The 124,210-nt window shown below is 48.1% G+C and overlaps 2 protein-coding genes across 16 annotated transcripts in view; both read left to right on the forward strand.

The window, feature by feature from the left end:
- LOC143981565 (uncharacterized) overlaps window positions 1-10,856 on the forward strand; it is a 93,932-nt gene extending 83,076 nt beyond the window's left edge. For 2 of the 11 annotated variants that reach the window (XM_077479521.1, XM_077479523.1), the window contains 2 exons: window positions 4,991-5,044; window positions 6,176-6,598. In XM_077479521.1, the coding sequence (XP_077335647.1) occupies window positions 4,991-5,044; window positions 6,176-6,183 (62 nt within the window). In that variant the 3' untranslated portion in view covers window positions 6,184-6,598. Of the gene's footprint in view, window positions 1-4,990; window positions 5,062-5,131; window positions 6,132-6,175 lie in introns of those variants that run through there. The other 9 variants (XM_077479522.1, XM_077479524.1, XM_077479520.1 and 6 more) reach the window with 8 other exon arrangements.
- A 6,245-nt stretch (window positions 10,857-17,101) lies between these two features.
- LOC143981566 (uncharacterized) lies at window positions 17,102-88,252 on the forward strand. 5 transcript variants are annotated; one of them, XM_077479529.1, is made up of 8 exons: window positions 17,102-17,244; window positions 25,632-25,754; window positions 39,880-39,977; window positions 45,608-45,653; window positions 60,036-60,332; window positions 77,347-77,643; window positions 81,104-81,211; window positions 83,662-88,252. In XM_077479529.1, exons 3-8 carry the CDS (start codon window positions 39,969-39,971, stop codon window positions 83,907-83,909), a joined length of 1,005 nt encoding a protein of 334 aa, XP_077335655.1. In that variant the 5' UTR covers window positions 17,102-17,244; window positions 25,632-25,754; window positions 39,880-39,968; the 3' UTR covers window positions 83,910-88,252. The 5 variants fall into 5 exon arrangements, with proteins under 5 accessions (XP_077335655.1, XP_077335653.1, XP_077335654.1 ...); XM_077479527.1 differs by having other exon boundaries at window positions 39,945-39,977; XM_077479528.1 differs by having other exon boundaries at window positions 17,104-17,244; window positions 60,033-60,332.
- Window positions 88,253-124,210: the final 35,958 nt, after the last annotated feature.

Below are 124,210 nucleotides of genomic sequence, written 5' to 3' on the forward strand. Positions count from 1 at the left end.
TAGGAGGAGAAGTTTTAGGGGTAGAGTATTTGTGCTGGGATGGTTGATTTATTTTTGGGGACGGGGTCATTTGAGCTGGACGGATTTGGGGGTAGATATGTAATAGGAGGAGATGGAATTTATGCTTAGGGAGTAAGCATGCATATTAGTGCTCAGTTTTTTTTTGGGGGGGGGGGGGGATTTGCTGACACGTAATGCTCATACATCTTGGGGGGGGGGCACAGTTTGACATGTTCGGCCTGGGCTCTAGATGACCTTGTCCAGGCAGTGTCCCCTTTCTAGGTCCCTCATGGGAGCATGTGATGGGTACATTCAAACGCCTGACATCGGTTGCCCGAAGTGGTAACCCAGCGGTGTGCCGCCTCCTTCTCCGGACGGAGAAACCCATCCAGAAATTCAATTACTCATTATACATCTGGTGAATGCAGCTAGAGCTTGCATCCCTTCACCCTGGAGGCAGACACAGCTTCCTGCTAAGGTCCCGTGGTATGCTAAAGTCAATGACGTCTTCCATATGGAGAAACTTTCTACCACCCTAACCAATACTGAAAGGAAACATTCAGGGAGCGTTGGAGGCCCCCCGGAGATACTTCCTTTGCACAGGTGGTTATCGTTAGCCTGTGTCCCTATCTGAGTCGGTTGATGGCCGAGGCACCTGATAATAGACTCTCTGTCTATGGATTGAAGGTGGTGCCCGGTCTCTGGAGGGTGACCCTCTGGCTTTCTGCCCTACCCCTTTCTTCACTTCCCCTTTCTCCCTTCCCCCTTTTGCCGTTGGCCCTTCTTTCATACCCCCCACCCTTTCTTTTAAACCGCCTACTCCCTTGACTGAGGAAGTTACTGACCTTTTATTCTTTCTGTGATGATGACGTTACTACACTTAGAGACTTGAGTCATCTCCCTGAAGCTAGAGCATATTTCTCCGCTGTCCTTTGGAGGATAGCGTGTTATATGTTATATGATACAAGAGTGTTATGTGTGATTATTATATGAAAAGTTTATTTACCTAAGCTAGATTGAACGCTGGAAATTTGGTATGCCTAGCTAGTCCTACAGTGCCGATGTACCGGTTATGCTGCAGCAGTTGGGAGGCTTGGTTGGTTGTCTTTTCTTTTTGATCAGTTCTACATCCTGTAGCACTATTCCTTCAATAGCCTGTCTATGTTGGCAACATTGACACGATAGTTATGGCTTCTACATGTAATGTTTTTGGCTATGGTCTACCATGTTCTTGTTCAGTCCTGTGTAACATGTATGGTCATGAATAAAGATGGAATTAAAAAAAATGGGAGCTGCTCTTTCCAAATGTATTAGGTTTCCATCTGTCTGCATTTAGCGGATCGGAGCAGATCGGATGTCAGCGGACATGTCACCGCTCACATCCGTCGCTCCATAGACCTGCATGGAGCGTCCGTTCAGGTCCGCCTAAAAAACTGACAGGTGGGCCTGAACGGTCCGCCCGTGTGAAAGAGCCCTAAGTTGTCTATGGAGAGGGAGTCGTAGGCCTAATTACAACCAACCAAAGGGTCTGAGGGGTGTCATGGAGGTGTGTTGAAGTGTGTTATTATGCTCTAGCACAGCAGTCGCCAACCTTTCGGACCTCACAGACCGCTAAACTCATCATTTTGAATCCCGCGGACCACTAACATGAATTTTACATGCCTTATACATACAATGCTCTGGCTCTGTGGCCCCCTCTCCCTGGATCACATTTCTGCCTTATAAACACAATGCTCTGGCTCCCTGCCCCCCTCCCCTGGATCACATTTCTGCCTTATACACACAATGCTCCAGCTCTCTGCTCTCCTCCCTCTGGATCGCACTGCTGCCTTATACACACAGTGCTCTGTCTCTCTGCTCCCTCCCCCTGGATCACACTGCTGCCTTATACACACAATGCTCCGGCTCTGTGCCCCCCTCCCACTGGATCACACTGCTGCCTTATACACACAATGCTGTGGCTCCCTGCCCCCCTACCCCTGGATCATACTGCTGCCTTATACACACAATACTCCGGCTCCCTGCCCCCCCCCCCTGGATTATACTGCTGCCTTATACACACAATACTCCGGCTCCCTGCCCCCCCCCCTGGATTATACTGCTGCCTTATACACACAATACTCCGGCTCCCTGCCCCCCCCCCTGGATTATACTGCTGCCTTATACACACAATGCTCCGGCTCTGTGCCCCCCTCCCCCTGGATCACACTGCTGCCTTATACACACAATGCTGTGGCTCTCTGCCCCCCTACCCCTGGATCACACTGCTGCCTTATACACACAATGCTCTGTCTCTCTGCTCTCCTCCCTCTGGATCACACTGCTGCCTTATACACACAATGCTCCGGCTCTGTGCCCCCCTCCCACTGGATCACACTTCTGCCTTATACACACAATTCTGTGGCTCCCTGCCCCCCTACCCCTGGATTATACTGCTGCCTTATACATACAATACTCCGGCTCCCTGCCCCCCCCCCCTGGATTATACTGCTGCCTTATACACACAATACTCCGGCTCCCTGCCCCCCCCCCTGGATTATACTGCTGCCTTATACACACAATGCTCCGGCTCTGTGCCCACCTCCCCCCGGATCACACTGCTGCCTTATACACACAGTGCTCTGTCTCTCTGCCCCCCACCCCCCGGATAACATTGCTGCCTTATACACACAATGCTCCAGCTCTCTGCACTCCTTCTGGATCACAGTGGTTCCTTATACACACAGTGCTCCAGCTATCTGCCCCCTCCCCCTGGATCACACTGCTGCCTTATACACACAATGCTCCGGCTCTCTGCCTCCCTCACTCTGGATCACACTGCTGCCTTATACACAATGCTCTGGCTCTCCCCCCCCCCCCTGCACTCTGCATTACACTGCTGCCTTACACAGACTCATTATTGGATCTCACCTCCTTATCCAACCATGTGCTGGAGCTTTGTGCTCCCTCCCACAGTTTGTGATCAGTGCAGCCATTGGAAGGCCCCTCCTTCCCCCTGGATCACACTGCTGCCTTATACACACAATACTCCATCTCTCTGCCCCCCTCCCTCTGGATAACTTTACTGCCTTATACACACAATACTCCATCTCTCTGCCCCCCTCCCTCTGGATAACTTTACTGCCTTATACACACAATACTCCATCTCTCTGCCCCCCTCCCTCTGGATAACTTTACTGCCTTATACACACAATACTCCATCTCTCTGCCCCCCTCCCTCTGGATAACTTTACTGCCTTATACACACAATGCTCCATCTCTCTGCCCCCCTCCCCCTGGATCACACTGCTACCTTATACACACAATACTCCATCTCTCTGCCCCCTCCCTCTGGATAACTTTACTGCCTTATACACACAATACTCCATCTCTCTGCCCCCCTCCCTCTGGATAACTTTACTGCCTTATACACACAATACTCCATCTCTCTGCCCCCCTCCCTCTGGATAACTTTACTGCCTTATACACACAATACTCCATCTCTCTGCCCCCCTCCCCCTGGATCACACTGCTACCTTATACACACAATACTCCATCTCTCTGCCCCCCTCCCTCTGGATAACTTTACTGCCTTATACACACAATACTCCATCTCTCTGCCCCCCTCCCTCTGGATAACTTTACTGCCTTATACACACAATGCTCCATCTCTCTGCCCCCCTCCCCCTGGATCACACTGCTACCTTATACACACAATACTCCATCTCTCTGCCCCCCTCCCTCTGGATAACTTTACTGCCTTATACACACAATACTCCATCTCTCTGCCCCCCTCCCTCTGGATAACTTTACTGCCTTATACACACAATACTCCATCTCTCTGCCCCCCTCCCTCTGGATAACTTTACTGCCTTATACACACAATACTCCATCTCTCTGCCCCCCTCCCTCTGGATAACTTTACTGCCTTATACACACAATGCTCCAGCTCTCTGCCCCCTCCCCCTGGATCACACTGCTACCTTATACACACAATACTCCATCTCTCTGCCCCCCTCCCTCTGGATAACTTTACTGCCTTATACACACAATGCTCCAGCTCTCTGCCCCCCTCCCCCTGGATCACAATGCTGCCTTATACACACAATGCTCTGTCTCTCTGCCCCCCACCCCCCTCCCCCTGGATCACAATGCTGCCTTATACACACAATGCTACGGCTCTCTGCCCCCCTTGCCTGGACCACATTGCTGCCTTATACACACAATGCACCGGCTCTCTGCATTACTCCCTCTGCACCACATTGCTCCCTTAGTTCCACCCCCTACCTCTACCCACCTCTCAGTATTGCCCCTTTTAGAGAATACGCAACCAAATATAATTTTGTTGTGCTAAGTAATTTATATGGAATGCCTTAATGATAACAAAAAAAGCAGTAAAATAGATCCCCTGCCAAAAACAATAGATCCCTCCAGCAACAATAGATCCATCCAGCAACAATAGATCCGATAAGCAATAATAGATCCACCCCATCAACTATAAACCCCAGCAGCAACAACTGATCTCCCAACAACTGCAATGCACTTTCTCAGCAACAATAGACCCCCCTCCCAGCAAAAATACATCTAATGCAACAATATAGCCCCCCCCCAGAAAGAATAGATCATCTCCAGCAACTATAGACCCCCCCCAACAGCAACAATAGATCTCCTATCAGCCAGCATGAATAAATCCTCCAGCAGCCAGTAACCATAGACCCCCCTTGACCCCTCCCAGCAACCGTTGACCCACCAAGAAACAAAAGGTCCTCCCAGCAACCACAGACTTCCACAGCAACAATACAACCCCTTCCCCTCCCCCCCAACAGCAGCCAGCATCAATTAACCCTCCAGAACACCCCAGAATCCCTTGCCATTACATACATTCAGTTCCCCCATGTTCCTGCTGAAAAAAAGCCCTGTGTGGGACTATTTATGTAATTGTAATTGTAATTGCGAGGAAGCACAATTTGTATGTTCAATGACTAATATTTCATATTTCACATGTTTTAAGAAGAAAATGAAGTCGGAGATAATGTGCAACCAGAAGAGGATGAGCCAGTAACAGGTGGGTGTCAGAGAATGGTGGGTGTCAGGGAACAGGAGGGTGTCAGAGAACGATGGGTGTCAGAGAATGGTGGGTGTCAGGGAACAGGTGGGTGTCAGAGAATGGTGGGTGTCAGGGAACAGGAGGGTGTCAGGGAACAGGAGGGTGTCAGAGAATGGTGGGTGTCAGGGAACAGGAGGGTGTCAGAGAACGGTGGGTGTCAGGGAACAGGAGGGTGTCAGAGAACGGAGGGTGTCAGAGAATGGTGGGTGTCAGAGAATGGTGGGTGTTGGTAGGTTTCTGGGTCACATTAATGAAAGTGACTGTGGGAATAATTACATGACAACCATCCTTTGTAAGACATTTCCCTTCTCCTGCCATGGCACTATGTAAGCTGCCCCCCCCCCCCCCCGGCACTGTGTATTACATGACCCCCCGGGGACCCCCTGATCGCAGCTTGTGGGCTGCATATGGTGGTTAATCTGACTAATGGAGAAGTAGATCATTTTTTTACTTATGAAACTCAAATTTGTATCAAATTTTGAGTTCAGTCTTCATTCAAATCTTGGGACTGATATTTTCTATTCCGTGAATGACGACACATTTCTCTAATTTGCAGAATTTAAATTCAGCCAAAAAATGTAATTTTCATTTCAAATTTGAAATTGCATTGAAGCCAGTGGGATTCGTATTTGATGGTCACTTCTAGACCTTTGGAGGGTTTCTGGATGATCTAAAAATCACTAAAACTCCAAACGTTCTGCATTCATTGATAAATAACATGATACAATGCTCTACTATGGCGGTTTCCTATCACATAACAGTAATATACGCCAACAAAATGGAAAAACGCTAAAAAAAATGTTTTTCTATTGATTGAAATCCTGAATTGCCAACAAAAACCATAAAAAAAAAATGGACAGGAAGTGAATAATCTTCTCAATGGTGACATCTCGACATTCCCTTTAAGTCTGGACATAAATTTAGTTTGTTCAACTTCAGCTTAGACTCCTCCCACTCTTTTAATGAAATATTAGTGTTATGGCGGCTCTCGCCATTCACTGGGAAATGGGGTTATTTCTGCTCTGGGATGTCATGGGGGGAAGGGATGCTCTGCATTGGATATAATGTTCCTCTCGTGTGTCTTCTCAGTTCTGTGACATCTGTTGGAACTTGAAGCTTGGAGAACATCGTGAACCTTTGTTATCATCCCTTTGAGGATATATATTCATCCCGTATCTTTCATCCCTGGAATGAGGACTGAGCTGAACGTCCGTTACTTCTGGATATCTGGTGCCCAATTCAACATTCGAAAGACACAAAATACATGGAAAATGTCTTCCCAGCTCCACTATGACACCTCTCTACCTTCCTATACACCACTTAGTTTTGTCTGTCTATCTATCTATCTATCTATCTATCTATCTATCTATCTATCTATCTATCTATCTATCTATCTATCACTTTCTCCTCCACCACTATCCTTCCGTATCCTCCATTCATAAACTCCTCCATCTCTATCATCTCCTCCATCTATATCATCCCCTCCATCAATATCATCCCTTCCATCCATGTCATCTTCTCCATCTATACCACCTCCATCCATATCATCCCCTCCATCCATATCTCCTCTATCTATACCATCAACTCCATCCATACCATGGCCTCTAACCATATCTCCTCCATCTCTATCTGGTGCCCATTTCAAAAACGATCCCTGTGCTCCATTTCTTTCTCTTCCATCACATTCTCCTCCACCCCTATCTCCCTGTACCCTCCATCCATATCATCCCCTCCATTCATATCTCTTTTTTCCATATCATCCCCTCCATCCATATCTTCTTCTGCCATATATTCTACTCCATCCATATCTTCTACCATATCATCTCCTCCATCCATATCTTCTTCTGCCATATATTCTACTCCATCCATATCTTCTTCTACCATATATTCTACTCCATCCATATCTTCTTCTACCATATCATCTACTCCATCCATATCTTCTTCTACCATATATTCTACTCCATCCATATCTTCTTCTACCATATATTCTACTCCATCCATATCTTCTTCTACCATATCATCTACTCCATCCATATCTTCTTCTGCCATATATTCTACTCCATCCATTTCTTCTTCTACCATATCATCTACTCCATCCATATCTTCTTCTACCATATATTCTACTCCATCCATATCTTCTTCTACCATATCATCTACTCCATCCATATCTTCTTCTGCCATATATTCTACTCCATCCATATCTTCTACCATATCATCTCCTCCATCCATATCTCCTCTATCCATATCATCTCCTCCATCCATATAATCTACTGCCATATATTCTACTCCATCCATATCTTCTTCCATCCCCTCCATCCATATCTTCTTCCATCCCCTCCATCCATATCTTCTTCTGCCATATCATCTACTCCATCCATATCTTCTTCTACCATATATTCTACTCCATCCATATCTTCTTCTACCATATCATCTACTCCATCCATATCTTCTTCTGCCATATATTCTACTCCATCCATATCTTCTACCATATCATCTCCTCCATCCATATCTCCTCTATCCATATCATCTCCTCCATCCATATAATCTACTGCCATATATTCTACTCCATCCATATCTTCTTCCATCCCCTCCATCCATATCTTCTTCCATCCCCTCCATCCATATCTTCTTCTGCCATATCATCTACTCCATCCATATCTTCTTCTGCCATATCATCTACTCCATCCATATCTTCTTCCATATCATCCCCTCCATCCATATCTTCTTTTTTCATATCATTTGTTCCATTAATATCTCCTGTATCCATATCATCCCCTCCATTCATATCATCTTCCGCCATCCATATCTCCTCTATCCATATCATCTCCGCCATCCATATCATCTCCGCCATCCATATCTCCTCTATCCATATCATCTCCGCCATCCATATCATCTCCGCCATCCATATCATCTCCGCCATCCATATCATCTCCGCCATCCATATCTCCTCTATCCATATCATCTCCGCCATCCATATCATCTCCGCCATCCATATCATCTCCGCCATCCATATCATCTCCGCCATCCATATCATCTACTCCATCCATATCTTCTTCTGCCATATATTCTACTCCATCTATATCTTCTTCCATATCATCTCCTCCATCCATATCGCCTCTATCCATATCATCCCCTCTATCCATATCTTATTCTTCCGTATCATTTGTTCCATTAATATCTCCTCCATCCATATCTTCAGCCATATCATCTGTTCCATCCGTATCTCCCGTATCCATATCATCTCCTCCATCCATATCCTCTTCCATATAATCTGTTCCATCCATATCTCCTCCATCCATATCATCACCTCCATCCATTTCATCCCCTTATCTCCTCCATACCTTTTTCACTTTCTCCTCCGATCATATCTCCTCCATTGATATCATTCCCTCCATTACCCTCCATCTTATCCATTCCTATCTCCTTTTCACTATATATATATATATCCTACCGGTATCTCCTCTTTATATATATATATACACAATATTAAGACATCTGGTGCTCTTTACGCTGCTGTCAAATATAATTTTCCTCACTGTCACAACTTTCCATGGCTTTGTAATAATGTATCTTTTTTTTTTTTAGCTTACTTATATTATTTACAATGCGGACATACATGTTGTACTGACCCTCCAGGCCCATCCTCTCTATTATATCTGTAGTATGACTGTAGAAGACAGATAGGCCGTCACCCATCATGAAGGCTCATAGTGCTGCATCCAGCCATAGGACGGGGTACAGTGTGTCCCCTCCCCCACCACCATCCATCTGTCTTGTCTGTCTGGGATATCCGCAATTCTTCTGCACATTTCCTGTATGGAAAAAACACAAAATCTTTACATAGGAAAGGTGGAGATGGCCAGAGGTTATAATTACAAACATCACTCCTCTGTACGTTCTGGTTCCTTCTGTTACATAACATAAGATAAATGATAACTCAGCACAGGGATGGTGGGAACCCCTCATAATGGGCACAGCGGGTGTACAGACCTGGGAACTCAGCACAGGGATGGTGAGAACCCCTCATAATGGGCACAGCGGGTGTACAGACCTGGGAACTCAGCACAGGGATGGTGGGAACCCCTCATAATGGGCACAGCGGGTGTACAGACCTGGGAACTCAGCACAGGGATGGTGGGAACCCCTCATAATGGGCACAATCGGGTGTACAGACCTGGGAACTCAGCACAGGGATGGTGGGAGCCCCTCATAATGGGCACAGCGGGTGTACAGACCTGGGATCTCAGCACAGGGATGGGGGGGAACCCCTCATAATGGGCACAGCGGGTGTACAGACCTGGGAACTCAGCACAGGGATGGTGGGAACCCCTCATAATGGGCACAATCGGGTGTACAGACCTGGGAACTCAGCACAGGGATGGTGGGAGCCCCTCATAATGGGCACAGCGGGTGTACAGACCCGGGAACTCAGCACAGGGATGGTGGGAGCCCCTCATAATGGGCACAATCGGGTGTACAGACCTGGGAACTCAGCACAGGGATGGTGGGAGCCCCTCATAATGGGCACAGCGGGTGTACAGACCCGGGAACTCAGCACAGGGATGGTGGGAGCCCCTCATAATGGGCACAGCGGGTGTACAGACCCGGGAACTCAGCACAGGGATGGTGGGAGCCCCTCATAATGGGCACAGCGGGGGTACAGACCCGGGAACTCAGCACAGGGATGGTGGGAACCCCTCATAATGGGCACAATCGGGTGTACAGACCTGGGAACTCAGCACAGGGATGGTGGGAGCCCCTCATAATGGGCACAATCGGGTGTACAGACCTGGGAACTCAGCACAGGGATGGTGGGAACCCCTCATAATGGGCACAATCGGGTGTACAGACCTGGGAACTCAGCACAGGGATGGTGGGAGCCCCTCATAATGGGCACAGCGGGTGTACAGACCTGGGATCTCAGCACAGGGATGGGGGGGAACCCCTCATAATGGGCACAGCGGGTGTACAGACCTGGGAACTCAGCACAGGGATGGTGGGAACCCCTCATAATGGGCACAATCGGGTGTACAGACCTGGGAACTCAGCACAGGGATGGTGGGAGCCCCTCATAATGGGCACAGCGGGTGTACAGACCCGGGAACTCAGCACAGGGATGGTGGGAGCCCCTCATAATGGGCACAATCGGGTGTACAGACCTGGGAACTCAGCACAGGGATGGTGGGAGCCCCTCATAATGGGCACAGCGGGTGTACAGACCCGGGAACTCAGCACAGGGATGGTGGGAGCCCCTCATAATGGGCACAGCGGGTGTACAGACCCGGGAACTCAGCACAGGGATGGTGGGAGCCCCTCATAATGGGCACAGCGGGGGTACAGACCCGGGAACTCAGCACAGGGATGGTGGGAACCCCTCATAATGGGCACAATCGGGTGTACAGACCCGGGAACTCAGCACAGGGATGGTGGGAGCCCCTCATAATGGGCACAGCGGGTGTACAGACCCGAGAACTCAGCACAGGGATGGTGGGAACCCCTCATAATGGGCACAGCGGGTGTACAGACCCGGGAACTCAGCACAGGGATGGTGGGAACCCCTCATATTGTGCTGGTCTGTTCTGTTCAATGGATGAAGAACATTCCTGTGCAGGAGGTGTGGCAACCAGAATCCCATCAGGATTGGACATTTACATTGGATATTAAGGTTTATAAAGTAGCCAATTATAATTCTGTAAATATTAAGCAGCTTGTATGGGAGAAAGACAAATGTAACTTTAAAATGGCAAAATAAAATGTTACTCTACATGTGCACCCTTCTTTCCTCAGTACATAGTATAGCGCAACCCCACACAGTGGCTGTAGGGGGAGATGCTGGGTGATCATGTGACCTATGTGGACCCTCCCCTCCTCAGTACATAATACAGCACAGCCCCACACAGTGGCTGTAGGGGGATATGCTGGGTGATCATGTGACCTATGTGGATCCTCCTTTCCTTATTACATAGTTTACGCATTTCGTCACCTATGCGTGACGTCATCTGGATCATTGTCACTGCCTGGAAAGCTGGGGAACACCGCCACTAATTAGGATTCCAGATTAAAGATGAACTCCAGAGTAAACAAATATTGTCTAAATACTGTACAAGAATTGTGTATTCTTTGAATCTTGTGTCTTTCTTCCAGTATTCCTGTTCTGAAACGGCTTACTCTGATTTCTCCGCACACTGTGAGCTTCTCACCATGTGCATTAGAAGCTGCAGCAAGTCAGATAGAGCCCCTCATTTCCTGGCTGGAGGACGTCCAGCATCATCTAGACCAGTGGTCTGCAAACTTTGGCCCTGGGGCCAGATGTGGTCTTTTGCTTGCCTTTATCCGTCCCCTTGAGACACTATTCATCCCACTGATTGAGAGACTATTCTGCCAACTGGCACCAACAATGGCACTCCATTCCTCCCACTGACACCAATGATGGGACACTATTTCTCCCACTGACACCAATAATGGGGCACTATTCATTTCAATGATACCAACGATGGGGCACTATTCATGCCAATGATACCAACGATGGGGCACTATTCATTCCAATGATACCAACGATGGGGCACTATTCATTTCAATGATACCAACGATGGGGCACTATTCATTCCAATGATACCAACGATGGGGCACTATTCATTCCAATGATACCAACGATGGGGCACTAATCATTCCAATGATACCAACTATGGGGCACTATTCATTCCAATGATACCAACGATGGGGCACTATTCATTCCAATTATACCAACGATGGGGCACTATTCATGCCAATGATACCAACGATGGGGCACTATTCATTTCAATGATATCAACGATGGGGCACTATTCATTCCAATGATACCAACGATGGGGCACTATTCATTCCAATGATACCAACGATGGGGCACTATTCATTCCAATGATACCAACGATGGGGCACTATTCATTCCAATGATACCAACGATGGGGCACTATTCATTCCAACGATACCAAGAGTGATATTAAGAGATGTTTACATTCCTTGTAATAGGTATAAAAGTCACCCAAATTTATTTATTCTTTTTAAATGACAGAGTCAAAATAAATATAAATAAAAAAAATGTATAAATAAACAAATTATATATATATAGTGATATTGGGGTGTTTAGCTCAATTGGTAGATGCATTTTTTAGTCCACATCAGGCAGGCGTGTATGGTTAAGGGCCTGGTAGCCCACGTTTGTTATAAGAAAAACAAAATATTAGTCCATCCAGAATTCCCATGCAGGGGTCCAAGCTTAAATTAAATACACAAAACTCCAAATGAAAATGCTTGCCCACCTGGCTACTCTTCAGCAGTAGTGCTGCTATAAGTACTTGCCCCGTCCAACAAACTGCTGGGACGCACACAGCTTCAAACCCTTCAATACACAGCTTTGGACATGCACAGCTTCAAGCAGCAGCAGCAAGCTGCTCACACACCCCCATCCTTCCCCAACAGCCCTTCATTATATGGCCTGTGTGCAGCTGGGCACACACCCTGCTCGTTATCACCAAGACCTGGACAGAGGGCTGGAGATCCCTCTTTCCTCCAATTTTACAGGGACAGAGCCTCGCTCTGTCACATATCCCCCCCCCTTTGTTTCGATCCGGAGGGAGGAACACCAGCACCCATCATGATGGTTGGGACACCTCTGTGCTGGCTGTCAGCCACGTAGGCCCAACCTTTTTTCCGGGTGCGCTTCCAGGAACATTCCCCCCTGGATCTTAACAGGTTCCTATATTGTCCTATACTCAGCCTTCCTCTTCTTTTGGGGTCCCTGGGCTTATTCACTTTTCTTGGGGGAACTCTGCCTTCCTTGAGCCCTCCTTTCAACTTACAAATATCCATTCTGGGCCGTTCCTTCTCATGAGGCCTAGCGGGTAAGGCAGTATCTGCGCCCTCTACTGACCACTGCTCCGCCGCACCTCGGACCACACCAGCAGAGATGTTTCTAGTCACCGCATCAGACGGAGAGACCTCTGATATCTCAAGCAGTTCTCTCGCGTGCCTTCCATACCAATCCATAACTAGAAGTATGCTCACAGAGAATCTGGAGATCCTGTGCCAAATGGGTAACCATTGGTCCTACCAATTCCACTGTTGGTCATGGTTTCCCAGCACTGCCTGTACCACCTGGCTCCACCCATTGGTGCTACGCAGAACCACCTGGTCCAACTGCGGTGGAGATACCCAAGTATACAGTAAGTTCATCTTTACCAACTCTAGCATTTCCAGTAAGGTTTCTGTCATCTCTAAACATCCCATGTCTAAACACCAGAACTTTCTAGAGTCTTCTACCCTGTCCAAGACATGGAGGGGCTCAGCGACTGCAGGTTGAGAGGGTGAGACATTTGAAGAGACCTCATCCTCCTTGGAGGTACTCATCATCACGGCCTGTTGCTCCCCTGGAGAGCTGTCAGACACATGTCTCACACTTATCCCTTCTGCACCAGTGTTGGTGAGCCTCTGCAGGTCATTACAAGTCACACTATCACTTTGATACTCAATATCATTTAGCTGTGGAGCTGTGGACAACACATCTGCGATGCCAGTGCCCTGAACTGTTTCTTCAGAGGGGAGGGCAGCAACCTTTGCAGGGGCCAAGACGCCCTCAACCACCGGCGGCTCTGCGATCCCCCTGTCTGGCATAGCAGTTGTGTCCACACCCTTGTTACTTAAGTTAGCCTTACCCAGCATGGCTAGCAATTGTTTGGCCCAGCTGTCCCAGTCCATTGTGGTTCCACCATGGGCGTTCCACAGCGTTGCATCACCTGCTATAGAAAGCCGCACAGAACCCTGGGATTCATTAGCTTCAACTGTACATTCCTCACTTCTATATACATCATTTTGTAACACCACACTTTTATCAACGTTGCATTGGGGTGATGCTTCACCTAAAGCTTGGTGCAGTACACCATTTTGAACACCTTTTTCTGGTGGCACTACAGACACATCCAGCTTTGTACACTCAGCTTTTGCAGGCTGAATTAACCCCTTGCCCACTGGGCTACACGTAGGGTTGTGGGGCTGCGCCCACACTCTCTCACTGTGTGGCTCAGTCGTAACATTACAGGAAACCCATTTTTCAGCATTATAATCACCAATCACATCACATTGGCCAACACTATTGTCAGCATGACCATCAATATTCTCATTATGTGTTGACATAGCTACTGCTTTTGTGGGTTGTCTATGAGCCACCATAACCTCTGAGAAACTCTTCACAGCACCCGCTCTCTGTAAAGGGGCACTTTTGCCTATTTGGGCAGCTCCATAGCTGACCTGGGAAACTCTCTGCTCCATCACTGCAAGCTCCTTGGAAGTTTCCCTGGGCAACCCTGCAGCAGCTGTCACTAGGGAACATGGTACCAGCACTGTTTTGGTCACCCCTAGCTCAATTTTCCCAGCCATCTGCTGGATCATAGCAGGCATATACAGAGTCCCCATGTCCTTTTCAGTCTTTAGCCCTGTGTCTAGTTGGGCTTTACGCTGCGCCTCCCCACTGCTCTGGGTAGCACACTGCAGCAAGTCTATGTCCATTTGTACTGCGGATCTCCCCACTGGACATACTCCCACTTCACTGGGTTCAGCATCACAAACTGAAACAGTCTTACCAGTTCCTGCAGCTGATGTCATAGCCTTCACTTGAGTGCATTGCCCCACTGGTGTGGTGTCTCCATAGGCTGACTCCCCCATGTGGCCATGGAGCAAAACTGCAGCCTTTCTGGACCCACTGACACCCCCTGTAGGTAACACAAGATCCTTGTTGCTAGGGGTAACTGCAGACTTGCGCTCCAAAGCTGGTTGGCTATACCTCATGCAGGATTCAGGCTGATGTACTCTCCTTTCTGGACTGACCCCTTTGCCTAAGCGGCCATGACAGAAAACGTTACGTTTCTCTGGATTTCCAAATCCTAGGACTTCCGGCGACACTTCTCCCATCCTGGAGCATTGCTGGCGGCCCATGATACGATGGAACTCTCCTCTAAGAAGGATTTCCTCTTTAAACTTGCTGTAGTCATCCTGGTCCCCATCCATCAAATGGTAAACCGACCGGAACTCTATCCGCAATAAGGTTTGCAGCAGTTTTGGCCACCGGTCCCTAGGCCATTTTCTCTTTACAGCAACTTTTTCAAATTTTACAAGGAAGTCTCCCACCTCCTCTGTAGGCAGCATGGGTTGCACATAGTCAGAGGCCAAGATCTCAGCCCCTTGCAGTGCACCCCACTCTTTGCGATTCCGCTTGAACCATTCATTCACTGTCTCACAAATCACTGGCCCCTTTTGACTGGCCCTACAAGGTGGAGACATCTTCTCAGGCCATGCTGAGCTCACTTCCTCTTTAACTTGATTAAACATGAACTTCTTGCTTTTTGACTGCCTCATCCTTGCAATCACATGCACACAGCAGCTTGTAACAGTTCTCAGCAGAGAAAGAAAAAAAAATCTGATGTTTCATAGGTACACAACCCGCATGCAACACAGTCCATCAAATAAACGTATACGCAATGCTGTTCGCCTGGCTGCCACACACAGCTAGCAGTAGTTCCTGATGTGACTCACCATGGAGCAAGGACCCAGATTCCACCGTCTACATGCCCGCATTCTCCACCACTTGTGATATTGGGGCGTTTAGCTCAATTGGTAGATGCATTTTTTAGTCCACATCAGGCAGGCGTGTATGGTTAAGGGCCTGGTAGCCCACGTTTGTTATAAGAAAAACAAAATATTAGTCCATCCAGAAATCCCACGCAGGGGTCCAAGCTTAAATTAAATACACAAAACTCCAAACGAAAATGTTAGCCCACCTGGCTACTCTTCAGCAGTAGTGCTGCTATAGGTACTTGTCCCGTCCAACAAACTGCTCGGACGCACACAGCTTCCAACCCTTCAACACACAGCTTTGGGCTCCTTGGACGCACACAGCTTCAAGCCCTTCAACACACAGCTTTGGACATGCACAGCTTCAAGCAGCAGCAGCAAGCTGCTCACACACCACCATCCTTCCCCAACAGCCCTTCATTATATGGCCTGTGTGCAGCTGGGCACACACCCTGCTCGTTATCATCAAGACCTGGACACAGGGTTGGAGATCCCTCTTTCCTCCAATTTCACAGGGACAGAGCCTCGCTCTGTCACAATATATATATATATATATATATATATATATATATATATAAAATACTTATAATATAATATTTATATAATATGAACTGCACGGTGGAGGTAAGTATGACATGTTTGTTATTTAAAAATAAAAGAAGGGTTTACAACCGCCTTTAATACTTTCTATGCATTCAGGAGAAAAACCTCCTGTGCTGCAGTTGCCCCCCTGCCCTGAGGCCCCCTTTTACTTACCTGAACCCGGGGGGTGGTGGGGGGCCGAGTCCTGCTCTCTGTGTGAATAGACACAGCAGAAGGACATGGGGAGCGCACCCGCAAGAGTGCCCCCCCATGGAAAGTGGCTCTTCATGGGGGGGCACCTGATGAAGAGGAGGAGCCAGGAGCGCCACTGGAGGACCCCGGAAGAAGAAGATTGGGGCCACTCTGCGCAAAACCAACTGCACTGAGCAGGTATGACATGTTTGTTATTTTAAAAAAAAACTTTTACGGGAGCGCCCCCGCAACAAGTGCCCCCCCCTCCCCCCGAGGGGGAGCGACTCTCCTACGGGGCACTCGAGAAGAGCAGGAGCAAGGAGTGCTGCCGAGGGACTCCAAGAAGAGGAGGATCGGGGCCACTCTGTGCAAAACCCTTATACAGAGGAGGTAAGTATGTTTATTTTAAAAAAAAACCTTTACATATCCTTTAATGCATAGAATACATTGAGGGGAAAAACCTCGGAGATTTTACAACTCCTTTAATAAAAAGACGGGATGGTCTGCAGATGTTGCTGGAATGTTATCATTCTCCTCGCACTTACATCATTCCTCCTGTATAACTGGCAGTTGTGATTGGTTGGGGGGGGTATGGGGGAGGGGGAGGGGTGGTCGGTGTGAGGGCAGCGGTTGAGTCTCTGATAAAGCTGGGTGTGATACTAACAAGGGTAGGAAAGTGAAAGAAACATTTCTATATATAACGCAGAGTAGAGAGTCAGAGCCGTCATTGCGGGGATCGGAGGGATCGGAGGGATTGGAGGGATCGGAGGGATCGGAGGGAGGTGAGTCCCATTAATACACACCAGGCATCTGTCACTCATTATTATTATACGAGGGGAGACCAATAAGTTCTCACCCTCATCAAGATCCAGATGTTCTACTCTAGGGATATGAAAGTCCACTGACTCTTCCTTCTCCACCTCCTCTGGTCACACACTTCTCACCTCCTCTGGTCACACACTTCTCACCTCCTCTGGTCACACACTTCTCCACCTCCTCTGGTCACACACTTCTCCACCTCCTCTGGTCACACACTTCTCACCTCCTCTGGTCACACACTTCTCACCTCCTCTGGTCACACACTTCTCACCTCCTCTGGTCACACACTTCTCACCTCCTCTGGTCACACACTTCTCACCTCCTCTGGTCACACACTTCTCACCTCCTCTGGTCACACACTTCTCACCTCCTCTGGTCACACACTTCTCACCTCCTCTGGTCACACACTTCTCTCCTCTGTGGAGAAGACCTTTAACTCCATCTGTGTAGAAGTATGTAGATGTGGAGGAACTCCAGCCATCAACTTCAGTGATGACCGCCTCATCATTGTGGAAACGTCTTCCACGTAAATGTCTCTTCAGATTTGGAAACGGTGAAGAAAAGGTGCCAGGCCGGGTGAGCACGGTGGACGGGGCAGAGATTCGTAGCCACAGTTGGCACAGGTCCAAAATGCTTTGTGCACATTCCACTCGTGGCTGTTATTTTAGAAAGGTGTAACCTGAGGACCCAACGTGCGGCCACTTTCCTCAAATGTAAGATTTATGTGATGTGTTGTAAACGGACCACCCTACTAATGTTCACCTCCCCAGCTAAGAAATGAATCGTCACACGTCCATCTTCAATCCCTAGCTGCTCAACGTTCACCACCACACTTGGTTCTGTGCCAGTTGGCAGATGACCTTCCCCTTGGACCATCCTGTATATTTGTGTGACCACCCTAGAGTTCTCTCTTCCATCATTTCACAGTCTCATATGATGGACAGTCCTCTCCATACACAGATGACATCTCTTCATGGATTATTTGGGCAGATTTCCCTGGAGGATGGAGGAACCTAATCACGGGTCGGTATTCAGCTTTGTCTGCCGTGACACCAACACCATACCTACTGACACCTCCATTATACCTACTGACACTGACACCTCCACCATACCTACTGACACCTCCACCATACCTACTGACACCTCCATTATACCTACTGACACTGACACCTCCACCATACCTACTGACACCTCCATTATACCTACTGACACTGACACCTCCACCATACCTACTGACACCTCCACCATACCTACTGACACCTCCATTATACCTACTGACACTGACACCTCCACCATACCTACTGACACCTCCACCATACCTACTGACACCTCCATTATACCTACTGACACTGACACCTCCACCATACCTACTGACACTGACACCTCCACCATACCTACTGACACTGACACCTCCACCACACCTACTGACACCTCCACCATACCTACTGACACTGACACCTCCACCATACCTACTGACACCTCCACCACACCTACTGACACCTCCACCACACCTACTGACACCTCCACCACACCTACTGACACCTCCACCATACCTACTGACACCTCCACCACACCTACTGACACCTCCACCACACCTACTGACACTGACACCTCCACCACACCTACTGACACCTCCACCATACCTACTGACACCTCCACCACACCTACTGACACCTCCACCACACCTACTGACACCTCCACCACACCTACTGACACCTCCACCATACCTACTGACACCTCCACCACACCTACTGACACCTCCACCATACCTACTGACACTGACACCTCCACCATACCTACTGACACTGACACCTCCACCATACCTACTGACACCTCCACCACACCTACTGACACCTCCACCACACCTACTGACACCTCCACCATACCTACTGACACTGACACCTCCACCATACCTACTGACACTGACACCTCCACCACACCTACTGACACTGACCTCTCCACCACACCTACTGACACCTCCACCACACCTACTGACACCTCCACCACACCTACTGACACTGACACCTCCACCACACCTACTGACACCTCCACCACACCTACTGACACCTCCACCACACCTACTGACACCTCCACCACACCTACTGACACTGACACCTCCACCATACCTACTGACACCTCCACCACACCTACTGACACTGACCTCTCCACCACACCTACTGACACCTCCACCACACCTACTGACACCTCCACCACACCTACTGACACTGACACCTCCACCACACCTACTGACACCTCCACCACACCTACTGACACCTCCACCACACCTACTGACACCTCCACCAGACCTACTGACACTGACACCTCCACCACACCTACTGACACTGACACCTCCACCACACCTACTGACACCTCCACCACACCTACTGACACTGACACCTCCACCACACCTACTGACACTGACACCTCCACCACACCTACTGACACTGACACCTCCACCACACCTACTGACACTGACACCTCCACCACACCTACTGACACCTCCACCACACCTACTGACACTGACACCTCCACCATACCTACTGACACTGACACCTCCACCACACCTACTGACACTGACACCTCCACCACACCTACTGACACTGACATCTCCACCACACCTACTGACACTGACACCTCCACCACACCTACTGACACTGACATCTCCACCACACCTACTGACACCTCCACCACACCTACTGACACCTCCACCACACCTACTGACACCTCCACCACACCTACTGACACTGACACCTCCACCACACCTACTGACACTGACACCTCCACCACACCTACTGACACTGACACCTCCACCACACCTACTGACACTGACACCTCCACCACACCTACTGACACTGACACCTCCACCACACCTACTGACACCTCCACCACACCTACTGACACCTCCACCACACCTACTGACACTGACACCTCCACCACACCTACTGACACTGACACCTCCACCACACCTACTGACACCTCCACCACACCTACTGACACTGACACCTCCACCACACCTACTGACACTGACATCTCCACCACACCTACTGACACTGACACCTCCACCACACCTACTGACACCTCCACCACACCTACTGACACCTCCACCACACCTACTGACACTGACACCTCCACCACACCTACTGACACCTCCACCACACCTACTGACACTGACACCTCCACCACACCTACTGACACCTCCACCACACCTACTGACACTGACACCTCCACCACACCTACTGACACTGACACCTCCACCACACCTACTGACACCTCCACCATACCTACTGACACCTCCACCATACCTACTGACACCTCCACCACACCTACTGACACTGACACCTCCACCACACCTACTGAAACCTCCACCATACCTACTGACACTGACACCTCCACCATACCTACTGACACTGACACCTCCACCATACCTACTGACACTGACACCTCCACCATACCTACTGACACTGACACCTCCACCATACCTACTGACACTGACACCTCCACCACACCTACTGACACTGACACCTCCACCACACCTACTGACACCTCCACCACACCTACTGACACTGACACCTCCACCACACCTACTGACACTGACACCTCCACCACACCTACTGACACTGACACCTCCACCACACCTACTGACACTGACACCTCCACCACACCTACTGACACCTCCACCATACCTACTGACACCTCCACCACACCTACTGACACCTCCACCACACCTACTGACACCTCCACCACACCTACTGACACCTCCACCATACCTACTGACACCTGCAGCATACCTACTGACACCTCCACCATACCTACTGACACCGACATCTCCACCATACCTACTGACACCTCCACCACACCTGTATATTTGTGTGACCACCCTAGAGTTCTCTCTTCCATCATTTGACAGTCTCATATGATGGACAGTCCTCTCCATACACAGATGACATCTCTTCATGGATTATTTGGGCAGATTTCCCTTGAGGATGGAGGAACCTAATCACGGGTCGGTATTCAGCTTTGTCTGACACCTCCACCACACCTACTGACACTGATACCTCCACCATACCTACTTACACCTCCACCATACCTACTGACACCTCCACCACACCTACTGACATCTCCACCACACCTACTGACACCTCCACCACACCTACTGACACCTCCACCACACCTACTGACACTGACACCTCCACCACACCTACTGACATCTCCACCACACCTACTGACACCTCCACCACACCTACTGACACCTCCACCACACCTACTGACACCTCCACCACACCTACTGACACCTCCACCACACCTACTGACACTGACACCTCCACCACACCTACTGACACCTCCACCACACCTACTGACACCTCCACCATACCTACTGACACCTCCACCACACCTACTGACACCTCCACCACACCTACTGACACCTCCACCATACCTACTGACACCTCCACCATACCTACTGACACCTCCACCACACCTACTGACACCTCCACCACACCTACTGACACTGACACCTCCACCAGACCTACTGATGCCTACACCTTCTCCTCTTGGCTCTAACTATAATTCACCACAAAAACAAAAATTGGCAGTAAGATATCCACCTATCCCTGCAAAATTTCAGATCCCTAGCAGCACATTTCAATCATGGTGAGGGTAGGAACTTACTGGCCTCCCCTCGTATAATGAGCTGGATGATGGAGGTGGGAAGGAGGGGGCCCGTTCACATGAAGGGATCATGTCCTTAGTACGCTCCTTCAGACAATTGTTGTCCAACTTTCGGCCAACAAATGTTGGATAGCAAGCTAGTAAATTTTCGGCGGACAACGGTCTGTTGTCAGATTTCCATATCGTCTGTACACAAGTCCATCACACAAAAGTCCAAAGTACAAACACGCATGCTCGGAATCAATGCTCACCAAACATGACATTGGCAGAAGGTGCCCAAAGGGTGGCCCTCAAGAGCTGAAATTCCTTGTAGTGCATCACTACTTTCGCGTTTGTTGGCCGACAATTGTGTGCCTTTAGTATGTAAGACAAGGTCCCGACACACGCCCTTCGAAGAAAAGTCTGATGCTCTGTTGGCCAACAATCCGATGGTGTGTACGAGGCTTAGCAGACTAATTATGATGATGCATAATGGCATAGCTCCCAACTGTCTCTGATTTCGAGGGACTGTCCCTGATTTGGAGCAATGTCCCTCTGTCCCTCATTCCTCCTCATTTGCCCCTCATGTTTGGTCTGATCTATGGAGTTGTATATAAAATGCACTATTTATGTATCAAAAAGTATTTCTCAGAGCCAAACCATTTGTAAATTCCAAAAGCCAATATAAAGGAATAGTAGTGGTAAAAAAAAAAAACCTTGTGGGTTTAACCAGTCATTTTTTCTGTACAATTCTCCTTTAAGGGGGTGTGGCAGGGGGGCGTGTCCAACGTCTTCATATGTTTGCTAATAGGTGTCCCTCATTCCCAGCTCAGAAAGTTGGGAGGTGTGTAATGGTTTCCTTTTGAAAAGCGTTTTATTGTTTATTACTATGGGAAGGGAAATGGCAGATGTGCGTTTCACCTCGTTGTGTTGTTTTTGGTATTTCCTTTTCTCTCTGTTTTTTCTCTCCTTGTTGGGAGCGAGAGGGGGTGGGGGGGGAGGGAAATGATATTGGTTGAATGGTTCACTTTAAAGCGGGAGTCCGCTGGGAGTTCCGCCGTTTTTTTTTTTTTTTAAAAGCCAGCAGCTACAAATACTGCAGCTGCTGACTTTTAAAATAAGGACACTTACCCGCCCAGCGCGCCCGCGATGTCGGCACCCGAAGCCGATCTCTCGATCGTCTCTCGGGTGCTGCCGCCGCCATCTTGGGTATGGGAATCAGGAAGTGGAGCCTTTCGGCTTCATTTCACGGTTCCCTACTGCGCATGCGCGAGTCGCGCTGCACAATAAGGATGGTCCCCGCTGTCTCTGGGATCCGTGTGTTTCCCAGCAGGCAGCGGGGCACTTTCGGGAAGGGGCGTAGATTCTGCAGAAAGGGGCGTAGCTTCTGCAAAATCTACGCTGGAAGTGGGTGCAGATACCTGTACTGTACAGGTACCTGCACCCCCCTCCCCCCTGAAAGGTGCCAATTGTGGCGCCGGAGGGGGGGAGGATTCCAATGAGCGGAAGGTCCACTTTAGGGTGGACCTCCGCTTTAAATGCCTCTTGTATAGGACTAGGGAGGGCCGGGGGGCGGGGTGTGAAAGGATTTTTGTGTATTTGTCTTTTGTGTGTTATTTTTTGTTCATCATGTTGTTGTTTGTGATTTTGTTTTTTTGTTTTTTTTGTGTGGATGGGAAAAAGAAATTGCACAGGAAACACTCAATTTAACCACTTGAGGACCGCCTCATACGTCGGCGGAATGGCACGGCTGGGCACAATCACGTACCTGTACGTTGCTCTTTAAGTGCCCAGCCGTGGGCCAGGAGCGCAACGCCGGCGGTGGCACGCTCCCGAGCCGGTCCTGAGCTCTGTGAGCGTGAGACCAGGGGACCTGATCGCCGCCGGTGTCCCCGCGATCGGGTCACAGAGCTGAAGAACGAGGAGAGGTCCCCGTGCTTCCTAGTATGGCTGTCACCGAACATCTCTTCCCTTTTATAAGGAAGAGACGATCAGTGACGTCACATGCCAGGCCACGCCCCCCTACAATAAAAAAAAAAAAACACATAACATCACACATAAGAGAGAGGGGGAATTGGGACCTCGTGGTGCTTCCATCCCGGTAATGAGTAAAAACTAAAGGGTATTTTTTTTTTTTACTAGTAATGGCGGCGATCAGCGATTTGGAAATATTCCCAAAACGCGTCGGGCTGCACTTGATGTCACAGTTACACTCCATACAGATTGATCCTTATCCAGTATTACCAATAATTTACGTTATTATTGTTCAATAGACATATACACACCATGTGGGCACATGTGCCAGTCTTGGGCATGTTGCCGTGGCAGTTGTGTGCCATGGTATCTATTTATATATTTTTTTATTACTTTGATCATGTGTCGCTATGTTTGTACTATCTTATTCATCATGTTTATGCTTTTTATATGCGCCTTGTTATTATATATCAAATGAATAAATACTCTCTATGTCTTTAGATTATGTCATCAATTAAACATTACGTATTTACAATTTACCTCCACTATCCAATTGCTTTGTTCAAAGTCCCAAACCACCTTTTAGTTAACGTCATACATAACCCCTACACTGCCCCCTAGGGGTTAACTCTTTCACTGCCAGTGTCATTTACACAGGAATCAGAGCACTGGTATAGCACTGATTGCTGTATAAATGACAATGGTCCCAAAAATGTGTCAAAAATGTCCGATGTGTCCGCCATAATGTCGCAGTCACAATAAAAATCACTGATCGCTGCCATTACTAGTAAAAAAAATAATAATAATAAAAATTCTATAAAACTATCCCCTATTTTGTAAAAGCTATAACTTTTGCGCAAAACCAATCAATCAATCAATCAATGGAGGGTGGTGAAACGGCACCCCTGGAGGGTGGTGAAACGGCACCCCTGGAGGGTGGTGGAATGGCACCCCTGGAGGGTGGTGAAACGGAACCCCTGGAGGGTGGTAGAACGGCACCCCTGGAGGGTGGTGAAATGGCACCCCTGGAAGGTGATGGAACGGCACCCCTGGAGGGTGGTAGAACGGCACCCCTGGAGGGTGGTGGAATGGCACCCCTGGAGGGTGCTGAAATGGCACCCCTGGAAGGTGGTGGAACGGCACCCCTGGAGGGTGGTGGAACGGCACCCCTGGAAGGTGGTGAAACTGCACCCCTAGAGGGTGGTAGAACGGCACCCCTGGAGGGTGGTGAAATGGCACCCCTGGAAGGTGGTTGAACGGCACCCCTGGAAGGTGGTGAAACGGCACCCCTAGAGGGTGGTGGAACGGCACCCCTGGAAGGTGGTGAAACGACACCCCTAGAGGGTGGTGAAACGGCACCCCTAGAGGGTGGCGGAACGGCACCCCTGGAAGGTGGCGGAATGGCACCCCTGGAGGGTGGTGGAATGGCACCCCTGGAGGGTGGTGGAACGGCACCCCTGGAGGGTGGTGGAACGGCACCTCTGGAAGGTGGTGGAATGGCACCCCTGGAGGGTGGTGAAACGGCACCCCTGGAGGGTGGTAGAATGGCACCCCTGGAGGGTGGTTTGGGACGCCCTTTAAGGCATTTCTTGGGGGGACAGCATTGATACAACATGTAGCAAGAGTAAAAAGACAGACTAGAGAGCGGGGAAGTCTTATTATGAATAAGGTTGCAGAAGCAGAACGGCAATATATAGTAAGATCTTCTTTTGTTTTTTTTCTACTGAAGGCCCTGAAGAAGAAGCAATGACTTCGAAACGTGTCAGCCATCAGTAGCTATCTGGAGACCATTGGTCCTGGACAGATCGCCGCGATCAGGTGGCTACGCTAAGCGCCTAGTCTCCATATGCTTGTGAGTAGTATTTTATTCTGGTTTTCATGAATACATTTGCTGGGGATAATGCGCAAGGCCGGGGCGCCCTCCTTTTCTAGCTTGTTCTGTGTCCACCAGGACACCCCCCGTCCTGGAGCGCAGCAAGGATGCCGTTTTTTTTACATGATAAATAACCATAGCAATTTTTTATTTTTTATTAATAAATACACTAAATATTTATATTTGAAGGAAGAACATTTAATTTTTTTTTTGCCCAATATAATGGATTCAGAATTTTGTGAATGAGGGTAATGAGGGTAAAATCGAATGTTATTGGGCTACTTCCTCCCCAGGTGGATTGTTATACAGTCAGAAAAAATAGAATGGATTTTGGAAAAATACAGAATTATGGCCACTAGATGGAGGTAATGATCACAGGAAATGTTTATTTATTAAAAAGTGACTACACTTTTGTTGAACCCCCCCCCCCCCCCCCCCAGGTGATCTCTGTACATAACAAAGATTGTTACAAACTTTGTAGCAGATTCTTACTTTTTGTTATTCTGAAGATATTATAGTTTGTTTGTCTGTGTCCATGTGCATGAGTGAGTCCAGTGGGAGGGGTTTCATAATGATCAACCAGCTGCTGCGCCTGCAGGGCTTTAATGAGGAAAGTGGCAGGGTCTGCAACCCTTCAGACGTGATTTTTTTTCTATTGGAAGTTTCTCACCAAAAAATGACATTTCTGTTGCGGAGGATGTCCAAAATCTGACTTGTATCTGAGTGCAGCCAATCACACGAGCGGGAAATTACATTTTCAGGGGGCGTTCCGTATGCCATGTGTGTACAGAGCGCCTCCAAGTGGCCAGATTGCATTTTACAGAAAATTACAGAGCTGCAGATTGAAAAGAAATTATCATATTTAATAACATTCAATTACAGTATAACGTGTGTAGGAATTGTTTACGCTATATTATTATATTTTTTGTTTGCAAATTTTTTTTTTCCCCATGAAAGTGGAGTTACCCATTAAGTTCATCATCTCCATCTAGTGGACATAATGCTGTATTTTCCTGGTTCACTCTATTCTGTATGAATGAATAACATTCGACCTGGAGAGAAATTAGAGAGAAGGGGGAAGGGAGTCAGGACTTTATATGAGGCGATGTGTGGGAAGGTTCATCTGCCTCCATCCCTGGTAATGGATTAAAAGGAAGTCCCACAACCTTTTCTCATTTTAATGGAGAGAAAATATCTCAAGGACTTTCAGTTTTGCCCCCATTTGCACAGATCGAATGTACAGGACATGCAGTTTTCACAGGCTGAATAGCTTTGTAATTCTTATTATAAATACACCAAATACCTCTCCTAGGTGGAAGGGGCACTGAGGGGCACAATAGGATACATGAGTTCGCCCAATATCCTTTTTTTGCACATTAAAAAAAATATTGATAGTTATATGATAAACTATTTAACCATTTGCCTACCGGGCACATCCCTCCTTCCTGCCCCCCAATACCACGTACTTCCCCCCTTCCTGCCCCCCAATACCGGGCACTTTCCCCCCTTCCTGCCCCCCAATATCGGGCACTTTCCCCTGTTCCTGCCCCCCAATACCGGGCACTTTTCCCCCTTCCTGCCCCCCAATACCAGGCACTTCCCCCCTTCCTGCCCCACAATACCGGGCACTTCCCTCCTTCCTGCCCCCCAATACCAGGCACTTCCCCCCTTTCTGCCCCCCAATACTGGGCAATTTCCCCCCTCCTGCCCCCACTACTGGGCACTTTCCCCCTTCTTGCCCCCCAATACCGGACATTTCCCCCTTCCTGCCCCCCAATACGGGGCACTTTCCCCCCTTCTTGCCCCCCAATACCGGGCACTTCCTGACCCCAATACCAGGCACTTCCTACCCTTCCTGCCCTCCCAATACCGGGCACTTCCCCCTTCCTGCCCCCCCCCAATACCGGGCACTTCCCCCCTTCCTGCCCCCTAATATTTGGCACTTCCCCCCCTTCCTGCCCCCCAATACCAGGCACTTCCCCCCTTCCTGCCCCCAATACCGGGCACTTTCCCCCCTTCTTGCCCCCAATACCGGGAACTTTCCCCCCTTCCTGCCCCCTCCCAATACCAGGTACTTTCTCCTCTTCCTGCCCCCCCAATACTGGGCACTTTCCCCTTTCCTGCCCTCCAATACCGGGCACTTCCCCCTTCCTGCCCCCCAGTACCGGGTATTTTTTGCTAAACAAACGAATAAGTAAGCAAATAAATAATTTTTCTCCTTCACTGATGAGGCGGCACTGATCAGCACTGATGAGGAGGCATTGATGGACACTGATGAGGCGGCACTGGTGGGCACTGATGAGGCGGTACTAAGTATTTGATTGTAAGCTCTTCTTAGCAGGGCCCTCTTAATACTCTTGTATTTTATTGTATTATAACTGTATTGTCTCCTTTTTATATTGTAAAGCGCTGTGTAAACTGGTGGCGCTATATAAATTCTGTATAATAATAATAGGCACTGATGAGGTGGCACTGGTGGGCGGCACTGATGAGGCGGCACTGATGGGCACTGATGAGGCGGCACTAATGGGCACTAATGAGGCAGCACTAATGGGCAATGATGAGACGGCACTAATGGGCACTGATGAGGTGGCACTAATGGGCACTGATGAGGCGGCACTAATGGGCACTGATGAAGCGGCACTAATGGGCACTGATGAGGCAGCACTAATGGGCACTGATGAGGTGGCACTAATGAGGCGGCACTAATGGGCACTGATAAGGTGGCACTAATAGGCATTGATGAAATGGCACTAATAGGTACTGATGAGACGGCACTAATGGGTACTGATGAGGTGGCATTAATAGGCACTGATGAGGTGGCACTAATGGGCACGGATGAGGCGGCACTAATGGGCACTCATAAGGCAGCACTAATGAGCACTGATGAGGCGGCACTAATAGGCACTGATAAGGTGGCATTAATGGGCACTAATGAGGCGGTACTAATGGGCACTGATGAGATGGCACTAATGGGCACTGATGAGGTGGCACTAATGGGCACTAATGAGGCGGCACTAATGGGCACTGATGATGCGGCACTAATGGGCACTGATGATGCGGCACTAATAGGCACTGATGAGGTCACACTGGTGGGCACTGATGAGGCAGCATTAATAGGCACTGATGAGACGGCTCTAATAGGCACTGATGAGGCGGCAGTGGTGGGCACTGATGCGCACTGATAGGTACCAATAGGTGGCACTGATAGGCACTGATTGGCAGCACTTATGGGCACTGTTGGGACTGCACTGTTTATTAGTTTAGAAGTCCCCTGTGTGGATTTGCCAGTTACCAGCTCTCCTCTCCTTTCCTCTCCTCTCCTCTCTGCATGCGCTGAGGTGAGAAATGCCGATACCTGCAAATCCTGTTTGCACTGTGATTGGACACAGCTGGTTACATGGTAAAGAGCCGCTGTGATTGGCTTTTCCCCCGATCACAGATCCCTGGTGATGTGCTGCAGGGGGGCGATCATTGGAGGATGTCAATAGATGCCTCCCCCCCCCCCGGCCACTGTGAGTCCGCACTGTAGCCGTTATTTGCCTATAGTGCGGGGGATGGGAAGGGGCTAAACAGTCTTTGGTCATCTCTGTGTACATTTATATGTGATTTATATCCTGTATTGGTACAGCAAGACTTTTATTATTATTATTATAGGAAGGAGCAGTTATAGGCTTTATATTCCATATTATTATTTGTGGTCGGGGGAATTATGTTGCCCCAGACGAGGTATAATTGTGTTCCTGTGGATGACGGATATTGGGGTTTGGTTGGTGACCGATAAGAACGATCGATAATTACTCCCGCCCCCGGCTGTACATTGTCACTCTTAAAGGGGACCTGTCAGATTAATGAATTCCTGACGTGTCACCACACACAGCAACAGTATCATTCTTCACAAAAGCCCCACCTTTCCACTCTTAAGCCGTGGTCAGTGACTTTGCCAAGGCTGAGATGACATCATCAGTCTACTGCAGGCAGGAGGAAGCATTTCCTCAGTCCCTCCCCCATTGATCATGCTACTACATCCTTACAAGGTGAGGGGCTGCAGCAGGGGGCTGATCTGTGTCAGTCATTTGTGAATAACCAAGAACTGCAAAAGCAGAACTGGGATTTCAATGATTGTGTCATCTCTGAGCCGGTACCCCAGTTCAGGAAACTGATGGGGGGACCCTGTATGACGCCTGAGCAAAGATGGCACCATGCTCCTGGAGAGCAAAAGCAGATGAAGTTATTGCTGGGAGTGGGGGAGGGGGGAGAAAATGGTTTCTAAAGAAGTGATAAATGTCTGGAAGTGTTACACTGACACATTACGTCTCGGTGAATTGTGAAATCTCGCTCTGTGCCGGGCAGGGAGGGGAGTTTTGGGCTGGAAGTATTCGGGGAGTTCTACAAATAAACAGGAATTCCATTCCAGAAGGATGACTGGGATTTCTGTCTGGGAGGAACCTGAGAGGAGAGACTGAGAGAGAAGACAGGAAACACGACTTCCTCCGCATTATACTCCATACTTCATCTCTGAGAGTGAGAGTCCGGAACAGGAAACAATCTGTGACAATGTCACAAACATCTCACCGACACTTACATCCGACCTCCCCCTCCTGAGCAGAACCTGACCTCCCCCTCCTGAGCAGAACCTGACCTCCCCCTCCTGAGCAGAACCTGACCTCCCCCACCTGAGCAGAACCTGACCTCCCCCTCCTGAGCAGAACCTGACCTCCCCCTCCTGAGCAGAACCTGACCTCCCCCTCCTGAGCAGAACCTGACCTCCTCCCCCTGAGCAGAACCTGACCTCCCCCTCCTGAGCAGAACCTGACCTCCCCCTCCTGAGCAGAACCTGACCTCCTCCCCCTGAGCAGAACCTGACCTCCCCCTCCTGAGCAGAACCTGACCTCCCCCACCTGAGCAGAACCTGACCTCCTCCCCCTGAGCAGAACCTGACCTCCCCCTCCTGAGCAGAACCTGACCTCCCCCTCCTGAGCAGAACCTGACCTCCTCCCCCTGAGCAGAACCTGACCTCCCCCTCCTGAGCAGAACCTGACCTCCCCCACCTGAGCAGAACCTGACCTCCTCCCCCTGAGCAGAACCTGACCTCCCCCTCCTGAGCAGAACCTGACCTCCCCCTCCTGAGCAGAACCTGACCTCCTCCCCCTGAGCAGAACCTGACCTCCCCCTCCTGAGCAGAACCTGACCTCCCCCACCTGAGCAGAACCTGACCCCCCCCCCCTCCTGAGCAGAACCTGACCTCCCCCTCCTGAGCAGAACCTGACCTCCTCCCCCTGAGCAGAACCTGACCTCCCCCACCTGAGCAGAACCTGACCTCCTCCTCCTGAGCAGAACCTGACCCCCCCCTCCTGAGCAGAACCTGACCTCCCCCTCCTGAGCAGAACCTGACCTCCCCCTCCTGAGCAGAACCTGACCCCCCCCTCCTGAGCAGAACCTGACCCCCCCCTCCTGAGCAGAACCTGACCTCCTCCTCCTGAGCAGAACCTGACCTCCTCCCCCTGAGCAGAACCTGACCCCCCCCCCTCCTGAGCAGAACCTGACCCCCCCCTCCTGAGCAGAACCTGACCCCCCCCCTCCTGAGCAGAACCTGACCTCCCCCTCCTGAGCAGAACCTGACCCCCCCCTCCTGAGCAGAACCTGACCCCCCCCTCCTGAGCAGAACCTGACCCCCCCCCCCTCCTGAGCAGAACCTGACCTCCCCCTCCTGAGCACATCCTGACCTCCGCCTCCTGAGCAGAACCTGACCCCCCCCTCCTGAGCAGAACCTGACCCCCCCCTCCTGAGCAGAACCTGACCTCCCCCTCCTGAGCAGAACCTGACCCCCCCCTCCTGAGCAGAACCTGACCTCCCCCTCCTGAGCAGAACCTGACCTCCCCCTCCTGAGAACAACCTGACCTCCCCCTCCTGAGCAGAACCTGACCTCCCCCTCCTGAGCAGAACCTGACCTCCCCCCCCTGAGCAGAACCTGACCTCCCCCTCCTGAGCAGAACCTGACCTCCTCCCCCTGAGCAGAACCTGACCCCCCCCCCCCTCCTGAGCAGAACCTGACCTCCATCTCCTAAGCAGAACCTGACCCCCCCCCCACCTCCTGAGTAGAACCTGACCTCCATCTCCTAAGCAGAACCTGACCTCCCCCTCCTGAGTAGAACCTGACCTCCCCCTCCTGAGCAGAACCTGACCTCCCCCACCTGAGCAAAACCTGACCTCCCCCCTCCTGAGCACAACCTGACCTCCCCCTCCTGAGCAGAACCTGAGCTCCCCCTCCTGAGCAGAACCTGACCCCCCCCCCTCCTGAGCACAACCTGACCTCCCTCTCCTGACCAGAACCTGACCTCCCCCTCCTGAGCAGAACCTGACCCCCCCCTCCAGAGCAGAACCTGACCCCCCCCTCCTGAGCAGAACCTGACCTCCCCCTCCTGAGCAGAACCTGACCCCCCCTCCTGAGCAGAACCTGACCTCCCCCTCCTGAGCAGAACCTGACCTCCCCCTCCTGAGAACAACCTGACCTCCCCCTCCTGAGCAGAACCTGACCTCCCCCCCCTGAGCAGAACCTGACCTCCCCCTCCTGACCAGAACCTGACCTCCCCCTCCTGAGCAGAACCTGACCTCCTCCCCCTGAGCAGAACCTGACCCCCCCCTCCTGAGCAGAACCTGACCTCCATCTCCTAAGCAGAACCTGACCCCCCCACCTCCTGAGTAGAACCTGACCTCCATCTCCTAAGCAGAACCTGACCTCCCCCTCCTGAGTAGAACCTGACCTCCCCCTCCTGAGCAGAACCTGACCTCCCCCCTCCTGAGCAGAACCTGACCTCCCCTCTCCTGAGCACAACCTGACCTCCCCCTCCTGAGCAGAACCTGACCTCCCCCTCCTGAGCAGAACCTGACCTCCCCCTCCTGAGCAGAACCTGACCTCCCCCACCTGAGCAGAACCTGACCTCCCCCCTCCTGAGCACAACCTGACCTCCCCCTCCTGAGCAGAACCTGACCTCCCCCTCCTGAGCAGAACCTGACCTCCCCCTTCTGAGCACAACCTGACCTCCCCCTCCTGACCAGAACCTGACCTCCCCCTCCTGAGCAGAACCTGACCTCCCCCTCCTGAGCAGAACCTGACCTCCCCCTCCTGAGCAGAACCTGACCTCCCCCCTCCTGAGCAGAACCTGACCTCCTGAACTGCACCTGACCTCCTCCTGAACTGCACCTGACCTCCCCCTCCTGAGCAGAACCTGAGCTCCCCCTCCTGAGCAGAACCTGACCCCCCCCCCTCCTGAGCACAACCTGACCTCCCCCTCCTGACCAGAACCTGACCTCCCCCTCCTGAGCAGAACCTGACCCCCCCTCCAGAGCAGAACCTGACCCCCCCCTCCTGAGCAGAACCTGACCTCCCCCTCCTGAGCAGAACCTGACCCCCCCCCCCCTCCTGAGCAGAACCTGACCTCCCCCTCCTGAGCAGAACCTGACCTCCCCCTCCTGAGAACAACCTGACCTCCCCCTCCTGAGCAGAACCTGACCTCCCCCCCCTGAGCAGAACCTGACCTCCTCCTCCTGAGCAGAACCTGACCTCCCCCTCCTGAGCAGAACCTGACCTCCTCCCCCTGAGCAGAACCTGACCCCCCCCCTCCTGAGCAGAACCTGACCTCCCCCTCCTGAGCAGAACCTGACCTCCCCCTCCTGAGCAGAACCTGACCTCCTCCCCCTGAGCAGAACCTGACCCCCCCCTCCTGAGCAGAACCTGACCCCCCCTCCTGAGCAGAACCTGACCCCCCCCTCCTGAGCAGAACCTGACCTCCATCTCCTAAGCAGAACCTGACCCCCCCCACCTCCTGAGTAGAACCTGACCTCCATCTCCTAAGCAGAACCTGACCTCCCCCACCTGAGCAGAACCTGACCTCCCCCTCCTGAGTAGAACCTGACCTCCCCCTCCTGAGCAGAACCTGACCTCCCCCCTCCTGAGCACAACCTGACCTCCCCCTCCTGAGCAGAACCTGACCTCCCCCTCCTGAGCAGAACCTGACCTCCCCCCTCCTGAGCACAACCTGACCTCCCCCTCCTGAGCACAACCTGACCTCCCCCTCCTGACCAGAACCTGACCTCCCCCTCCTGAGCAGAACCTGACCTCACCCTCCTGAGCAGAACCTGACCTCCCCCTCCTGAGCAGAACCTGACCTCCCCCTCCTGAGCAGAACCTGACCTCCATCTCCTAAGCAGAACCTGACCTCCCCCTCCTGACCAGAACCTGACCTCCCCCTCCTGAGCAGAACCTGACCTCACCCTCCTGAGCAGAACCTGACCTCCCCCTCCTGAGCAGAACCTGACCTCCTCCTCCTGAGCAGAACCTGACCTCCATCTCCTAAGCAGAACCTGACCCCCCCCCCACCTCCTGAGTAGAACCTGACCTCCATCTCCTAAGCAGAACCTGACCTCCCCCTCCTGAGTAGAACCTGACCTCCCCCTCCTGAGCAGAACCTGACCTCCCCCCTCCTGAGCACAACCTGACCTCCCCCTCCTGAGCAGAACCTGACCTCCCCCTCCTGAGCAGAACCTGACCTCCCCCTCCTGAGCAGAACCTGACCTCCCCCTCCTGAGCAGAACCTGACCTCCCCCTCCTGAGCAGAACCTGACCTCCCCCACCTGAGCAGAACCTGACCTCCCCCCTCCTGAGCACAACCTGACCCCCCCCCCCTCCTGAGCAGAACCTGACCTCCCCCTCCTGAGCAGAACCTGACCTCCCCCTTCTGAGCACAACCTGACCTCCCCCTTCTGAGCACAACCTGACCTCCCCCTCCTGACCAGAACCTGACCTCCCCCTCCTGAGCAGAACCTGACCTCACCCTCCTGAGCAGAACCTGACCTCCCCCTCCTGAGCAGAACCTGACCTCCCCCTCCTGAGCAGAACCTGACCTCCCCCTCCTGAGCAGAACCTGACCTCCCCCTCCTGAGAACAACCTGACCTCCCCCTCCTGAGCAGAACCTGACCTCCCCCCCCTGAGCAGAACCTGACCTCCCCCTCCTGAGCAGAACCTGACCTCCCCCTCCTGAGCAGAACCTGACCTCCTCCCCCTGAGCAGAACCTGACCCCCCCCTCCTGAGCAGAACCTGACCTCCATCTCCTAAGCAGAACCTGACCCCCCCACCTCCTGAGTAGAACCTGACCTCCATCTCCTAAGCAGAACCTGACCTCCCCCTCCTGAGTAGAACCTGACCTCCCCCTCCTGAGCAGAACCTGACCTCCCCCCTCCTGAGCAGAACCTGACCTCCCCCCTCCTGAGCACAACCTGACCTCCCCCTCCTGAGCAGAACCTGACCTCCCCCTCCTGAGCAGAACCTGACCTCCCCCTCCTGAGCAGAACCTGACCTCCCCCACCTGAGCAGAACCTGACCTCCCCCCTCCTGAGCACAACCTGACCTCCCCCTCCTGAGCAGAACCTGACCTCCCCCTCCTGAGCAGAACCTGACCTCCCCCTTCTGAGCACAACCTGACCTCCCCCTCCTGACCAGAACCTGACCTCCCCCTCCTGAGCAGAACCTGACCTCCCCCTCCTGAGCAGAACCTGACCTCCCCCTCCTGAGCAGAACCTGACCTCCCCCCTCCTGAGCAGAACCTGACCTCCTGAACTGCACCTGACCTCCTCCTGAACTGCACCTGACCTCCCCCTCCTGAGCAGAACCTGAGCTCCCCCTCCTGAGCAGAACCTGACCCCCCCCCTCCTGAGCACAACCTGACCTCCCCCTCCTGACCAGAACCTGACCTCCCCCTCCTGAGCAGAACCTGACCCCCCCCTCCAGAGCAGAACCTGACCCCCCCCTCCTGAGCAGAACCTGACCTCCCCCTCCTGAGCAGAACCTGACCCCCCCCCCTCCTGAGCAGAACCTGACCTCCCCCTCCTGAGCAGAACCTGACCTCCCCCTCCTGAGAACAACCTGACCTCCCCCTCCTGAGCAGAACCTGACCTCCCCCCCCTGAGCAGAACCTGACCTCCCCCTCCTGAGCAGAACCTGACCTCCCCCTCCTGAGCAGAACCTGACCTCCTCCCCCTGAGCAGAACCTGACCCCCCCCTCCTGAGCAGAACCTGACCTCCCCCTCCTGAGCAGAACCTGACCTCCCCCTCCTGAGCAGAACCTGACCTCCTCCCCCTGAGCAGAACCTGACCCCCCCCTCCTGAGCAGAACCTGACCCCCCCCTCCTGAGCAGAACCTGACCCCCCCCTCCTGAGCAGAACCTGACCTCCATCTCCTAAGCAGAACCTGACCCCCCCCACCTCCTGAGTAGAACCTGACCTCCATCTCCTAAGCAGAACCTGACCTCCCCCACCTGAGCAGAACCTGACCTCCCCCTCCTGAGTAGAACCTGACCTCCCCCTCCTGAGCAGAACCTGACCTCCCCCCTCCTGAGCACAACCTGACCTCCCCCTCCTGAGCAGAACCTGACCTCCCCCTCCTGAGCAGAACCTGACCTCCCCCCTCCTGAGCACAACCTGACCTCCCCCTCCTGAGCACAACCTGACCTCCCCCTCCTGACCAGAACCTGACCTCCCCCTCCTGAGCAGAACCTGACCTCACCCTCCTGAGCAGAACCTGACCTCCCCCTCCTGAGCAGAACCTGACCTCCCCCTCCTGAGCAGAACCTGACCTCCATCTCCTAAGCAGAACCTGACCTCCCCCTCCTGACCAGAACCTGACCTCCCCCTCCTGAGCAGAACCTGACCTCACCCTCCTGAGCAGAACCTGACCTCCCCCTCCTGAGCAGAACCTGACCTCCCCCTCCTGAGCAGAACCTGACCTCCATCTCCTAAGCAGAACCTGACCCCCCCCCCCACCTCCTGAGTAGAACCTGACCTCCATCTCCTAAGCAGAACCTGACCTCCCCCTCCTGAGTAGAACCTGACCTCCCCCTCCTGAGCAGAACCTGACCTCCCCCCTCCTGAGCACAACCTGACCTCCCCCTCCTGAGCAGAACCTGACCTCCCCCTCCTGAGCAGAACCTGACCTCCCCCTCCTGAGCAGAACCTGACCTCCCCCACCTGAGCAGAACCTGACCTCCCCCCTCCTGAGCACAACCTGACCCCCCCCCTCCTGAGCAGAACCTGACCTCCCCCTCCTGAGCAGAACCTGACCTCCCCCTTCTGAGCACAACCTGACCTCCCCCTCCTGACCAGAACCTGACCTCCCCCTCCTGAGCAGAACCTGACCTCACCCTCCTGAGCAGAACCTGACCTCCCCCTCCTGAGCAGAACCTGACCTCCCCCTCCTGAGCAGAACCTGACCTCCCCCTCCTGAGTAGAACCTGACCTCCCCCTCCTGAGCAGAACCTGACCTCCCCCCTCCTGAGCAGAACCTGACCTCCTGAACTGCACCTGACCTCCTCCTGAACTGCACCTGACCTCCCCCTCCTGAGCAGAACCTGACCCCCCCCCCCTCCTGAGCACAACCTGACCTCCCCCTCCTGACCAGAACCTGACCTCCCCCTCCTGAGCAGAACCTGACCCCCCCCTCCAGAGCAGAACCTGACCCCCCCCCTCCTGAGCAGAACCTGACCCCCCCCTCCTGAGCAGAACCTGACCTCCATCTCCTAAGCAGAACCTGACCCCCCCCCACCTCCTGAGTAGAACCTGACCTCCATCTCCTAAGCAGAACCTGACCTCCCCCTCCTGAGTAGAACCTGACCTCCCCCTCCTGAGCAGAACCTGACCTCCCCCCTCCTGAGCACAACCTGACCTCCCCCTCCTGAGCAGAACCTGACCTCCCCCTCCTGAGCAGACCCTGACCTCCCCCTCCTGAGCAGAACCTGACCTCCCCCTCCTGAGCACAACCTGACCTCCCCCTCCTGACCAGAACCTGACCTCCCCCTCCTGAGCAGAACCTGACCTCACCCTCCTGAGCAGAACCTGACCTCCCCCTCCTGAGCAGAACCTGACCTCCCCCTCCTGAGCAGAACCTGACCTCCCCCTCCTGAGCAGAACCTGACCTCCCCCTCCTGAGCAGAACCTGACCTCCCCCTCCTGAGCAGAACCTGACCTCCTGAACTGCACCTGACCTCCTCCTGAACTGCACCTGACCTCCCCCTCCTGAGCAGAACCTGAGCTCCCCCTCCTGAGCAGAACCTGACCCCCCCCCCCTCCTGAGCAGAACCTGACCTCCCCCTCCTGAGCAGAACCTGAGCTCCCCCTCCTGAGCAGAACCTGACCTCCCCCTCCTGAGCAGAACCTGACCCCCCCCTCCTGAGCAGAACCTGACCCTCCCTCCTGAGCCGAACCTGACCTCCCCCTCCTGAGCACAACCTGACCTCCCCCTCCTGAGCACAACCTGACCTTCTTGTTGTATCTGACCTCTACCTCCAGAGCTGCAACTGACGTCCTCCAGAGTTGCACCTGACCTTCTCCTGAGAACAACTAGACCTCCTCCACCTGAGTCACCCTGCTGTTCCTGCTCAGTTTCACCTTGGCCCCTTCCAAGTTGCACCTCACCTTCTTCTGGGTTGCACCTCACCTCTTCCAGCTGATCTCCTCATGAGCTGCACCTGACCTCTTCCCCCTTAGCTGCAACTCATTATCCCCTCCTGATCTGTACCTGGCATCCTCCTGAACAGCATCTGACCTCCTCATTCTCCTTCGCTGCACCTGAACTCTCCTTGACAGGACCTGACCTCCTCCTAAGGTGCTCCTGAGTGCCTCTGAGTACTACCTAACCTCCTCCACAGTTGCTCCTGAGCTTTATTCGACCTCCTCTGAGCTGTACCTGACCATTTCTGAGCTGTACCTGACCTCCTCTGAGCTGTACCTGACAATCTCTGAGCTGTACCTGACCTCCTCTGAGCTGTACCGACAATCTCTGAGCTGTACCTGACCTCCTCTGAGCTGTACCCGACAATCTCTGAGCTGTACCTGACCTCCTCTGAGCTGTACCCGACAATCTCTGAGCTGTACCTGACCTCCTCTGAGCTGTACCTAACCCCCTCATGAGCTGTACCTGACCTCTTCCTGAGTGGCTACTGAGCTCCTCTGAGTACTACCTGACCTCCTCCCGAGCTGCTGATCACCTCTGAGCTGTACCTGACCTCCTCCTGAGCTGCTTCTGACCTCCTCTGAGCACTGCCTGCCCTTTTTCTAAGCTGCACCTGACCTCCTAGGATGCTTCAAGCTGCTTTTGCATTCCCATGGATTGGTATGAGGAGAAAACTAGTTGAGATGTGACACACAACCTAATGCTCTGTACACCTGACCGGTTTTGCCGTTGGAATAAACTCTGAAGGTTTTTCCAATGGAATTCTGATGGAGTTCCGCTGAAAATGTGTTGCGTACACACAATCACACCAAAGTCAGACTGTCAAGAACACGATGACGTACAACACGTACAACAGGACTAGAAAAAGGAAGTTCAATAGCAAGTAGCCCTTAGCTTCCGTCTCGTACTTGCTTCAGAGAATGCGTGGTTTTTGGTCCGTCGGAACAGCACACAGACGAGCGGTTTTCCCGATTGGAATTGGTTCCGTCGGAAATATTTAGAACATGTTCTATTTCTAGGTCCGTCAGAATTTTCCACGTAAAAAGTCAGATGGGCCATACACATGATCAGAATATACGATGAAAAGCTGTTCGTAGCATGTTCCCTATTTGGCCCACGTCCTTAACTTGGTGGTGCAGTGGTTCTTGGGCAGGTACCCGGGCTTACAGGATGTCCTGAGGCAGGCCAGGAAAGTCTGTGTGCATTTCCACCGCTCATATAATGCCTGTGCTCGGCTGGTTGACCTCCAAAAGGAATACAACCTGCCCAAGAACCGCCTTATATGTGACATGCCCACCAGGTGGAACTCAACGTTGGCCATGCTGCAGAGGGCCATCAATGTGTACCAGGACAGGGTCAGGGGAGCTCGGCTTTTTTTTTTTGCCACACCATGGCTCATGATCAGGGATGCATGCACTGTCCTGTCACCATTTGAGGAGGCCACAAGGATGGCTACTCAAGGTGGAGTTCAGTGACAGAAGCCTTGACAACACGGATCATTGGTCTGATTTCCAAGCTGACATTATTTTCACTATATAAAAGTAACATAAAGTTGCCAATCTTATGAAATCAGATAAGTAATGACTTTTTTTTTTACAGTGAAATGTAAAGAAGACCTGTATGATGATGTGACGGATCTGACAGAGCTTTGTCTTCTCTTCCAGGTGGAGGACCTGCATAGAGGCACCATGATTGCGGTAAGCTTTCCAGCAGGGGTGTAACTATAGGGGGTGCAGCAGTTGCGACCGCAACTGGGCCCTGTGATGCAGGGGGCCCATGCAGCCCCCTCTACATATGACCGGCAGCAGCATAGGCAGCTAGGGGTACCAGTGCACCATGCACACAGGGTGGCTGGAGGTAGAGGGTGACTAGCAGAGTTCCATGCTCGACTATCGCACTGGCTGCTCTTTAGTTGTGCATTCCCCGCATGACCTGTGTCCTCGGCCGGCTCCTCAGAGTACCCCTCTCCTGCTCCATGCATTGCCGCTCAGTCCGATGTCTGTTCTCCCCAGCCAGAGTCCCGCTGCCCCCCCCCCCCCGAGTCCGGCCCACACTGCACTGCATAATTCTCCCGGGTAAACAAACTTTAAGCACATAGTTGCAGTGCAGCCCTATGAGAGCCCCCCGGAGGACACTGCAGGCTTGTCTGCCAGACCCCCTCCTCCCCCGTCATACACAGATGATGAAAGGTCTTTCTGGGAGATATGCTGATCACCCGTTCAGCACACTGGATGGAGCCCAGGCCAACATGGATGAGTGCGCGGCCTGCAGCTTGGTCATGGTTAGGGAGAGGACTCCACCCCCCACACACCATTACATACCCCCTCCATCTCCCCCTGTGGACAGGGACCCCTTCTCACCTGGGGCAGTAATTTCATCTGCCCTGGAGAAAAGGACCTCATCTCTTCTGGGGGCGGGGACCCCATCCTGCCTAGGGACAGTCCCCCAATGGGGCACCTAAAAATAAAAAAAATAATAATAAAAAAAAACTACTGATACCAGTGGTGGAACTACAGGGCTCACAAAGGTCATACCTGTGACCAAGCCCTGGAGTTCCACCGCCGGACTCGGAGGGAAGGGCCCTGGCTGGGGTTCAGGGGGGCCCTTCATGGTTTCTTGCATCGGGGCCCTGAAGGTTCTAGTTACGCCACTGCTTTCCAGGGTCAGGAATCGGGATCATTATAGGCCAGTGATGGTGAACCTCGGCACCCCCAGATGTTTTGGAACTACATTTCCCATGATGCTCAACGACACTGCAGAGTGCATGAGCATCATGGGAAATGTAGTTCCAAAACATCTGGGGTGCCGAGGTTCACCATCACTGTTATAGGCCATTCTGCTGTGTTAGGAAGTACAGTATTCCACCCTTAAACCCTTAAACTTTCTGCAGAATTCCTCAGGGTGTATTTATTATAAAGCAGCAACCTGATATTCAGCGAACACCCTCCGCAGATGACTTATCCGGGTCCACTTCTTTTATATGACAGCGACTGATTCTCTGATAGAGAATGTTTGGCAATCATCACATTCACTGCTTTATAAATAGACCCCTGAGGTCTGAAAACTATTTAGAGAGAGTCTGAACTGCTGTGCTTTCTGCTTAGGAAACTATAATTGCTTTTTTTTAGAAAAAATGACTTTAATTCCAAATGTAAAAAAAACGAAAAAAAAATTTAATGTAATAAAATTGGATGGAAATTCCTTCCATATAGAGCAGATATTATTAATCGAGTCCCTCGATGACCATTAGCAGTATCAGAATAGAGTATTTTCATGACATTCCAGATCTAAGTATGTAATATTATGTGCAGCTGGGATTGGATATACCATTCCATCGTATATGGATAAGGTATATACAGTGGTGTGAAAAAATGTTTGCCCCCTTCCTCATTTCCTGTTCCTTTGCATGTTTGTCACACTTAAGTGTTTCGGAACATCAAACCAATTTAAACAATAGTCAAGGACAACACAAGTAAACACAAAATGCAATTTGTAAATGAAGGTGTTTATTATTAAAGGTGAAAAAAAATCCAAACCATCATGGCCCTGTGTGAAAAAGTGATTGCCCCCCTTGTTAAAACATACTATAACTGTGGTTGTCCACACCTGAGTTCAATTTCTCTAGCCACACCCAGGCCTGATTATTGCCACACCTGTTCACAATCAAGGCATCACTTAAATAGGAGCTGCTTGACACAGTAAGGTCCACCAGAAGATCCTTAAAAGCTACACATCATGCCGAGACCCAAAGAAATTCAGGAACAATTGAGAAAGAAAGTAATTGAGATCTATCAGTCTGGAAAGGGTTATAAAGCCATTTCCAAAGCTTTGGGAATCCAGCGAACCACAGTGAGAGCCATTATCCACAAATGGCGAAGACATGGAACAGTGGTGAACCTTCCCAGGAGTGGCCGGCCGCCCAAAATTACCCCAAGAGCGCAGCAACGACTCATCCAAGAGGTCACAAAAGACCCCACAACAACGTCCAAGGAACTGCAGGCCTCACTTGCCTCAGTTAAGGTCAGCGTTCATGCCTCCACCATCAGGAAAAGACTGGGCAAAAATGGCCTGCATGGCAGAGTTCCAAGGAGAAAACCACTGCTGAGCAAAAAGAACATCAAAGCTCGTCTCAATTTCTCCACAACACATCTTGATGATCCCCAAGACTTTTGGGACAACATTCTGTGGACCGATGAGACAAAAGTGGAACTCTTTGGAAGGTGTGTGTCCAAGTATATCTGGCGTAGAAGGAACACTGCATTTCATAAAAAGAACATTATACCAACAGTAAAATATGGTGGTGGTAGTGTGATGGTCTGGGGCTGTTTTGCTGCTTCAGGACCTGGAAGACTTGCCGTGATAAAAGGAACTATGAATTCTGCTGTCTACCAAGAGATCCTGAAGGAGAATGTCCGACCATCTGTTCGTGTACTCAAGCTGAAATGAACTTGGGTTCTGCAGCAGGACAATGATCCTAAACACACCAGCAAGTCCACCACCGAATGGCTGAAGAAAAACAAAATGAAGACTTTGGAGTGGCCTAGCCAAAGTCCTGACCTGAATCCTATTGAGATGTTGTGGTATGACCTTAAAAAGGCCGTTCATGCTCGAAAACCCTCTAATGTAACTGAATTAGGACAATTCTGCAAAGATGAGTGGGCCAAAATTCCTCCAGGACGCTGTAAAAGCCTCATTGCACGTTATCGCAAACGCTTGGTTGCAGTTGTTGCTGCTAAGGGTGGCCCAACCAGTTATTAGGTTTAGGGGGCAATCACTTTTTCACACAGGGCCATGATGGTTTGGATTTTTTTCACCTTTAATAATAAACACCTTCATTTACAAATTGCATTTTGTGTTTACTTGTGTTGTCCTTGACTATTGTTTAAATTGGTTTGATGTTCCGAAACACTTAAGTGTGACAAACATGCAAAGGAACAGGAAATGAGGAAGGGGGCAAACACTTTTTCACACCACTGTAGGTATAAGGGTACACAAATTTGGAGAAGGCAAACTGTTATCTCAGGCTAAGAAAATCCAAATAAAGCTTCCTTGTCTGGAAGAACTCAGGTTGCTTGTGTCTTTTAAAGCCCAACTGAATCTTCAGTTTAAGGCCCCATTCACATCTGGGCGTTCTAGAATTGCTGTCAGAATTGCCAGATTCTGGAATGCTCAGGGATCATTGGATGACATAGGATTCTCCAGGGGCACTGCTCAAGGGTGTTTTGGGGTCATTTGATGACACAAGTTGCTCTGGGGTCACACCATAAGACAGGGTGGTTTGGGGTCACCCGGGTGATGCAGGATTCTATGGGATCACTGGGTGACACAGCAGTTACTGGAAATGCTGGGGTCACAGGAGACACTGGAGTCATTAGAGACCCAGGATTGCAGGGGTCATTGGAGACACAGAAGTGAAAGGGTCACTGTACAATAAAGGTTGCTGGAAACACAGGATGGCTGGAGACATTGAGGTCACTGAAGACTAGAGGTCGCTGGAGACACAGGAGTCTGGAGACATTGGGGTCACTGGAGACTAGAGGTCGCTGGAGACACAGGAGTCTGGAGGTCGCTGGAGACACAGGAGTCTGGAGACATTGGGGTCACTGGAGACTAGAGGTTGCTGGAGACACAGGAGTCTGGAGACATTGGGGTCGCTGGAGACACAGGAGTCTGGAGACATTGGGGTCACTGGAGACTGGAGGTCACTGGAGACACAGGAGTTTGGAGGTCGCTGGAGACACAGGAGTCTGGAGACATTGGGGTCGCTGGAGACACAGGAGTCTGGAGACATTGGGGTCACTGGAGACTGGAGGTCACTGGAGACACAGGAGTCTGGAGGTCGCTGGAGACACAGGAGTCTGGAGACATTGGGGTCACGGGAGACTAGAGGTTGCTGGAGACACAGGAGTCTGGAGACATTGGGGTCACTGGAGACTAGAGGTTGCTGGAGACACAGGAGTCTGGAGACATTGGGGTCGCTGGAGACACAGGAGTCTGGAGACATTGGGGTCACTGGAGACTAGAGGTCGCTGGAGACATTGGGGTCACTGGAGACTAGAGGTCGCTGGAGACATTGGGGTCACTGGAGACTAGAGGTCGCTGGAGACATTGGGGTCACTGGAGACTAGAGGTCGCTGGAGACTAGAGGTCGCTGGAGACATTGGGGTCACTGGAGACTAGAGGTCGCTGGAGACACAGAAGTTGCTGGGGACATTGGGGTCAATGGAGAATAGAGGTAGCTGGACACCCAGGAGTCTCTGGAGACATTGGGGTCACTGTAGACACAGGGGTCTCTGGAGACATTTGGATCACTGAAGAATAGAGGTCCCTGGAGACACAGGAGTCTCTGGAGACACTGGGGTCACTGTAGAATAGAGGTTGCGGGAGACACAGTAATTGCTGGGGACATTGGGGTCACTGGAGAATAGAGGTCGCTGGAGACACAGGAGTCGCTGGAAACATTGGGTTCACTGGAAAATGAGCGCTGCGCAAACTGTAATTCTATACAATAATAATAGAGGTCGCTGGAAACATTGGGGTCACTGGAGACATTGTGGTTTCTGGAGAATAGAGATCACTGGAGACACAGGAGTCACTGGAGACATTAGGATTATTGGAGAATAGAGGTCAGTGGAGACATTGGGATCACTGGAGACCCAGGGGTCACAGAGTCTATAGAGACAAAGGAGTGCAGGAGTCACTAGAGGCATAGCAGTGCAGAGGTTGCTGAAATGCACAGAGGTCACAGTACAGTAAATGAAAGCAGGGCAGGCATGGGGGGACTTGGCTTGTAAATAGAGATGGTTGCCGAGCCCTTTAAGGTAGTGCCCGAGCTGTGATTGGTTGTGGCCCCTGCACTTTGGGTGGAACCAGAAGCTGTGATCTCTCTGTAGAGGTATAACACTTCCCTTGCTATGTCAGACCTGAGACTCTGCAATCAGAGAAGAGCACGCTCCCTGCTGATTGGAGAGCTCTAGCTTTACATCAGCAGGATACATGGCAGACTTCTGCAGAGAGACCACTGTTTACACACAGACACCAAAAGCCCCTCTCTGCGTGCTGGCGACGTCTGCTGACTAGAAGACTTGTGGTAAGATATTTAGACCAGCAGGGCACAATCATTATGTGGCACTGTTTGGTAGGATCTATATAATTGCACACAATACACATATATGAGGCTCACACTGTTCACACCTCAATCTAAAAATGTGATAAAGACTACAAATCCCCTTTAACGGTATTCTGTCTACATTCTATCACGTCTCTCATACAGAGTCCGTATAACCTGATACAATTGTTCTGATTTTATTACCATTTTTATTTCCAGATTTTGTGGTTGATCTGTGGAGGATTCCCAATCGTGTCTTCATCAGGTAGGAGCCCGGAAGACTTCTAATCCTTTATGACCCTCCCGAGACAAAACCCCAGAAGACCCCTCACACTACCAGGATACTCATAACAATAATTCATTAATAAAGACCCCATTTTCTCAATGTTTAGCCATTTGCCACCCGCCTCTTCCCGGGAGTCACTTTATATAAGGATCTTCAGGTTGTTTGAAAGAAATTAAAAACCAACATCTAAAAATGCTGTAGCTGCTTAATTTTTAATAAAAGCACTCTTACCTGTCCAGGGGTCCAGTCCTATCCTCACCTTGGCCGGTTCTTCGCCGGTCTTCGGGTCCCCGGCACCGGCATGTAGGAAGTGTGGCTGCGATTCCTTTGCAGCTTCACAGCCGGCTTCTCACCGCGCATGCACTGGCTGTAGTGTGCTGTATGAATGGTCCCGCCGCCTCCTGGGATGTGTCCCAAGAGGTTGCAGGCAGTTGGAGTGAACTTCCGGTGGAATCGCCAGAGCAATGCAACTGGAAGCGGGAGCGGCTACCTACCAAAAGTAGGTACCTGCCCCCCCCCCCCACAAAAAGAAATGTCCAGAAGTGTTGGGGTGGGGGGAGGAGGACATAGGGCAGAACTTCTTCTTTAGGGTGAAGTTCTACTTTAATGTGGTAAAATACTAAATACTTATACAGGGGCGGACTGACAACTCATGGGGCCCCCGGGCAATAGGAGATTATGGGGCCCCCAGGCAATCAGAGATTATGGGGCCACACAGTATACAATCACACAGTATACACATACATGTACACACAGTATACAATCACACATTATACACATACATGTACACACAGTATACAATCACACATTATACACATACATGTACACACAGTATACACAGACATGTTTCTATTGGCTGAGAAGGTACTGGAGAGGTGGGGCAGCTATAATCTCAGGATTTTTAGACCAAAAGGATGTCGGTAAGGGACTTTTCAGAGACAGATGTAAAAAAACACAGATTTTTACATACCGTCCCTGGTTTTACTGAGGCTGGCAACCCTGATGGGGCCCCCTAGTGGCCCGGGGGCCCTCGGGCAGTGCCCGAGTGGCCAAATTGTCAGTCCGCCCCTGTACTTATATATGTTTTTAGCTGAACTACCCAAAATGGGATTTTTTTTGTACGCACTTGAAAAATCTGTCTCTGTGTTCATGGAAGGACACAGTAAAGCAATCTTGACCACAGTGCCACCTGCAGGAGGAAGACACTAGGTATAAAACAAAGGAACGGTGCCCCTGCTGGTGGCCAAACTCCAATCTGCTACAAACACTTGCTGGCCAGGCCTTTTCTCACACTTTTGGTTTACAAGTTTTAGCCTTGGTGCACATTGATGCGATTTTGGAATGCAATTTGACATGTCAAATCGCATACCAAATCGGCGGCTATTGACCGCAATGGAACCGCCTGAGTTGGTGCCATGCCGACTTTGCGGCGCCGCACCGGTTCCCAAAAGTAGCTTCTGTACTACTTTTGATGATTTTTAGGTGCGATTTTCAATAGACATCTGTGCAGGAAACTGCTACAGATGTCTCTGAAATCGTCGGACTGACATGCAGTAATGAAACTGTGCGAGTTTAGCTCAACTCGCAGGATCTCAATCCCGCTGCGCTATGAACCTGGGCTTAATCAGTATTTTTTTTTATTTCCAGAAAATTACTTTTTTTTTTTTAGCAGCGACCCCAGAGAATAAAATGGCAATCGTTGCAATTTTTTATGTCGCGTGGTATTTGCACGGCGGTTTTGCAAACGCAATTTGTTTTGGGAAAAAATACGCTTTAATTAACCACTTGCTTACTGGGCACTTAAACCCCCCTCCTGCCCAGACCAATTTTCAGCTTTCGGTGCTCTCACACTTTGAATGACAATTACTCAGTCATGCAACACTGTACCCAAATGAATTTTTTGTCCTTTTTTTCCCACAAATAGAGCTTTCTTTTGGTGGTATTTGATCACCTCTGGGGTTTTTATTTTTTGTGCTATAAATGAAAAAAGACCGAAAATTTTGAAAAAAAACGCATATTTCTTTGTTTCTGTGACAGAATTTTGCAAATTTTTAAATTTTCTTCATAAATTTTGGCCACAATTTATACTGCTACATATCTTTGGTAAAAATAACTCAAATTAGTGGATATTATTTGGTCTTTGTGAAAGTTAGAGAGTCTACAAGCTGTGGTGCGAATCGCACAAAATTGATCACACCTGATGTACTGGTGGTCTATCTCGCTTCTTGTGACCCGAACAAGTCAGGAAAGTACAAATACCCCCCAAATCACCCCTTTTTGGAAAGTAGACATTCCAAGGTATTTAGTAAGAGGCATGGTGAGCTTTTTGATGTTGTCATTTTTTTCCCACAATTCTTTGCAAAATTAAGATTTTTCATTTTTTTTTTCTCCACAAAATTGTCATTGTAATAAGTTATTTCTCTCACGTGGCATGTGTATACCACAAATGACACCCCCCAAAAAATTATGCTACTCTTCCTGAGTATTACAATACCACATGTGTGGGACTTTTTCACAGCCTGGCCACATAGAGAGGCCCAACATACAGGTAGCGCCGTCATGTGTTCTAGGAGCATAAATTACACATCTAACTTGTTGACTACCTATTACACTTTTGAAGCACCAGGACAATGACACGTGACACTGATGACAGATGGCACTGATACGTGGCAATGATGACCCTTATACATGGCACTGATGACAGATGGCACTAATATGTGGCACTGATGACAGATGGCACTAATATGTGGCACTGATGACACATGGCACTTATACGTGGCACTGATGACACGTGGCACTAATACGTGGCACTGAAGACACGTGGCACTAATACGTGGCACTGATGACAGATGGCACTAATACGTGGCACTAATACGTGCCACCGATGACATATGGCACTAATACATGGCACCAATGACGCGTGACACTGATGACAGATGGCACTGATAAGTGGCATTGATGACACGTGACACTGACAACAGATGGCACGTGACACTGACAGGTGGCACTGATGACAAATGGCACTGATACGTGGCACTGATGACAGATGGCACTAATACGTGGCACTGATGACAGATGGCACTATGTGGCACTGATGACACGTGGCACTGATGACAGATGGCACTTATACGTGGCACTGATGACAGATGGCACTGGGGACAAATGGCACTGGGGGCAGGTGGCACTGGGGGCAGGTAGCACTGGGATGGATGGCACTGGGGGCAGGTAGCACTGGGGTGGATGGCACTGGGGCGGATGGCACTGGGGCAGATGGCACTGCGGGGGAGGATGGCACTGCTGGGGAGGATGGCACTGCTGGGGAGGATGGCACTGCGGGGGAGGATGGCACTGCTGGGGGAGGATGGCACTTTTTTTTTTTACTTTTTTTTTTTTCAGCGCAAGGCAGAACGGCTGCCGCTGCAGCCATTCATCTCTCCCCTCTCACACTCTGTCTGTGTGAGGAGGGAGAGCAGCGCTGAGAGATGATCTCATATGTTTACATATGAGATCATCTCCCATTGGACACGCCGATCGCGTTGTAAACGGCCGCTGTGATTGGCCGTTTACAGCGATCTGTGTTTGCCTGTCCCCGGGGACACGGCGAACACAGAACTTCCGCGATGCATGCCCGCAGCGGCGCGCATTGCGGAAGTAAACATTAGGACGTCCAGGGACGGCCACCCGGACGAACGCGCCTGCTCTACGGCCGTCATTCGGCTATAGGGCGGGCGCGAGGTGGTTAATTAAAACAAAAAAAAAACACAATATACCCAAATTGTTTTGTAAAATATGAAGGATGATGTTAAGCCACGTAAATAGATACCTAACATGTCACGGTTTAAAATTGCGCACGCTCGTGGAATGGCTACAAAACGACGGTACTTAAGAAACTTCATAGGCGACACTTTAAAAATGTTTACCAGGTTAGAGTTAGAGGAGAGCCAGTGAAGGAATTGGCCCTCTCGGACTAAAATTTGCGGCGATCAGTGTCAAACATTTTTGTTGAATGTTAAACGCTAATGCTGCGTACACATGATCGGACATTCCGACAACAAAATCCATGGATTTTTTCTGATGAACGTCGGCTCAAACTTGTCTTGCATACACACGGTCACACAAAGTTGGTCGGAAATTCCGACCGCCAAGAACGCGGTGACGTACAACACGTACGTCGAACCAAGAAAAATTAAGTCCAATAGCCAGTGCGGCTCCTTCTGCTTGATTCCGAGCATGCGTGCCACTTTGTGCGTCAGAATTGTGAACACACGATTTGGAATTTCCGAAAACGTATTTTGTTGTCGAAAAATATGAGATCCAGATCTCAAATTTTGTTTGTTGGAAATTCTGACTGGAAATGTCCGATGGAGCTCACACATGGTCGTTAATTTCCGTCAACAAGCTCCCATCGAACATTTGTTGTCGGACATTCCGACTGTGTTTACTTGGCATAAAACTAAAACAATTGAGATGACAAAAGTAGGACAGAAACTAAAATGGCATTTTAGTCAACAGACTATGACTAAAACTAAATTGAATTTATGATGTCAAAATTACACCGGTCCGCGGTGCATGTCAGTGGCGGCTGGTTCTCAAAATATTTGGTGGGTGCAAAGCAACTAAAAAAAATGTTTGAAAAAAAAACCATCAATTGCAGCCACTGTGCCCATCAAATGCTGTCACTGTGCCCATCAAATGATGTCACTGTGCCCATCAACTGCTGTCACTGTGCCCATCAAATGCTGTCACTGTGCCCATCAAATGATGTCACTGTGCCCATCAACTGCTGTCACTGTGCCCATCAAATGCTGTCACTGTGCCCATCAAATGGTGTCACCGTGCCCATCAAATGCTGTCACTGTGCCCATCAAATGCTGTCACTGTGCCCATCAAATGCTGTCACTGTGTCCATCAAATGCTGTCACTGTGTTCATCAAATGCTGTCACCGTGCCCATCAAATGCAGCCACTGTGCTCATCATATGCTGCCAGTGTGCCCATCATATGCTGCCAGTGTGCCCATTAAATGCTGCCAGTGTGCCCCCCGCCCGCTCGCCATCTTCATGCATCTCCTGCCTCATCTCCCATCCTCTCCTCCTGATAGGCATCCAATAGCGGCGCCTGCCTTTTTAGCCAGTCAGGTGACAGGTAACAGACCCGAGCACCTGATTGGCAGAGAGGCGGTTCAGTGTTAGGAAAGCGAATAGTCATTCGCTTTCCTAACACAGCTGAGTGGACTGCGAGCGCCAAGCATGACGCTCGCAGTTCACCTATTTCACAGCCTATTAGAGCCTTACTTACCATCTCCACTCGGGCCGTGCGTTCCACGGAGCTTCTGACATCACTTCCTGTTTACCACTGGCACAGTTAGAAGTGACGTCTTAACTCAGAGAACAAAGCACCTCTGAGTTAAGTGATACTACGGGCCGGTGGAAGTTGTCTGGCGCGATGGACTGCGCCACAAGCCACAAATGAAGCGTCTCGTCTGCAATCTCGTGATAGTGCACTGTGTCCAGCGCCTGAACTCAGTGTCCCTAAAGAACATTTTTTTTTCTTTAAAGGGCCTTTTTTGTGACTGCTGGGGGGGCGGTGCCCGTGTGCCACCTATGGATGGGCCGCCACTGTTCGTAAGTTGCTGTTAATATTCTGAATTTAATTTGTTGGGTGGGTGGGTGGCAGCCAATGGGGTGATTGACGGAGAGGGGTGGAGGACACAGAGCGGAAGCCAATGCAGAGGTTGGCAGAGAGGAGTAGCAGACATTGAACATTTGGTAAGGTGGATGAGTCTGGCAGCAGCCTTCATAATGGACTGGAGGGGGGATAGACTATGTAAAGGTAATCCAATGGGGAGTTGCAGTAGTCGAGGTGAGAGATGACCAGGGAGTGAATGAAAAGCTTTGTGGTGACATCAGTTAGAAAGGGGCGTATTTTGGAGATGTTGCAGAGGTTGAGGCGGCAAGCCTTGGACAGTGATTGGATGGGGGGACTGAGAGGAGAGTTCAGAGTCCAGGATTACACCTAGAACCGAGGCATGGAAGGGACAAGTTGATGGTTGTGTCATTGACCTTGATGGAGAGGGGGGCACGTGGAGAAGGAAATATAATGGGCACAGTGTTGGATAGATTGAGCTTTGGAAGTGGTGTGGCTGATATGTCTGTTAGTAAATTAGTGATGTGTGAGGAGACTGAAGGAGTGAGCTGAGGGGTAGAGAGAGGGATTCGGGTGTCACCAGCGTAACAATGGTATTGGAAGCCATGGAAGGCTATCAACTGACCCAGGGAGGAGGTGTAGATGGAGAATATGTCCAAGAGCAGAACCTTCAGTATGCACCATACAGTATATATCTATACAATCTCTGGTGTAAGATTATGTAATCTTTCTACATAATTGAGTAACTAATTGATCTTTTAATATATATTGGAAAGCTACCTCCTGTATCTCTGTAAGAAGCTGGCTGGATGTCTTTGAAACGCATCGAGAACTATCTGTCAGAAACCATGAATCAGACTGAGACAGAAGTACAATTAAATTACACTTGTTTATTAATAAAAATAAAAAGGTAAATAGAAAAAGTGTAGTCAAGCATAGCCAGAGTCCAGTAACTAGATCGGGTAGTCAGCCAGGCCAGAAGTCAGGGATCCAAGTAGAGCAACAGCAAGCAGGATAAGGAGCCAGAAGGGATGTCAGCAAGCCAGTCTTCAAACAAACCGCAGGCATTGGTTTCTAGTGATGTGACCAAGGCGAAGGCAGAGGTGAAGTGAGCTGGAAGGCTTTAAGTAGGCAGGTCAGACGAACATCATCAGGGACAGCTGGTAACTGTTGAGAGAGAAGAGAGCTGGCAATTAGCCGACAGCTGAGCGGCCAGCCCAGAGAAGGAAGGGCTAAGCCAGCCCTGACGCTATCCCCATCCCACCATTGGAATATAATTCTGTTAAACAGCCATAGCTTTTATGTTTATGAATAAAAATATGTTATCACCATAGAAAGTGTTTTTGGGGCTTTCATTGACATTAATACTGGGCATTTACCCCCTTGCTGCCCAGACCAAATTGTCAGCTTTCAGCGCTGTAACACTTTGAATGACAATTGCGCGGTCATACAACACTGTACCCATAAGAATTTTTTTTTTTATTTGCACACAAATAGAGCTTTTATTTGGTGGTAATTTAATCACCACGGTTTTTTGTTTTTTTTTCCTGCTCATTAACCACTTGCCGACAGCCGCACGACGATGTACGTTGACAGAATGGCACGGGCAGGCATAAGGGCTTACATGTACGTCCTTGCCTGCCCGCGGGTCGGGGGCCCGATCGGGCCCCTGCCCGGTGCCTGCGGCGGTCGGTATTCGTTCGGGAGCGATCCCGGACGAGGGGACGGCCATTCATTCATGGCCACCCCCTCGCGATCGCTCCCGACGAATGAAAATGTCCCGTGACATCACTTCCTCTCCTGTAATGTAAACACAGGAGAGGAAGTGATGTATTCTCTCCTCCGTGTCGGTATTTTTCGTTCCGGCACCGAGGAGAGAGGTTCGGTGAGTTGCACAAGCACTACACTACACAGTAGAACATGCCAGGCACACTCACACCCCCCCTTTACCCCCAGATCACCCCCCAATTACCCCTGCCCCCCCAGTCACAGTGACACCAATTGCTTTTTTTTTTTGCATTGGTGTCATTTGTGACTGTAATAACTGTTAGGGCAGTTAGGGTTAGCCCCCTTTAGTTCTAATGTGCCCCCCTAACCCCCCCAATAAAGGTTTAACCCCGTGATCACCCCCCGTCGCCAGTGTCACTAAGGCTGGGTTCACATTGCAGCGGTTTATGAGAACGAATGTGATTCGCACCGCACTGCAGTGCAAATCACATCCGATCTCTGTGCGATTCGAGTTCAGCCATACAGATAGTATGGCTGAATTCGTGTCGCACCCGCCGCAAATTCGCACGGGACCCTTTTTTTTGCCCGCAGCAGAATCGGATCGCATGGGTGTTCACACCATGCGATCCGAGTTTGCAGATCGCACTGCGATATGCGAACTGATCTGGGGGTGTCATTAACATTTCACTGACACTCCCAGCAGTTCGCATAGGGCAGTGTGAATTGCATGCGATGCGGGAACCCGCCGCGCATTCGTGGCGTTCCCACATCGCTCCAGTGTGAACCCAGCCTAATAAGCGATCGTTTTTCTGATCACTGTATTAGTGTCACAGGTGACGCTAGTTAGGCAGGTAGGTATTTAGGTTCGCCGCAGCTTTTTATAGCGCCAGGGACCCCCATATACTACCGCATAAAGCCCCCTGATTGCCCCCTAGTTAACCCTTTCACCAGTGATCACCATATAACTGTTACAGGTGACGCTGGTTGGTTAGTTATTTTTTTTATAGTTTCAGGGCACCCACCATTTATTACCTAGTCTCACTAGTGTACCCCTAAATTTAGGGGTGTCTACTTTCCAAAATGGGGTCATTTGGGGGGGGGGGTTTGTGCCATCTTGGCATTTTATGGCCTTCAAAACTGTAACGCCCTTAGAAAGCCTGAAGGCGGTGCTTGGTTTTCGGGGCCCCGTACGCGGCTAGGCTCCCAAAAAGTCCCACATATGTGGTATCCCCGTACTCAGGAGAAGCAGCAGAATTTATTTTGGGGTGTCATTTCACATATGCCCATGGCATGCGTGAGCAATATATCATTTAGTGACAACTTTGTGAAAAAAAAAAAAAATAAGTTTGTAATTTTCCCGCAACTTGTGGCAAAATATAAAATATTCCATGGACTCAACATGCCTCTCAGCAAATAGCTTGGGGTGTCTACTTTCTAAAATGGGGTCATTTGTGGGGGTTTTGTGCCATCTTGGCATTTTATGGCTTTCAAAACTGTAATAGGTAGTGAGAAGTGAAATCAAAAATTTACGCCCTTAGAAAGCCTGAAGGCGGTGCTTGGTTTTCGGGGCCCCGTACGCGGCTAGGCTCCCAAAAAGTCCCACATATGTGGTATCCCCGTACTCAGGAGAAGCAGCAGAATTTATTTTGGGGTGTCATTTCACATATGCCCATAGCATGTGTGAGCAATATATCATTTAGTGACAACTTTGTGTAAAAAAAAAAAAAAAAATTATTTTTTGTCATTATTCAATCGCTTGAGGCAAAAAAATAAAATATTCAATGGGCTCAACATGCCACTTATCAATTTCCTTAGGGTGTCTACTTTCCAAAATGGGGTCATTTGGGGGGGTTTTGTACTGCCCTGCCATTTTAGCACCTCAAGAAATGAGATAGGCAGTCGTAAACTAAAAGCTGCGTAAATTCCAGAAAACGTACCTTAGTTTGTAGATGTGACAACTTTTGCGCAAACCAATAAATATACAATTGTTGACTTTTTTTTTACCAAAGACATGTGGCTGAATACATTTTGGCCTAAATGTATGACTAAAATTGAGTTTATTGGATTTTTCTAATAACAAAAATTAGAAAATATCATTTTTTTTCAAAATTTGCGGTCTTTTTACGTTTATATCGCAAAAAATAAAAATCGCAGAGGCAATCAAATACCATCAAAAGAAAGCTCTATTTGTGGGAAGAAAAGGACGCTAATTGTGTTTGGGTACAACATTGCCTGACCGCGCAATTACCAGTTAAAGCAGCGCAGTGCCAAATTGTAAAAAGACCTCTGGTCATTTACCAGCAAAATGGTCCGGTCTGAAAGTGGTTAAACAAAAATAAAAAACTGAAAATTTTGCAAAAAAATAAAATTTTGAAAATAAAAAAAAAGCTAATTTCTTAATTTCTGTTATAAAATTTTGCAAATACATAATCTTTCTTGTCAAAACGTATTCTGCTACATTTTTTTCTTTGTGTGAAAATAACCCAGTGTATATTATTCAGTCTGTAGTTAAATTATATCCAGAAACTATGGAATATATATCTGATAATCGATCAACCCTGATGTACTGACGGCCGATCTCATTTCTTGAGGCCCAAAAACAAGCCGTACAAACACCCCCTCACTAACCCCTTTTTGGAAAGTAGACAGTCCAAGGTATTTAGTAAGAGGCATTGTGAGTTTTTTTTTTTTTTTTAAGCTGTAATTTTTTTGTCACAATTATTTGGAAAATTAAGAAATTTATATAAAAAAAACTTTTTTTTTAATTTTAATTTCCCCAGTGTAGTACAGCGTTTTAATATAACTGGTGTGCTGGTGTTCAGGGGCACTAACTGGTGACAGGATGTAAAGAAAAAAAAGCTGATTTTTTTTTTTTTTTTTTCTTCTTATTTTTTATTATTTTTCTTTTTTTTTTTTACAATTTCTTTTATAACACACAGTGATCAGAGCAATACAGTGTTATAGTGCTATAGTAACACTGTATTACTCTGTGGAAGTGATCACTTCTACAAAGTGATTGCTTACCTGAGATCAAAGCCCCCGAAGCGACCCTTGTCCACCGCCTCCGTCACCGCCATGATATCGCATGATCGCCTTTACTAACGGCACGCTCGGTGCGCCTGCGCCGTTGTCTACGCCGTAGACATCGGTGCCCGTTTGTTAGGAAAATATCTCCTTAACCACGTAGGTTAAGGAGATATTTCTTGCACCTACAGGTAAGCCTTAATCTAACCTCACCTATAGGTTAAAGTGGTCTTTAAATTGTTAACAACCACTTTAACAGCCATTTTGTAACAAATATAATGCATATTTTATGATACATAGTGGTTGTATGTGGGGTTTTTATTGATATAGCACCTTAAAAGTTCTGTATTTTATATAGTCTTTGTCTATATTTTTGCTGTTCGGTGAGTAACCACCCATCCCTGCCGGAGGTTTAACTTTTTTTTTTTTTTTTTGGTAAAACAGAGGGACTTTGATTGTGGACTAAAGAAATGTACACGTCATAAAACCATATAAAATACCAGATACACCAAACACACGCAAGCTTTGATCTTCTTCATGTTTCTAGGAGCCAAAATATCTTTAGCAAGGACCTGGAAGACACCCAGGGTCTCTATCCAGGCGACAAAACGCAAAGTCTCCTGGATAATGACCCAAGAACACATGACGGCAACGCTCTTGGATAGGACCCGGCAGTTTGAAGCCATTTGGGAGCCTTGGGCGTTATACACCAAGGTCCCGCTATATCCAGGTCATATCTCACCCTGAACAGCTACCCCATTGTATGTTTCCTCTCCTGTCTCCCTTTACTTCCCTTCCCACTCTTCTTTGCTGTTTCTTTTCCTCTCATATCTCTACCTTCTACATTGCATGCTCCTGAAGAGAAGGGACATTAAGGGGGTTTGCCAGATTTCATGCACAGTACGTAAAATTACGCACTGATAGTTGATTGAAGATGCCCCCAGGACACAGAGTTGCCACGATAAGTGGAATAGAAACCCCATAAGAGGACGGAGTATAGGGTCATGTTACATTTCTATATATAAAATGAGGTGGGGGTTATTGAGACGTCCATCAAGCCCAGTACAAGCCGAGCGGGTCGCAGTGTGATCCTATAGGCAGGGCCGTTTTTAAGGCAGGGCAAAAGGGGCAGCTGCCCTGGGCCCTGTCATTATTGTGGGGCCCAAAGCAGCTGCCTCATACTTGCCAACTATCCTGGTTTAAATTCCCTCGTTCCTTGAGGTTTTAGTCCTGATATCTCAGTGTGAAGTGCTGCTACTAATTCTGCCCAGCTCTGCCCTATTGTTGTATAAAGAACACTCCCCTGCAGACCCTGTGTTTACATGTAAATTACCAGCATTTATATGTAAATACGGGTGGCCGGCGGCATGGATATGTATATCATGCCCCCCTAAGGTCATATCCCCAGTAATCTCTAGCAACCAATCAACAAGCAGAAATCATGTGCTGTAACCTCTAGCAACTAATCAGTGAGCCGTAATGTGTGCTGTAACCTCTAGAAACCAGTCAGTGAGCGGTAATCGTACACTGTAACCTCTGGCAACCAATCGCAATAGCTTCCTGATCTGATTCAGTAAACTGATTTTGAGTCTAGCTGCTATTTATTGTATGTCTCAGAGCAGACAGAGAGCAAAACTGCATGGGGGGGGGGGGGTCAAGAAAAGTTTTTTGCCCAGGGTCCAATCAATATTAAAGACGGCCCTGCCTATAGGGGTGACCTGCAAGGCCCTCTGGAGCCGCTGTGGTATGGGAATGTCTCTTCCGATCTCTACAGAACCATCTCTTTATTGACCCAAACCCGAGTCCTCGGGATAATTTTTCTCCTTATTGTCCGGGTTTATTTTCGTTGGATTCATTATTTTTACGGAGAGAGATTCCTGATGCATCAATATTGACAAGTATTAAAGTCCACTCTCTGTTCTCTTGAAATATGTAAGGTTGATGGTACATTGTGTATGCTTTTGTCCTTTCAGATAGGGCCATGTTGGGCCTAGTTATGAACTAACATTTGTAATATTACCTTCTGTTCCTTTTATTGAAAGAATCTCAACATATTGAAAGAGAAAATATGAGATACAAGTATGTGAACTCATGTTCATAAACCCCCCGACATGGAAGGCGTAGACTTCATAGAATATATGGAGATTAGAAAAAGACTTTGATACATAGTCTAACATATGACCAATACAACAGTACTGCGGGGTCTGTGTTGACCTGTTTAACCACTTGCTTACTGGGCACTTAAACCCCCCTCAGTCCCAGACCAATTTTCAGCTTTCAGCGCTGATGCACTTTGAATGACAATTACGCGGGCATACAACACTGTACCCAAATGACATTTTTATCATTTTTTTCCCACAAATAGAGCTTTCTTTTGGTGGTATTTATTTACAGCTGGGAGTTTTATTTTTTGCTAAACAAACAAAAAAAGATGCAAAATAAAAAAATTTCTTAGTTTGTTATAAAATTTTGCAAACAGGTCATTTTTCTCCTTCATTGAAATGCGCTGATGAGGCGGCACTGGTGGGCACTGATAGGCTGCACTGGTGGGCACTGATAGGCTTCACTGGTGGGCACTGATAGGCACAGTTAAGGTGGCACCGATAGGCACAGGTAAGGCAGTACTGATGGGCACAGATAAGGCGGCACTGATGGGCAAAGATGGGCACAGATAAGATGGCACTGATGGGTGGCACGGATGGGTGGCACGGATGGGTGTCACTAAGGGGCACTGATAGGTACCACTGATAGATGGGACTGATGGGCACTGATAGGTGGCACTGATAGGTGGCACTGCTGGGCACTGATGGGCGGCATTGATGGGCACTGGTAGATGACACTGATGGGCACGGATATGTGGCACTGGGGTGCAGCACTGTTGTTGAGGCAGATTTTGGGCACTGATGGGTGGCACTGTGGGCACTGATGGGTGGCACTTTGGGCACTGATGGGGGGCACTTTTTTATTGGTTAGGTGGCAGGGGGCAGGTGGGCACTGATAAGCTGGCCGTGATCGGGACTGATGTCCCGATCACGGCTGCCGGTGATCCGCTTACCGGCTCTGTTTTGTCACATGATCAGCTGTCATTGGCTGACAGCTGATCACGTGGTAAGGGGTCGGGATCGACCCCTTGCTCCGATCCGTGATCAGGCGAGTCTCATAGACTCGCTGATCACAAAGCGCGCCGCGCGCGCCCCTCAGGGGGCGCGCAGGCCGCTCGTGCACGGGACGACGTCAGTAGACGTAGTCCCGGCAAAGCAGGTCCACGCTTTAGCCGTCATTCGGCTATAGCGCGGATCCCTAGTGGTTAATGGTCTAAGCCATTGTACACACTCTCGGACATTCCGACAACAAAATCCGTCGGATTTTGTCCGAAACTTGTGTTGCATACACACAGTCGGACAAAGTTGTCGGAAAATGTGATCGTTCAGAACGTGGTGACGTTATTTCGTTACGACGGGACTACGTTCAGGCTATAACTTTGGTCTAGGAATTTGATCTGAGCATGCGTGGCACTTTGTCCGATCGGAATTCTCTACAAACGAGAGGACAAAGTCCCATCGGACCATGTTGTCGTAAAATTTTATAGCCCAGCTCTAAAACTTTGTCGGTCGGATATTCCGACGGAAACAGTCTGATGGAGCCCACACACTGTCAGATTATCCGACAACGCGGTCCAATCGGACATTTTCCATCGGAAAATATCCGACCCTTGTGTACAAGGGCTTACACGTCCTCAGGACCAGACTTTCATATGCCATACCAAAGTAACAAACAAGACATCAGTGTTTTCATTTCCATCAAAAGGTAAGTAAAACAAAATACAAAGACAGACAGATGGGATTAAACATACAATTATCACGTGTCCCCTTGGTCAGTTGTGTAATATAGTTGGTTGTAGTAAAATATAAACCATGTAGAAGGTTTAACTCTCCACTCAACTCTCTCTCTCTCTCATCAGAAGACATCATAGAAATAGCGGCTGGACACAATATCACTCTGGTACCGAAGTATATTGGGGGCTCGTCCGGGATCAGCTGGTGGTTCAAAGGACGTATCCTCGTGGACATCAAATTGGGGCATTCCAGTCGAGTTTATTTTTACCCCAAATTCGACCACTTTAAGGATCGCACCACTATAAATAGTTCTACGGGATACGTGACCATAAGAAACCTGACTGAGGAGGACTCGGGGGACTACAGGGCGGAGGCGGTGGTGAATGATACGGATCAGGTCACACGTATCAGGCTCATTGTGTTCGGTAAGAGCATTGATTGGGAATCTGAAATAAAGACGGGGAGAAGTCTCAGAAGGAAGCTTCCATTCTCTGACTCCCAGGAACCATGATAGTTCTAGTGGGACCTTTCCAACTGCTGTGCAAAGAGTCATCCCGGAGTTGGCCGGGGTGGGGGGGTCAAAGAAGGGAGCTTACATCTGAGCTTTTTCCACACTGTTGTTTCGTTTCCCCACAGAGATCTTTTTATGTAATTAAAGTAAAATTGAATTGTATTTTATTGTAGAGATTGCTATTTTGAATTTGGGTAGGCGTGAAAAAACAAGCAGAATTTTAGAAAAAATTTGGGGAATTTCAGTAAAATTTTTGCCATTTAAAGGAATTTATTGGAGCCATGAATATTAATGCGGTTCTTAAAAGTGTGATAGTCGTCAAAAGGATCCTCCCAGAGGGTTTTCTTGCTAGAAAAAATAAGAATTCTCCCATGGGACTTCCTTGCAGCCCGAACCATGACCAATTGTTATAAAAATAATTCAATTTTTATAATAAAAAATTTTCATTAAAACAAATTTACATAGATATTCTCAAAAGCCCACATTTGTACTCTCCTGAGTTTCAGACATATAGAGATTACTGTGCTTATAACATATTGCAATGAACTTTCTTTTGCCAGAATTACCCCCCCCCCCCCCACACACACACACACTTTTGTTTTTCCTTTTGCCCAAAACATATCATAAGTTGTCATATGACTGACCCAGTCCTGTCCTTGGAATTCACTCACATTTCCCATTCATACAACATACACTATATTGTCACACATGAACTTTAATGGCATCCCAGTCTTAGTCCGGAGGGTTCAATATGGAGTTGGCCCCACCCTTTGCAGCTACAACACCTTCAACTCTTCTGGGAAGGCCGTCCACAAGGTTTAGGAGATGTGTCTATAGGAATGTTTGACCATTCTTCCAGAAGAGCATTTGTGAGGTCAGGCACTGATGTTGGATAAGAAGGCCTGGCTCGCAGTCTCCGTTCTAATTCATCCCAAAGGTGTTCTATGGGGTTGAGGTCAGGACTCTGTGTAGGACAGTCAAGTTCCTCCACCCCAAACTCGCTCATCCATGTCTTTATGGACCTTGCTTTTTTTTCCAAATCATTTGGTGGAGGGGGGATTATGGTGGTGGGGTGGAGGGGTGGAGGGGGGGGGATTATGGTGTGGGTGTTGTTTTTCAGGGTTGGACTTGGCCCCTTAGTTCCAGTGAAGGGAACTCTTGTGGTGTGGGGTGGAGGGGGGATTATGGTGTGGGGGTTGTTTTTCAGGGTTGGTCTTGGCCCCTTAGTTCCAGTGAAGGGAACTCTGAAGGCGTCAGCATACCAAGACATTTTGGACAATTTCATGCTCTCAACGTTGTGGGAACAGTTTGGGGACGGCCCCTTCCTGTTCCAACATGACTGCCCACCAGTGCACAAAGCAAGGTCCATAAAGACATAGATGAGCATGTTTGGGGTGGAGGAACTTGATTGGCCTGCACAGAGTCTTGACCTCAACCCAATAGAACACCTTTGGGATGAATTAGAGTCAGTGGTGGCTGGTGCTTTTTTTGGGGCAGAGGGGCAGCAAAAAGCCACCCCCCCCCAGCGACACCCACTTTGCCTCGCTGTTGGTCTGGCACTTACCCCACCGGTGGCGGCGGATGGCAGGCAGCGTGGTGCAGCGACTCTGTGTCCTCTCCTCCATGGTGGCTTCCAGCTTCTCCTCTTCACCTCCTAGGCGTCCAACAGGATCGCCTCTCCTTTCAGACAATCAGGTGACCGGTGTCAGAACCGGCTGCCTGATTGGCCAGGGGGAGCTTCAGTGTTACAACAGTGAATTTGCTGTTGTAACACACCTGGGTAGGATTGGAACACACTCTCTATGACCCGAGCCCACCCTATATTGAAGCCAATTAGAGCCAGAGGCAGTGCTTAAAAAAATAAATAAATCCTCTCCACATTGGAATCCATGCGCCGGTGTCCTGAAAGGAGCCAGATGCATGAATGGGGGGGGCAGCAATGGACGGGGGGCGTGGACAGGGGGGGTGGCTAGGGTTGCCATCTGTCTGGGATTCCCCTGGACAATCTGGGTTTTGAATCTTGTGTCCAGGTTTCATGTGGACTGAAACCCGGACACATTATTCAGACTGGGCTGTGGCTCCGCTCATGTAACCAAGATAGTCGCACACAAATCTGTTGGCATCCGGGAGCTGCGGGCTGCTGTTTGGGGGTAGGATTGGCATCACTGGGGGGGGGGCAGGGTGATGATGTCAGCAAGAGCAATTTGGCCACACCCACTGTTCGCTGCGGCACACTATGTGCACCACATTACTACTCTCCTTGTGGCACCCAAAGGTGTCCCCGGCTGCTGTGTTTGGGCTTGGCTTGAAGATAAGGTGGCATCCCTAGTGGCTGGCGCCCGTGCGCCCTGAATGGAAGGGCCGCCCCTGTTTAGAGTGGAGACCGCGAGCCGGGCTTTCTCCTCCTTTTTATATTAGCAATATCGCCTCCTCTGGGTTCCCAGCTCCGCCTATGTGTTGCAGATATTATGGGTGGTTTCCGCTACACTCAACTTTTTTAATTTTTAATAAAACTGTACTAGTACAAGGGTTGGGTGGAGTGATTTTGGTCAAGTTGATTGCAATGCAAAATGACTGACTTGGCTTATCGACACTCTTATTGGTCTATTTTTAAAACCAACATTTCTGGATGAGCGTGACAAACGTTTTGCTTCATATGTTGATTTCTTACAATCTTCAGCTTCATAATGTGATATTTTTCCTGCAATACGACAAGCAGAAAAAGTAATGCGTTGTGGTCACTCCATGGAGCTGATGATTATAATAAATCTCTGCAATAAACACAATGCGGGTAGAATTCATGGGGGCCGAGCAAATGCTCATCATATTCTGCCAGATATGTTTTTATAAATAAACCCTAATTAAAGGTTTACAAATTAATTTAAATAAATGAGAATGTAATCATAAGAATAATAATGATGATACACTGTGAAATCAGATAAGTCCTGGGATGTCCTAGTCCAGGAAGTGATAAATTGTTGTGATCGGCCTCTGTTGTCATAGCTGAATAACATGCAATCGGTCTACTTCTTCCATTCTCCAAGGTTTGGAGGTCTTTTCCAGGAATGGCCTTCATAGTGTAGAGGTACCCCCATGGTAGACATGGGCGCCATCAAAAATTTGTTTTGTTTTGTTACATTTCTTTCCGTACGAAAATAAAATTGTATTTCGTAATTCGTGGACAAAATTCAATTCAGATTCCTGCAAAATACGAATTTTCATTAGATCCGTAAACTTTTCGTTAAAATAACGAAAGTTTGTTATGATGAATTTATCATTGTGAGGGGCTCCCACCATCCCTGTGCTGAGTTCCCGGGTCTGTACACCCGCTGTGCCCATTATGAGGGGTTCCCACCATCCCTGTGCTGAGTTCCCGGGTCTGTACACCCGCTGTGCCCATTATGAGGGGTTCCCGGGTCTGTACACCTGCTGTGCCCATTATGAGGGGTTCCCACCATCCCTGTGCTTAGTTCCCGGGTCTGTACACCCGCTGTGCCCATTATGAGGGGTTCCCACCATCCCTGTGCTGAGTTCCCGGGTCTGTACACCTGCTGTGCCCATTATGAGGGGTTCCCGGGTCTGTACACCTGCTGTGCCCATTATGAGGGGTTCCCACCATCCCTGTGCTGAGTTCCCGGGTCTGTACACCCGCTGTGCCCATTATGAGGGGTTCCCACCATCCCTGTGCTGAGTTCCCGGGTCTGTACACCCGCTGTGCCCATTATGAGGGGTTCCCACCATCCCTGTGCTGAGTTCCCGGGTCTGTACCCCCGCTGTGTCCATTATGAGGGGTTCCCACCATCCCTGTGCTGAGTTCCCGGGTCTGTACACCCGCTGTGCCCATTATGAGGGGTTCTCACCATCCCTGTGCTGAGTTCCCGGGTCTGTACACCCGCTGTGCCCATTATGAGGGGTTCCCACCATCCCTGTGCTGAGTTCCTGGGTCTGTACACCCGCTGTGCCCATTATGAAGGGTTCCCACCATCCCAGTGCCGAGTTCCTAGATCTGTACACCCGCTGTGCCCATTATGAGGGGTTCCACCATCCCTCTGCTGAGTTCTCGGGTCTGTACACCCGCTGTGCCCATTATGAGGGGTTCCCACCATCCCTGTGCTGAGTTCCCAGGTCTGTACACCCACTGTGCCCATTATGAGGGGTTCCCACCATCCCAGTGCCGAGTTCCTAGATCTGTACACCCGCTGTGCCCATTATGAGGGGTTCCCACCATCCCTGTGCTGAGTTCCCGGGTCTTTACACCCGCTGTGCCCATTATGAGGGGTTCCCACCATCCCTGTGCTGAGTTTCGGGGTCTGTACACCCGCTGTGCCCATTATGATGGGGTTCCCACCATCCCTGTGCTGAGTTCCCGGGTCTGTACACCCGCTGTGCCCATTATGAGGGGTTCCCACCATCCCTGTGCTGAGTTCCCGGGTCTGTACACCCGCTGTGCCCATTATGAGGGGTTCCCACCATCCCTGTGCTGAGTTCCCGGGTCTGTACACCCGCTGTGCCCATTATGAGGGGTTCCCACCATCCCTGTGCTGTGCTGACTTCCTCTGTTTGGTGAACAAAACACCAGTCATGTTTCTGTTAATTTGATCCGAAATTCCGAAATTCATTAACAAAATTTTGTATGAAATTCATAAGCATAGAAATTCCCATAAGGTTCCCACCATCCCTGTGCTGTGCTGACTTCCTGGGGTTTTTAACTTTTAGGTTCCTTAACTTTTCGTAACAACTATGAATTTTCGATGCAAAATTCGTAAACGAAATTTCGTATTTTGTACGGAATTCGTATGCATAAAAATTCATATTTCGGATTCGTACGAATGTATGAATTTCCGGAAATTTGTACAAATTTTAATTTCGTCCGAAACAAATCGCACATTCCTACCCCATGGGGGCTGCTGATTTTGTTCATTACCTTTTTGCCAGACTGCTCCGCTTCCGATCCCCCGTAAATCCACAAGACACCAAATCACTGTTTCAGATTTATATTTCTTTATTTTGGGGATAAATCGGTGGGGCTTTTCAGTGAGGTATATGAGATGCCCCATCCGACCCCATTTTCTTTGATGGGTGTTAAACTTTAGCCGTAGCTTTGTTATTTAACACTCTGATAGCGATCCTTTCCTGGTTCCATTTCTCTCTAAAGTACAGCACTTCCGAGCTAGACAGATACGCATCACTCTGAATAATCCCCTCTGCCAGACTGATAGATACACTATGGGTGTTGAACTCCAAGTCACAGGCCACCAGGGGGGGAACTGGCCATTTGGCCACTCGGGGCACTGCCCGAGGGCCCCTGGGCCACTTGGGGGCCCCATCAGGTTTGCCAGCCTCAGTAAAACCAGGGACAGTATGTAAAAATCTGTGTTTTTTTTACAACTCTCTCTGAAATTCCCCTTACCGACATCCTTTTGGTCTAAAAATCCAGAGATTATAGTTGCCCCGCCTCTCCAGTACCTTCTCAGCCAATAGAAACATGTCTGTGTATACTGTGTGTACATATATGTGTATACTGTGTGATTGTATACTGTGTGTGTGTATACCGTGTGGCCCCATAATCTCCTATTGCCCGGGGGCCCCATAATCTCCTATTGCCCGGGGGCCCCATGAGTTGTCAGTCTGCCCCTGCAGGCCACACTGCCTATTTCCATGACTTGTATGCCAAACTTCCCTCAGTCTTTGGAAGTGCTTGATACTGTGTTCCTTGGATGCACAGTGTGAAGTTCCGGATTATCTCTCCTGGGTTTGCACTCCCTTTGCTCTCTCCCAATCAACAGTCCATGTTCTACTCACAGAAAGTCGATCACCCAGTTCTCTTCCACCGCTTTTCTTCTACATCCCCCTCCTCCAAAGCTGCCCGGCACATCAACCGCATGGGGGCCAGGCTCTCGACCTTCCTGGACTCGCCTCCTTCCCAGAGGCTCCGGGATCTCTGAACTCCCGGGCCTCTGGACCTGAACCTCCAACTCGAACTCCCACTCCCCAGAGCATGTGACCCCCCCCCCCCTTTATGAGAGACCTCCCTTTGACCATGTAAATTAACCATTGGTCTATCCTCTCACATGGGTTTCCTGCCACTCAGGTCTCAGCCCATCCTCTCTTTACAGCACAGTCCACTGTCAAGCAGAGAAGGTATCCCTGAGCCCAAGTGTAGGCAGTCACACCCCCTTCTATTCTGACACTTCCAACCCCAAATCAACAACCAGGCCTAGTTGTCAGGGCTGGCTTAGCCCTTCCTCCTCTGGGCTGGCCGCTCAGCTGTCGGCTAATTGCCAGCTCTCTTCTCTCTCCACAGTTACCAGCTGTTCCCGATGATGCTCGTCTGACCTGCCTATCTAAAGCCTTCCTGCTCACTTTTTCATTTGCCTTCGCGTTGGTCACATCACAGGGAACCATCTCCTGCTGTTTGTTTCTAGACTGGCTTGCTGACATCCCTCCTGGCTTCTTATCCAGCTTGCGGTTGCTCTCCTTGGATCCCTGACTTCTGGCCTGGCTGATTACCCGATCTGGTTAATGAACTTTGGACTGGCTGACTACCCGATTTTGCTACAGGACTCTGACTATGCTTGACTATGCTTTTTCCTATTTACCTTTTTTTTTTTTTTCCAGAAAATTTTTATTGAGTTTTACAGAATACAAATATAAAATACAAACGGTTCCAACAGGGCACAGAAACACAAACAAAAGGTCTAAAGGTTTAAACACATTCGCCTGGAATCCATATGCACAAACAAAGCCTTACAGTGGCCGATTATTGCCAAACAGTGAACATCACCTGTATATAGCACATATAGACAGGATACCATAGTTAACATTAATATATCAAACGAACATGAAAGATCGTATTAATAACATGCTAAAATCCACTATATCTGAAACAGAACGTACGTCCACCCCTACAGGGAACTTGCTGTGGACGGGAGAAGGAGGGGAAAGGGAGGGGGGAAAAAAAAAAAAAAAAGGGGGGAGGGGGGGGGAGGGGGGTTTTGAACACCCAGTCAGCAAAAGGAGGGGAGGGATATTAAAGTTTCGTAAGGAAAATCTATTCCTATTAGGACAAGTCACTTTTAGGGTTATTGAACTGGTACCGAGTGGTCAGAGCTATTGGACCGAAAGTGTAACCAGCAAGACCATATAGTACTAAATTTGTCATATCTATCTTGAGCTTGGTGGATACGTTTTTCCATTTCCGCAATGCGGTCCACTTGCTTCAGCCATTCGTTAACGGTAGGGGGCTGGGCCGACCTCCAATGTCTGGGGAGGCATTGAGTGGCTGCATTGATTAGATGCATTACAAGAGATTTATGATATGATCGCTTCGGGATAGACGTGTGGTGCAACAAAAATTGCGCTGGTGAGAAATCAGGAGTATAAGTAGTAATTTTAACGATTAGATCGTGTACCTCACGCCAGAAAGGTGCAATTAGGGGGCATTCCCACCAAATGTGTAAAAAAGTGCCTTCAGCTGAATCACATCGCCAGCATACAGAAGGGATTTGTGGGAAAATTTTATGAATTTTGTCTGGCGTGCGGTACCATCTAGAGAATATTTTATATCTGTTTTCCTGAGTGGAAACATTTATTGAGCCCTTATGCATACAGTCAGCTATAGCGTCCCAATCAGCGGTAGAGAAGGTGTGGGAGAGGTCTGTCTCCCACATTTGCTGAACCTTGTGTAAGGGGGTGGTATCCACGTGAAATAGTGCTTTAATCTGCGAGATCAAGTGTGACTGTGGCTCAGAGCTATTACATAGGGACTCAAAGGGGTGGAGGTCTCGACACCAGTGTGTAGTTGGTCTATTATGTGTCAGGAAATGTCGAATTTGAAGGAATTTGTAAAATGGAATGTGGAGTTCAGGGAATCTAGAGGAGATTTCAGCGAGTGAAAGGAGGTTACCATTGTTAAAGAAATCGCGTGCTCTGTATGTGCGGGGATGTATAGGGTCGTCCAAATTGCAATCACTCATGCCAGCTAAAAAATCCGGGTTTCCGGATATTGGTGTCATAGGACCATTAATTGTGTCTAGCTGGAGAGCTTGACAAGATGTTCGGAAAGCTAGCAAAGTGGGTCCTATCAGTGGGTGTGTGGAGCATGCATTGGGAAGTGAGGATGGTTTAATCCAGGGAAGGTTCAAAAGAGGAAGGTGTGAAAAGGCCTGTTCAATACGGACCCAATCCTTATTGGCACTATGCACATGCCAATCCACAATTCTTGTGAGGTGGACAGCCCGATGGTAAGTCTTTAAGTCCGGCAATCCTAGTCCCCCCAGCCTTTTCGGGAGGATTAGCTTGTTCCAGCTTAGTCTAGGGACACGATGAGACCATACAAATGACCTGCACATGCGACTATAAGAGACAAAAAAGGAGGGAGGAAGCTGAATGGGGATAGTGTGTAATAAGTATATCAATCTAGGCAGGACATTTAGTTTCAGTATGGCTATTCTTCCAAACCATGAAAATGACCCCTTGTGCCACTGTAAGAGATCATCTTGTAGTTTAAGGAGAATGGTTCTAAAATTACAGTCATATAACCTGGCCAGGTCAGTCGGGATGTGAATTCCTAAGTACGTCAATGCTGAGGCTTCCCACCTAAATGGGTAGTTATTTTGACAAAGTGTGACCGTGGCCAAAGGTAGTGTGATATTTAGGGCTCTGGATTTGTCAAAATTAATTTTAAAATTTGATAGAGTTTGGAAGGTGTTTAGATCATGAAGGAGGTTAGGGATGGTAGTGATCGGGTCAGTCAGAAAAAGTAGTATATCGTCCGCATATGCGGCTATTTTGCAGGATTGGGATTTAATGTCAACTCCTTTAATAGTGGGGTTATCCCTTATCTTTCGAAGAAGGGGTTCCATAGTAAGAATAAATATAAGGGGGGACAGAGGGCACCCCTGTCTCGTGCCGTTGGAGATGGAGAAGGCGTCCGACAGGCGGCCATTGACCCTCAATCTAGCAGTGGGGACCGAGTATAGCGCCATAATCATCTGTATAAAGTTGGTTGGAAAGCCAAGGGTCTGAAGCACTGCTTGCATATAGTCCCATGCCACCCTGTCGAACGCCTTCTCCGCGTCCAACGACAAAAAGAAACCCCTTGTGGAAGAAGATGTTAGCCAATTATGTATATTGAGGGCCTTAGTGGTATTGTCCCTAGCCTCCCTCCCAGGGACAAAGCCCACCTGGTCTGTGGAAATCAAATTCGGAAGAAGAGGCAAGATCCGATTCGCCAGGACCTTAGCATACAGCTTAATGTCCACATTTAATAAGGATATGGGACGGTAGTTAGGAATTAGTGTCGTATCTTTCCCTGGTTTAGGGAGTAAGGTAATATGTGCCTCCAGGATGTCCGCGTGTCTTACATCGGTAGAGGAGAAGTTGTTAAACGTTTTAACAAAGTGCGGTATTAGTTGTTCCGCAAAGGCCTTATAGTAGCCTGCAGTAAGACCGTCCGGCCCTGGGCTTTTGCCCGCCTTTAGTTGTTTCAAGGCTAAAGCTACTTCCTCTACAGATATAGGAGAGTCTAAACTCGCCACCTCTTCCGAATCAGATAGAACGGGGCAGTAGCTAGAGAGGTATTCCTGAATTAAAGCCTGTCTGCGTGAAATGTGATCCGCTGAGGTTTGCGCAGGTAGGTTGTATAATTTATGGAAATATGTAACAAATTGTTGCGTTATAATGTTCGTGTCTTCCAACGTGTCACCGGTGGGGGTCTTTATCTCGTGAATGGTATGAAAAGCTTTCTTCTTTTGTAAGGCTCTCGCTAGCAGCTTCCCAGCTTTATTACCAAACTCATAAAAAAGTTTATGTGTTAAAGCAAACTTGCGTTTTATTGTTTTCTGTAATTTTTCTAAAAGGTTTTCCCTAGCTTCAGTAAGAGCCTCTAAACAACTGCTCGCTAAGGAACGTTTATGAGCTTTTTCTAGGGATTGAATACGCTCAGTTAGTTCTCTGATACGAGCCGTTTTAAGCTTTTGTCTCTTTGCCGCCAACGAGATAAAAACACCCCGCATGACACATTTATGTGCCGCCCAGGTTGTGATAGGGTGTACCTCTGTATTCGTGTTTTCTAGAAAATATTGTTTCAAGCTATCAGAGATGGTCTGTTTATCAACCTCGTCCAATAGCAGGGACTCATCTAGGCGCCAGATTGGGGATCTGGAGTAAGCTTGCCGGAAAGAGAGGGTAATAGAAATGGGGTGGTGATCTGATAGGACCATAGGGGCGATTGTGGCACTTTCTAAAGAGGGTAGATCAGCTTGTGTAATAAAGAAGTAGTCCAGCCTGGAGTATTTGGAGTGTGGAGGGGAAAAAAAAGTGTAATCCTTTGTGCGTGGATTGAGTGTTCTCCAAGAATCGTGAAGTGTCAGCGTTTGCAATTGAGATTTGATCGATCGAAGGGCTCGATATGGCAAAGAGGATACACCATTGGAAGTATCCAGGATGGGTGACAATGGAACATTGAAATCACCACCTAATACCAACATACCAGATTGAAAAGCTGTTAGTTGGTGTAAAGTATTATGAAAAAATGTCACCTGCTGTTTGTTAGGAGCATAGATATTCGCGATGGTGATGGGTTTGTTATAGAGCTGTCCTTTGATGAAAATAAATCTACCCTGTGTATCTCTCTGAATATCAGATATTTTGATGGGGCAGTGTTTGGATATTACAATTGCGACTCCCTTGGATTTCGCCGCATCATTCGACGAGTGATATACCGTTGGGTAGTGGTGGTTGCAGAGTTTAGGAATGGAGTCGGATCTGAAGTGAGTCTCTTGTATTAGGGCAATATGTGCTTTAGCCTTATGTAAAGATAGCAGTAGTTGCGATCTCTTTTCGGGCGTGTTGAGCCCCCTAATATTAACCGAATATAGTGTGAGCTGAGTGTGACTAGGTGGAGCGTGGGTTACACTACTGTGCGACATGACTAACCAGAGGTCAGTTAGGTAAAAAAAAAAAAAAAAAAAGGGGGGGGGGGGTAGAATAGGAAGTTAGGAGAACTGGTGGAAAAAACCGATAGATGGGCGGAAGGTATCCGCCACCACTAAAGGATATGAGATCGGTTGGATACTAAAGAGCAAGAGGCGCCCACGTCTCTGTACAGAAACGTGTGCACCAGTATACCCTTCAGTGTGGGGGTTGGCCGGGATTGAGCCGAGGTATTATAATATAGGAATATGCGTGTGATGATAAGGGAGGGGACGACACCCCGGGACATCGGAGCACAGTGTATAAGAGGTGAGGGTGTTTAAGTTGCGAGAAAGAGCACTAGAGCCAATGTCTGGGGACATTGAGAACATTAGCCAGCCTATGGGGTAGGTGACGTGAGGGGCATAAAACAATTAGGTATATGCTACCAGAGTGTTAGACAGTACAGGGCGCAATCTTAGAAAGTCATATAATTCTAGTGCTAATGGCGAAATCCAATTTAAGCGAAACATTTGTATAAAAGCCATGAACTTACAAACTTTGTCTGTGAGCATCTTATGGGTATTTACCTGAAAACAGGAACCATGGCCAAACATATGCCTAAAACAATATAACCAAATCTGATAATTCTAGCCGAGCGTTGCCCACAGGAAATTAAGAGGATTCCTACTTATGCTTCACTCAGAGATGCATATATGCAGTTCATACGTCTCTGTTCGCCTACCATGACACTGTCCTTCAGGAGGAAAGCCCCCCCTGTCCGGACAGTTGCAGAGCCCGCGAATGAGAGGTCGGTCCTGGTCTTACCCAGAAAAGGATATACGCCCAGAGATATATGTAATAGAGAAAAAACATATTAGAACCTGAGTGAATTCTATCATATGCAGTAAAACCAAAGAAAAGAAGAAATAATACATAGCTTCCACATAACAAAACGAGCAGGACTAGTATTTACACAGCAAACCTTCCGGGAAAGCATGTTTAAATCCAGTCTGCAATTCAGTCAGTAAAGATGACCACGAGCGTCTTCCCAGTTGTTCAAGAACGTCTAACAGTCCGTAACAGGCTATAAACTTGCAGTTCAGGTAGCCCATGGAACGTATTATATAGTAATCATCTCATCTCGCTCAACAAGATCACATGCACGATCACTGCCAATGAAAACAGGCCACGATAATTAGCAGGGGTAGAGATGAAGTAGGCGGCGAATCACCATTGTAAGGCTGAGTTGAACGTTCCCAAGACCAATAGGACCCAAAGACTGGGAGAGTGCATTCTGGGAAAGGTAGTTCGCAGTCTGTAGGCCAGTAGGTTTGGAGTAACTTGCAATCTTATGAATGGGAGGAGGCAGATAGTGCCCATGGTAAGAATCAGTACTTACGTGCACCATTAGGGAACAGTATTCAGTGTGGCAGCCTTAGAACGCAGATTAGAAAGCCGATCCATCAAGAGCTGAGAGAGGCAAAAATAGCGATCAAAAACTGGGAAAAAGAAGAAAATAATAAAAAAAAGGGAACAAAAACCGAAAACAGTGTCATTGCATCCTGTGCATTGCACAATCAACGCTCAGAGGCGCCCACACTTCTCCATGCAGGCCGTACTTAGCGATCCCTCCGGGCTCTCCTGGATCTCGGGGAAACAGAAGGGCTACGATCCCTTTGGGTAGCATCTGATGCGGGATGATGCCTAGATCCAGATGAAGAGCGTCTCCTACGATATCTCGACTCCTGATAGTCCATCCTTTCCGCCGGAGAATCCACAGGTTTGTATAGCGGCTGCCGAAAGTTGGCGTACCAATTAGGTACTTCAACCAAGGGGATCCCCAGGGTGGCGCAAAAAATGGGTAAATCTTCCGGCACCTTCAGGTGTGCCGTGCGCCCCAGGTGAGTGGCGGATAAACAGAAGGGGAACCTCCATTTGTATAAGATATTTCTAGATCGTAGAACATCCAGAAGAGGCCGCAACTCTCGACGGTGCTGCAGGGTGATTCCCGATAAATCTTGGAAAATCTGAACCGGGGCAGACTCAAAGGACAGGGACTGCCTGCTCCGGGCGCCTTTGAGGATGTCTTCCTTTAGATTATAGTCCACCAGACAACATACAATATCCCGCGGTGGATCGTTATCTCTCCCTCTGGGCCGGAGAGCCCGATGAATCCGCTCCATCTCAATAACTGTGTGAGCAGGTCTGTCGAGAATGTCGTTGAAGAGAGTAGTGATCGCTCGGGTAAGGTTATCGTTGTCTATGGTTTCTGGAAGGCCGCGCACTCTCAAATTATGGCGCCGACCTCTGTTGTCGAGGTCTTCCGTATGCCTCTGGAGATCTCTGAGCTGTAAGGTATGAAAGTCCACCTTCCTTGCCGTCTTACGGATCTGCATCTCATGGCGTTCAGTGACTTTCTCCACAACTTGTACTCTGTCCGTCAGTGCTCTGATGTCTAGGCGTAGTTCAGCTATGGCCGCCGACAAGGTGTCCTTTATATCCGTGGCCACATTTCGGAGGTCTTGTATATTGATCGGGGTGGCCATAGCAGTCCCACTCGACACATCGTTGGGATTTGTAGGAGCCGGTCGTGAGTCAGTCATGATAAGTTCCATTGGCGGGAGAGTGCGCGTCTGTGAAGCTGGAGACTGTCTCCGGCGGGAAGGCGCCATGTTCCCTCTCTGAGACCGAAACATCTCCGGAATGTTTTGGCTCATATTGTCGCTTTGTGCGCGGGGGGACCGGGACCTAGACGTTGAGGAATGTCTAGAAGCTGTCCCCATCGTGTATCGTAGGCAGAAATGAAAGTTTCACCTCAGTATTCGATGAAAGCAGTCCCGGGGTGTCGAGAGCTCTTCACCTAAGCGTCTGCCATCTCTCGCAGCCAGGCCACGCCCCCTCCTATTTACCTTTTTTATTTTTATTAATAAACAAGTGTGATTAGATTGTACTTCTGTTTCATGGTTTCTGAAACTAGTAAAGGATACAACCCTGGCTAAATTTGCCTGTCTCTATATCCTACACTGTCAGAAGAGCACTATTAAGCACCTACCAAAGGTAGAGGGCGCTACATCAGCATAAAAGAAAAGAGTTCTCAGGAGTCGTCTAACGTTATTTGTAGTTTTGTGCATTCGATCATTATTTGTATAATATCACTTTATATTTTTTTAATTTTATTAATGACTAATAAGGAGCCTTTATCTGACACAACTGATGTAGCATAGGTGATAGGAGCTTCTGTAGCTACAGGAGCCATTGAAGGCCCATTACACCCTTAAAAATGACCTAAAACCACCTTTCACTTTCACCGTTGACTCCAATGGAAAGTTTCAGGTGTTGCACCCTCATAGATTGGTGCAGGTTGGTGGTTGGATGTAGTTTGGCTGTCCTGTAATCAGTGGAGCAGGGGTTGATTCTTCTGGTCTGCTCAGTGTGTCATAGGCTGCTGCTTTTATTACTTCCCCTTGTATTTTAGAGCAGTGTTTCTCAACTCTAGTCCTCAAGGTGCCCCAACAGGTCATGTTTTCAGGTTTTCCATTATTTTGCACAGGTGATTTGATCAGTTTCACTGCCTTAGTAATTACCACAGCCGTTCCATCTGAGGGAAATCCTGAAAACATGACCTGTTGGGGCGCCTTGAGGACTGAAGTTTTATGCCGCGTACACACGATCGAATTGTCCGGCGTACTTAGTCCGATGAAACCCATTTCACCGGACAATCCGATCGTGTGTGGGTTTCAGCTGACTTTTCCAGCGCGAAGTCCGGCGGACTAAGAAAATATTTTTGCACTGCAATCTTCCCGTCGGACTTGGGTTTCAGCGGACAATACGTTTCTGAGTATGCTAGTCTGGCAGACTAAGAATGACGCATGCTCAGAAGCAAGTACGAAAAAGGAAGCTATTGGCTACTGGCTATTGAACTTCCTTTTTCTAGTCCTGTCGTACGTGCTGTACGTCATCGCGCTAGCAAACGCCGGACTTTCTGTGTGTCCGTGTGTGGCCAAGTCCGTTTGGTAGAAAGTCCGCCGGACTATCCGCCGGATTGTTTGCCGGACTAAGTACGCCGGACAATTTGCTCGTGTGTAAGAGGCATTAGAAACACTGTTCTAGAGGATTCTAGAATTATAGTGGGAAGAAGAACAGAGTGGGTAGCCTGAATATTTATGGAATTCCAACCAATCCCTGGAGAGGTGTGCCCAGTAGGTGACAGAAAATCCCATAAATAGTCTGAGGCCAAGGCAGGAGAGGAGAGTTCCTGGGTCCAGTCCTGCAGGAGGAGTCCCCTGCGCAAGGGCTCGGCCCCTTGGGCAAGATTATTGGAGCTGACATCTGGAAGACATCAAAATCCTAGCTGGAGCTTTAGCCGGCGGGGGCTGTTTGTAAAGCTTAGTCCTGGAATCGGTCTAAGTCTGGAGAGGCTCACTGGAAAGTACCAGGAGGAAGTTGGAGGGGAAAGTGCCCAGCTGTCCTATGGTGGTGTGAGTCTGTGTCTCCCTCACTGAAGATTGCCCAGTGGATATTGGAAGGGCAACCGATGATTCCCATGGCAGTGTGAGTAGATGGCCCTAGTCCTGGAAGATAGAAACTGTGTGTAGCTTTTGGTCTTTTGGGGGATAAGTTCTAGTCGTCCTTCAGCATTAGAGACTGTGTGACATTTTAAGACTGAAGGAGTCCCCTATGCAAGGGCTTGGCCCCTTGGGCAGGATTATTGGAGGTGACATCCGGAAGACATCAAGGTCCCAGCTAGAGCTTTAGCTGGGAGGCCTGTTTGTAAAGCTTAGTCTTGGAATTGATTTAAGTCTGGAGAAGCTCACTGGAAAGTACCAGGAGGAAGTTGGGGGGAAAAGTGTCCTGCTGTCCTATGGTGGTGTGAGTCTGTGTCTCCTTCACTGAAGATTGCCCAGTGGATATTGGAAGGGCAACAGATGATCCCATGGCAGTGTGAGTAGATGGCCTTAGTTCTGGAAGATAGAAAGTGTGTGTAGCTTTTGGTCTTTTGGTGATAAGTTCTAGTCATCCTTCGGCATTAGAGACTGTGTGACAAATTAAGACTGAAGGAGTCCCCTATGCAAGGGCTTGGCCCCTTGGGCAGGATTATTGGAGGTGCCATCCGGAAGACATCAAGGTCCCAGCTAGAGCTTTAGCTGGGGGGCCTGTTTGTAAAGCTTAGTCTTGGAATTGATTTAAGTCTGGAGAAGCTCACTGGAAAGTACCAGGAGGAAGTTGGAGGGGAAAGTGCCCAGCTGTCCTATGGTGGTGTGAGTCTGTGTCTCCCTCACTGAAGATTGCCCAGTGGATATTGGAAAGGCAACAGATGATCCCATAGCAGTGTGAGTAGATGGCCCAAATGCTGGAAGATTGTGACTGTTTGTAGCTTTTGGTCCTTTGGGGAGAAATTCTAGTCATCCTTCAGCATTAGAGACTCTATGTGACATTTTATGCAACTAAGCCGGATAGAGAGGATCCCTCAAAGTGTTCAGTTTACCAGTTTTGGGGTATCCCATGCTCCCTTCACCCCATCCAAGTTCACAGTTACAATAAAACCCTATCCCCCTACAGCAGCGTCATCCAACAAATCAACAATTTATAAACCCTTACAATGTGAAAAGTGATTACAATAATATAATATTATATCCACATACACAACCAGTGCTAAATGTCTTATAATTGCTACAAATAATATTATATAATATTGAAAAGTAAATCATTTTGCTGTGTAACCATTCTTCATTCACCACACAAAGAAGATTCCTGGAAATGGATCCACCACCTTAAACTAGGTGAATTATCTACAACGCCGGGTGTTCTGAACTTCACATCAAAGGTGCTCCAATTGTGCGATCCATCACCACCTTCTGGAAGGTTCTCATTGGGACACATTGGGTGTGGCGTTCCCAACACGTGCCGTGCTGTGAATAATGAAGGTGGTGGAATCATTTCCAAATATTGATCCAACCTTCTGGCCTCTCTGTCCTCTCTATGATGTCTCTTTTTCTCCGATTCCTCTGCAGCTCATCCGGCGACGGTCATGGAACAATCATCAGGCAACAGCGTCATACTCACACCAAGGTACTCGGGAACCCCCACAGAGGTCAGCTGGTGGAGGGGCCCTTATATACTTGCCTGGGCACAACTTCAGCCATCGGCAGATGTCGCCTATTATCGCCTCAGAGGGAGAGCTAAAATAAATCCATCTACGGGAAACCTGACCATAAGAAGTCTGATTATGTCGGACGCGGCGGACTACCGGGCAGAGGTGCTGGTGAACAACGCCATTCTGTACACTGCTGTAAGACTCACTGTGAGTGGTAAGTACGTTCAAACTGAACATGATGATACCAAATAATGAGTGTAAAGCCAGCCATAGATGGGGCAAAGTTTTTTTCCTGCAACCACGGGTTGCAGAAAATAAAATTGCTTGGTTCCCCCATCAATACAGACAGTGTTGATGGGGGAATCCTTCCAGTGGAGCCATTGCGTTCTCCTGACTGGGTGGAGGCGGGGGGAGCCGTCCCCGTCAGGAAAACACAGTAGTTACTGCTAGCTGCTATAATAGTCGCTAGCAACAATTGCATGCATAATCCTACAAGTGCAATTCGTTTAGTTCCGAATTAAATTTTTTTTTCTTTCAATAGATTTTTATTGGATTTTATCACATACAGATATAACAAAACAAAGGATAAGGAAATAAAGAAAGGTAAGTTAGGTTAGGTTATTGGACACAGTAAAACAAGAAAATACCTGGGTATGTACAATCACAAAGTATCTGCAACATATACCATGCAATTACTGAGATATGAGATAACTTCAATAACAAGGTTTAAACCTAGTGGTCCACAATTTCCACCGAATTACATTTTTAACAAATTTTGACAAATTCGTTAATTCCGAAATTTCCAAAATTACGAATTTCCGAATTTCAAATTTCCGAATTTCAAATTTCCGAATTTCAAATTTCTGAATTTCAAATTTCCAAAATTTCAGAATTTTCAAATTTTCAAATTTCCAAAATTTCCGAATTTCCAAAATTTCCAAATTTCAAATTTCCGAATTTTTGAATTTCCGAATTGCCTAATTTTTGGACTTCGCATTTCCGAATCTCTGAATTTGGGATTTCTGAATTTTTCAACTAGGTATTGGAATTTCCTTTCAAATTTGGCTGTTTGTGAACGTAACAAATACAAATTTATCCGAAGTTACAAATTATCTGAATTAACGATGGCCGTATCTAAACAAATGGGATGTAACGATCTAATAATAATAAAACCTTTCTATCATTACTATTATTTATTTGTTCCATTCCATTTGTTTAGATGCGGCATTCGTTATTTCGGATAATTCAGAACTTCAGATAAATTTGTATTTGCTACATTCACAAACAGCCAAATTTGAAAGGAAATTCCAATACCTATAATTTAATAGTTAGTTATTATTTCGAATTTTACAGATTTTTCTTTCTTTTTTTACGATTTTCAAATTTTTTGAATTTCTGAATTCTCTAATTCCAAAAATCCGGAAATTCGTAATTCGAAAATTGGGATATGTGAAAATCCCATTCTGAATTTCCAAATTTTCGAACTTCCGAATTTCTGAAAAAAGCTAAAAAACGAATAAGACAAACAAAATTTTTGTCAGTCCACATGTCTAATGGTTATACCCAAGTTGATCAATTTAGCCTGCCCATACATGGTTCGAATCTCGGCCGATCCCTGCTGAACCAGCCGAGATTAGAACGTCTATTGCTGACCATCTAGCTGTAATTGACTTCATTAGTTTGACGTTAAATACCGGGGTTGTAGCTGCAACTAGATGCCATAGCCCCTCCAACCCAACCCCCGGTATCTTCTTTTTTTTTTCCTTAAGTGGCGGATTCTTCACAAGATCACTTTTAGAAGCGGCAGGAGAGGTTTCCAGGCTAACATTACCAATGGGTAGCTCCGGGAACTGTCCAGCAGGATTTTTCCATAGAAATAAGCGATGGCCACCGATCATCTCTATGCCCTTGGAGGACCGGAGTGACGCCAACATCACTTCTGGTTCTCGGGCCATGTAAACATGTTTGGTTTTCTTTCTTAAGGCAAAAGATAATTTTTTTTTTTTTTAATCTTTTGCTTTTAACCACTTCAGCCCCGGACCATTTTGCTGGTCAAAGACCAGACCACTTTTTGCGATTCGGCACTGCGTCGCTTTAACTGACAATTGCGCGGTCGTGCGACGTGGCTCCCAAACAAAATTGACGTCCTTTTTTTCCCATAAATAGAGCTTTCTTTTGGTGGTATTTGATCACCCCTGCGGTTTTTTTATTTTTTGCGCTATAAACGAAAATAGAGCGACAATTTTGAAAAAAACGCATTATTTTTTACTTTTTGTTATAATAAATATCCCCCAAAAATATATAAAAAAACATTTTTTCCCTCAGTTTAGGCCGATACGTATTCTTCTACATATTTTTGGTAAAAAAAAAAAAATCGCAATAAGCGATTATTGATTGGTTTGCGCAAAAGTTATAGCATTTACAAAATAAAGGATAGTTTTATGGCATTTTTATTAATTTTTCTTTTTTTACTAGTAATGGCGGCGATCAGCGATTTTTATTGTGACTGCGACATTGTGGCGGACACATCGGACATTTTTGACACATTTTTGGGACCATTGTCATTTATACAGTAATCAGTGCTCTACAAATGCAGTGATTCCTGTGTAAATGACACTAGCAGTGAAGGGGTTAACCAGTGGGTGGCAGTGTAGGGGTTAAGTGTTCCTAGGGGCGTGTTACTAACTGGGGGGGGGGGCTGGGCTTTCATTTAGTGAACACTGATCTCTGCTCCAATCACATGGAGCAGAGATCAGCGTCACTTGTTGCTAGGCAGAATGGGGAGATGCTGTTTACAACAGCATTTCCTCGTTCAGCCGCCCCGTGAGACGATCGTGGGTATGCCAACGGCGATCGAGCCCGTGGGACCCGCGACCGGACTCACGAGGGTCATCAATTCAACATATGGCAGGGAGGGAAATTTAAAGGGACGCACAGGTACGCCCATTTGCCTGCCCGTGCCATTCTGCCGATGTACATCGGTGTGCGCTGGTCTGGAACTGGTTAAGGGTAGAAGAGAGATTTGGGGTTCCTGTAGACCTCAGATCTCTCCATAAAGAGGCCCTGTCACGCTGTATTGTTTTCGCAAAGGGAGATTTTACATTCCTTGCAATAGCAATAAACGTGATTAAAACCTTTTTCTTTTAAAAGGGGCAGTTTAAAAAAAAAAATTCTTTAAAAAAATTGAATTTTTTTTAATGTTAAAAGCTCCCCCCCCCTGTCCCCGCGTGCTCAGGCTCAGTAGCGAACGCATGCGTAGGTCACACAACATATGTAAACGGTGTTTGCACCACACATGTGAGGCGAATGTCTTAGCAAGAGCAATAATTCTAGCACTAGACCTTAGGGTTAGGGGTTAGGCGTTAGGGTTTAGGGGTAGGGTAGGTGACAAGCATCTGCCCAGCTATAAAACATTTCTGACAGTATTTTGCTTCATACAGTAAATTCCTAACGATCGTTGGCTCCATCTAGTGGCCATAATGTGGTATTTCTCCTGAAATCATTTATTTAGGAAAAGTACAGCATTATGGCCACTAGATGGAGCTGAAGATCTTAAGAAATCTCAGAATTAAGCAAAATACAGTCGTGGCTGAGCCAATGCTTGTCACCTTTTTGTCTTAACTATTTTTATAGAGAGACCTGATCTCAGTATTCTCTTCTGCTTTATATTACAGCTCAAGAAGTGAGAGGGACGAGAGGAATGAGTGGAGGTGCTATCGCAGTCGTAGTGGTCGCAGTGTTGGTGAATCTCATCGCCATTCTTGGCATCTTGTCTTGTAAATGTGAGTATAACGAATCTCCTTATCAAGTTTCTACACTATATTACCAAAAGTATTGGGACACCGGCCTTTACACTCACATGAACTTTAATGGCATCCCAGTCTTAGTCCGTAGGGTTTGATATTGAGTTGGCTCCGCCCTTTGCAGCTTTAACAGCTTCAACTCTTGTGGGAAGGCCGTAACATGTCAGGCTTTAAAATTGTGCACGCTCGTGGATTGGCGATAAACTACAATACTTAAAAATCTCCATAGGCGACACTTTAAACATTTTTACAGGTTACAAGTTTAGAGTTACAGAATTATAGTTCCCCCTCTAAGGTTTGCGGTGACACCTCACATGTGTGGTGTGGACATGCATGCGTAGCTTATGTAATATGTAATGTGATAGCTTCAGCCATAACCCCGGTAAACCACCACTTGCAAACCGTATAAATATAAATATATATATATATATATATATATATATATATATATATATATATATATATATATACACACATATTAAGATTGGCAAGTGGTTTGGGCGCGGATGGTATTCATCCCAGAGTTCTAAGAGAACTTTGAGATATAGTTGTGGGACCATTAATGGATCTTTTTAACCACTCCAATACCGGAGGACTTTTCCCCCCTTCCTGCCCAGGACAACGTTTGAATTGTCACATTTTGACTGACAATTGCGCGGTCGTGCAACACTTTACCCAAACGAAACTTTTATCATTTTCTTCCCACAAATAGAGATTATTTTTGGTGGTATTTGATCGCCTCTGGAGTTTTTTTATTTTTTACTAAACAAAATAAAAAAGACCAAAATTTTGGAAAAAAAATAAGTTTTTATTTTGTTTCTGTTAAAAAATTATGTTTTCTCCGTTCTACTGATGGGCACTGGTAAGGCGACACTGATGGACACTGATGAGTGATGAGGTGGCATTGATGAGGTGACACTGATGGGCACTGATATGGTGGCACTGATGGGAACTGATGAGGAGACACTGATGGACACCACTGATGAGGTGGCACTGATGGACTCCACTGATGAGGTGGCACTGATGGACACCACTGATGAGGTGGCACTGATGGACACCACTGATGAGGTGGCACTGATGGACACCACTGTTAAGGTGGCACTGATGGACACCACTGTTAAGGTGGCACTGATGGACACCACTGATGAGGAGACACTGATGGACACCACTGATGAGGTGGCACTGATGAGGTGACACTGATGGGCACTGATGAGGAGACACTGATGATGTGGCACTGATGGGCACTGATGAGGAGACACTGATGAGGTGACACTGATGGGCACTGATGAGGAGACACTGATGTAAAGGCACTAATATGTTGAATTGATGAGCAGTAATATGCAGAACTGATGGACATGATAGGCTACATTGATATACAGCACTGATGTACACTGATAGGCTACATTGATATACAGCACTGATGTACACTGATAGGCAACACTGATGGGCACTAATAGATGGCACTGAGAGGCAGCACTGATGAGGAAGTACTGCCAGGCATTACTGATGGGCATCTGTGAAGGGCACTGACAGGTGTTACTGATGGGCACTGATTGACACTTTGATGGGCACCGATTGGCGATTTGGGTGGGCACTAATTGGCATTGTGGTGGGCACCTCTGATGTGGACTGCGTTGATAATCAATGTGCTGATTATCAGTGCACACCCCCCCTGACAGGGGAGCTGCCGATTGGCTCTCCCTGTCAGCACAAACCGAGTAAAGCTAATTACCGGCGATTCCTGGTTCATGCTGTGATTAGCCACCATGATTGGTCACAGCTGCTGACGTGGTAAAGAGCCTCCGTCAGAGGCTCTTTACCATGATCGGAGATGCGATATGTCAGACTGACACACCACACCACTGATCGCTGCGCTCTGCACCCCCCCCCCCACAATGGCGGCTTATCCTGCTGGATGTCATATGACACCCAATCAGGATAACTGAACCTCTCCCAGCCAGGGAGAAGTTCCCCATGACTGGCGGACAGCTAATATTGTACCTATCCACAGGAAGGGCAGCGAGGTAGAAGCTGGCAAATACAGGCCAGTGAGTCTAACATCAATTATAGTCAAGGTAATGGAATCGCTCCCGAGAAGGATCATCGATCACCTAAAACACACACAACTTGGTGGACCCAACGCGGCATGTTCCAACTCTGTGACATGTTACTAGCTGTGGGGGAGACAAGAGAAGCAACTTTATCACTTATTTCTCTATATACTTTTTAGGACGGGGGAATAGTTTTTTTTCTACTCCGTCCGCCCTTTATGTGTTCTTATGAATCACATTTATTTAATTATTTATCAATCATACCTAATAAAAAACAAAAAAATGAAAAAGATCCATCCGATGTGTTATCTAATGCAGGAGATTACGTTTTGTGTTTCCTTCCTCTCTTTGCATCATTTATGTTTGTTGTTTCTGCAGGTGGCAGCATGGTGACCAGGTTCCGAGGTCCTCCGGTCGTGTTGGTGTCTATGAGGTGTATTGCCAAGATGGCTCCTGGAACAGAAATGGAAAAAACTGAGATCTGGCATTGTGATTGCGGGTTATGTCAGTCCAGTTTCCCTATGCAAAGATTCCAGGAGAAGACTCATTGGATGGAGGTCACAAACAACCCTGCCACCATCCCCCACGTCTCCGTGAATGATAATGGGCACAGAATGAAGGACTAGTGTAGGGCAGTGCCTATGTGCAAGGAATAGATGAACTGACCGTGTGTAATGCAAGTCTCTCAGAGATCACTTTATTAGAGACACCTCCATGTCTAGAGCAGCCTTTATCAACCATGGTTCCTCCAGAAGCTCCCAGTGGTTCCTTGGGCAGTGAGAAGTGGTGGAATGATTTCCTGTCTGGTAGTGAATGTAAAAGGGCACTATGCTGACCACAAGCATAAGGTGGTCCTTCTCTCATTGACCATGTGTAATGCAAGTCTCTCCGAGATCACTTTCTTGGGTACCCCCTATATCTAATAATGGAAGAATGAATCATGGGGCTGAAATGATCAGAAAAGTGGTTGAGTAGCTGTTTGACCAAGCCTGACCTAATGAGATCTAAGTAACTTTGACTGCGACATGATTGTTGGTGCAAGACGTTATGCTGGAAGCATCTCGGAAACTGTTGACCTCCTGGGATTTTCACACCCCCACAGTCTATCGGAAGCAGCCTTCATCAACCATGCTTCTTCCAGAGGTTACCAGAGGTTCCCTGGGCAGCAAACAGTGGTGGAATGATTTTCTGTCTCACCATGAATGTAAAATGGCACTATGCTGACCACAAAAATAAGCTGGACCTTCTTCTTGACAATGTATAATCAAAGTCTCTCAGAGATTAGTTTATTATGTACACCTCTATGCAGTGGCGGCTGGTGCTCAATTTTCTTTTGAGGGGAGGTGGCCTCAAAGGAACCTGGCCCCCTCACTAGACCTAAAAAAACAAAGACAGAACATACCATAGCTCAACTCGCCAACCAGTCTGCTAACTGACCAAGAGTCTGCGTTAAAAACAAGGGTTTACTTAGCACACATTTGCAAACGCATGCATAAGCTGAAAGGCCTCTTCACGGCACCCTGTGTATGCTTGCAGTCCTAACGCTAATGAATTTATTTCCCCCCAGACTGGTTGGTGAGTTGAGCTATGGTATGTTCTGTCTTTGTTTTTCATGTGTTTGGCCTTCCATGTGCTCCTTGCTGTGAAGGCCAGTTATAGGTGGGGGCAGGGACCTTTTGGTTGTTACTGGTGTATAATATGGTCCGGAGACACACTGTACACCTTTGCTGCCACTGTGCTCTTGCTGGGTGTGCAGTGTGCTCCTGGTCCTTTAAGGGAGATTGGGCTCCCTCCAGGTCCACCTGCCCCTCAGCTATCCATTTAATACATGTGCTTCCATTGTGGAGACGCTTACAAACATAAATTCATTAGCATTAGGACTGCAATCATACACAGGGTGCCATGAGGGGGCCTTGCAGCTTATGCATGCGTTTGCAAATGTGTACTAACTAAACCCCTGTTTTTAATGCAGACTGTTGGACAGGTTCATTTGGTCAGTTAGCAGACTGGTTGGTGAGTTGAGCTATGTATTGTTCTGTCTTTGTTATTCATGTGTTTGCCCTTCCATGTGCTCCTTGCTGGGAAGGCCAGTTATAGGTGGGGGCAGGGACCTTTTGGTTTGTCCCTCACTACACCCACCCCCTATCGCATGATCTATCATCAGCTGGCCCTTTCGCCAGCCCGTCCGCCCGCCAGCCCCAGACTTGCGCCATCCAGGTTACGGCTTTGGCAGCTTCCCTCCGCATTGCCTCCTGAGTCCTAGCGGTTGCTTCTCCTCCCGATCAATCAGGTCTTAGGACGCCTCAAGCCCACCCTTTTGGAAGACAATTAGACTCTCAAGCTCTAATCATGTGCTTAAAAAACCCCCAAAGAAAACCATTGAAATCCATGCATCTGGTGCCCTGCATGGAGATTCTGGGCCAGGCACATGGATTAGGGGGACGGTGCCCCTGCGCCCCTTATGAGCGGCTACCACTATGTCTAATAACCAAACAATGAATCATGGGGCTGCATATCATTACATAAAGCTTGCAGAAATGATTAGAAAAGGGGTTCAGTAGCTGTTTGACCAAGCCTCACCAAATGAGATCTTAGTAACTTTGACTGAGAAATGACTGTTGGTGCCAGACATGGAAGCATATTGGAAACTGTTGACCTCCTGGGATTTTCACACTCCTCTGTCTATCTAGTGCAGCCTTCAATAACCATGGTTCCTCCACAGGTTGCCAGGGGTTCCTTGGGCAGCAAGCAGTGGTGGAATGATTTCCTGTCTCACCAGAATGTAAAAGGGCACTATGCTGACCAGCTGGCCAAAAGTAAAAGGTGGTCCTTCTCTCACTGACCACATGAGGTGGTCCTTCTCTCACTGACCACATGAGGTGGTCCTTCTCTCACTGACCACATGAGGTGGTCCTTCTCTCACTGACCACATAAGGTGGTCCTTCTCTCATTGACCTCATAATTTGGTCCTGCTCTCACTGACCACTAAAAAAAAGGGTGACTATGACAAACACCGCCAATGTAAGGGAGCACCACATTGATCACCAGTGTAAGGGGCTCTTTCTCCGAAAGACCACAAATGTAAGGGGACCCTTCTACCACTAACCACCAATCTAAGGGGTGGACATGTGTGAATCATTTTGCTATGAATCAACATTTGGATGAAATTTTGGAGATTTGGAGATTTGGATGTATCTGAGTCTCTTAATCACAATAGTAACAAATCTTTAACAAATTTGAAATAAATTATAATGAAAACAACAAATTCATTTGTTTCGTTCAGATAATGGTGCAAACCGAACCGGGGGGTGTTCAGCTCATTCATAATAAAGAGTAAATTGAAAGAGGAGAGAGAGAGAATAGGGGGGGAAAGTAGAAGAGAGAAAGAAGATAAAAGTAATCTTACGTAGGAGAAAAAATAGATAGGGAAGAAAGAAAGTATATATATTTTGAGATTGCAGAGGTCAGCAGCCATTTCACATTTTGCACTGCTTTATCTTTGTAATATGTGATGTAGAGATATGACAATAAAGGTCTGTTTTTACCTTTGCTATAATCAAAGAAACCGTACTTGTTCTGTCTCAAGGACATATAGCAAAACCTTCTTGTCCCATAAACTTCAGATCCCATATTTCTTTGATCTCACTTTTATTAGAACAAGCCAGGTGAAACTACAAAATAACAGAAATAGACCTCAATAAGTACAATATTGCATACATTACAGAGTACATTACAGAAACAATGATCTACAATATAGGATGAGATAGTAAAACGTACTTTCTAAGTTCTCTAAGGGGTGATGGCGATAGATTTAGAAATACATGTCTTGCTTCTTGAGTATCTTCTCAAAGAATGGTGGCTTCTTCACTTCCTGTGAAGATTCTACCCAGAATTCCCTGCTTACTAACAACTTCCTTAACTATACATAGTAAATCAAATAAACAGAACAACTGCAGTAATACCAAAAAAGAACGCTAGATGGAGCCTGCACACCACATATCATTGTCTTATGTAAACTACAAACATTACATGTAATTTTAACAACAAAAGTACAGCTAATCAGCATAGACATCTGGTGGACAGAACAGCACTATCTTCAATCTCCATTGTAATTTTTTATTTCTTCTGTGTAGGGGGTTCCTATACAGTTACATAGTGATTGTTTTTTCTTTTTTCTTTTCCACTCAGCAAATAAGGATGAATGATTTTTAAAAAATTTTTAAGATATCTATTGATAGCAATTGTAGCACTACCCTTGTAAGGGCCGCTATTAGAATCTTTACCCCACCGGTTTCCCAAGACTCTACAAATCTTCCATCACCTCTGACCCCCTGGGTTCACACATTTCTACCAACTGTCACCAATAATAAGAGACTTACACAATATTAGTGAAAGAGTTCAAATTAGTTTACTGTAGAAAAAAAAAGAGACGCTTGAAAGTGTAAAACATAACACTGTAGATTATAAAAGTATTTTTATCTGAACAATATGACACTGTGATAAAAGGCTATTTGGTAATTTTAAACCTCGCAGTAGTGAAAGAAATATAAAATACACATGTAGCACTGCCCCCCGAAGGAGCTGCTGAATTTGTTTGGGCCTGTACTCTGCTAGTGAACCCCCACTGACTTGGCTCAGTCCCCTTGACACAGCGGTGGTGCAATGTTGGTGTGGAACTAATGGTGAAGAATAACCCCACAATATACAATATAATAACAGTATACCTTTGTTATTACCTGGGCATCCAGTGACTCCACCGGCTGGAAAAGGAACAACGCTTCACACCAAAGTACTTAATCAAAATAGTATCTTTACTACGGTTATGTTAAAGTAATAATTACAGCGGTTGCACTGTCACATCAACATGACCTGACAGTGCAGTAGGTTTAAACAACAGATAAATATGGCACAACACAACTACAAGGGAGCTCCCCCTACTTTAATAAAGATGCAAGGCCTTGCAATAGTAGATGCAGTCTTTGATCTTCTTTCTTCTGCTAGCTATTAGTGTTTGTAACAATTTGTAATCCAACAGTGGAGTAGTAAGGGTTAACTTGAAGGGAATGCTGAAACTGTTCTTGTGAGATAATACACTTGTAATTGCCTCTAGCATGACACAGTGTTAAAGTGTGGCAAAGGGTAGGCTTTAGGCCTGCCTAAACTCAGTCTCTATTAGATCTTCCTCCGTGGGACTAGAGGTCCCAACAACACTGTGTAGAAGTCTAAATGTGTGCAAGTGCGTAATAAACTGTGGGCAACAGCCCTCTCACCAAACTGGATCTGAAGAAAGTACAGTTCAGCTCCGGTGCACTCTGTCTTGCTTCTAGCCGGCCGCCTCCGTCACACCGCTCCGCTCTGCAAGATGGACCGGGTCCCTCTGATGGCTCCGACAGGTCTCTTTAGATCCTTCCCGATCCGGTCACTCAGTCTCTACAGCAATCAGATGAATATCAGAATCTGCAATTGCTGCGCTCCGCAGTGGCTGTAGGCCGCTCTCTCCAGAGACCTCCTCCATGGTCCTTACAGGCAGGCCATGTGTCCAGAAGAGAGAGAAAATGGCCACGCGGGCTCTTTTATAGCCTACCCAGCATGCAGTTCAGTACAGGGTGATCATGGGTAGGTCACCTGGCATTCTGGGTAGGTAGGTCAAAATAAAAAGTAAACAAGAGTCACTTCCTGTCTCTTGTTCAGTGCTATAGAAAAGGAAAATAATCCAAGTCCATTTCCTGTTTTTGGCCGCTAGATGGCGCCAAATACTAAGTTATAACACTGTCCATAGGTTTACATATTAAAGCATTAGTAGGCAAAAATATCAGCGCTACACACAGTATGATCTAAATTCAGTGGAAACCCTCATTCAATCACAGAGACCTATGTGAACAGGTCAGTAGAAAGGTAGAGAACTGACGCTTTATTTTCTTATGTCAGAATCACTCCCTTCTATCTCCTCAACCCACAGACCATTAACATCAATGCAACATGACAAAACGCTATGCAAAGTAATCTGTCTAAGTTGTCCGGCTCCTTTATATAGAGTTCCAGAGAAGTGAGAGCAGACGCTTTGTCCTAAAATGACTTTAGTCTTGAGCAAATAAGAAGAAGATAAAAAGGGTTGAAATGTTACTCCTAATGCCCCGAAGACATGATCGGAAATGTCACCAGCAAAACTCTGATGAGAGCTTCTGGTTGGAAAATGCGACCGTGTGTAATGCTCCATCGGACATTTGCTGGCGGAATTCCAGCCAGCAAAAGATTGAGAGCAGGTTCTCTATTTTTCGGTTGGAAAAAGTTCCTATCTGAAAATTCCGATCGTCTGTATGCAATTCGGATGCGCAAAAAAACACACAATTCAACGCATGCTCGGAAGCATTGAACTTCATTTTCTCAGCTCGTCGTAGTGTTGTACGTCCCCGTGGACGGTCGAAAGTTCAGAGAACTTTTGTGTGACCGTGTGTATGCAAGCCAAGCTTGAGCGGAATTCCATCGGAAAAAAACATTCAAGATTTTTCCGATGGAAATTCCGCTCGTGTGTACGGGGCATTAGAATCTGGCAAATCTTCAGCTAGCCTTGAGGTTTTATGAATAGGGCAATCCTTGATATTTGGGTGCAACAAATTTGGCTGATCTGTGGTGTATCTGTATTTTAGTTCAAACTTTTCCCATGTGGCTTTAATATTATTGTATCCAATAAGATTGCTGTTAAAGTGATTGTAAAGCTTTGATTATTAAAAATAATACAAATAAATAATAAACATATCATACTTACCTCCACTGTGCAGCTCGTTTTGCACAGAGTGGCCCCGAAACCTCCTCTTCTGGGGTCCCCCGGCGGCCCTCGCAGCTCCTTCCCACATCAGATAACCCCCCTAGGGGAAGCGCTCTCCTGGGGGGTTTACCTTTCTGGTGCACTCCCGAGTCCAGCGTTCAGTGTCCATAGCCGCCGAATGTATGACTCTGCCCCACCCCCCCCCCCACCCCTCGGCACCCGAGTTATTGGATTTGAGTGGGAGCCAATGGCTACACTGCTATCAATCTATCCAATCAAGAGCCGAGAACCCCAGGCAGAGAGACAGCACGTCCCTGACAGGTCAAGTTCCAGGGCTCAGGTACGTAAAACGGGGGGGGGGGGGGGAGGGGTGCTGGGGGGCCGGGGAATGCCAGGTGTTTTTTCACCTTTATGCACGCGAGAGTTTACAACCCCATTAATAAAGATGTGAACAGGGTATAGATGTCTGCATACAGTGTTCATAGGATGTAAGAACTGACCTCCGGAGGGGCATGTGCAAAGCCCGCTGAGCAGGACATGTCTGCTTAGAGCTCTGCAACGACAGGGACCCGACAGCCGTTTAACCACTTGACCACTGGACACTTAAACACCCTTAATAACCAGACCAATTTTCAGCTTTCGGTGCTCTCACATTTTGAATGACAATTACTCAGTCATGCAACACTGGACCCATATGAAATTTTTGTCCTTTTTTTCACACAAATAGAGCTTTCTTTTGGTGGTATTTAATCACCGCTCGGTTTTTTATTTTTTGTGCTATAAATGAAAAAAAGACCAAAAATTCTGTAAAAAAAATGAATTTTTCTTCGTTTCTGTTAAAAAATTTTTTTTAGCAGATTAGTAATTTTTTCTTCATAAATTTTGGACAAAATTTATACCATTACATATCTATGGTAAAAATAAGTACAAATTGGTGGATATTATTTGGTCTTTGTGAAAGTTATAGAGTCCATAAGCTATGGTGCCAATATCTGAAAATTGATCACACCTGAAGTACTGACGGTCTATCTAATTTCTTGAGACCCCAACATGCCAGAAAAGTACAAATACCCCCCAAATTACCCCTTTTTGGAAAGAAGACATTCCAAGGTATTTAGTAAGAGGCATGATGAGTTTTTTGAAGTTATAATTTTTTCCCACAATTCTTTGCAAAATCAAGATTTTTTTTACTTTTTATTTTTATTTTTTTCACAAAATTGTCATATTATCAGTTTATTTCTCACACACAACATATGCATACCACAAATTACACCCCAAACACATTCTGTTATTACTCCCGAGTAGGGCGATACCACATGTGTGAGACTTTTACACTGGGAGCGCCATCAGGCGTTCTGGAGCACCCAGGACAATTCTGACATTTCTCTCCTACATGTAAAAATCATCATTTATTTGCTAGAAAATTACATAGAATCCCAAAACATTATATATGTTTTTTTAGTAAACACCCTGGAGAATACATAGTGGTCGTTGCAACTTTTTATCTCGCACTGTATATGCGCAGCAATTTTTTTAATGCTTTTTTTTTGGAAAAAAAAACAGTTTTGTGCTTAAAAAAAAACAAAACAGTAAAGTTAGCCCAATTTTTGCATAATGTGAAAGATGAAGTTATGCTGAGTAAATAGATACCTAACATGTCACTCTTCAAAATTGCACACGCTCGTGGAATGGCGCCAAACGTCGCTACTTAAAAATCCCCATAGGCGACGCTTGAAATTTTTTTACTGGTTACATGTTTTGAGTTACAGAGGAGGTCTAGGGCTAGAATTATTGCTCTTGCTCTAATGTTCGCAGTGATACCTCACATGTGTGGTTTGAACACCGTTTTAATATATGGGCGGGACTTACGTATGCGTTCGCTTCTGCATGCGAGCACATGGGGACAGGGGCGCTTTTTTTTTTATTGTTCATTTTACTTTATTTATTTTAGTTTGACATCTTTTTCCCCCAAAAAATTTTTTTTGATCACTTTTATTCCTATTACAAGGAATGTAAATATCCCTTGTAATAGGAATATGGCATGACAGGTCCTCTTTACAGTGAGATATGGGGGGGGGTCAATAAGACCCCACATCTCACCTCTAGGCTGGGAAGCCTAAAATAAAAAATAAATAAAAAAAAGATTCTGGCTTTGATCGTATTGGCGAGTCGGTAGAAGCATCGGAGGGGGGATGTCTATGGCTGGGTATTGCAGGGTATCACCGAGTATGGCTGGGTATGGCAGGGTATCTCCGAGTATGGCAGGGTATCTCCGAGTATGGCTGGGTATCTCCGGGTATGGCAATTTATGGCAGGGTATTGCAGAGTATTGGCTGGAATTGTACTGCAGAGTATTGGCGGGTACTGCAGAGTATTAGCGGTTATATTGCAGAGTATTGGCGGGTATTGCAGAGTATTGGCAGGTATTGCAGAGTATTAGCTGATATTGCAGAGTATTAGCTGGCATTGCAGAGTATTAGCTGGTATTGCAGAGTATTAGTTGGCATTGCAGAGTATTGGCTGGTATTGCAGGGTATTGGCTGGTATTGCAGAGTATTGGTAGGGAATTGAGGGGTTAAATTTCAGTGAGCAGCGATGTGGACACTGCAGATGCAGCCCAAAGTGCTGCTGACACCGATCTTTTCCCCCTCCGCTGTACCGATCGGTACAGAGAGGGGAGGGAGGAACCGGCGTCATAACATGACGCTGGTTTGTTTACAAGTGATCACTCCGTCATTTGACGGAGCGATCACGTGGTAAACAGCCGCGATGAGCGCCCGTTTACCGTGATCCGTGATGCGCCAGGGTCCTGTGGACCCGGCGGTCACGGATGCGCTCGAGTGCGCGCCCCAGGGGGCTCGCGAGAGCGTAATTCTGGGAGGACATCATATGATGGCCTCTCAGAGTTAAACAACCGCCCTGTAGCCGTCATTCGGCTATGGGCCGGTTGTTAAGTGGTTAAGCAGAGTCACACCGGACCATAACCTCCCCACTTCACCACAGTATTACCTGAACCTAGTGGGCACATTTTGGTCACATGTACAGTGGGAGAAAAGAGCTGAAGACAACAAAGCCTCAGGAAAAGCTGACTGGAATGGTATCTAAAATGCCGGCGGCGCCATCACATCTCTCCTCACAGAACGGTACATAGCAGAATCACAGGTCTTCCTCTTCAGCACGCTGTGGTGAGATTGAATATGACTTGAATTTGTCTCCTATTGCTCTACATAATAATCAAATAAGCTCAGACCTGCTTTCCCAATTTGAATGGGGATTACACAAAGCATTACAGAATACCTCAGATACTATTACTGATAAACTAACGTTGGAGATCCGTGAGGTAGACAGACGCACATCCATACTTGAGCGGAGAGTAGATGAGACTGACATCTCTACCACAGCTCATTCAGAAGAATTAGAATCCCTTAAAGAGGATTATCCTCATATATGTCATCTGCTGCTGCTCCAGATCTCTGGGAATCCTGGACCTTTTTGCGCTCCCTATTATATGTGCTCCTCAGGCTACCAATTTTGGCCTTCAAATAATTGATGTCTGCCGTGGGATACACAGGCTTCACCAATTCCAACAGTTTCTCCATCGCTGCCTTCCTCTTTATTTTGTTGGAATAGTCCCTGCTTTTAACTTGCTAGAGACATGGCAGCTCCTGGTATTGTTGGATAAAGTCAGGGAGGAAATCAGGCGCAGTAAATTTATCCACCATTTTAACTGCAAGACACAACACAAGACAAACCCTAATGTCAGGCTAAACTCTCATAATCTTGTCCCAATATTTGCATTAGGGATGAGCCGAATAGCCCCCGGTTTCGGTTCGCACCAGAACCTGCGAACGGGCCGAAAATTTGTGCGAAATTTAGAACCCCCGTTAAAGTCTATGGGACTCGAACGTTCAAAATCAAAAGTGCTAATTTTAAAGGCTAATATGCAAGTTATTGTCCTAAAAAGGGTTTGGGGACCCGGGTCCTGCCCCAGGGGACATGGATCAATGCAAAAAAAAAAAGTTTTAAAAACTAATGATTTTTTGGGAGCAGTGATTTTAATGATGCTTAAAGTGAAAAAAAAAGTGAAATATTCCTTTAAATATCATACCTGGGGGGTGTCTATAGTATGCCTGTAAAGTGGCATGTGTTTCCCGTGCTTAGAACAGTCCCTGCACAAAATTACATTTTTAAAGGAATAAAAGTCATTTAAAACTGCTTGCGGCTTTAATGTATTGTCTGGTCCCGGCAATATGGATGAAAATCAGTGAGACAAACGGCATGGGTACCGCCCCCCCCCCCAGTCCATTACCAGGCCCTTTGGGTCTTGTATGGATATTAAGGGGAACTCCGCACCTAAATTAAAAAAAGCAAAGGCGTGGGGCCCTCAGGCCCTATATACTCAGAACAGAAGTATACAGTCGGTGCAAACAAGACAGGGACTGTGTAGGTTTGTTGTTAAAGTGGGGTGCCCCTTAAAAAAATAAAATAAAGTCAGCAGCTACAAATACCGCAGCTTTTAATAATCGGACACTTACCTGTCCCAGGGTCCAGCGATGCGAGGGGGGGCGAAGCTCCGCTCGTCCCCCCCTCCGCTCGGCGGCGCCGGCATTCTTACTGTGGGCACCCACTGCGCATGCGCCAAGCGGCGCCACGTGCCGCAATACACCACGCAGTCATCTGGGACCTGTCACGTGCCCCAGATGACTGACTGCGCCGAGGGAAAGGGACGTCGGGTGCCTGGGCACTGAAGGAGGCAGACTACCAGGGACTCCCTAGCAGCAGGCATTTAGAGGTGAGTTAAAAAAAAATCAAATTTTTTTTTGGCGGGAATTTTACTCTTATTTTTTTTTTTTTGGCGGAAACACCACTTTAAGTAGAATTCGTTTGTAATTTTGAACTGGTACATTTTTAAAGTGTAGCTCCAGTCAAAAAATCTATTTTTAAGCTTTTTGGAAAACATAGGGAAGGGTTATCAACCATGTAACATTTTTTTGTTGTGTGTGCACCTCTTCAGAAGATTTCATCTCACTTTCTGTCCCAATGACAAATGTTTTTTTTTAATTTTGAGTTTTTAGTGAAACAAGGATTGGCATTATGCATCAGTGGAGAGGAGGCATGTTTTTCTCCCATATCAACTCTTACAGGAGAGAATTTCCCTTCCTAGGTGTAGATTTCATCTCACTTCCTGTTGTCTCCTTCCATTTGCAAGTAGGAGTCATTTGTAAGTTGGATGTTTGAAAGTAGGGGCCTGCCCTATATGCTCTGCAGAAATTTGGGCCTAAGGTGTTGGTGTTGCCACAACACTGTAAGTCCTCACAGTTACTCTTGGTGGGCGCTGGAATGCCCTGCTCTGTACAATTATATCAAGAATTGTAATTACATGCCATTGTTGAACAGTGGTAGAAAAATTGGGCCTGTGGTGGTGGTGCTGGTGCCACAACACTATAAGTCCTCACAGTTACTCTTGGTGGGCACTGGAACAGGCCCTGCTGTGAAATATTATATCAAGAATTGTAATTACATGCCCCGGTTGAACGGGGTCAGAAAAATTGGGCTTTAGGCACTGGTGCTGGTGCCACAACGCTGCAACCCCTCACAGATACTCTAGATGAGTGCAGGAATGAGCCCTGCTGCAAAATTTTACAGCAAAAATTGTAATTACATGCCCCTGTTAAACAGGGGCAGAAAAATTGGTCTTTAGGCACTGGTGCCACAACACTGTAACCCCTCACAGATTCTGTTGTTGAGTGCAGGAATGAGCCCTGCTGTGAAATATTAGATTAAAAAATTGTAATTATGCACCCCTGTTAAACAGGGGCAGAAAAATTGGGCTTTAGGCACTGGTGCTGGTGCCATAACACTGTAACCCCTCACAGATTCTGTTGAGCACAGGAACGAGCCCTGCTGTGAAATATTAGATTTAAAAATTTTAATTACGCGCCCCTGTTAAACAGGGGCAGAAAAATTGGGCCTTAGGCACTGGTGCTGGTTCCACAACACTGCAACCCCTTACAGATACTCTAGTTGGAGCGCAGGAATGAGCCCTGCTGCAAAGTATTGCATCAAAAATTGTATTTACATGCCCCTGTTAAACAGGGGCTGAAAAATTGGGCCTTAGCTACTGGTGGCGGCGCCCAGAATCAAAAATGTTCTTACAAGCTATCAGCATGATCATTGAGGAGGAAGAGGATAGTCACTCAGCATAACAGGATAGTCACTCAGCATCAGCATAGGCAGTCTTGATGGGATCTGACATTTCAAAAAAAATTATTTGGTTACATCAGCATCAGGGGCGTGGTAGCTGGTGGTGATCCAAGACTGATTGATTTTTATGAAGGTCAGTCGATCAACTGAGTCATGAACAGGCGCACCCTGTGATCGGTTACAAAGCTTCTAGCAGCACTGAATGTTGCGTTCCAAAAGAATGCTGGATGCAGGACAGGCCAGCAGCTCAATTGCATACTGTGCTTGCAAGCTCTGGCCAGTGATCCATCCTCAAGACCAAGTAACCCAGAGGATTTTCGGTGGGAAAGGTGTACAAGTCTGATCTTGCCCCTAGGTATTCCTAAACCATGTAAATCAGACGCTGGCGATGGTTGCTGGAACCGATCATACCTTGGGGCTGCGGAATAAAAAATTGTCTGAACACATCGGTCAGACGGCCACCTTCTCCACCGCTCCTTTTGTGACTGACCGATGCCTCAGCAACACGTTGTCCAGGACCAGGAATTTGTAACCTCCCAGTCTCTGGGAATGTGTTGCACGACCTTTCTGCAAGGCCTCCCGAAGATGTTTCATCCTCTGCTCTCTCTGCAACGGCAAGATAAGGTCCGCAGCCTTACCCTTGTGACGTGGATCGAGGAGGGTTGCCAGCCAGTAATGATCTCTCTCCTTGATCCGAAGAATACGGGGATCCTTCCGCAGGCTTTGCAGGATCAAGGAGGCCATGCAGCATAGGTTAGCTGAGGCATTCAGTCCAGAGTCCTCTGGGTCACTAAGGACGACATGATCCGCAGCCACCTCCTCCCAGCCACGTACAAGTCCACGGGTTTCTTGGGACTGTAAATGATCCCTTAAAGACTGCTGCTGATGCTGAGTGATAGGCTCCACTTCCATGCTGACACAATCCTCCTCCTCCTTGTCCTCTTCCTGTGTGACCGGTGGGCCAGCAGGAACACTGTCTGGATAAAGGGGGCCTTAAGAGGTAAGGAAGTCCTGCCTCTGTTCTGCCTCAAGTGCCCTGTCCATTATTCCACGCAGCGTGTGCTCCAACAGGTGGACTGTGTCACTGCTCACCATCCTCGTGGCCTCGTCAAATGGTGAAAGGACAGTGCATGCATCCCTGATCATGGCCCACTGGCGTGGGGGAAAAAACCAAGCTCCCCTGACCCTGTTCTGGTGCCATAGTCGCACAGGTACATATTGATGGCCCTTTGCTGCGTGTGCAGCTGCTGCAGCATGACCAACGTTGAGTTCCACCTGGTGGGCATGTCACAGATTAGGCAGTTCTTGGGCAGGTTAATTTCCTTTTGGAGCTCAGCCAGCCGAGCACTGGCATTATTTGACCAGCGGAAATGCACATAGACTTTCCTGGCCTGCCTCAGGACATCCTGTAAGCCCGAGTACCTGCCCAAGAACCACTGCAACACCAAGTTAAGGACGTGAGCCAAACAGGGCACATGGGTCAGTTGTCCCTGTCGGAGGGCGGAGAGGATGTTGGTGCCATTGTCGCAAACCACCATTCCTGGCTTAAACTGGTGTGGCGTCAACCACCTTTCATGCTGCCCCTGCAGAGCTGACAGAATCTCCCCAGTGCGGCTCCTGTCCCCCAAGATATCTGGGGTGCAGTGCTCCCGCTCCCTCACAGGCTACACACACTTAAACTTGGAACCATTATATGAACTTCTTAAAAACAAAACCCAGGTCTGGTCCAGACTTCCTCTTGGAGTCATGGGCCGCATCAACCTAGTAAAAATGATTCTCCTCCCCAAACTACTTTACATCTTCTGGCATGCCCCTCTATATATCTCAGCCCATATGTTCAGAAACATGGAATCCATTCTTAACACATTTGTCTGGGGCTCCTCTAGGTACAAGCTGTCATGGCAGACTCTGAAGGGCCCTGTCCACCTGGGGGGCACTGCCCTTCCTGATCTAGTACTATATTACATAGCCTCCCAATTGTCCCATCTCTACTACCTCAACAGACATGACAAGATCCGTTACTCCACACTAGTGTGTATGGCGGCTACTGATGTAGTGGCCCATCCCTTCTAGATACTCTTTTGCAAGCACCGGGGCTTTCCCGCTTAAGCGATAGGTGACATATGCTAGCACACCACAGCAAAATCTGGAAACTAGCGCAAACCATTACTTGCCCCCCCCCCCCCACACGCTCACACGCCCCTTTGTGACAATTCCCTCCTTCCAGAACTGATGACCATCCCCGATCACAAAATATGGATAGCCAAGAGAGTCATATACCTGTCTCAACTTATCAGTGGGGTCACTGTTAACCCATTTCAAGTCTTCAAGGAGGAATTTGATCGTCCCAACCACATGCTCTTCAATACCTACAGGTCCGGCATGCCCTTCAATCTCAATTCAGTGTCTCCATCCCTAGGCTGGAATCGGTGACCCTGGCAGATATGGTTCTTGGTGAAGACCCTAATGCCGCGTACACACGAGCGGACTTTTCAACATCCAAAGTCCGACGGAATGATTCCGTCAGACTATTCGATCGTGTGTGGGCTGCAACGGACTTTTGATTCACAAAAGTCTGACGGACTTTAGAAAATGGAACATGCTTCAAATTTTTCCGACGGAACTCCGCCGGACCCGGTCCCTCCGAAAAATTCGCTCGTGTGTATGCTATTCCGACGGACTAAAACCGACGCTAGGGCAGCTATTGGCTACTGGCTATGAACTTCCTTATTCGAGTCCAGTCGTACGTCATCATGTTCGAATCCGTCGGAGTTTAGTGTGATTGTGTGTGGCCAAGTCCGCTCAGTCGAAAAGTCCGTCAGAACTCTGTCGGAACTCCGGCAGAACTCCGGCAGAACTCCTTCGGAAGTCTGTCGGACATAAGTTCTCTCGTGTGTACGGGGCTTAAGAAATGAATTTCCTTTCTGTACAATCAGCTTCTTGTACCCAGGGCCACCGCTCATGCATACCAACTGAAAACTAAGTGGGAAACTGACCTTGGGGGGGATAAAGGACGAGCAATGGGGAGAAATACTAGAAGCCTCTAAAAAAATATCACCTAAATTGTCAGACTGACTTACCCACCTTTATATACTTCATAAGTCTTACATTACTCTTTCCCGTCTGTCCAGGTATAAACCAGACACCGACATAGCCTGCCCTAGGTGTGGTGACACCAATAGTACCTTCTATCACCTCATATGGTCTTGTCCACCCATCCAACATTACTGGTCACAGGTTATCAAATTCCTTCATGATCGCATGGGCTCCCCCTTAACACCATGCCCGCACCAGTGCATACTTGATCTCCTTCCCATACCCGAGCAAGAGAAATACCTTACGACATTTCTGCAAGAAACCTTATTCACTGTCAGAATGCAAATTGCCCAACTGTGGCTTAGACCTACCTCTCTACTATTCAGCAGTGGAAGAGGGCTGTGAATCTCACCCTCCCCAACAAAAAAGTCCTCTATTCTCACTGAGGATGCCCTTGAAAATTCAAAAAAAATTGGGACAGATGGGTGGACGACTTCTCTACTTGTACTGATTAATGCCAACTGTTTCTCAAAATCGGGTAATAAGGTTAACTAGCAAGCATCCCCACTACTCACGCTAGCAAGAATCACATGAATTCGTGCTCTTAGTGCAAGAAACTATGTTTGGAAATACCCCAACCGTTGGTACGACCTATCAGACAATCTTATGTATCCTATTATCTTACGTTGGTACCTGTTGTACCCTAGATTTTGAGCGAAATATATCCTGTATTGACTTTTATGCTCAACAAACGTATATTTTGATTTAAAAAAAAGAACCCCCGCCATGTTTTTACTGCTATCCAGGGCTCTTTAAGAGATATTTCCCTTAGGTTTCTGTTCTCTTGATGCTTTAACAGAAAGGAAGTAAGGTGAAATCTTCCAACAGCAACAAAGAGAGCATCAATAGTTTCAAGAAACTATTAGCTCACGACCGCAATATACAGAGATATACAATGTAATACTGATATATAATCACACAACATACAGGGATATACAATGTAATACTGACATATAATCACACAACATAGGTTGGACTTGATGGACTTGTGTCTTTTTTTCAACCTCACCTTCTATGTAACTATTTAAGGACAGAACTAAAAATGATTTTCTTTAGGAGAATAGATGAAGGCTAGATCCCTGGTCAGATTCCTATTTCTGTATTAGGCCGGGTTCACACCGCTGCGATGCGGGAACGCCGCGAATCCGCGGCGTTTTCCCGCATCGCACGACTCCCGCCGGCAGTTCACACTGCCCTATGCGAACGGCTGGGAGTGTCAATGATATGTTAATGACACCCCCAGATCCGATCGCATATCGCAGTGCGATCTGCCGACTCGCACAAGAATCGGATCGCATGGTGTGAACGCCCATGCGATCCGATTTTGTTGCGGACGAAAAAAAGGGTCCCGTGTGAGTTTGCTGCGGGACCGCTGCGAGTTCAGCCATACTATCTGTATGGCTGAACTCGCAGCGCTACGGAGATCGGATGTGATTTGCGGTGCGAATCACATCCGGATCTCCCCCCGCAGCGGTGTGAACCCAGCCTAAATGTGAATCTAGAAGAAATGTGTTTAGCTGGACTTTAGACATATATGGTTTGTTTCGTTCCAAATTGAAATTCTGACAAAATTTTCCTTATTCAGGAATTCAGATGTATCCGAATTTCCTGAATACAACAGCAATGCCGCTTACACACGATCGGACTTTCCGGCAGACTTGGTCCGGCGGACAATTCGATCGTGTGTGGGCTCCAGTGGACTTTTCTTTCCCAAAAGTCAGACGGAACTAGAAATAAAACATGTTTCAAATCTTTCCAATGGACTCAAGTCGAAAAATCTGGTCATCTGTGTGCTAGTCCGACGGACGAAAACCAACGCTAGGGCAGCTATTGGCTACTGGCTATGAACTTCCTTATTCTAGTCTGGTCGTAACGTCATCACGTTGGAATCCGTCGTACTTTTGGAGCGATCGTGTGTAGGCAAGTCCATTTGTTTGAAAGTCCGGCGGACTTCAGCTGCAAAGTCCGTCGGAAAGACTGTCGGACCCAGTCCATCGAAAAGTCTGATGGTGTGTACGCGGCATAACAAATCCAAATTAAACATTAATGAAATAAACTAAATTAGTTTGTTTCATATGGATGTTTGAAGAATCTGAATGAAAGGAATGATGTGAATTAATCATTGGTAGCTGGTTGTTAAGGTGTGTGTGTGTGGGGGGGGGGGGGGGTCACGTCCTTACCAACCATGACACATCTGCTTTCAGCGAGATTCCACGCTGACAGCTGAATGTACAACAACAATGGCAACATTACGTTAAAAAAAAAACAGCAGTGGTGAACCCCCCTCAATCCATACCAGAACAATATCTGAGCATGAAGCTGGTCAGGTCAACAAAAAGGGCGGGGGGGAGGGGGGGGCTGTGAGCCATATTAGGCCACATGACTTCAATGGGGGGGGGGGGGGGGGTGGCAAACTGCCTCTTTGTTTTTATTTATTTGCAATGCTTTTTTGGTGAATGAGTAGGGGTACCCCATATTCATTCACATAGGGAAGCTGTCATTTGGGGGCTACCACATTCTGATAAGTCCCCTGCCCCCAGACCCCCACAACCACCACCCATGGTTGTGGAGAAGAGACCCTTGTCCCCATCATCATGGGGACAGGGTGCTTTGAGGGGAGCCCCCCTGCCCCAAAGTACCCTCCATGTTGAAGGAATGTGGCCTGCTATGGTTTAGGAGAGAAATTACTCGCTTGCCCACCCCTTTTCCTGACCTGCCAGGCTGCATGCTCAGATAAGGGTCTGGTATGGATTTTAGGGGAACCCCACGCCATTTTACTTTTATATTTTGGTGTGGGGTTTCCCTTAAAATCCATACCAGACTCAGTGGGAGGAACTCCACGCTGTTTAAAAAAAAAAAAAAAATGTCGGCATTGTTTGTTTACATTCTGCTGCCAGTGGGAAAACCCGCTGACAGCAGATGAGTCATAGTTGTTAACCACTTTGCCTGACCGGCTCACGCCGATATACGTCGGCAAGGTGAGCAATACAACGTACCCGTAAGCGGATGCGTCATCCGTAGCTAGCGGGAGCGTGCTCGCGGGTCCCGCGGGCTCGATGTCTGCCGGGGGGGCCCGCGATCGTGGCACAGAGAAACAAGGTATTTCCCTATTCTGCCTACAGTGCCTAGCAACATGGCAAGGATGAGAATAGCAGCGAGTGTGTGTTGGAGCCCCTGCAGAGTTTACAGCCCCCCAAGCTAACATACATCTCCTAAGCACATCACTATCTCCCCAAGCATTCTGTCCAGATAATGTGCACTTCATTTATGACCTTTCCGTTTAACCCTGTGTTATCCAAACTCTGTTCGATGAAAAGTGTAAACTCAGCACATAAACACTCTATATACAAAACAGCATTCCCCAATAAAGATCAGAACATGATGTTCACATTTGCATGGAAGCACAATGAATGAATGCTGATTATTCAGAGAATTACCGTATTTATGTTTATTGATGATTGTCTTCTCTTGTACTAACAGTTAAGCTTCATACACAGAATACGAAAATTGGATGAAAAATACCACTTTTTTCTGATACCAGAACTAAGACACAGAGATGGGGAGATCTGTAACATGGCTCTATAATGGAATATGATCCCCCCAATACCCCGTCCACCCCAATCCATTACAGACATAAAAAGTCACAGAATTCCTGAAATATCTTTGCTGCAGAAACTTTTATTGCAAGATCCTAAAAGGGCCAATTGTGTAATTGGGATTCCTAGGCTTTATTATTTCAGTTACTTATATAGCGCCATCAATTTACGCAGTGCTTTACATATACATTGTACAATCACATCAGTCCCTACCCTCAAGGAGCTTACAATCTAAGGTCCCTAACTCACATTCATACATACTAGGGACAATTTAGACAGGATCCAATTAACCTACCAGCATGTCTTTGGAGTGTGGGAGGAAACCGGAGTACCCGGAGGAAACCCACGCAGGCACAGGGAGAACATGCAAACTCCAGGCAGGTAGTGTCATGGTTGGGATTCGAACCAGCGACCCTACTTACTGCTAGGAGAAAGTGCTACCCACTACACCACTTTGATCTCTAAAGGAGGGGACCAGCAGCCAATAAAAATCTATTCCTTCCTGGGGGGCGTGGCTAGCCATGGAGCAAGATGGCTGTTAACCACCCAGCTCTGCTCAGCCCCGGGACAAACAGCTGCTCCCAGGACTTACCAGCAGCAACTCCCTCTCCCTTATACACCGGAGGGGAGCCCTCATCCTGCGCCACCCTAACGACTATTTCCCACAGCCGGCCATGTAATCATCCAAAGATGGCACCAGTGTAGCACCTTGTGATCCCTCACAAAATACAGGCATCATGCAGGGACCTGCAGACAATTTGGAGCCTATGGAAAATCTCACATCAGAGCCTACCTCTCCCCAGCAATCACCTTCAGATAGAGGTAAGCGGGCTGCACTGTCCCCTGCACTTTCCCCTGCTAAGGAACCACTGATTAAGAAGCAGCACTGGGATGTCCAGACACGCACAAATCCTGAGGAAATCCCCCAGACTGCCTAGCAGCCCTCCCTGCCAGTGACCAGCCAGCATCTGAGCACATACTAAAGCTCATTCTGCTTTCTCTGCAGAGACTTTTGTAATGTACTGCGCTCCTCTGTATCTACCTTACAAAAAAGAAATGATCGGGTAGAGGAATGCACGACCGACCTGGAAAAAGTGGTGACAGAACATACCTCAGTTTATAACAAAATGGCGGATGCCTATGACCATCACCCTGAAGAAATCCGATTCCTCCAAGTGATAGTGGCTGATTTAGAGAATCGCTCCACGAGGAATAATATCACATTTAAGGGCATACCAGAAACTGTTAAACCTCCAGACCTAATTACTTACTTACATCAGCTATTCCTCCTGCTCTTCGCTCCCCCCACATGTTAAATGGACAGCCAGGGGTGCAGGGAGAGATGCCGGGTCTTGGACCCCCTCCACAGCAGCAGAACGTCAGGGCCCAGTCACAAGTGTGACTGCAGCGACCCTTATAGTTTCTACCACTGGCTTCCTGTCCCCAGCATGGAACTTGATAGGAGAGTATAGTATACTTGTAGTTTGTTTGTCTTTACCTTGAACAATATTGTTTTTGGCAATACTGTAAAAATATATCTTCATAAAAAAATTCTCCTTTGCTGGTTTCCTCCTTATTACCCATTGGGGAGATTTCCCCTCATTTCCTATCATGGTGACCACACAGGAAGTGAATAGAAATCCTCCCAATATGGAGCAAGACAGCAATAAAAAACTGCCAGAAGTTCTAAGTCTTCTTATCTTTGTTATAATATTTTATAAAAAGTCTTAGCTGGAATTGGGCTTCATCTACAAATGTCCTGGTAGATTTATTGGGGGAAAATAGAAGGTCTCACAATTATAAATTGTGAGATTATGAAGCAGCTCATTCTGGTGTCCTCCTCACATTATGTACTTGTATGACCTCTTTTACTGAATGTAATGAATTTAGGTTTTTTATCTCTGTCCCTCTGCATAAAAACTAAATTTTATATTAGGACTTGTTCTGTGGTGTGGTCGGTGGTGAAGGGTTGGTTACCAGTGTCCATGGTTCTCTCCTAGGTAGGGGTGACACAAGTCCAAAACGACCCAAGCTATCCTGCCTGAAAGTTATCAAAGCTGACAACAAATCATAGGTGTTGGAGGCATTGCCCACCCCGCAACTGCATGTATGCAATGCGCATGCTGTGGGGCGAGGGATACCTCCACTGCCCATTATTGGCTATCAGCTTGGACAGCTTCTCTGTGCCCTCTAAGAATTTTTCACTCAGGGAAACCAACCCTGTGGCCCCATCCATAATACACCTCTGGGTGTGATCTATATGGGGAGGTAAAAGGCTCTGATGGAAGCTGATCATTATGTTATGTTATGTATTTCCTGGATTGTAATCTTTATGTCTGGAATATTTTATCTCTCAGTAAAAACTTTAGTAGCAAATTCAGCCTGGAGACATTTCTCTCACTCACCTGTACAGGAGATGTTGATGGATCTACTTAGAGTATTGATCTGATTGGTGACATCACAGTGGAGGGTTCCGGAGACCGGAGGAGGAAGAGTTACCCGGCTGTTTGAGGAGGCGGATCTTCTATCCAAACTCCAGGAATAATGCGGATCTGAACCATTTACTGAACATTCGGCCTCTGCGCTGCAATCCGGGAGACAGGAGGAGGTCACAGTGATGTCAGAGAGGGGGACTGGAGGAGGAGAATAAGGAAAATTGTTGCCCATACTTACCGTAATTTTCCTTTCCTGGATCCTCCCCATGTCAACCTACCATGGGTCAGCTCCGCCCCCTCTGACCCCTCCAGGACCACCTTTTTCCTAGCCCATAAAGGGCGGCTGTCTGCCCACACCAGTGTTCAAAAAATACCCACCTTGCAACGGATAAACTGGGTGGGAATCCTCTGGCTGACATGGGGAGGATCCAGGAAAGGAAAATTACGGTAAGTACGGGCAACAATTTTCCTTATTCCTGGACCTCCCCATGTCAGCCTACTATGGGATGTAGCAAGCTTTCTAAAAAGGGAGGGAAGACAAAAAACAAGCCAAACCCTCAATGCTACTCAAATTTTTAATGGGCGACAGCCGCCATAATAACCATAGATCCAAATGTCTCCTCAGGTGGGCAAGCCAATTAAGCCTGTAGTGCCTAAGTGACGTGTTTCCGTTACATCAGAGGGGGCGGGGTCACCCATACGTCACTGGGGAACCCCTGGCTCCCTTCACCAGCGTCAGAGGGGGCGGGGTCAGGTGAAGGGTGGCCCCGCCCTCCTAATATAAGAAACGTCAGCGCTGGGATCTCTGCAGTGTCTCCGCAGTGGAGACAGAAGAAGGATGTATGGACAGCGCTGGACTGAGAGATCCCCCGTCGCTGGATATGATCATCCATCGCTGGACCCCGGAGATCCGTTGCTGGAAAGCAAGAGTGGATTAGCACCGCTGGAATCTTTTTTTTATTTTTAATAAAGGAATTTTTCAAAAGTGTGTTTGTCTTATTTAACAATTTTTACACTTTCTTTGTGAAATGGTAGGGGTACTTTTGTACCCCCTTACCATTTCAAACAGGGGGGGATCTGGGGGTCCCCTTGTTAAAGGGGGCTTCCAGATTCTGATAAGCCCCCCCGCCTGCAGACCCTCACAACCACCGGCCACGGTTGTGAGGATGAGGCCCTTGTCCTCATCAACATGGGGACAAGGTGCTTTGAGGGGTCACAGACCCCCAAAGCATCCTCCCAATGTTGAGGGTATGTGGCCTGGTACGGTTCAGGAGGGAGGGGGGGGCGCTCTCTCGTCCCCTCTCTTTTCCTGCGGCCTGCCAGGTTGCGTGCTCGGATAACGGGTCTGATATGGATTTTTAGGGAGACCCCACGTCAATTTTTTTTTTAATTTGATGCGGGGTTCCCCTTAATATCCATGTCAGACCTGAAGGGTCTGGTATGGATATTTAGGGGGACCCCCACACTTTTTTTTTTTTTATCAATGAATGAATGAATTGTCGGCTAATACAGAGAACACTCATTGAGTGTTCTCTGTATTACGGGGAGAAAACAATTTAGCCGCAAGTGATTTTAAAAGACTTTTTTTCCTGCACAAATGACACTTTGTGCAGGGACAGTTCTAAGCACCAGAAACATGCGCCCCTTCACAGGCATACTATAGATACCCCCCAGCTATGAAATTTAAAGGAATATTACACTTTTATTGTTTCACTTTAATCATTATTAAAATCACTGCTCCTGAAAAAACGGCCGTTTTTAAAACTTTTTTTTGCATTGATCCATGTCCCCTGGGGCAGGACCCGGGTCCCCAAACACTTTTTAGGACAGTAACCTGCATATTACCCTTTAAAATGAGCACTTTAGATTTCTCCCATAGACTTGTATAGGGTGTTCCGGCTTTTCGAATTTGCTGCGAACAGCCCAAATTGTTCACTGTTCGCTGAACAGGCGAACAGGCAATGTTCGAGTAGAACATGAGTTCGACTCAAACTCGAAGCTCATCCCTAATCATCAGCTGTATCTGCCAGAAAGGCTGGGAGAATGACCTCCCAGTTCATATGAAATCATATGGCAACCTTAGGTAGTAAGCTTGGAATCGGCCTAAGGACTATCATGTCTGGGAACACCAAACAATATGGTTCTTTAGATGAGAAGGCGCACAACTCGGAGACCCTTCTGGCCGAGGCAACAGCTAGTAAAAAACAAAAAACTGTTAAAAGAAATAATGAACAAGAGAAAGGTTGATCAAATGGAGGAACCAGTGATATTCCCAAGATTAGTGTTAAGTCCTCTTTTTGAAAAAACGATTTCAATAGAGGTCTGATTTCTATGGCTGCCCCTAAAAATCAGATCACCAACGGATGTAGAGAATATCTAGTACATGACATAGCCAACAAAGTGGGGATTTGACCCTTCAGGGAATTCTAAGCTAACCCTTATGCCGCGTACACACGAGCGGACTGTATGGCGTACTTAGTTCGTCATACAATCCGACGGACAGTCCGTCCTAATTTCCACTGAACGGACTTGACCACACACGGATACCCAAACAGTCCGTCGAAAGCTTGCGCAATGACGTGTACAGCACGTACGACGGGACTAGAAATAGGAAGTCCAATACACAGCAAAGCACCCTTCCGCCGTGTAAATCCTTTCTGGGCATGCGCCATTCTTAGTCCGTCGAACTAGCATACTGACGAGCGGATTGTCCGCTGAAACCAAAGTATGACGGACAGAATTTCGAAAAATCCGAAATTCTTAGTACGCCGGACTGCACGCTGAAAAAGTCCGCTGAAGCCCACACACGAGCGGATTGTCCGCTGAAATGTGTTTCGACGGACTAAGTACGCCATACAGTCCGCCCGTGTGTATGCGGCATTAGAGACCACTCTGCAGAAACTCCAAAATGTTAGACACTGAAGGAGATCCAAGGTCCCAACCCCTTTCTGTAGTATTCCAGATCTGGTGATAGGTTACATTTGTGGACCTCTTACGAGCCTGTAAGAATGACTTCACTACACCACCTGAGAGACCCAAGCCAGTTAAAGCCTCCCTCTCACTTTCAAGTTATTAACTTCATCCTCCTGCAGTTCGGGTGTCAGGCCCCACTCCGCAGAAGGAGATTTTGACAAAGAGACAGTGGGATTGGTGAGCCCAACTTTATCCTCCAAGCCAGAGGAAACCACGGCTCCCTGAGCCAGTAAGGTGAGACTACTATTGCTGTGATCCTTCTCGCTGAATCTTCAGCAGGATTTTGAGAGCCAATGGAAGCAGCAGGAACACATAAACCAAGGGGAAGTTCCAAGACCTGGACAGAGCACCCTGACCCAACGCCTGTGGACGCCAGCTCCAGGAGAAGAAGCAAGGCAGTTGACAATTCTCCTCCAATGCCATAAGATCTATCGATTCAGGCCCCATTCGTTGTGATCCTCAAATCCTTGACTCAAGTGGTCTACTAAAACCATTCCCAGGCCCTGGGAGATAAGATGCTGTAAGAGCCGAGATTCTTCTCTGCGCATAGGAAGATTGACATGTCACCTGAAGGAGAGGGCGACTTCTTGTGCCCCCTTGAGACACACAATCCACCGTAATTGTTGCCCAAGAATCTAGACAGCTCAACCTTGCAACATAGGTTGGAACGCTAAGAGAGTGCATCTGACAGCATCCAATCCTAGGAAATTCACAAAAGTTCCATTGGCCTTAAACCTGCTGTCCCAGGCAGTGTGCCCTGCAGCCTGCCAGACTGGCATTGGTCATCACTACTATTCGTTCTGAGGCCTTCAACAGAACTCAGCGGGAAAGATGGCAAGCTACTGACCACCAAACCAGGGACCAGATTATCTGAATTGGCAGATAGAATTTCTGGTAGAAGGAGTGACGATCCCACTGAAGAAGAAAGTTGCATTGAAACCTCCTTCTGCGCCATCTGACCCAAGGGACTACTGGAACTGTGGCTGACAGAACCCCCAGATACTGCATGCATTCCTTCACCATCATCGAAGGCCTTGCTATCACTGTTTTTGTCTAAGACTGGATCTCCTGGACCTTCGTCTGAGGAAGAGAAACACCACCCTGATCCATGTTGAGTTGTACTCCTAAATACTCCAACATTTGGGTCGGATGCATCTGGCTCTTTTCCGATAGTTGAACGACCAAGCGAAACGAGCTAGTGTTTGCAGGTGAAATTCACATGCAGTAGAAGGAGCTCATTTGACGGACCCAGAAGTAGCATGTCGACTAGATAATGGAATATTTGCACTCCCTTGACCCTGAAAATCGCAACAACAGCAGACAGAAGCTTTGAGAACAATTCTCAGAGCTGTGCAGAGACTGAATGGGAGACATTAAATGTGAAAATGAGAGCCTTCCACGGAAAAACTGAGAAAGCGATGCTGAGATGCGTCTATGGAAACAAGAAGATACGCATCCGCCAAATCGATGGAAACCATCCAGTCTCCTAAGTCCACAACCGAAATGATCGTTTCCCCTGACTCCATTTTGAATGGTGGAACCTTCATGAAAGAATTTAGGACTTTGAGGCCAAAAAACTGGTCCGAAACCCCCTGAAGCCTTTAGGATCAAACACAGAGTGGAACCTACTCTTTGACCCAATTCGTGCCTTGGAACCGGAAGGATGGCCCTTGCTGCCAACAGCTCCCCTATATATTCTCTCAAACATCTGTAGGAAGCCCAGTTTCTATGAACAAGGTCTGATGGGGCCTTGTTCTGAACTCGAGACAATAATACAATCCAGGCATCCTGTAATTTGACTACCAAACTCCCCCGAATTAGGCTAGTCTTGCTCCTACTTGAGGGGGTTAAGTGGAGACACCTACAAAAGGACTTATTGGAAGCCTTAGAAGCTTCGTTGGCCCTGGGCCTGGAAGGTTTCTGGAAGGTTGAACTGGCTCCCTTCCATGAAAAACTGTAAGTACTGGCTTCGCTGGACCCTTCTTTGGATCTCTTGTTAAACCGAAAGGGCTGCTGTTGTCTTTTTTTTTTTTTTCAAAAAATTTTTATTGAGAAAAGAAAAGGGTACATTACAAATGGGTGAGCAGTACGTACAAAATTTTTCTCATTTTGAAAATTCACAGGCTATATAATAGCAATATATTGAGCAACAATTGGTGCCAGGGCACCGTCCCAAAAATCACATAATGGAGAGTATCACTCTCCCTGACAGTCAAATAGAAACGAGGTAGCAATAACTGGATGGATCATGGAACAATTAGACACTAACTCAACCTCGGGGAGAAGAACAATATATATATCAGATCATCAAGAGGGATCTGATTGGGGGGAGAGGGGTAGGACGAGGGGGGGGGGGTGGGGGGGGCCCCGTAAGTGCAGTCTTGTCGTGGGTAGCTACCCAGTGGTGGAGGGGGTTGCGGTGGGCCATTGGCCATTGTAGATAAAAGAGTGTTCATCAAGGTAGCCTTGTTCCTGAGGAGTAAGTTGCGATTTCACAAAAGAGTCCCATCTGCTGTGGAAGCACTGAACGGCCTTTTTGTGGGCTAGATTAGCATTAATTTTGTCACGGAATAGAAGATGTAGGAGATCTCTGTGAACCTGCACGACTGAGGGTGGAACAGAAGATGTCCAATTGGCTAGTATGGCCCGTCTTGCCATCAGGAGGCATATCAAGGCCCATTCTTTGTCTCGTGGGCCAGAAACTTTCGACCAGGGAAGTAGTGTGGCATCCCAATATCCAAAAATAAGAAGTAAAGGGTCTTTGGGTAGCTGCAGCAGTGTGATCTTAAAGATGAAAGCCAGGATTTGGTCCCAGAACGCCGAGATAAAGGAGCAAGTCCAGTAACGATGCGCGAGAGAGGGCTTAGGTTGTTGGCATAGAGGGCATAGTGAAGACGGAGTGGAGTGGGGTTGTTTGGCATGGAGAAAGGGGATGTGTGTCCGGTGAACGATTTTGAGTTGTGTTTCCCTCCAGGATTCATTGGGAACCAAATTGTAGACTGTGCGAAGACCTTGAAGGATCTTGTCCACCATATCATCATTCGGGAAGTGTCAGGTCACCTAGAGCCCAGGTGACAGATGCACACCGTAGGGTTAGGGGTGCACCGCAAGGCTGTGGACCCTACGGCTGACTGCTGCTGACGGGGGACAGATCCCACTGGGGTAAGAGCGTAAGATTCCCCGGGGCGCGGAGTCTAAGAGCCAGCTGGTGTTCACCAGAGCCTCGAGTGGTGAGGATGGTCTTGGCTGCAACTGGCTCCAGGTCGCGACCCCCAGGGTCCCCCAGCTCACACCCACAGTAGGCAACAGGAGGATAGGGATGGTGAGGGACAAAGCCAAGGTCGGGGCCACAAGCAGAACAGAATTGTCGGGTACACGCCAAAATGTCAGGGTCACAGGCAAGCAGGGATAGTCAGAACACGCCAAAGTCGGTAACGGAAATCAGTAGCAGAGCACACGACAGGAAACAGGAAGCTAATACACAAAGGCTACACAATGGTTGATCAGCACTGAGCCCTGCAGTGCACAGGTTTATATAGGGCTCCCTGATAGGGCCTGGGGTGGAGCCATGCTTAGAGGAGAGGTTATAAAAACCACCAGGTGGAAGTGGCTGGCTTCTTAGTCTGAAGACATGAGGGAAGGTAAGCAAACACAGGAAGATCACTGCATAACCATGACAGTACCCTCCCTCTTACGAGGCCCCCCCCTTCCCTGCCTGGGTCCAGGCTTAAAGGGAAACTCCAGATGGAACCTCCTTAACAGACAGGGAGCAAAGACCTCAGATGCAGTGATCCAAGACCTCTCCTCAGGACCCAACCCTTTCCAAAGTACGAGGTATTGAAGAAAGCCTTTACGGAGTCGGGAATCCAAAACTTGACTAACCTCGTATTTTAGATTATCCTCAGAGACCGAAACAGAGGTAGGGAGAGGACGAGGGGACTTGAGGACTAAAGGCCTTTTAGGAATGGGTAGGGGCATGAGAAGATCAGGAGTCTGAGCAGGGTCCCCCAGACCCTTAAAGATGAGTTGGGCATCCATAACCGGACCACCCGACTGGGCAGAGGTCAGTGGATCCCTGAGGTCAGGTTGGTTAGAAAGTGACATGTCACAAGAGTCAAGCTGGGTAGCTGAAACAGAAACAGAATGCAGAGAACCCTGAGAAAAAGATTGAAAACCCCTCCTGGCCGAATGAGGTATTCTATTCAAAGGATGGATTGAGCCTCTTAAATGGGTTTGAACGGACATAGTAGCAGTAGGGTGAGGCTGGATCACAGAAGGTCCTGAACAAGAAGCAGGAAGCTCATTGGGCATGGGCTGGACTGGCATAAGTGGTGCAGAGGCCGACTGAATAGTATAGTCAGATGTAGCGACCATCGCATCACAAGGCATAGCGACTCTGGAACTTGCAGACAAGTTAACCTGGCTGTGTGTCCAAGGGAGATTAGGAACAAGTAAAGGTAAATGGTTATGTGAACTGGAGTGAATGATCGACTCAGGTTCATAGGTGGGCTCCTCATCCAGAGTACCACATGACCCAGCGACTGCACCAGTCCGACTATTGCGGGACGTATCGCAGGGATCGCTATATACAGCAGGAAAGGCAGAAGATACTGGGATGGTGGAAACAGGACGTTTCTCCTTTGGGGTACCCTTGAGTAGGCAGGAAGAGGAACAGGAGGAACCCCAAGCCAGGATCTGTCCAGCAGACCAGTCAACGTGTGGAGAATGGAGCCGAAACCAAGGAAGACCTAATATGATAGGAGATGAAGCCTTAGGTAAGACAAGGAAGGAAATCCACTCCTGTTGGAGTGTCCCTACTGACATCTTAACAGGAATAGTCTGGAAGCGGATAGGGCCCCCTGGGAGAACCGTGCCATCAATCGCCAAGACCACCAATGGTGTTGTAAGGGGCAAAAGGGTAAGTCTCATGGAGGATGCAGTTTCCCAATCCATGAAATTGGCAGCGGCTCCGGAATCCAGATGTGCTGAGACCGAACGAGAGGAAGCACCGACATGAAGTAACACAGAAAGGAGAAGACGAGAAGGTGAAGGTGATATTTCAGGGTCTAATACTCCACCTTCCAGATGTATTAGCCCTGAGCGTTTTTCTGGACGAAGAGAACAAGTGTCACGGAAATTACCTTTGGCCCCACAATAGAGGCATAGGCCCAGAGTTCTGCGCCTAGCGCGTTCTTCGGGAGATAACTTAGTCCAGCCCAACTGCATAGGTTCCTCGGTAGGCAGGGGGTGCTCCTTGGATCGAAGAGAAGGGACTGGGGGCTCAGGCTGCCTAAAGAACGGGGAGTGCTGGCTTCTTTTTTCCAGGGCCCTCTCCTGAAAGCGAATATCGATCTGGTTACACAAGGTGATGACACTGTCCAGATCAGCAGGAAGGGATCTTCCTGCTAATTCATCCTTCACTCTATCAGAGAGGCCATGTAAAAAGGTTGCAACTAGGGCCTCATTATTCCAGCTCAATTCAGCTGTGAGGATACGGAACTGAAGAGCATACTGTCCCACAGACGCGGACTCTTGACGGAGACGTAAAAGAGCGCTAGACGCTGAGGAGACACGACCCGGTTCCTCGAAGATATTCCGAAAAAGTTTCAAGAAATCAGACAGGTTAGAAACCACTGGATCATTCAGTTCCCACAGAGGAGCGGCCCAGGCTAACGCCTCGCCGGACAGGAGGGATATGATATATGCGACTTTTGCCCGATCGGACAGGAAGTTATGGGGCAGAAGTTCAAAATGAATTGTGCACTGGCTAAGGAACCCCCTGCAAGCCTTGGAGTCCCCAGAGAAACGGACCGGAGCTGGCAGTTGTAATGAATGTGTGGCTGTGACTGATGCGATAGGTGCAGCGGCAGATAGCAGTTGAGGTTGTTGAACCGGGGGTCCTAATGAGGCCTGAACCTGTTCAAAACGGGATGCCAAATCCTGAAGGAATTGCATCACCTGGGTCTGATGCGATTCTTGGGTCTCAAGTCGCTGAACTAAGCTCTGTAATGGATCATCTGCAGGAAGCGGCACGTCAGCCGGGTCCATGGCTGATCAAACTGTCAGGTCACCTAGAGCCCAGGTGACAGATGCACACCGTAGGGTTAGGGGTGCACCGCAAGGCTGTGGACCCTACGGCTGACTGCTGCTGACGGGGGACAGATCCCACTGGGGTAAGAGCGTAAGATTCCCCGGGGCGCGGAGTCTAAGAGCCAGCTGGTGTTCACCAGAGCCTCGAGTGGTGAGGATGGTCTTGGCTGCAACTGGCTCCAGGTCGCGACCCCCAGGGTCCCCCAGCTCACACCCACAGTAGGCAACAGGAGGATAGGGATGGTGAGGGACAAAGCCAAGGTCGGGGCCACAAGCAGAACAGAATAGTCGGGTACACGCCAAAAGGTCAGGGTCACAGGCAAGCAGGGATAGTCAGAACACGCCAAAGTCGGTAACGGAAATCAGTAGCAGAGCACACGACAGGAAACAGGAAGCTAATACACAAAGGCTACACAATGGTTGATCAGCACTGAGCCCTGCAGTGCACAGGTTTATATAGGGCTCCCTGATAGGGCCTGGGGTGGAGCCATGCTTAGAGGAGAGGTTATAAGAACCACCAGGTGGAAGTAGCTGGCTTCTTAGTCTGAAGACATGAGGGAAGGTAAGCAAACACAGGAAGATCACTGCATAACCATGACAGGAAGTCTTTTGCCCAATTAGACACTGATGAGGAATCCAAGGGGGGCGTTGTTTGGATGAGTAGAGGCTTATAGATATCCGAGATTTTGTATGAGTCCTTCTGTATAAGGGTCTCGAGGAATGACGATGTGAATCTCGTGGATGCATCTCTGCAGGTGTTGCGGAGAAAGCTGAGACATTGGCCATGATGAAACGAGGAGGTTGCGGTGAGGGAGAATCGAGTAGCTAGAGTATGAAAAGGTAGAGCCTGGCCAGTAGCAGGATCACAAAGGGAGAAGAAGGTGGAGAGACCCTTTTGCCGCCAGGAGTCATAGGGATTATGTTCCAGACCTGGAGAGAAGTTCGGGTTGCCTTGTATCGGGAGAAATTTTGAGATGAAAGGAGAGAGCCGGAGGCTTTTCCTTACCTCCCTCCATGCTATAGCAGTGTCTCTCAGCAGAAGGTTATGTTGATATGGTGTTGGTAGAGATTTCCACTTACAGTGGAGAAGGGCTGTTAGAGAGTAGGGGTGGACCATTGCGGCCTCCAATTGGTAATTAGAGCATTTGGATTTTTGGGTTATCCAGTCCAGACCTACCCTTAAAAGACAAGCAAGATTATACATTCTAAGGCTTGGGAGACTAATACCGCCCTCGGTCCTGGGAAGATGGAGTTTTGAGAGAGCTATGCTTGGTCTTTTGTTTCGCCATATAAATTTTGAGATCGCAGAGTTCAGTAATTTGGAGTCTTTGTGTCTTAGCAGTAGGGGTATTGTCTGGAGAGGGTATAACAGGCGGGCAAAACTGACCATTTTCACCAAATGACATCTGCTGTTGTCTTTTTCTCTTCTGCAGGATTAGGCTAGATCTGCTGCCAGAAACCCGCTGAAATGCTGATTCTAAGTCTTCCTGAAGAGTATCTTCCTGTTGAATGGAATCGAACATAGACTGTGCTTGGAAGCCTTGTCAGCCGACCAATTCTTCAACCATAAGGCTCAGCAGCTGTGATGGAATGAGCCATTATCTTTGCTGTGAATGAATGAATGAATTAATAATTTGTATAGCTCACAACACGAACTGAATCGCCTCATCAATCCTTGTCATCTTTTGAACCGGCTCCCTGACCTGGTCAACAGCCACTTCAGCCACAAACTCTACATCAGTCCTGAAAACTGCAAAAGAGAAGAACTGCCACTTCCCAGACTTTCCTCTGAACATCCATCCACCAGCTCCGCTACCCACAGCCTAAGGCTGGACTCAGACTCATGCACTCTCCCTGCATTCCGCAGATCCGCATCACCGAACATGCCCCATAGGAGACCATGGTAAATGAACGGTAGCGCAAAACCGCAAAAAGCACCAAAAACGCACAGGTGCGAATCCAACCCAAGTGCTGCTGCCACAGAAGAGAGCACTACCACCAGCCTGCTTCGGCCAAACTATACAACCTATTTAGGTCTGCATTTATTCTGCGATCCATAGGATCCCTAAAGGAGACCGAATCCTCCAGCGGGAGCGTAATGTGGCAGGCGAATCTAGGTAATGAAGCATCCACCTTAGGCATAGTGTCCCAAGGGTTACAGCTTCGATACTCTATTATGCACATTGAGCTTCTCAGGCCCCGCCCAGTCACTTTCATTTCAGAAATGAATGGGAAGGAAGGCAAAGATTTCTATAAATACGGGTAGTATCTCTGCTGTTTCTTTGAGGCCTCCACCAAGGGGGCAACCAGTGCAAAAATCAAACGTATGCGATTCCGAGACCATCTCAGCCTCAGATGGATCTGAATCGCTATCGACGTCAAAGTTAAAACGCACTGAAAACACATGATCTGAATCTGCGGATGCTGAAGATACAGCAGGATGAGCAGGATTCCTTGTAACACTGCTCAACCCTTCCTTGACTGCGTGCTTAATGTAGGATTTAACCTGGCGTGCATTCGCAGCATTGTCCTGAGCCGCCTCCTTGAAGCAAGATGCACACCCGCTTTCCTCTAATGACCTCAACTGAGCAAGCCCAACGGGATCCTTCTTCTGCCTGGCCGGCGATGAAGACCTATCTGAAGAAGAGGATCTTCTCTGTCTGCCCCCAGATTTCCTCTTTCTAGAGGCTTTCTGATGTCTTGACCTCTCCTGGCTCAGGTCCGAGCGACTAAAGTGAGGTGAGGGCGAGGGAGATCTGGAATGCTGTGACAACAGGCGTCTATCCAGCTGCATGCGACTCTGCGACTTGTCATGTCTAGCCCCCTTTTTACTCCTTTGAGGCTGGAATGCTGATTAAGAACCTCTTTGCGGGCGTTTAGTAGTGATGGACGAACTTCCGACGGGACGTTTCGCGAACGCGGACCGCGAACGGGGCTGACCGTTCGCGAAACCGAACGTTCGCCGCGGGCCCCATTGACTTCAATGGGAGGCGAACGTTTCAAACCTTTAGGTCGAATTTGCAGCCACTAGGTAATTATTAGCAGGAAAAACATAGTCCCACCACATGGCCAATGACATACTACATGTATGAGGTGAATTTTGGATCGATAACTAATAGCATTCTTTTTTTATTTGGGAAATTGTTCTGACAATTCAGGACGGTGGAGCGCATGAAGGCAATGGAGGAGAGGGAAGGTCAGGGACCAGGGTAGGCAAAGAAGAGGGTGCAGGAGATGATCACCAGCAGCATGACATACAGCAATGACACATGCACCGTGATAGACGCATCTGACAACAGCACCGTGATAGAGGGCACTGACATCAGCAGCGTGACATAAAGCATTAACATCAGCACCGTGACATACAGCATTGACAGCAACACCGTGATAGAGAGTACTGACATCAGAAGCGTGACATTAAGCACTGACATCAGCACCGTGATATACAGCACTGACAGCAGTACCGTGATAGAGGGCACTGACATCAGAAGCGTGACATACAGCACTGACATCAGCACAGTGATATACAGCACTGACAGCAGCACCGTGATAGAAAGTACTGACATCAGAAGCGTGACATTAAGCATTAACACCAGCACCGTGACATACAGCATTGACAGCAACACCGTGATAGAGAGTACTGACATCAGAAGCGTGACATTAAGCACTGACATCAGCACCGTGATATACAGCACTGACAGCAGCACCGTAAGCAGCCCCAGGAGTAAGTCAGCACAGCACAGGGATGGTGTTATCCCCTCATAATAAGAACCCCCAGGAGGAAGTCAGCACAGCACAGGGATGGTGTGATCCCCTCATAGTAAGCAGGCCCAGGAGAAACTCAGCACAGCACAGGGATGGTGTGATCCCCTCATAATAAGAACCCCCAGGAGGAAGTCAGCACAGCACAGGGATGGTGTGATCCCCTCATAGTAAGCAGGCCCAGGAGAAACTCAGCACAGCACAGGGATGGTGTGATCCCCTCATAATAAGAACCCCCAGGAGGAAGTCAGCACAGCACAGGGATATCATAAGCAGCCCCAGTAGAAATATGACACCGCTCAACCTCTTCAAAGAGGAGGGTAGGGGCATATAGTACGGTGTGCTTTTTTGGGACAAGGAAGTGAGCCAAATGAAGAAAGAAGGTCTGTGTGCTTGATTAAAAAAATTGTTTATAGACATATACATGGTCTACTGGTCACATGTGTTGAATTCCTCCGAGATCCATGCCTCATTCATTTTTAGAAATGTGAGGTAGTTAACACTGTCGTGAGCTAGGCGAGTACGCTTATCGGTCACGATCCCCCCTGCTGCGCTGAACGTCCTTTCGGACAGGACACTGGATGAGGGGCAAGCCAACAGTTCGATTGCAAATTGGGCAAGCTCTGGCCAGAGGTCAAGCCTGCCCACCCAGTAGTCCAGGGGTTCATCACTCCTCAGAGCGTCCACATCGGCCGTTAACCCAATGTAGTCAGACACCTGACGGTCTAGGCGTTCCCTGATGCTGGATCCGGATGACACCTGTCGATGGGTCGGCTGAAAGAATGACCTCATATCGGAAGTCACCAACACATCTTCAAACCGGCCTCTTCTTGCAGGCGCTGTTGGATTGGTACCCGCAAATCCTTCTCTGGGAGTGGGAATTGCTCCTCTGCCAGCGCACGCAAAAGCAGAATGCAGCATTTCTCGAAGCAAGGCCTGGAAGTGCTGCATTCTGACAGCCCTCTGCGACGGCGGTAACATTTCCGCCATTTTGTGTTTGTACCGGGGGTCTAAGTACGTTGCCACCCAGTACTGGTCCTTGACCCTTATGCTTTTTATACGGGGGTCCCTATTAAAACACTGGAGCATGAAGGCCCCCATTTGCACTAAAGTGGAAGCGGTGTGGTGGCCTGGCTCCTGCTCATCATCCAGGATAATGTCGTCCTCTTCATTCTCCTCTCCCCATCCACGCACAACAGGGATCCTAGAAAGGTTTAAAGCATGCTCTTCTTGCTCCTCCTCATCCGCCCCGGCACCATCCTCCTCTGACTCCTCTTCAGACTCCTGTTGTTGACTTGTCTCATATAGAGTAGCCCCCCCTGGGAATTCATCCAGCATTGCGACTTCCTCATCTTCCCGCTCCTGCTCCTCCACAGCCTGATCAATGACACGACGCAATGCACGCTCCATAAAGAAGGCATAAGGTACCATGTCACTGATGGCACCATGGCTGCGACTGACCAGTTTGGTGATCTCCTCAAATGGCCGCAGAAGTCTGCATGCGTCGCGCATGAGCAGCCACTGGCGCGGTGAAAAAAAACCCAGCTCCCCAGAATCGTTTCTTTCGCAGAGTTCATACAGGTAGACGTTAACTGCACGTTTCTGCTGGAGCAGCCTATCAAGCATATAGAAGGTTGAGTTCCATCGCGTCGGGCAATCGCAAATAAGACGTCTGACTGGCAGATGGTGTCGCCGCTGAATGTCAGCAAGGCGAGCCATGGCCGTGTAAGATCTTCTGAAATGGGCCGAGATTTTCCTTGCCTGCCGCAAGATGTCCTGGACCCCAGGGTATTTGACAAGGAATCGCTGCACGACCAAGTTTAAGACGTGTGCCATGCATGGCACGTGCGTGATTTTGCCCTGTTTCAATGCGCTAAGCAGATTGGCACCGTTGTCACACACCACTTTACCAACTGTCAAATTGAGCGGTGTTAGCCACTGATCTGCCTGTGAACGCAAAGCTGAAAGGAGTGCCGGGCCAGTGTGGCTCTTGGCTTCCAGGCACAACAGAAGCAGCACGGCATGGCAACGTCTCACCTAGCATGTGGAATAGGTTCTGGGAAGCTTGGGCGGTGCAGTGGAAAAGACGCTAGCAGCAGAAAAGGAGGAGGCAGCTGAGGAGGAGAGGGAGGAGGATGGAGTAGGAGGAGGAGGAGAAGAAGAGTCAGGCCTGCATGCAATACGTGGCGGTAAAACCAAATCTACACGGGTGCCACGGGTTACATGCTTGACGGCCGTCAGAAGGTTCACCCAGTGGGCAGTAAAAGTGATATACGTTCCCTGCCCGTGTTTGCTAGACCACGTGTCTGTGGTCAGATGTATCTTGGCACCGACACTGTGTGCCAGAGATACATTCACTTGCCGCTGAACATGGCCATATAGCTCTGGGATGCCCTTCTCTGAGAAATACTTCCTTCCTGGGACCTTCCATTGTGGTGTTCCAATGGCCACAAATTTGCGAAAGGCCTCCGAGTCCACCAGTTTATATGGCAGTAGTTGGCGGGCTATGAGTTCTGACAAGCCAGCCGTCAACCGTTGGGCAAGAGGGTTATCCGGCGTCATCATTTTTTTACGCTCGAACATTAGGCCCACGGAAGCCTGCCTTTTTGCAGAAAAACGTGAGCTTGGCGTGATGGAAGGTGGAGTGGAGGACAATTGTGAGGAGAGAGGAGAAGTAGAAGACGAGGCTGGACGGTGAGAGCCTGCAGTGTGGCTTTGTGTGTTCCGTTGCTCCCACTCGGCTCGGTGATGGCTGCTCATGTGCCTTCTTAAGGCGGTCGTCCCTAGGTGAGTGTTGGGCTTACCGCGACTAATGCGTTGACTGCAAAGATTGCAGATGGCAACGCTATTGTCAGCAGCGGACACGTTAAAAAAAGCCCACACTGCGGAGCCATGTGCCGGTGTCCTGGGAGCGCCAGATGTGACCGTACATGATCGATGACTCGCTCCTGATACATTTGCATTCTGCTTTGTCCCTCCTGTGCAATGTAAGTTAGTCCTGCTTCTCCTCCCTATCTGCTGGTCCATATCTCCCTCTGAACTCCCCTCCTCTTCCTCTCTTGTGGGCACCCACGTGACATCACTAGACACGTCATCATCAACGTCACCTTCCCCACCGCTATAAGTAGAGATCTCGGAGTAGGCAGCAACACCGGGGACCAACCTCCTCCTTGGGCTGATCTGGGTACTGTCGTCAGACTGCTGAGTAGCGGTTGTTGCTACCTCCTCTTCCTGATCCAATACCAAGAGTGGCTGCGCATCAGAAATGTCCTCTTGATATGGATCGGAAAATAATTCCTGTTACTCAAGCGGAAGGTATGTGGTGGTGGTGGTGTTGTTGGTGGTAGTGTCTTTGGGGGTGCACATAGCAGAGAGTGAAGAAGAGGGTGCAGATCGAGACGATGAGGAGGGTGCAGAAGAGTAAGGCTGAGTGAGCCACTCAACCAAGTCTGGTGCATCCTTTAAAGTAATTGAACGCACCTTCTGCAACTTCCCACTTTGGCTCAAGGCTGGTGCTCCTGCCCTACCCCTACCACCCCTGCGGAAGGGCCTGCCTCTTCCTCTGCCTGTCATTTTTTAAATCACCCTGTGACAAAACTCTTAGTCCCTATACCAATGAAGGACTGCTGCAGTATAGGGCAGCAGTCAGCAGTGGTGCACCTCAACCCTATCTATTGTGGACCGATAGCGGTCCTTACAGAACAGCAGACTGTACCGCACTCAACCCTATGTACTGTAGCACCCTAGACCAAGTTACCAGTCCTTATAGGAACTTTTGTGGACCAAGCAGGTTGTGTGTTAGTGATTAGCAGGCTGTACTTCAGTCCCTATGCCAATGAAGGACTGCTGCAGTATAGGGCAGCGGTCAGCAGTGGTGCACCTCAACCCTATGTATTGTGGACCGATAGCGGTCCTTACAGAACAGCAGACTGTACCGCACTCAACCCTATGTACTGTAGCACCCTAGACCAAGTTACCAGTCCTTATAGGAACTTTTGTGGACCAAGCAGGTTGTGTGTTAGTGATTAGCAGACTGTACTTCAGTCCCTATACCAATGAAGGACTGCTGCAGTATAGGGCAGCGGTCAGCAGTGGTGCACCTCAACCCTATCTATTGTGGACCGATAGCGGTCCTTACAGAACAGCAGACTGTACTGCACTCAACCCTATGTACTGTAGCACCCTACACAGACCAAGTTACCAGTCCTGATAAAGAGCTTTGTGGAACAAGTGAGTTGTGAATGATTAGCAGACTGCAGCAGAAGGGCAGCAGTCAAGTATAATATTCTTTCTATATTTGGAAGAAAGAATATTATACGTGTACAAGCCTATTACCATACCACTGATACCAGTCCTGAAAAGAACCTTTGTGGAACTAATAGTAACAGCAAGTCTTTAAACTGACCCTCACTGCCTGACACACTGCTTCCTTCCTGTCCCTATACAAAGTGGCAAAAAAGAGTAGACTGGAACGATTACTGGTTACTGGAACAGCTCTTTTGTGGACCTGATAGTAACAGATAATGATGATGATGATGATGATGATGAAAGACTAATCTGGCTGTCCCTGTAGCACACACCGTCCTTTCTCTTTCTCTAAACTGACAAAAGACACTCAGGCTGCTGCAACAATCAGTAGCACAGCAAACCTATATACACCTAACACCTATACCAGTCCTGAAAAGAACTTTTGTGTACCAAATAGCTAGCGTTTTATCTCTCCCTACTCCACACAGCAACCTTTCCCTATAGTGACAGAAGAAAGAATGTAAAATGGCTACCGGGTGTATTTATAGGTTAGGGGGAATGTCCAAGTGTCCATGTGCTGTCATGTCCCAATTGGCTGTCCTGTACCCCATGACAGACGTGTCATCATAGGTCAAAGTTCTTTTACACATTAAACACGTAAGTCTGCCGGGGCGAACGACGGGAAAAGGCGAGCGAACGCGCGGACCGCGAACGACCGAAATTCGCCGCGAAACGACCGCCGGGCGAACCGTTCGGCCATCACTAGCGTTTAGCTCACACTGGGCCCTTTTCTCTGTAAAACAGAGGATGTGCTCTCTTTTAAATAAATACAAATAAATAAAATAAACTTCTCCATCTGAATCTTCAGTGCTAAGGCAGCTAGACAGGCAGGCAAAACTCCCCAGCCCTATAAAGACACAGGATAATAAAAACACTGACAGACAAGTAACACAGCAGTAAGAAATGAGAGTCCTGGAAATCAGGCTCACCAGAGCAGAGTAGCAGATGATCAGGTGGAGACTGAGATTAACCCCGGAGGACAGAGCCTGCTGCAAATCAGCAGTGAGCATTCTGGTGTTTGCTGGGCAATCCAAGAGGAAGCGACCTCTGACCTCACCTGCTCAACTGAGCTTCCTGAAAGGAATACATGTGGAGGTGGTGAACTACAAGATCCAGCGAGCCAAATCTCTGCCTGAACACACAAAACATGGAAGGAGAGAGTGCCAACACCTGCCTAAAGAAGGTATATACAGTCATTTATACTGCCAGTGACCTTTGCCAGTAATACACTGTCATTTATACAGCACCTTTTTATCCCAGCACCAAGGGAACCAACACTCCTCAGGAGATTTACTGCCTCTATGGGGGGGGGGGGGGTCTTCTGATACGGGAGAGGCTGAACCCGAACAGGATGGATGGTGAATAAAATAAATAAATAAAATTTAAAAGGCGTCCGGAGCGAGGACGAAAAAAGAACACTGGTGTGGGCAGACAGCCGCCCTTTATGGGCTAGGAAAAAGGTGGTCCTGGAGGGGTCAGAGGGGGCAGAGCTGACCCATAGTAGGCTGACATGGGGAGGTCCAGGAAATCACATTATGGGAAGATTAGAAAAGTAGAAAAAAAGAAAAGCAGAAATGAATGAAGTATACATAGCTCCAAACTGTCCCTGATTTGGAGGGAGTGTCCCTCTGTCCCCCTCATTTGTCCCTCATTTTGGTCTAATCTGTATAATGGTATATAAAATGTATTATTTAAAA

Source organism: Lithobates pipiens, unplaced genomic scaffold (assembly GCF_037356315.1).
Source record: "Lithobates pipiens isolate NorthernLeopardFrog02 unplaced genomic scaffold, aLitPip1_a1.2 Scaffold_16, whole genome shotgun sequence".
Taxonomy (NCBI): Eukaryota; Metazoa; Chordata; class Amphibia; order Anura; family Ranidae; genus Lithobates; species Lithobates pipiens.

Bases quoted from the DNA above. Each gene is read 5' to 3' on its own strand.
- LOC143981566 (XM_077479525.1), top strand. The intron at 77,644-81,103 runs GTAAGTACGTTC...TTTATATTACAG, and splicing joins TGTAAGACTCACTGTGAGTG to CTCAAGAAGTGAGAGGGACG. The intron at 81,212-83,661 runs GTGAGTATAACG...TTGTTTCTGCAG, and splicing joins TGGCATCTTGTCTTGTAAAT to GTGGCAGCATGGTGACCAGG.